At 35.8% G+C, this 109,165-nt stretch overlaps 2 protein-coding genes across 3 annotated transcripts; one reads left to right on the top strand and one right to left on the bottom strand.

The window, feature by feature from the left end:
* Nucleotides 1-18,939: 18,939 nt before the first annotated feature.
* Nucleotides 18,940-43,807, bottom strand: LOC134844319 (acetylcholine receptor subunit alpha-L1-like). The gene is made up of 5 exons (XM_063860952.1): nt 43,557-43,807; nt 29,977-30,145; nt 29,539-29,668; nt 21,087-21,296; nt 18,940-20,357 (listed from the first exon to the last, which is right to left on the bottom strand). The coding sequence occupies exons 1-5, from the start codon at nt 43,607-43,609 to the stop codon at nt 19,540-19,542; spliced, it is 1,380 nt and encodes a 459-aa protein (XP_063717022.1). The 5' UTR covers nt 43,610-43,807; the 3' UTR covers nt 18,940-19,539.
* Nucleotides 43,808-96,552: 52,745 nt separating this feature from the next.
* LOC134845204 (adhesion G protein-coupled receptor L4-like) lies at nt 96,553-98,491 on the top strand. 2 transcript variants are annotated; one of them, XR_010162723.1, is made up of 4 exons: nt 96,553-97,049; nt 97,408-97,557; nt 97,855-97,989; nt 98,237-98,491. XR_010162723.1 is itself a non-coding variant. In XM_063862102.1 (3 exons), the coding sequence occupies exons 1-3, from the start codon at nt 97,461-97,463 to the stop codon at nt 98,452-98,454; spliced, it is 450 nt and encodes a 149-aa protein (XP_063718172.1). In that variant the 5' UTR covers nt 97,346-97,460; the 3' UTR covers nt 98,455-98,491. The 2 variants fall into 2 exon arrangements, 1 of the variants encoding a protein (XP_063718172.1); XM_063862102.1 differs by lacking the exon at nt 96,553-97,049 and having other exon boundaries at nt 97,346-97,557.
* The last annotated feature ends 10,674 nt before the right edge of the window (nt 98,492-109,165 follow it).

Here is a 109,165-nt window from a genome sequence, read left to right as displayed (position 1 = left end):
CTTTTTCTATATTGTCCGTACCGTTGCGGCGACAGTATGCAATAGCGGTAAAATTCTCCTTGTATCTCAAAAGAAGGCTCTTAAGTTGGTCAGTACTCAAACTACGGTTGTTGTTACTGCGGTGCTTACTAATGGAGTTATTTATGGCGTCGTGCCAAATAACTAGATCTTTCCGATTCGACAAAAAGTGATGCAGATAGTATTGGATAGTTTTCTGCGAGTCCCTGGCGTTAAAGTTAAAGCTTAAACCGGGCTTTGTGAACCAAGTCTCTTTCACGCGCTTTTGAGACGGTGCGGATAGTATACGGAGCGCGTGATCCAAGGAACTAGCTCCTAGAATGAATACCATACACTCAAGAGACCTATGCGACGGCTACGTTACGCTAAAGTACCAATGGGGTGGGGAAATTAAGTAGGTCGGTTGAACTCCAACAACGCACACGGAGTAAACCTGAGGATGAAAAAATTCAACTTAACTCACTTAATATCACCGTACCTGGCCACTTAACATTAGTGTCGCGCAACGAGGTGAATAATCGGACGAGCTGAAACGGCTTAGATTTTTTTGAACCAATGGGGTGGGGAAATTAAGTAGGTCGGTTGAACTCCAACAACGCACACGGAGTAAACCTGAGGATGAAAGAATTCAACTTAACTCACTTAATATCACCGTACCTGACCACTTAAATTTAGTGTCGCGCAACGAAGTCAATAATCGGACGGGCTGAAACGGCTTAGATTTACTTGAAGCGTACTGGCTTTCAGTTTCACAAATGTGGGTGGGGGATCAGGCAAATTGGTTAAGTTCCAACAACACACGCTGAAAAAACCTGAGGATGAAAAAAATCAACTTAATTTGCCTGATATTTCGCTACCAGACCACTTACCATAAGGTTGGTGTCATGTTACAGCACAGTTTCGCAGAATTATGGGGACGTTTTGACAATTTTTTGGAAATTTCTTACTTTTTTCCCAAAATTTTTCGGAAAATTTTGGTCAGCAGGTTCGAGTCGTAAACCAACCCAAAAAACTAGTCGAGTACCCCTTGTCTATAATCCGAGTTCACGGATTAATATTCTGTTCACAAATATCCAAAAAATTTTGGTATCGAGAAAAAATTACCACTTGTAGCTTGCTTTGAGTTGGGATACACAATAACACATCGTACGTAATTTTATTGCAAAGAATGGTTTGTAAAGATTAGACTAGTCTTACAGTTTTTGGATATTGAGTGCACCGGTTTCGGGTTGTCCAGCCTTCGGTCAGTCGCAGAGAAATTGTTCAGCAATCACTACTCTAACTTACACAAAACGTCTGCAGTTGACTTGTACTTGCACAATACGTCTGTTGTTGACAGTCAGGATACCTGTTTTAAGAATTATTGCATCTGTTCTTCATCTTTACGCCTGAAGATTCTCCCCAGCTTTAGATTCTTCTTGTTCTTTTGGAGCTTCTTCGTCGTCTCCGATAATAACAGGGCTCAGTGTTCGCTGCGTCACAAGAGGGGGAGGATTTTTCTTCGATTCCGGTTCAGACGAGTTGGACTCCTTCGTCTCCTTTTCTTCCTCTTCTTCCTTCTTCTTTATGCAAAAACGGCCGAATTTCAGCTGCAGCTTTTCTTCTTTGCTATCGATGACCTTTTGGAAGCTTTTCACAGCTTGGTTGCTTTTGGTAAGCTTCAAATGAGCTCTGGAATTTTCTTCTTCTTGTTGCTTTTGCGACTGCAGCCCAAACTGCTTCAGAGAACCCGTCGATTCCTCGTGTCCCTTGTGTCGCAATACTAAACTCTGCAGAAGGGGAGTTTGCCGTCCCTAACTCGAAGTCTGTCGTCGATTATGATTTCGACCCACTTGCCGAACTGCTAGAAGTTGAAGCGGAATGTGCCGCAGTATCCCTTCTTGAATCCCTGATTCTGAGTACACACTTTCGCGAAGCTCTCTTTGTCTTCGGGGAGGCCGGACAGAGCAGCTGCCACTTTCGAACTGCGATCCTTTGTTGCTGTTTTTTCGACAACCAATTCCTGCCGAGAAACTTTGAAACTCTAGAAAGGGAATTATCAACGATGTCCCTTGTGGGGCGCCAAAATGTGCGCGCCAATCTCCACAATTCGTAATAAAATCTGTTTTCAAATACTTGAATTAACGAGTATTTTATCGGGAAAATAACTCTGGAAATTTCCTAATATAATGATATTTTTAACAAACTTTTTTTTATTGTTAACATCTGAACCATCGGTAACATCGGCCACACAAAACTGCATAACTCAAAGCAAGCTGGAAAAATGGCCAGTGTTTGTCCTTGAGACAAATTGCTCTTTTTAAAGGTCAGCCTTAATCAAGGCTGAACCAAATTAGAGCGAAAAGACGGTTAAATTAGGTTTTGGGGGGATCGAACCTGGTTACGGAGCATCCCATCAAGTTCGGTGCATATTTGAGTTCTAGAAAGGAAATGACCTAGTCGGGATTCGAACCGGCGCCGAACCCGCCGGGACGCACCATGTATACGCTTGGCTACTGTCCCTATATGCATTTATATTTTGGTTCAGTTTTATATGCATTTATACTCTCGCTTACATTTACATTTGCGCTGCAACAAGAGAATAAATCCGTCTTATAAATCGGATTTCCAAATTGGTTGAACGAAGCTTATTTGCCATAATTGATTTGTTACAAGGAACGAAATCTATCTTTTGTACTTTATTTGGCGTGTGGGGGGATAATTTTCATAACAAAATTCAATTTTTAGGAAAAAAATTTTGCATTATTTATTTCATTTAAATTTTTTTTTGAACTACTGCTGTTCAATAAACCTTAAAAGGCAGTCGGATCATTCAGGACTTCGCCCTGATATGAGCAGTCTTGTTATATGTATAAACAAATACTAGTAAACTGCCACATTCCTGACGACATCAAGAATTTTTTGAGGACACCTTTGTAGGCAAAGAAACGCGAAACTCGACAAAAAGAAAATCGCGATTCGACATGGAAATGTGCAACGTTTACTTCATGGCCATTGACGACCGCCCCAGGACAAATAATGCCCTTGAAGGACTCCGAATCTATGCTCTAAATGTCAAATCCTGAAATTTGGAAATTCATTTAGGCAAATAAGAGGCAGCAGTCACTGCAAACTTTTAGTTTTGCTCAAATGCAGCTCGGCAAGAAATTTCATACAAGGAAATAGGATAATTTTGAGAGAATAAAGATAATTGTAGGCAATCCTACAAAAAGTTGGATTGTCTTAAAGCCATAGCTGTTAACTTGTCTTTTTAGTTTTTAGTCTCTAATCTATCTAGCTTCTTTTCTGTCAATTATCTTTCATCATTTTTTATTTCAAGTTTTAGTGTCGCTGTTTTATTGAATTCGAATGTGGGGATTTTAAACTGAAAGCTGGAGGATTTTGTCCTAGAGGATTTGGTCCTGCAGTGGATTTAATCCTGGGGAATTATATCCGGTGGGATTTTTTCATCATGCACAATGGGACAAAGACAAAAGGCAAAAACAAAAAAAAACAAGGATAGCCGGTTGCTGTTCAAGTAGACCACAATATTCCGACCATATTCTTGAAAAAACACAAACAAAATGTTCAAATTAGTGTCAATTTTTTTGTGCGATATGTTTTTGTGAAAAAATCGGGCTCTTTTCCAGTTCCCCCCTTTCAGAATACCGAGTTTTATGTTTGTTTTACGTGTTATTACGGCTAAACGCGTGATGTTACGCTGTAAAGTATGAAGAACAAATCTGGTCACAGTTGTCGATTTGTTCACCACGCCAAATTTCATTGCTTTATGAAAACGTTAAATAAGCTTTTCAAATTGAATTTGAAAGGGGGGAAACTGGAAAAGAGCCAAAAATCTGAACGAAAGACTAGATTTGGATCCTTTCCGGGCTCTTTTCCACTTTCCAAGCCGGAACAATAATTCCTCACGCAGAAACAACTCACTTATTGAACCAATTACTTCGCGGACTGAAACCACCTCAAGCATACATACGCCTCACTTTGTTCGAAAATCGGAAAAACAGGTGAACAATTTTTCACAACATTTATAACATGCACAATTCCAAATTTTTCAGCAGCTTTATTTTGCTATTTTACGAGGGGGGTGTGAAACTGGAAAAGAGTCCAAAAATGAGAAGTATGTAATGTCTTATTCGTCCGTTCGTGAGTGTAGGACTTTTTAATTCTCTTTAAGAGCATGCGTTCATCAGAGGGATTCAAAAAATCAAATATGTCGAAAACTAACATGTGTTTTGGGTTGATCTAGAGGACCCGTAGGGCACGAGCTGTTGAATGGCATTGTTGACCTGTGACAAGTTAGGCTGACTTTGACTTTGACTGTTGACGTTTCTGAGCCATGCTTGTCTCAGTTGTTCAAGTTCCATATTTGGACCATACTTCCCACTTCCTGAAATCTTTGAACTCTTTTGACCTTTGGAGGCCGATGTAATATTTGTTCGCATTCGCTGATCATTTCGACTCATGCTCAACTTAGCCGAGTTTTGACCCGATAGGTTTCCAGATGTCTTGTCGTTGAACCTATTACTATCCATATTTCCCTTCCGATATTCGACTTGGTTTTTGCTCGACTGACCGGGCTGATTGTGGTTGTAATGCGTGTAACCTTTGCTTTTGTTATTAACACAGCTCGCCGAATGTTGTCGATACGCCGACACCTGTTGTTTTGCTTCTCCAGGCATCATCATTGTGTTTTTGGCTTCTGGGCCAAACTGAACGTGAGGTTTGTCGCTGGATCTTCCTGATGGCATACTGTATTAACAAAAAGATTCAGAAAAGAGCAGAAATTGCGCAATAAAAATCATAAAAGTTTAATTTTAACCCATTTTGCGGTAATAAAAACAAATCGAAAACACAAAATATCTATCAAAATTAAGCTGATTTTTACACGTGCACTTAAAAAAATTAGGATCAAAAACATAACAGTGCTGATTTAAATTATTCTGACACAACACAACCCATTAAAATTGAAATTTAAAGCGCGTTTTTCTCAAACTGAGTGGAACTTAAGTGAAAAAAGATGAGATGAAACTTGCTTAGAGTTTTAAGAGAATTAGTATGCTGCAAACTTTTTAGCGAAAATCGGGCTCAAAATTTCACCCCAAAAACTGATCATTTTTGGTTTTTGTAGTATATCGAAAACTACGCCAAAACTACTAAATCAATTGCAGATAAAGTTATATCAAAAGGAACTTCTTAGGTAGCCAAACAAAGTATAAGAAAATTAAAATCTCTAAGCATTGTTAAAAAATTAATTTACTTTTGTTTGATAGACAAAAAATATATAATTTTTTACCAAATAAGACACATTTTTTAAATTTAAGAACAACTTTCTGATCGTTTTGCGCAAAATTTTGAAGGTTATACATTTCTCAAGCTTTGTTTGGCTACGCAGGAGACTCATTTTGATATAAATTCATCAGCAACTGATTTTTTTGGGGTAATTTTTTATTAACTCCAAATACCAAAAATGATCGGTTTTGGGGTGAAATTTTGAGCCCAATTTTTGCAAAACAATTTGCGCCATACGAAATCTGTTGAAATTTTAGGCAAGTTTTTTCTTCTTTTTTTCCTGCTAAATTCAATTCAAGATGAGACAAACGCATTTTAAATTTGAGTTTATAATGCATTGTCCGTGTAATTTTCAGCACTGTAGCAACAATTTCCTTTTGGCAGAGTACGACTCCACAAAAAAGTGAAACTTCTTTCACAGAAAATTAGAGTCAGTTAATTAGCGCCTAAACGAGTAGCGCCTAAACGTTCCGACCACACTGATTGAAAAAACATCCGAAAAAATTATAAACATTTAAAAAAATCATAAAAAACTCAAATACTTCCAGCTCTACGACCGATAGAAAGAAAGAATTCATTTCTTCAAGAGTTCAGTAAAGTTATATAGCATCAGATAATGAGACTTGGAGAAGACAGACAACGGGATAATAGTATACACTAATCGCATGCCATGTTTTTACAAAAAAATTCAATTTTACTGTAGAATTATTGACTTTACATAGGGAGTTGGCAAGCTCAAATTTGGGCTAACCTTTGTCTAATTCAGTCAAAAAGGGAGAAAAACATTTCTTTTTGGTCGGAAAAATTCAGTCGACAGTTTTTTTCATACATACTATTAATTTGAAGTTATATTTTCTCAAACACAGTTGAAAAAGCCGTAGTTCGATACAACAATTGCCTGTTTCAGTTCATTTACGTGCCTAAAATTTGAGGAAAAAACAGCTTACGCGTTTATTTTTTGAGTTTTTATTTTTTGAAAGTGTTCGCCTTCTCAAGAAATTTTGAAAAACTTTGCGCTTAACGATTCAAAACCTATAATTCGTTAAAACTTGTAGATTGTTTGACAGCGTTGTATTTTTATTGGCTTTTATTTTTGTCGTTTTTATTGCGGTGCCTTAAGTTGGGGGGAGGTTCTAATAAGATTAAGAGTTCAGTTGCTTTTTGGTTTTGCGCTTATGGGTTCAGCAGCTCGGAATCTATATTTTGTATTAAGGCGAAAACATCAAAGGCGAAATTTCACCGAAAAAAGTTCAAAATTGTTTGACAGTGTTTTTATATTTGTTGAGTTAAGACAAAACCTGTTCAAATCGTAGTTCAAAACGCATTTTTCTCAAATTGGGTAGTGCTTAAGTGAAAAATGATAAAAGTAAGACTGGCTTAGATTTTTAGCAAAATTAGTATGATGCAAATTGTTTTGCGAACTTCGGGCCCAAAATTACTCCAAAACTAAGAAACCAATTATTGATATAAAGATATCCCAAGACCACCACCCGTAGCAAAACAAAATTTAAGAAACGTATCTTCTCAAAACATTGTAAAAAAATTGTTTTTGATATACAAGAAATTTCAATTTTAACATATAAGGCAACCGTTTTTTTTAAAATCAACGAGTAGTAACGGTTCTTGTAAAAAAAATTTTAAAAAAGAGAGTGTGTTAATGGGCAAGAAGCGCCTAAATTTTTCGACCACTGATTGAAAATACATGCAAAAAAAATTTTAAAAAAAATCTTAATTACTTTTAGCTCTACGACCGTTTCCAACCGCATGCCATATTGTGGCTCAATTATCAATTTTACATTACAATCATCAATTTTACAAAGTTGTTCAGGAAGAATTGAAATTCAAACGAGATGGCAACTTCACATTTTGATTAACCCTCTGTTTAATTTAGTCAAAAAGTGATAGAAAAATTAAGTTTTGGTCTGAAAATTTCATTTGACAGTTTGTTTTACACATACTGTTTATTTGAAGCTTTATTGCCTCAAACACGGTTGATAGATCCTTATTTCGATACGACAATTGTCTATTGCATTTTTTGATGTGCCTAAATTTTGAGGAAAAAAAAACAAATTACATGGCTGTTTTTTTTTGTTTTTTTTTTTTAAAAGTGTTTGCTATCCTACAAAATGATGGAAATTTTTGCACTTAAGGATTCAGCAATTCAAATTCTCATAATTTGGTAAAACTTATTGATTGTTTGACAGAGTTTTTGTATTTTTAGGCTTTTATTTTTGTCAATTTTTTTGAGGTGACTTAAATTAGGGAAAAAACTTTTAACTTTTCCTTTTTTAAAATTTTAAAAGCTTTTAACTTTTCCTTTTTCTTTGGATAGTGGTTGTAACTATGAATTTGTTTCTAAAAGATTAAGATTATAATTCTTTTGCTTCTTGCTTTCTCGTTTATGGGCTCAGCAATTCGGAGTCTATAATTTGTTTTAAGGCGAAAATAATGTCACCAAAAAGTTCAAAATTATTTGACAGTGTTTTTATAATTGTTGAGTTCTGACAAACCGCATCAAAATTATTATTCAAAAAACGTTTTTTTTTTCAAATTGGTTGGAGCTTATATGAAAAAAAAAATGGCGGTAAGACTTGCTTAGATTTTTAGCAAAATTAGTATGGTGCAATTTTTTTTGCGAAATTTTGGCCCAAAATTACGTCAAAATTATTGAATGAATTATTCATATTATTAAATCAAAGTGAGCCCCTCAGTAGCGAAACAAAGCTTAAGAAAAACTTTTTCTCTTAGCAATGTAAAGATTACTTTATTTCTGTTACTTTATTTCTGCAAGAAATTTACCAAATAAGACACCCTTTTTTAATTCAAAAACAACTTTTAAACAATTTGCAAACAATTTTCGGAGATTATGCCTTTTTAAAATTTTGTTTGGCTTTGAAATAATTGATGCATTTTTTTGGCGTAATTTTTAAGTAACTACACAATTCAAAATTAATAGATTTTTGGGGCACAATTTGTCGCCCAACTTTGCAAAACAAACTGCATCATATTATTTTGCCATATTTCTAAGCAAATTTTGCGTTCATTAATTTTCACCTAACTTCCATCCAAATTGAGAAAAAACGCCTTTTAAATTTAAGTGTGACACGCTTTTTTCGTGTTCTTTAATACAGCAATGGCAAAGTACAAAAGAAAATTCTTTTTGGCACAGTAAGCAGTACGACTCCACAAAAAATACGACTCGATCCCATTGAAGCCTCCATCCGACACGTAGCAGTTCTTGTAAAAAAAAAGAAAAGAAAAAGAGATTCGCTTGATGAGCAAGTAGCGCCTAAATGTTTCGACCACACTAATTGAAGAAATTACACACTTCACGCAAAATCATTGACTATAAATAATCATCGGACTGGATTGATTGACGTATGATATAAAAGCCATTTTTAGTTGTGATGCAAATGAACGTGAAAGAACTCAAAAAAATCCCAGTGTCGAAAAAAATTTTGAAATTATTTTCGTTTTTTTTAAATCTTTTTTTTATGAGCCAGCGAAAAGATGCCATTCAGATTTTTTATGAGCCATTCAGACGTTTTGCTGAAAATCAGGCCACACTTAAGCCTTTCTTCACTGGAGCTTCATCTCGGCTAGGCGCCGCACCGGCGTAACAGCTAAAGATCTCCAGAAAAATAATTTGAATTTCAAAGAAAATGGATCGAAAGCAAATGATCACAATTTTTATCGAAAATCTTTCCCTGTCATTCAAGATTTCACCATCAAGGTAGGAGCTGACGAGAAAAACTACAATTACAGAACCAGTATCAGCAACAGATTCAAAGATGTAGCCAGACGCTGCAATCTTAAGTTGAATCAAATAACACTGCTAACTTTAAAACAGTAAACTTCACGTTTAACAACAGACAATTGGCCAGCTTACATTTCTTTTCCAAGCCAAATTCACAAAGAACTAAAGGGACTACACAAGGAACAGCACCGCCCAATTTCAACAGCCCGCAAAATGTTTCAAAGACTTTCAAAGTCTCTTGCAGACAAAAAAGAAAATCATGCCTCTTGCAGTCAAAAAAGAAAATTTTCACAACACTTCGCAATTCGAACTAAATCTACACTCTACGACAAAGGTGCAAAGAGTTTTGCGAAAACTGCCGATATCTTTCCGAACACATACAGCCTTGACAAACTTCAGTCAATTTTCACTAATCAATTCAAGCATGTGTTTTAACGTCTACGCCAAAGCCTGCAGTGACTTGCCCATCAGCAAACCTCAAACATCTTCAACCAGTCGACTGGCCCAATAAAACAATAGCCCGAACAGCCATCGAAACCTACCTCATCATCAATATCGCGGGGGAGGGGGTAAATTGGGGGTAGGCTAGGGTTAGGGGTTAGGTTCAATCATTCAAACCCCCAACTCAACCAAAATCATCCCCTTCACCTGTTCAAATATTGCCCCGACACCTGCGAATGGTTGTTGCGGTACAAAAAACAGTAAAACAAAGAGTTGAAATGCATGAATTGAAAAAGTAAAAACAAAAAAACATAAATTCTGATGTAAAATGTAACAACTTATGAAATGTAATACATAGATAACTTGAAAAGAAATTGTAAATTTGATGAAAAACCTTTCAAAAAAATCCATTATTATCAATTTTAATGGATAACATTGACATAAAAAATATTAGGAGTATAATCCATTCTTAATGGATTATAATCGATCATACTGGATAATCAGTGGCGTGCACCCAGTGCGCACAAATTTTTCAGGGAGGGGGGGGGGAGGTTTTCCGACTTTTTTTAGGCAGAGCAATTTCACCTTCCGAGTGTTATACCGACCGTATTTTGTCAAAACGTTTTGTGCGCCGCAGGCAAAACTTGAAAAACGGCGTTTTTAGGCACTTTTTGAACAATTAAGACCAAAAATTTGCGTTCTCCCGGCGCGCTCTCCCCTCAAAATTAGTCATATGGCGGCAAAGTTGCTTTTAGAGCAATTTTGAGGTTGGTTAGCAAAAAATGGATCTCGTAAAATTATACCAGCTGATGATGAACCCTTTGGAAAAATTTCACAAACATAATAGAAAAGGAAGCGGTCGCCTTACCCCCCCTCATCACGCTACTGTGGATAATAATGATTGAAAACATATAAGGATTTTTATCCAAATTTTATAGGTCATTATTGATTAATTTGTAATTTTAAAGATAAGTCCTAATTAAAAAATTTAACTCCTAAATAAGTACATTGCAGGCCTAATTGAAAAACTACCGATCACGGATGTCATACTGCTACTGCAATAGCAGTAATTGAATTATGCAATACCAACCTTCAGTGGTATTATTATTATAGTGTGTACAAGGTCATATGTGAAATGACATTGACACACAGCTTGAGAACTCACAGTTTCGATTCTGCAGTTTCACACTCAGTTACTAGGTTTTAGAAAAGAAAAGAAAAAGTAAATTCAAGTAAGTCAGAATGCATTCTTGAATTACCATTAGTTTTCACACGATACCGCATAGGATATCGCATGGCGCAGCCAGCAGGATTCGCAGCTCAGGACAACCGGACGGATATGGGAATACCTGTACTTTGGGCGTCCGCGAATTAAGACCCTCCGTGGCAATTTGAAATCTGGTTCGAGCAATTTCTTATGGCAGTAACCGTGAAAGAAAATGTAAATCCAGAGGTTATGTTAGAGGAACCAAAAGACATATTAGAAGAACCACCGCCTCAACCAGAAACACCACGGGATGGAGAAAATGACGCTGCGACTGCAGCCAGACTACTTAGAGATAAGTTAGCAAGAGATAAAGTATCTTTGGAGAATGAGGAAATACGAACACGAGGGCCAAGAGTTGGTCACAATGTTTTTTACAACAAGGTGCAGAAGAAACTGGTGTCCAGATTATTTCCTTCACTCGGAACAGAAGGGAAGAAACAATTTCTACAGAAGAATCCACACGTCGAAATATCCAAAATGTCGTTCAGGGAAATTACAGAGCTTGCAGAAGTTTCGTTTCGAACGGTAAAACGCGTGACATATGAGAGATATAAACTAATCACAAGAATGCAAGAATCCGGAGAATCGCTGGAGGCATTTCATGCAGCGCTAACTGCACAAGCAGCTAGGTCAGAACTCGGGACGTTGGAAAGTTAGACCGTTCGTGACTTATTCATCTCGAAAATGAAAAACATGACGTTGTAGGATACTCTGACTTTTGAAACACTTGACCCAGAGGAAGTTTTGAAGAGGGCAATAAAGTTCGAACATAGCAATTTGACTAAAATGGCATTTCAAAAGAGAAATGCAGCGACAATGGAGGAACAAGCAACAACTACAACTCGAGAGTGAGAGTAAAACAGGAATCAGTGATGGCAATCAGGAATTCAACAGGAAATACAAAAAACCAGCAAAACAATAAGAGGAAAACAAATAAACGACAAAACACAAATAGAAACTCTATAACGAAAACTAAACCATGTAACAGATGTGCAAGAGTATTCGATCAGGGTCACTTGAAAAACTGTCCCGCAATGGGCAAATTTTGTAAGAATTGTGGCAAACCAAATCACTTTGCGTAAATGTGTAGATCTCAACAAGTGAGTGAGGTTGCGGAAAAATTGGAAGGATCCGTAGAGGAATGTGATCAAATAAGGGAAAATTTTGACTCCTGTAGTAATTTTGAAGTGATGTCGATACAAACACATCAGTAGGAGACCCAAACAATTTCGAAGTATGCGTGGGACAGAATTAGTGAAAACAAGAAAGAGTCAGATGGAGAGGCAATAAAAGTTCAAAAAATCGATTCAGTATGAGACCCAAAGCGGAATAGAGTCAAATCATTAACAGCCATGGTAAGACTAGACAATCAAATTATACAATTGATGGTAGAAACCAGAAATCCAGTTTCGTTCTTAAATTGGGAGACGGTAAAAGGAATAATGGACAAGTCAAACAAAGCAAGTTTCATCCTGTCTGACAAGCTGAACTTGGCTACAAAATTCGTGGATTACAATAAGCAACCGATCTGTGTATTGGAGGCTTTGAACACGAATCTTCGATCAGCAGGCACGGAACTTAAAGGAGCTACCTGGTGACGGAACGTAAAACCAGATGCATAATGTGTTTGGACTTACAAGGACAAGTGGGGGTTGTCACCACAAAAAGAAACAGCTCCGAAGGAACTGTCCACGTTTGACGTGCTCATGTGCAAGCAGTCGGAAGGTTGGAAAGACAAATTCTTTAATAAATTCAGTAATGTATTTGACCGACAAGGAATTTCAAAAACCACATTGTAAGTTCAAAATTCAAGTATCCCTTCTGTCCGATTCAAGAAAAAGGAAGAAAAATTCCAATTCGTATAAATGATAAAGTGGAGATGGAAATTGAGAAACTGTTGGCAGAAGGTCACATCACAAATCTAGATAAATGTACAAGCGACTGCTTCATAGCCCCAATTGTAATAACCGTAAAAAAAGGATAACTCGATAAAATTGGCGTTAGACGCAAAACCAATCAACAGATAATTGTTCAAAATAAGTCTAACGTAGATGAACTCATCGATGGAGTGAGTCAAATCTTTACCGATAACGAAAAGGGCTTTGTTTTACGGTGTTAGATTTGAAGTAAGCGCATAATAAGCTAAAAGTGGCTGCAGACACAGCTAAACAGTGTAACTTTAATTTTGTTGGTGGAAAAGCTACCGGGAGATGAAGATTACTTACAGTGTTTTATGGTCTAGCAGACAAGCCAGGTGATTCTAGAAAGCCATGGACAGAACTATTAATCACGCAAAGAACACATTTTGCTTTCTGGACGACATTCTTATTGTGTCAAAGGGTAACAAAATTGAACATGAAAATTTGGTGGAATCGATTTTGAAGAAATTAGATGATGAAAATCTGGCCTCGAAAATCTCGAAAAGCGGTTTTTTTAAGTAATAGGTGAACTGGTTCGGCCATCATCTTTCGGAATCAGGGGTTAGTCCAAAAATTACTAAAACCGAAGCAATTTTAAACTTAACTCCACCGAAGTCGCTTAAACAGCTCAGGCCATTCTTGAGTAGCATAAATCAACTAGCAAAATTTATACCCAACGCGGCAAACCTAACGGAAAAGATGAGGCCATTACTTAAAGAGGAGAACCAAAATAAAAAGTTTAAAAACATGAAACTACCAGTCAAGAAGTTTGAATCGGGAGATTAACACACAGTGGTGTTTAATGCCATAAAAAATGCAGTAGCGAATATTACAAAAGTAAACTATTACGATGCTAACAAAGATACAAAAGTTTTATGTGATGCAAGCCGCGATGGTTTGGGGGCTACCTTAGAACAACAAACAGATGAAGGGTGCCGATCTCGTTTGCATCCAGGCACCTAAATTCACAAGAAAAAAAATATTCAACAAATGGGTTGGAACTATTAGCAGTTGTTTGGCCAGTCGATAGGTACAAACATTACCTATTGGGAAAATCATTAACTATCGCAACAGATCATAAGGCACTCACATCAGCGTCAGATAGTAATAAGTCCAATAAAACCTACCAATCCCGGTTGACCCGGTGGGTCGATAGACTGTTGCCATATCAATTTCAAATAGTTCACATTCCGGGGAGGGACATGGGGATAGTCGATTATTTATCGCGTGATCCTTGTATTGAACCTTGGCGCGAATCGGAATTAGACGAAAAATTTGTAGTAGCAACAATAAACTCGTTTCATGAAGCGTTATACTGCATGAGCAGTAGGTTAGAAGGTATTGGGTCGCTCGACCGGAACGAAAACCTTCTAGAAGGAATGTACCAAAACAGTCATCGCTTATTGGTTGCTATGGTTGTACAAAAACGAACAGAGCTCGACCGGAACGAGAGAACACAACTTTCGCGACTGTCAAAACAGCTAAACAACAATTTTCAAGAGCAACAGATCACTTCTTCGTCGTCTCAACTTAGCAAGCAGTCGTTTCACAAAACTGAAAAAACATTCCACTTCATCAATAAAGTTCAGAAAAAGCAAACTAACTCTGATAAAGAGATGGCAAAAAATTTCAATCGCTCATACGATTGGTGGTCGGATACACCACAGGAGTGGCGAAATGTTGAAAGAGAGGAAAGCATCCTGGACCTAAAATGGAATCGCTCTCTGACAAAACCCAAATGAATTCTCCGAAGATGAGGAAGTTACGGAAACACTGCAGCCCACAAGAAAGATAATTCGCGGAGGCAGTAAGAACAGGGACAGTTCGGACAGTGAGGCAAGAATTCCCTCAAGAGTTAAATGGCAATTACAACCGGAGCAGCAGAAGAAGGCAAATAAAAGTCTACTGTCAATTTGGCAATTAATTGGGGGTGAAGCAAACTCTCCAGTAAATATTAACAGGGAGTTAGTGGCAACGTAGGAGGAAACTTGTAAGATTCCAGATGCATGGCCAATCAGCATCAAGGATCAATCATCCCAAGGACCGATCAGTATCACACCAGCTACTTCGAACGAAAGGAGATTGAGCGAGGTTCAAGTAGTTGGAAAGGATTTGACAACAACAGAGGTCATTGAAAGTGACGATGAGGTGTGTGCAATCGAACAACCCAAAATGTCCAACAAACAGAAACTGCAAAAACAGCAGAAGGAGGAGTCACTGGACAATCTATCAAGGTTGTTTGATAAGAGTCTTCTGGCGGAGCTGACGATTGAAGACACATGGATGGACCGTCTTCCACGAGTCATTGAGCGGGGAGATAAGCAGGGTTTCGAACTGATGGGACCATACACTAATCCACTGTGGTCACAGATGGCGGTGCAAGACGATTGAATTCTGGTGAACAACCGACTGGCGGTTCCTTTACAACTGAGACAAGCGGTACTCAAAAGGATTCACCAGGGACATCCGGGCCAAGAAGCTATGCTAGGAGTGTCACAGTACTTGTGGTGGCCGCATGTGCATAAGGATATAGTGAATCTAACGGAAGAGTGTCGTAGTTGCACTAGATATGGTAAGAACGTAAAATATCTTATTCCGATAAAAGCATCGAAACCACTGCCACTGCTCACGCAGCCGGGACAGGAAGTGCAATTAGATTATGCAGGACCGTTAGAAAACCACAGAGGGAAAAAGATTTACCTTCTAGCAGCTCTAGATAAATATTCGAAGTTTCTGTTGGTGAAGGTTACTAAATCAACAAGTGGAAAGTGTACGGTGAATGTCTTCAGATCGTATTGGATATACACGGCATTCCAGAGTCAATACGGTACGATCAATATTCAGGATTTAAGGAGAAAACACCAAAAAAGTTTGTACAGAACTCAATAATCAACAGAAATTCTGTCCTGTGGGTGACCATCGGGGTTGTGGTTCAATAAAGCGAACAATACAAACTATAAAAAGAAGATTGGGGGTGATGTTGTTAGAAGAAAATAAGAGATCTATCACACTATGTCTTAGTACAATTATGCGAGACTTACGGTGGAACAAGTAGAAAACCATTTCCTTTTCAAGCACACTTTGGCAAACATCCAAAAAATGAATATAAAATCTTACGAGATAAGTTTATAAAAAATTCTGACTATTTAGACAACCAACACTTGGAACGGTCGGCATTGACGGCATCTCAATTGAAACAAAGAATTGACCAATCCCGGGAGAATCTGAAGAAAGTCAGGAAGGGAAATCTCAGTAGAGACGCTAATCCGCTGTACAAACAGCAAGTGCATTCGGACAAGGACCGTCAAAGAGCAAAAGCTCTCAAGGAATTACTGGAAGCCAACGCCCAGTGGAATCAGGAAAAGAGAGATGCAGCGAAAAACGACATACGGCGGATTTTCGATGAAACAGGACTATCGAACCCAGAGCTACGGAAAGAGATGATATACTCCTGGGAGAAGAGGTTCATAGAAGACAAGGAAATGGAGAATACAAAGTCTCCACAGAAAACGATTTTGCGAAAGGACCCGTTACGCAAGAGTGGACAAGCACTGACAAAAAGTTGAAAAGAAGAATAGTGTCCGAAACTGATTCGACGGTCAAGACGTCAACGGGATCTATTTATAGGAAATCAGACATCGCTCAAAAGAAAACACTCCTTACACAAGATAAACCGCGGAGCGAGAGCAAAAGCCCATCGGCAGAGCCGAATAAGAAATTCCAGAGAATCAGTTGCCCCGAAGTTTTAGAAGACATTGAGTCGGATGAAGAATTACGTCGGGCAGTCGAGTTAGCTGATTTTGTGAACCCGGTGGATCGATTCCAACAAAGCCAAACAGTGGTAACCTCAAAAGACAAAGGTCACTGGAGGGGGTCTAAATCGAGCAATAAAGACAGCGAACCCGAGTACGGCGGGACCCAAATCATCGGCTGGACCCAAAACTTGCTCTGAAGAAGGGTGAGAAAAAAACGAAGGGAAAAACAGTAGTAGACAAACAGGGTAAATGTTCAAAATAAACTGCTATCACAGCTGACCATAGCAACAAGCAATCAACGTCACCTTGGGATACCTCGAACACAGACGCTCACACGAGCTCTACCCCGAAAACCAAACAAAAAGCTGAACTAAAGTCAATAGATGCACAAACACGGCCGCAGGACATTCTAGATACATTTCAAAACCAAAATTTGGCACCGCAGAGTGGGAGAATCTTGCAGATCAACTTCTGAAAAGAGGGGTACAAAAATTCGCAGACGACCTCAGGGGGAATGTCCAGTCAGCATTCGAAAAGGACACAATATTTAAACTTCCCCAGGGGGCTCCGGATGACTCTAGCGCTGAAGACTCAGGTGTAAGACGAAGTTCTAGACAAACAAAGAACAAAGAGCCGAAGAGATCCAGTCAAACATTCCATCAAAAAAGTTTCGGAGGAGGAGTTATCAGGGGGAGCATTACTCAAGGCTGCACTACAAGAATACAAACCGAGGCTAACGGAATTTCGAGAACGAAGTGACAGGCCCGTAGAATCGAAATTACATATTCTGGAGAGGCATTTATTCCGAAGTAAGTTTGGTTATGCAACATTCGACAGAGGATTGGATTGGAATCCTTGTTGGAGAATAGACCTTGAGGAAAATTAGGAATTGAAAATCCCAATTAACAATCTACAAGAAAAAAAATTCATACGGAAAAACTATCTGTGAACTGAGTGTATTAAACTCTTGTTTAACAAAAATTATTTCATATACTGAAAAATTTATTTTCCTCTTAAGGGGGTATTATTATTATTATAATGTGTACAAGGTCATATGTGAAATGACATTGACACACAGCTTGAGAACTCAGAGTTTCGATTCTGCAGTTTCACTCTCAGTTACTAGATTTCAGAAAAGAAAAGAAAAAGTAAATTCAAGTAAGTCAGAATACATTCTTGAATTACTATTAGTTTTCACACGATTCCGCATAGGATATCACAACGGAGTTCAGTTCACGTCTGGTGGTCGATTAAGTCGCATCAGCTTGACTCCGCTTCAACTCATCGTCGCGGTTTTTTTAAATTTTTCTAATTTTCGGTTCCAGACATTTGGCAATGATCATATGCCGGATGCCGGGCTCCAAAAACCTGGACAACTAAAGTGCAATTGGCTTGACCCCAGAGTTTTTGATTGTTACCTATTTTAAAAATCGTTTGATATAGTCTGATATTTGACTTCTAAATTTCCTATATCTGAAACATTTTTGAGATGTCTTCATGTGTTTGATTTCAATCCCTTTTTCCCTCCTTCCCGTTAATTTCATAGTTCTGGTTGTTAAATTGAAATTGAGAGCCATTTTCGGGGAGTAGTTTGGATGTGAATAGATAAACTAATCTCTCTGCGCTGTTCTGTGTTCGTTTTAAAAATGCTATAGACTGCTATTACCGGGTCGAAACCCTGAATGTTCGGACTACTTTTTACCCGCACTGACACACTTGAGATTGGAATCATTTTCAATCGATTTTTCTACATATAAAATTGTGTATGAAAATCGATTTCAATAGCAATTTAAAAACGTAAATCAAATTGGAAAGAATGAAATGGGTTAATTGGATTTTTTACAGAAGAAAATTTTTTTATCGATTGCAAGACACTGCAAGACGTTGTCGGTGCGGATAATTTGATGTCTGTTTGCTTTTTTCAAAGACTTTTTGCCATCTTTTTTTCAAATACCCGTTTCAAAGCAAGCCATGAGGAACAATTTATGCTTCAAAGGGTTTTTGAATTTACGAATCGAAAACGAATCACATTTTTTCAATTTGGCTTGTTATTGGTAACAGTTTTAATAGCTTTTGGCGAGGGATCAAGAAAAAAAATTCACTCAGAAAGTGTTTATCCGGTGAGGTTATGATAGAGGATAAACTTCTCTTTAAAAAATCTGTCAGACATACATTTATATTTAAAGATGAGTATAAAAGCTTTCAGTCATGCGTTTGTTCTACTAAGTTAAAATGATACATGAAATTTAAGTAATGACATAAAAAGCCACCGGTCAATTAGCATATTAGGTTCGAACAGTGTGCCCATTTTAACGAATGCAGTAAACTAGCCAACTTTTACCTGAGTTTTTAACTGAAGTTTGCAATAATCCAGCAAAAATGAACTCCCAATGTTTTGAGCAAATGAACAATTTTATCAATTATCTTATTTAGCTCACTTGTTTTTCGTCTAAAAAATAAAAGAAAATTAGTTTTTTAAATCTAATAGGCACAATGCTCATCACTATGCGCTTTATAAAACTGTTGATTATGAAAAATCTCAAATAAACTTTAAAAGAATCTGACAGTACACGCAGAAATTTATAAAGCAGGCAACGTCTTACAACATTAACATTTGAAAACTGCCTGTTATATCATTCTATGCCAAGCATCTATGAATTACGTTAATTCCATTAATTCAAATAACAACCTTCTTTAGTTGCTAGCACACTCCAATAAAATTCTAATCGAAATCACAACGTTCAAAACAAGTTCTGTCACTAATTTGCAAATGAAAATTTTTGTTATCGAACCATCAAAATGTAAAACCTTCAATTATTTCACTCAAACCACATGGTCACTTACCTTGTCGCTTTTACAAAAGTTAACTTGTTAGAAAGTTAATGATGATTAGTGACTTTATGATTATACTATTTTTGCTTTATTGAATACTAAAAAAAACAGCATGAATTTTTTCAATAAAGGTCCCTTCCCATTGCCGTTTTTATAGGCGCGAGTTTATACTTAGAAAAAGAATATATTATGTCAAAGTACTTTTTGCGATAGGATCAAGGCTTTTTCTTCGTTTGTCTGAAATCTCCGTCTTCGTCCCATTTAAGCAGAAAATTGGGATGGTTGAATTTCGTTGTCGGAAGTGGTGTTTAGAATAATCATGTAAGCGGATGTCATAACTGTCATCAGAAGAAAGGAGAACAGGAAACAAGCTCGGTTCAAGGTCACACAACCAATCAGAATTTGTTCATCATGAGTCAAATCTTCGACAGACGCTTTCTTCGAACCATTTCGTTTGTTTGTCTTACTTTCACCACCTTGCACAGTATTATCAGGCACTGAATCTTTAGCCGAAATTTTGTCGGCCGATTTGTCGTCTAAAGCGAGCTCTTCGACTTTCTTGTCACCTCCTGATACGTCTCGCCTCGGAATTTTGGGACCCAAAATTGGGCTAATATTTTTCAGGGCGAATCGTAGAACCTTTCCTCCGTACGACTGATCCGACATCTGATCGATGAAAGAGGAAACCAGGAAAATTGTAACAAGAAGACTAGATGCAATAAAAATAATAGAAAATAGTAAATATTGTCCAAAGAGGGGAATCGAACTGGCGCCGTGCGGCATCATATTTGAAACCATCATCATATTGACTGTCTGTGCCAGAAAAATTGTGACTCCATAAGTGATTTTCTCCTCCGAGTTCGCCGGGATTACAAAGTTAAACAATGTCAGGTAGTTAATCGCAACGCTGGGAATGATTACATTTGCCACGTAGAAGGCGCTTCGTCTTTTCAGATGCACTGAGTAAACGATAGAGGAGAAGTTCCGATCTCGGTAAAATTTCATGTGTTCAGCGTTGACGCCCACGACTTCCCACGAAGTGCTTGATGTCAGAATATTGGAAGTTATGGCCGCATCGTCTGAATAAACGAAACTACGGCTGAAATTTAATCTTGTAACTTTTCGATACTTTCATTTTTATTGGTGCCAGAAATTTTCAGAAACATTTTTGCTTCAATTGCTTAGAAACATTTTTCCTTCAATACTTCAATTTCTTCAATTGCAAAGCTTTTTGTACAAGAACGTTTATTTTTCAATAGCTAACCTGCAGGCCAGGCGCCGATCTAGGAATCTCCAGGGGGCGCATTTTCAAAAAAGTTTTGAAATTTTCTCGACCTTTTTTTTAGGTCGACCAAATTGATTTTCTGAGCTCCCCTAAATCACTATAAAGACCCTATATTGACCAAACTTTCTGCACCGCAGGCATTTTTTTTCAAAAAAAAACAGGCCAAAAAGGCATTTTTATGGACTTTTTGAAAAATTTCGACCAAAAAATCCCATTTTTTCGGCTTTTCGGCGCGCTCTCCCCCGTCAAAGCTAGTATATAGTGGCGCCAAAGGCGCCTTTAGAAATATTTTAAGGTCATTCATCCAAAGTGGATATCTCAAAATAATACAAAGGGGGACCCTTTGGGTCGGAAGAGGGTCGAATCCCTTAGGAAAGGTGTTCGCCCCCCCCCCCCCCCCCCCACCCCCGGCGCGCACTTCCCTTCAACAAGTTAGTATATTTTGATTAGTCATCTCACAAGTACTTTGTAATCATGGACTGCTATGGAGAAAAACTTATGGACTGCTAAAAAAAATGCATACTTTGCACGTCGATCAGATCAGTCGGGTTTATCCATGGTCCTATCTTCTGTCTGCAGACGTGTTGGTCGAAGGGGAAGTAGTACGCATTCAGGGCACATAGGAAGTCAGCCCTCAAAGGGCGGGACATGTAGGTGTGGCCGCTGGAGTTAACCATGAAGGGCACTGGCAGGTCCCTAGTTATGTGGTGGCCGCTGATTTGGTTGTAGAAAACTAAGAAAAACGGATGATATATTACAATAGGTGGTAGGTTCAATTTCAATAGCTCGATCGCTTTTTGTTATACTTCGCACATTATTTACAATTTATTTCAAAAGCCAAATTTTTCAGCAAAAAAATTTAAAGGTTGAGTATTAGAATAGCATTTCATTTGGCTGAGTAATGTAATTACAAAAACTATCTAAATAGTAGAACAATTGATTGAAAACAAAATGACTATATTATGCATAATTGTTCTGAAACTTGATACACGCACTATACTCAGAATTACCACCTATTGTAACATATCACCGAAAAACGTCAAGTTCATTGTGACTCATGGGACAATGAAATGGCAACTTTTTGCTTTCAACCTGGGATGAAACTCAGAGATACCGCTTCATTAGCTAGTTAAAAGGATCTAATTTGTTCGAAATAAGAAAAGTGGTGTTGTTAAGAAACTATGGATGTATCATTCAATCGAAACTGGCCATTTTATCGAAACTGTTCTGGATCCTGAAACACTAATCTTCCGACGGGAATTGCTGACCCTTATATAAGGTAAAAAAACATATTATCATGTCTTAATCATGAATCTTGCCTAAAAGTTACCATCAATTCTGTAATTAAGTATTTTTTCAATAAAATCATATGATGAGTAAAAAATGTATAATTGGTAGCCAATATCCTATTTTTTTTCGTTCGTTTTTTATGAATACAAAAACTTAAAGCTTTTCAATATTTACAGAAGTGCTTACAACATCAAGAAATTCTCTCTAACCATTTTTGATGCATTGTTAAATCATCTCTTGTAAAACAGAATCTTTTCTTTTGTTTAGATCATCAATCAAAGCGACAATCAACAGGTATAATTTAAGCCAAATACTTGAAGGGAATTTAACTGGGTCTTTTTTACCTTTAACTTTCTACGAAGCCATCAAAACCGTAGGATTTATATTTTGATGTCCAGCAAAAAATAAGATGCAACACAGTACAACCAAAAGTACAAAAAAGGCTCGTTTTGAAATCAGTGCGCTTTTTAAATTCAATTTATAACTTGCAGAAATGATTTCAGCACAATTCACTGAAAGGTAAGAACAAACATAGCTAAATAACAGTTGCTTTTTTAACCCTTAAAAGCAAATTTCCTTTCAGAAAAGGTTGAAAAGTCAATTTTATAGTAAAGTTACGTGGTTCTCAAAAAGACTGATGGACGTATAAAAGAACTTGAGAATTTATTTCACACCGCTGAGTAGCCAGGATGAATTTAAGGGTAATCTTACAAAAGTCAAAAGCAAAATTAGAACACAATTTTTGCCAAAATTGACTTGTTGAGTATCAACAGAAGACATTGAAAGATCTGTGCTAGAGCTTCCGGCAAGACTGGGTGGTTTGAACATCATCAATCCAGAAACAGACGCCGCTCATAAATTCAAAGATTCCGAGAGACTCAGTAAACCTCTTGTTGAGAAACTTTTGTCATGCGTAACTTAAACAGATGGAGTAGGCAGAATGCAAGTAGGCAGAATGCAACTTATATAGATGCAAGTAGGCAGAAATGAGTATCTCTTATAATGCAGAAAGAGAACGAACGGCACGCCGAATGAAAGAAATATTTTGTGTTGCAGTCTCTTGTCAGTAGTTCATACTCAAGAGCATTTGAACTGGTTAACGAAAGATGCGCTTCACAACGTTGCCATTAGAAGAACATGAATTTTGCCTGAGTAAAACAGCGTATTGGCTACCTTGTTTTACAAATGACTTGTTTCAAAGATCAGTGATAAAAAGAATTAATTTGGTATAGTCGAGTGCTTTGATGGATCCGATGTCTTCTTGAATTCGCGCTTCTCAGGTTTTCGATCTTGTGCATCTGTGGATCCCGTTCATCATATGGGAACCCTACGCATGATTGTGTCGAGCAAAGAACTTTTGAAGCGCACTCAATGGACAACAGTAAACTTACAGAGATGTTTCTTTCATGATATCTGTTAGCTGTTTTAGTTATTTCGAATGTGACATTACCACTACAAAATATGGATTTGAAGATGGCTTCAATGCAATAGCCCTGGAAATTGATGTTTACGATGTGAATGGAGCTGAACCAGAAAGAAAATTTTTGTCAGTTCAATTCTACTGATTCTGATTGATCACATAATGGAAACACTGATTGAAAGAAATGTGAAAAAGTTTTGTAATAATTTTTATATAATGGAAACTCCACATCAGACGAGTTTCGTTGCTGCTGATGGCAAACAGTTTAGTATCTGGTATGAAAATTTTTTTTTTAAATTAGCTCATGGCAAATTAATTGATATATCTAATTAGAACGAGAGGCTTCCTAGTGAATTGGTTAATTTTTCAAAGATTTGAGACAAAATAATACTTCGTTGAGCTTATTGAGTACGTACCAGTTGAAGCCGGGTACTAAAAATCAACCCCATCTAACGATTCTTACTGTTAATGTGAATTTGGTGAATTTGAAGGAAAAATAGGCAATTTAAAGCTAACGAAATAATTTGAACGAGGAAAAGAACAAACTGAAAGAGAATAAAATATACATGAGCGAGATTCTCCTCCATATTATCTCAAACATAAACTGAAGGCAACCACAAATGGTTTCATCTCAGTGTTGATGAGGATGTGCAGCGTGTCGGTTTTGTGCAAAAAAATGACCCTGGGCAAAAGCGACATGAAAAATTTGACCATGCGGATGGCTTAAAAACAATAAAAAATATTAAAAAACAATGCATGGCAAACAAGGCGTCATGTCAAGTTCTACAGTTCATGCATTCAAAACTGAAATTGAAGAGAGACGCATGAAACTCTACGCTATTTTTCTCTCCCAAGTTGAAACTAAAAAAACGCTGAGAAGTGAAGCATATGAGTTCTAATGAACTCTAGTTTGGTGAAAATGAAAGCCAACTCTCGAAACCAAAACTTTGAATTGTATATTTAGTTCAGCTATTTTTGAAAAATCGGTTGCATGAGCAACATTAGTGACATTACAAATTATTTAATTTTCTATCAAAATTGTCAACTTCTAACTACCTGTTTTGTTTTATTTCCCACATTTTTTCTTATATTTTTCAAATCCACAAAAAATTGAAATTCAGCATTTTCCTTTGAAGCAAACAATTTTTATCTTCCAATTAGTCGTAAACACAAGAACATCGTTAGTGCACACTTTTATACGGTAATCTAAACATTTTTCAGTTCTGTAGCAATAAGCAAACTTAAGTTGCAGTTATAAGTAAAAAGGGTTACCAAGATAAAGCAGTTTTAAAGTTCACACTAATTGCGAATCTCAACAAATATATTTGATTGTTTTATCGCTCTGTCATTGTTCCGACTTTCGATACGAAAATAACGGAATATTTGTGCTCGGGGTGGGTTTTTTTTTCTTCAGACAAATTTCGACTTTTTTACTTGCCATTTTTGACGGAATTTTTAAATATCATTCAAAAGGTATTGTTGTCCTGAGCTTAGACTTGAAAAAATATTTCACCTGTGATCATTTTTCGTAGAATTATGAGGGTTTAAAGATGGCCATTTTGGCCATTTTGACCAATTTGGGACAATTAACGCGCAATATAATTCGCGCTATTAACGCGTTAGCGGAGATTTAATCCTCTTATAAATCGTTCTAAATTGGTGAACGAAGCTTATTTGCCATAATTGATTTGTTACAAGGAACAAAAATTATCTTTTTGTTCTGTATATGGCGTGTGGGGGGATGATTTTCATTTAAAAAATTCAAGTTTTAGAAAAAAAATTCATTTTATTTTATTTCATTTAATTTTTTTTATGTATTACTGCTGCTCAATAAACCTTAAAAGGCAGTCGGAACATTCAGGGCTTCGCCCTGATACGAGCAGTCTTGTTTTGATTTTGATTTCTTTTTATCCTAAAAACGTTTTTAGCATCTACAGAAAATTTCCCTCATACAGGTGTACCAGATTTTTTAGTGTCTTTTCTCAGTGGATTTTTTCAATTTGCTTTCTTGATTATGAACTTTCTTAGTTGTGCTTCTAGCAATACGATTTGAAATTTTTCAAGACTAGATAAAGACCCACAGTCGCAATTTCAGCAAATTCATAAATTAAACTGTGTTGTCTTCCTAAAGAGGAATGAGACTGAATTAAACAACTTAAATTCAATACTAGCAATCTGTGTATTAATTCACTTTAGCTGTAAACAAAAATGATTACGATTATCACAAAAAATTTCAGAAAAGTAGCCAACAAATTAAAAGAGTTTTATATATAAGTGTACAGGACATAATTTTGTTCAAAAAAGACCAGAAATGGAAAGAAACGTAAAACTGGACGTCTATTTTTTGCAGAATTTTGCTTATCGACGCAAAATTTACTATTATTTTTAAAATAGCCTTCAAGCTAAACTCAATGAACACCAAATTATTCCTCTTACTAAAATGTGGTTTAAACACATGATGAATTGGGTTATCTTCAAGCTGCAGTTATATCAACCTATTGAAACAGTGGATAGTCGTTTTTTGTAGGTGCCCCAAAGTAGTTCGTAAAATTTTTTTTGAGGAACTGATTTCACATGGAATGTAAATTCTGACCAATTCAACTAAAACACGTGAGGAGAAAATTTTTATAACTGTTATTCATAGAAAGCCTGAAATGAGCAACTCTTAGTTTCTTGCTCGATAACAGAACTATCTGTTTTCTTGAAATTGCAGCTTGGAAACATCTACGATGTGTATGTAAACTTGAAACTTTTTGGTGTCTACAAGTGACTCTCTAAACCTTGAAAATAATTTCTTTTTGTTTGGGCTATAATTTTTGAAATTTGATAGTACACAAAAAACAAGGAGCAGCTAGTCAAGAATAGACTTCTTTTATAAATTTTTAATCGACAGTGATGGTCCAACACAATTGTGTTCAAATTTCTTATCGAAAACTAAGTTTCTTCAAAAACAAAAGTTTTGAGATAATTGAAAAGTTATCAGGAAGGTCAGATTTGTTCAGCTGATTTTTTGCTATACGTGAAAAAAATTTCAAACGTTTGTAGGCCGATGAAAGTAATATTTGTTGTGATTCAGGCCGATTATCGCCGATTAAGGCAATGATTGTGCCTTGTATGCTTTAATTCTTTAATTAAATATACAAGACTGCTCGTATCAGGGCGAAGCCCTGAATGTTCCGACTGCCTTTTAACATTTATGGAGCAGTAACAACATAAAAAACATTTAAAAAAAAATTAAATGAAAAAAAATAAAATGAAAAATTTTTTTTCTCTAAAATTTGGAAGATTAAGGTTTATGGAGCATTAAAATCATTAAAAAATTAAAAGTAATAAAACAAAATGAAAATTTTTTTTTCAAAAATTTGAAATTTTTTATACAAAAAATCATCCCCCCACACGCCATATAAAGTACTAAAAGATACATTTCGCTACTTGTAACAAATCAATTATGGTAAATAAGCTTCGTTAAACCAATTTGGAACGATTTCTAAGACGGATTAACTTTCCGCTTACGCGTTAATAGCGCGAAATATATCGCGCGTGAATTGTTCCAAATTGCCCAAAATGGCAATCTTTAAACCCCCGTAACTTTACGAAAAAAGATCACAGATGAAATATTTTTTCAAATTTGAGCTCAGGACAACAATACCTTTCGAATGATATAAAAAAATTCCATCAAAAATTGCTAGTTAAAAAGTCGAAATTTGTCTGAAGAAAAAAAAACCCACCCCGAGCACAAATATTCCGTTACTTTCGTATCGAAAGTCGGAACAAAAATTCAAAAGCAAAAGGAAATTGATTCTAAAACGTTGAATAAAAGCTCTTTATAAGCAAGGATGAAAAAGACATTTGAGTAATAAAAAAAATTACTATTTTATCCAACAGTTACTTAATTTTAACAAGACTGCTCGTATCAGGGCGAAGCCTGAAAGTTCCGACTGCCTTTTAACATTTATGGAGCTGTAATAACATAAAAAACATAGAAAAAAAAATTAAATGAAAAAAAAATAAAATGAAAAATTTTTTTCTCGAAAATTTGGAAATTTTTTAATGAAAATCATCCCCCCACACGCCATATAAAGTACAAAACAATAGATTTCACTTCTTGTAACAAATCAATTATGGCAAATAAGCTTCTTTTACCCAATTTGGAACGATTTCTAAGACGGATTAAATCTCCGCTTACGCGTTAATAGCGCGAATTATATCGCGCGTTAATTGTCCCAAATTGGTCAAAATGGCAATCTTTAAACCCTCATAACTATACGAAAAATGATCACAGTTGAAATTTCTTTTCAAATTTAGGCTCAAGACAACAATAGCTTTCGAATGATATAAAAAAAGTCCGTCAAAATTGGCTAGTTAAAAAGTCGAAATTTGTCTGAAGAAAAAAAAACCCACCCCGAGCACAAATATTCCGTTACTTTCGTATCGAAAGTCGGAACAATAAATGAAGTAAGCTTGAAGTTCGAAGCACACAGTATAATATTTTGAAAAACGCAGCAGCGATGAAATATCAACTCAGATGATTTTAAGAAGGATAGACCAAAAATATATTCAACTAATATATCAAAATAGTGTACTGATAGATGGCACAGCTGAAAAATGACTGCTAAAGCAGAAAGCAAAAAAGTTATGAAGAACAATTGAATTAAAACACAAAAGTCTGAAAGATTATCGGGACAAGTTATACTCAGTCTGGTTCGAGAGTTACATGTAGATGAAGTTTTCAAACTCATGAAGTAAAATAGGCAAGGTTGGGTTTACATTAAGCGATTTATAAAGCGATCTTGTGAAAAAAAATCTTCACGTTTGCATAAGTGAAACTGTCAACATAGGCAATACAAGGAAGAAATAACGCAGGCAATCACCACAAGACGCTAAAATCAGCTTGCTACAAGAGCAAAAAGATAATAAGTTCGTAATTTGTATAATGATTTTTTTTCAAGAAGACAAAAATTTTACAGTGTTAACATTTAATTATGAATATTTGGACTCGTTTTATCATAAAATTACATAAATTTCTAAATTTGTGAAAACGAATTTTTTTAAAAATATTTGATAGTAATTTTCCATCCTTTTCTCATATTCTTTTTGGTCATATAATTTTGATTGCTAAACAACACTCAAAAATTGAATTTTGTGTTGGTTTTCGTTTTTTTATCTAAATTTTTGATTTTTTCTACTGTTTTTCAGTTTTGTCTGAATGACTCAAACTGATAATCTGGGCGATTAGCTTTTCTCGTGGATAGGCCACCCGAACTGCTGGATGCCTCTTTTTGGTATTCTCCCTAACCGTACTAAATTGCAAACATACAGTTTTGTTGACTGTATGGTCTTAAGCTTCTGGCTTGAAAATAAAGGTTATATAATTATAACTCCAAAAAATCTACCTCCTGCTATTTAATCTTAACATTGAAAAGTTACACTCCCTTTTTACTTAATGGCTTCAAAGAACCAACTCTATTTTTACCTCATGACTAATGAGCTTGCAGTTGAAATCTGTTGTATAGTTAAAACTTGATAGCTTGAAGAGAGCCAACTCCATTATTACCTTATGACTAATGATACGAGCTTGCAGTTAGAGTCTGTTGCATAGTTTATACCAAATTTTGCAACAGTAGTGACCTGGTCTAACTTAACCTTGGGTTAACCAATTAAATTAACTTTTTGAAGTGAGCTCATGTCATGCTGAATCTGAAATTAATCACAAAGAAATAATTATAAAATTTAAAGGAAAAAGCACGCGTTGAATTTATTACAGAGCAAGATTAAATTTTCACTAAACGCTAAGAAACGTCAAAAGTATATCAAGTAAAGATCTTTTTAGGATCCGCATTTTCAGATATTTTAAGGAAACTAAGCAAATTTGTTAAGCAAACAATTTTTGTTGAATAATCTTGCAGTCGAGGCAATCACAGAAAATTTATTACAAAACTGTTAGTTTTAGCTTCCATTTCGAATAATTCAAAACCAAGTTTTATGCCCCTTAATAGAGTTTTCTTGTAGTTATTTCAAAAAATCTAAGCTCAATTAGCTGTAAACTAGACAATAAAATAGTTTTTTAGATGAATGATAGCTGAAAATATACGAAACAAGTATATTTGACTTGAGGGCAACTAAAGGGGCGTTACTGTTTAAGCTTCTCTCGTGGAATATTGTTGAACAGCACACCTAAATATACAGACTTGTTACCTTCGCGGTATTCGGAAAATTACAAAACCACTATTCATACCACAAAAAAGAATGCGACAACAACACTGACCGATGTCGGGAAGCCAGGTGTTGTCGTCCTGTGTTAAGAAGACTCTGTCGTGTCCGTCGTAGTCTGCCGTGTCCCAGGACACTTTCTCATTCCGCCAGCTGAGCCCAATGAAGAGAGACAAATCCAGCACCTAAAAAGATGCGGAACCTCTGAAACTAATCCACGCCAATTTTTCATAAAACTCAGTTTTTGTATTCTTAAATTTCTTAAAATTCTTACTTAAAATTCTTACTTGAAGGCCTTATTTCGAGATTGTGGAGTGAAATCCATAAATTATGGCTTCTGTTTTTACAGGAATCATGGATTTTTCAAAATGCTGATTTTTTTTTGTATTTGAAAGCGTATATCGAGTTTTTTTTTGAAACTTTTTTATCAATAGGAAGCAGTCAAATCCTTAAGAATTTTTTTAAATGGTTCAAATGAGTTTATTTTTTCTACCTGATCGACTACATCGAGGGAATTGATCTGGTTGATGATAAAATCCACCCCCACCACCACTTGGTTGTTTACATCCACCACTGGCCTCAGATTGCGACTGCAGTTGGCCAGAACATCACTCACCAGCTGTTCGCCAAGGTCAGCTGCCACGAACAATCTGGCACAGAATCTGAAAAAAAAAATGACTGACGTTCTGAATAATTATCCGATTAGATTTGTTCATTTGCAAAATCTCTGAATAATTGAGGGATGAGTTTTGTTTATCAAGGTTAAAATAATCATTCAAAAAGTCAAGGTTCCGACCTCAGAAACAAATTAATTTAGTATTCGAGTTTGTTGTATGATTTTTTAGTCTTTTCCCACTAACAAACAGGTCAAGCAAGGACGAGTAATATATCACGGTGTCAGGACAAAAATACCACACCAAAAAGCTCCCATGATATAAGACGCCATATTAAAAATACCATGCACTAATAACAACCCAAACCATAAGATTGTATTATAATTAAAAAGATCCCATGAATTATGAACAAAAACATGATCAAAGTGTAATCAGAAGTAAATCATTAGCAATGATACCTCAATTAGGTTCAAAATATTAATGAATAAGGCATCACTAAAAATTTCCAAATTCAAATCAGACTCATTTTTGGAGAAAATGTATTTAGTTTAGCGCTAACTTGGCCTTGGCATTGAATTGGAATAGCTCAATTAAAAATGCATACATTTTAAATTCATTATTTCTTTGAATAGTTTTTAAGTCATTGAATAGTCAAAAAAGTTTTTTACTAGAGAAACGTCACAAAAAGTCCAAAAGCTTCTTATTCCTGACGGCCAAAAAATTCAAAGGAAGTGCGATACAAACAAAAAAACACACTGGTGATGTAGCAAATGGAAATCAAATAAGTGTCTAAAAAGTTTGAACACATGTGGCAGCGATATAATCTCGTACAGCAGTGAGCATAGTCACTAACTCAACAAAGGACGCTCAGAAGCTCGACAATTAGTTCAGTAAGTGAAGGAGACATTCAGATATCATCGCAGCAAGCTTACAATTTGTGCAGGACGGCAAGGCAACCCAACTGTCCTTATCATCCTGGTCGGTTAAAACGAGAAATCTGAACCAAAGCTAGCAAACAACATCCCTGCCCATCCTTGCCACGAGTGACCGTCGTTTCGAAACACCAGATCTCTTTAGGCAATTTTGTCTTTTTGATAGCGGAAAACAAGGATTGGAGCAAAAAATGATTTTTGGCAATTTTGAGAACCGCAACGCAATCAACCTGTTCAACAGAACCTGGCCTGTAGACAGTACTTTGAATATTTGTCCTAGTCAGTTATACCAGCTCTACCCAGTATATGTCCAGACTGCAGTATTTTATCCACCTTGCGTTTACGCCCTGCTCAGCAACAAATGTTTATCATTAAATAAAATTTTCATAACCATAACCGCGCTATATCACTTATCGGCGACGTAAGCGCTGAAAAGTTTTTAATTGACTTTGAAATTGCGGCGTTGAATGCTTTTGCGTCTCATTGCCAAGCTGAAATTAGGGGTTGTTACTTTATGTTTTATCAGGGTTATTGGCGGAAAACTTCTGAATTGGGTCTTAAGAAGACTTATGAACCGAACAACGAGCTAGTTTTAACGTCGAACGAAATTTCAGCCCTCAGTCTTGTACCAGAGTCAAAAAAATGGAAAACTTTTTTGTCCTAGTAAAGGAAGAATTAAAAAGTGTGGCAATCAAATGGATATATCACAAAATAATCTAAGAAAGCTAGACGAACTCACGGCTGATTTTAAAAAAAGTACCTTAAAGACTATTTAATTGGCCGAAAAACACTTTTTTAGATTTTTTCGTGGAATCATTGTCAAAATCCTGGGTTTATTAGTTCGGGATTTTAAGGTGAGGAATCTTTTTTCATGTAAGCTTAGTCTCATAGTCTCATTTTCAGTTGTGATTCAATCAATACTTCAGTTTTTCTTGAAATTTTTAGAATTTTTATCGAGGGAAAAACCCTCAAAAATTTTAACAGCTGAAAAAATTAACCAGATAAACGATGTGCTCTGCTGCAATAAAGTATAGTTGTAATTGCGATATCATCAAAAGGCTGAATTACTAGCAATTTGCATTTTAAGTGTCAAAAAAGATCTGAACAATTTTGTTTTCAAAAGAAAAATGGATGAAATTGAATTGGATTTCCCAGATTTTAATTTTACTGTAAATTTAATTTAAGTTTGAAGGTTAATACCCTCTTTAAATTGTTTGCCAACTGATTTAGTTATTGAAAAAATATCGATTTATTTAAGTTTTTTCTTCAAATCTTATTGTTTAAAACCGTTTTGGCCGAGATTTTTTGAGCTATTTGAAGGCTCTCCTTGAATTTTTTGGACTTTGAATATTACTCAATCCCTAGTTGAAGGGAAAAAATGCGAAATAAATGAATTGAAGTTATGAGTGCTCTTTTCACAAGAATGTTGGAACCTTAACTGAAATTAAAAACTCAAACATAATTGCAATTGTAGACATTTGAGTTTTACCTTCGGAGCAAGGACATAAAAAACATTTTGACGAAAAATATATCAACGATGTGCGCTTGAAACACATAAATTTTTGGCAGCAGGTTTTTTTGATATATTTTTAAGCTATTTCAAGTTTTGTGAAAGAACTAAAGTAAATGGAAACAAACTACAAATAATATCAAAATTCGTTTCATCACAATCAACAATTAAACCGTTAGCTGAACAGAAGAACATCACTGTAACTTTTCAATCATTTGTTTCTTCGCTATTGTAGGCACTTGATTTTGGGTGAAATTAGAGACCCCAAGTTTTTAGTCTCCACTTCATAATCGAAATGAAATTTGTTTTTATAATGATAACAGTTTTGGTGGTTAATATAAAAAAAAAATTTAAAAAAGATGTTTTATTAACAATAAATAAAGTGAAAAAAATCAGCATCAAAAAGTAATACTTGCGGCAAGCAATAGTTATAAGAACAGCTACAATATTATTCGTGGTAATCATGACATAAGTTTGTCTGACGTTAATTCTCGCAAATAAGTTTGTGCTACTTTTCATGTTAAATAATTCTACAACCCCAGATTTTAAAGTTCATTTGATCAATTTATTGTTAACCCTCGGAGTACCAAAGTAGAAGTTATCAAAAAAACAGGTTTCCCCATATACAAAAAACTAATAGCCAAAACCCGATAGCCAATTTTTAGCCCAAAACTCGTGCTTCAAATTTTCAAAAGCCCTCTTATTTCCGCAACGCTTTTTTTAACCCGCAACTAGAAAGGGTTTTACTAGCCACGTCTACGAAAACTTGTACGAAGATTTTTGAAAGTCTCAAAACTTTCTAACTCATTTGAATTCCAAAAATTTTTTCAAAGTTTCACCACTTTTCCTTCAACCATAAATCAAAGCGCTCATAACTGCGTGATCTGTCTCTCATTTTTATTAACTCAACCACTATGAGTCAACCCTATGGTTGGTTGAGTTGAACAAAAAAAATGTAATCGTACCTTATAGTAAAACTCACAAGACTTAATTTTACGGAAATGCTGAGCGATCGCTGTCATCCGAGCTCAAAAAATCTTAAACCACATTGTTGACTGAACAACTTATCCTTAAACTATTTTCTTTAATGACTCCAGCAAAGACAACCTTACTACAACTACTTAATCAATGGAGACGCCGCCACTACTTTTGAGGACTTTGAAGAAGAGGTAACGAGGCAAATAGCCAACTCAAGCAAAATCGAGTACGTTAATTTTAGTTTCCAGGGAGGTCACCTTTTGCTTAGATCTGCTCGATAAACTTGCAGAGAACTTGTGAGCGTTTTCCACTCAAGAAGCACTAGACTGCCTCGACACTGCTTCAACGCTACGAAAACGAAAGTGCAACCTACTATTTGTTGTTAGGAAGTACGAAAAAGTCTTAACAAACAATGGTTCAATTTCCACAAGGTCAAACAGCCCACTCAGAGTGCAAGGCACATCTACAACTGTCAGTGTACCATTAAGAATCTCAAATACTTTTGAAAACTTGTCCAACAGCGTCATAAGTACTACGGCTGCTGACTTTTTCAACTTTCACGTCCGCCTACGGTTTGAGTACTTTCGACTTAGACGCTCCTCATCGCTATGGCTTCCCACCTCTACCGGGAAACAACATAGCTATAGATCAGACAATCAACGGTGTCACCGCTACCTCTGCAATTGATTTCAAATCAGTCTCATCTACTGCAAAGCTGGGTTTTTTTAACTTTCGCGCTCCTCTACGATACAATTTCTCGCCTCCAACAATTATCAATGAAAACTCCAATTGGAATGACAACTCAACACACGAAGCCCAGATGTCAACTGGCAGTAACCAAAATGGTCTGCTAACAATTTCAATTATGAATCGTCCTGTTACTACATCTGAACAGTTTGTTGCCAAGCACTTCAACGATCACCATGGGAATAACTCAAAATCACACGACCAACAGCGCAACAGCATTTTCGGCAATGAACAAAGACAATTCATCAACCTTAATACCAATCATCCGACCACTGGCATCGAGTACAGTTTGAAAGGAGTCAAATTACCCGATATAAAACTACAAAAGTTTGACGGCAAACCACTGTAGTGGAACCACTGGTTCGAACTCTTTCTTACTGCGATAGGCAACAACAAACGCCAAATCCCGGTTGATAAATTTACTTTTTTGCAGTCATTATGTACTGATAATGCTAAAAACTTAATAGAGCGCCACGGAACCAATTCTTCTCTGTTTGAACAGGCAAAATTTGTATTCGTTTTTAGATACGTTAACCCAGAATATGTGCTGGCAGCGTTCATCAAGGAACTCAAAAAATTTGACAAAATGAAACTAAGCAAACCACAGGGCTTTATCAGAAACACTGATTTCCTACGGAAACTAATCCACAATTTCGAACTCAATGGCTACACAGCCGATTTGAGTTTTAGTAACCTGAACTGACTTGCTCGCTCAAAACTCCCAGGAATTCTTTTTATGAAGTGGGAAGAACATTGCGCGCTACACGATCTCGATTACGCTAAACTCAAAGATTACGCTAAACTAAACTCGCAGTACCTAAATAAATACACGCAAGCTTGCAAAAACCTGAACATGAAAACATCGACTTCAAACCAAGCCTGACGGAATAGACAACCAACGAAGCAACAACAATCCGACAGCCGACATAACAATTTTACATCGATGTTCGGGCGCACCTACGACAGATTTTCAGATAAATCGACAAGACCAGAGAACTTTTTATGTCAAGGAGATAACCACGCCCAATAAATTGGAAAATGTGTCCGGACTTTTCAAAACTTCTCCTAGACCAACAAGCAGAGCTGGTGAAGCAACATAAACTGTGCTTCAACTGCTTAGGCCAATACAGATTCAGTGAAAGCACATCGGCCAAGCGATGTTCCATCAACAACTGCGGAGGGAAAAACCATTCAATTCTACACATCGACAAAAAACTGTTTCAAACGTACAGCCAAAACAAATAACATGCAGCTCGGCATTACAGTAACCAAGTCCTCAAAAATAAAGATTCAATCGAAAATATAAGTAACATCAGAAATCAATTGAAATTTAAGCTAGTAACGTTTTTAAACAACGGCCACAAAGTAGAATGCTACGCCATACTCAACAACTGCAGCAGCTGCTCATACATCCTCATCAAAACAGCTGGAACACTTCAGTGTAAGCCAAGTCAACAACTACAGTTTAGCGTACAAGGTGATTTCAGTAAGGACAAAGTGTCTTCCTTCATCACTGTAACTTTTCAATCATTTGTTTCTTCGCTATTGTAGGCACTTGATTTTGGGTGAAATTAGAGACCCCAAGTTTTTAGTCTCCACTTCATAATCGAAATGAAAATTGTTTTTATAATGATAACAGTTTTGGTGGTTAATATAAAAAAAAATTTAAAAAAGATGTTTTATTAACAATAAATAAAGTGAAAAAAAATCAGCATCAAAAAGTAATACTTGCGGCAAGCAATAGTTATAAGAACAGCTACAATAATATTCGTGGTAATCATGACATAAATTTGTCTGACGTTAATTCTCGCAAATAAGTTTGTGCTACTTTTCATGTTAAATAATTCTACAACCCCAGATGTTAAAGTTCATTTGATCAATTTATTGTTAAACCTCGGAGTACCAAAGTAGAAGTTACCAAAAAAAAAGGTTTCCCTATATACAAAAAACTAATAGCCAAAACCCGATAGCCAATTTTTAGCCCAAAACTCGTGCTTCAAATTTTCAAAAGCCCTCGTATTTCCGCAACGCTTTTTTAAATCCGCAACTAGAAAGGGTTTTACTAGCCACGTCTACGAAAACTTGTACGATGATTTTTGAAAGTCTCAAAACTTTCTGACTCATTTCAATTCCAAAAAAATTTTCAAAGTTTCACCACTTTGTCTTCAACCATAAATCAAAGCGCTCATAACTGCGTGATCTGTCTCTCATTTTTATTAACTCAACCACTATGAGTCAACCCTATGGTTGGTTGAGTTGAACAAAAAAAATGTAATCGTACCTTATAGTAAAACTCACAAGGCTTAATTTAACGGAAATGCTGAGCGATCGCTGCCATCCGAGCTCGTAAAATCTTAAGCCACATTGTTGACTGAACAACTTATCCTTAAACTCAACCAACAAAAAACATCGACAAAAAAATGTTTCAAACGTACAGCCAAAACAAATAACATGCAGCTCGGCATTACATTAACCAAGTCCTCAAAAATAAAGATTCAATCGAAATGACAACTCAACACACGAAGCCCAGATGTCAACTGGCAGTAACCAAAATGGTCTGCTAACAATTTCAATTTTGAATCGTCCTGTTACTACATCTGAAAACTTTGTTGCCAAGCACTTCAACGATCACCATGGGAATAACTCAAAATCACACGACCAACAGCGCAACAGCATTTTCGGCAATGAACAAAGACAATTCATCAACCTTAATACCAATCATCCGACCACTGGCATCGAGTACAGTTTGAAAGGAGTCAAATTACCCGATATAAAACTACAAAAGTTTGACGGCAAACCACTGTAGTGGAACCACTGGTTCGAACTCTTTCTTACTGCGATAGGCAACAACAACCGCCAAATCCCGGTTGATAAATTTACTTTTTGGCAGTCATTATGTACTGATAATGCTAAAAACTTAATAGAGCGCCACGGAACCAATTCTTCTCTGTTTGAACAGGCAAAATTTGTATTAGTTTTTAGATACGTTAACCCAGAATATGTGCTGGCAGCGTTCATCAAGGAGCTCAAAAAATTTGACAAAATGAAACTAAGCAAACCACAGGGCTTTATCAGAAACACTGATTTCCTACGGAAACTAATCCACAATTTCGAACTCAATGGCTACACCGCCAATTTGAGTTTTAGTAACCTGAACTGACTTGCTCGCTCAAAACTCCCAGGAATTCTTTTTATGAAGCGGGAAGAACATTGCGCGCTACACGATCTCGATTACGCTAAACTCAAAGATTACGCTAAACTAAACTCGCAGTACCTAAATAAATACACGCAAGCTTGCGAAAACCTGAACAAGAAAACATCGACTTCAAACCAAGCCTGACGGAATAGACAACCAACGAAGCAACAACAATCCGACAGCCGACATAACAATTTTACATCGATGTTCGGGCGCACCTACGACAGATTTTCAGATAAATCGACAAGACCAGAGAACTTTTTATGTCAAGGAGATAACCACGCCCAATAAATTGGAAAATGTGTCCGGACTTTTCAAAACTTCTCCTAGACCAACAAGCAGAGCTGGTGAAGCAACATAAACTGTGCTTCAACTGCTTAGGCCAATACAGATTCAGTGAAAGCACATCGGCCAAGCGATGTTCCATCAACAACTGCGGAGGGAAAAACCATTCAATTCTACACATCGACAAAAAACTGTTTCAAACGTACAGCCAAAACAAATAACATGCAGCTCGGCATTACAGTAACCAAGTCCTCAAAAATAAAGATTCAATCGAAAATATAAGTAACATCAGAAATCAATTGAAATTTAAGCTAGTAACGTTTTTAAACAACGGCCACAAAGTAGAATGCTACGCCATACTCAACAACTGCAGCAGCTGCTCATACATCCTCATCAAAACAGCTGGAACACTTCAGTGTAAGCCAAGTCAACAACTACAGTTTAGCGTACAAGGTGATTTCAGTAAGGACAAAGTGTCTTCCTTTCTGGTCCACCTAAGTATCGGACCAAATAAGGTTACCAAGCCTACTTTGACTCTGCAGTCAGTCTACTTAGTTGAAGCTCTGAGTTTTGACGCAATAGGTGCAAGCAACCTTAACAGAACATGCTCACTCTACAAAAACCTTCGACATGTCAACTTTCCTGATCTAGGCAACAACACAATCCAAGTTTTGCTTAGCGTAGATGCTTTCAAGAAAAATGCGTAGCGCGATATCACAAAATGTCGTACATGCACCCATTACGCTCTCAAAAATCTACTAGGTTGGACGATCACTGGCCCACTCAACCAGAAATCTAGTTCCGGATCAAACTGATTATCAACTAACTTCCTTGACATAAGCAGTCAAGATGACGCTACACTCACTTAAATAGTGGAAAAAATCTGGAAAATGGAAGGAACAGGCTTCCACGAAGATATCAATGCTACATTTTCTGATAAAAGCAAACGGCAACTGAGGTTTATGGAACAAAGCATTGAGCACGACAGAGTTCGCTACAAAACAAATCTACGCTGGAAAAGCGAAGTGGAAACCTCCAACAACTATCCGGTAGATATAGCTCAATTGCAATCATTACAAAAATGGCTCAAAAATTACCCTAAAACCATGGAATTTTATGAGAAGTTGCTTACAACTGATTTGGAAAATAACTACGTCAAATCTGTCATTTTTCAGTACCCACAGCCGGAATTACTTTGATACCTCCCACATCACCCTGTGAGTAATCTAAGCAAGCCCGGGAAGGTTCACAGCGTGAAACTGGACCCAATCTGTTAAACAACTTGTTTTGCCTTCTTCTTTTATTTCGAAAAAACCTGTGGCCATATCGGTAGATTCTGAAGGCATGTTCATGCAAATATTTATCAAAGATGAAGATCGAATTGCGCTTTGCTTCTTTTGGCCTACCAAAAAAGATATGAAGAAGTACCATTACACCCGACTTATCTTTAGTTCAAAATGGTCATCATTCATTGTCATCTTTGCGCTTTCTTTTGCAATAAACTGCTAATTACTGCGTAACCAAGCCCAATATTGCTGAACTACTTCATAAAAGCTTTTATTTGACGATTTTGTTCAGTAATTCAGCACTACAAACAAGGCTAGAGTCTGTACTACGCAACTAAAACCTTCCCTAAGACAGGGGGGGTACAACCTAACAAAGTTCGTATCTAACACTCATGACGCCATCTATTCCATTGCTGGAGGCGAAAAATTTACTAATCCTACAGCGCATCGGGTCTAGCGTCAAGGGGGACACAACTGATGATACGTTTTTCGTACAATCAAGAACCAAGGTAACTAATACTACAACTCTACACTCCGAGCAGTCCTCTCTACAGTAGCAACGGTTTTGTGGACCCACTAGGTATTCTAGCGCCGTTTGTCATAAAACTTTAGATTCTTCTACAAGTCTGGTAATTCCTGGGATGGACCTGTGCCCAGTGAATTTGTTCCGATATTTGAAAAATAGGTTGAACAAGGCAAATAAGCACCCCTATGAGGCAGCCGCGCTTACTTGGACCACAACTGTCACCTAGTGCGACATATTTTCTGCGACATGTTGCAAGACGGAATGTCTAAGTGTATCTACTTCCGAACTGCAGGCAGCTCTGGCATGCACGCCAATATTTTGATTGGCAGAACAATGGTGACAGCAGTGATCCAAGAGAGCATTTCGAATTTACTTAATTTACAAGTCGCCCTTATGGGAGCACGGCTGTGCAAGTTGGCTACTGAAAAAAAAACGATTTAAGCCCCACTCGACTCACTTTTGAACAGATAAAAGAACTGTTTTGTCCTCCTGGATTGCATTGCCCGGTAAACTGAAATCTTACTGCTTAAACAGAGTTGGCGAACTACTTACTTATTCCAAAGTCGAACAATGGAAACACATCCCTGGTAAACTCAACCGAGCTGAGAGCGCTACACGTGGAGTTAAACTTAATGACGTTACAACGCTCTGGTTTCTTTCACCACAATTTTAACTGAACAGTGAGTCTATTTGGGGCATCAACGACACAATTGAATAAAGTAATGCTACAACAGTTAGCCACCCAACTACGCCACTAATCGATTCTTCCGGGTTTTCAAACTCGTTTTGATTAGTTCGTATCACAGCTCGTGTTATAGTTTTTGTCGATGGCTTGAAGGGAAACGGGAAACGTCAAGTTAATATGAAAGACCTGGAAAAGGCCAAACCTGTCCTTTGTCAACCATCCCAGTAAGAAAACTTTGCTGACTTCTACCATCAACTACGAACCAAGCAGCAAGTTGACAACAAAGACAAACTACATCAGTTCTCTCCTTTTCTGAACAACGGTGTTATTCACGCGCAATAGTAATTTCGAAACTCACTTTTACCGGACGCAACAAAGCATTCAATGACCTGAAAGCAGAAAGCAAAGGAATCAATTGGGCGCATGATGATCGAGAGCGCTCATTGCCGCTGTACGCATCAATGCACTGAGTACGTTCGCAACTACCTGCCAAAAAAGCTTTGTCATCTTTGGGCTCCGAAAAATGCTCAGACAGATAAGACATAATTGCTTACTCTGCAGAAGATTCCAAGGCAGAGGGTTACATCCAATCATGGTCGACTTGCCGCCGACTCAATTCGACTATCCGTTTGATGATCCATTTCCGTTCAAAATTACAGATATTGATTACATAGGGCCATTCTACATCACAAGAAAAGATATTGAAAAAGCTAATTTTGACTCTTCGCATGCCCCTCCACTCGCGCGGTTCATCTGGAAATGACAGAAAATCTTACTATGAACAACTGCATAACGGCAATTAAACGATTCATTGCTAGGAAAGCCACAACTAAGCTTTTAACCTTTGACAAGACTACTTACTTCGTCGGCGCCAGTAAGCAACCACGCTCAGAACCAATTAACTTCAACGAAACCACCCAAAGTGAAACGCAACAAATTCACAAAGTCGAATGGCGCCTATATCCTTTGTCAGCACCCTTTTTTAATGACGCATGGGAGCGACTCGTCTTAATGATAACACGACAGTTCTTACTAAACCTTGGTTCTGATTGACTATCCAGAGATCTATTTGCTACTATCGTAGCCGAAACTGAGGCAATCCTCAACTCACCTCGCTAACGCATGTCAGTATTGACCTTACCGACGACACACATTCACTTCCCAATGGGTCGTCCATTCGTCTACGCTCCGGCAGCAGCCTTCAACAAAGTATCTACCGGTAAACTGTCCAACAAGTCCTGGAAGCGAGAGAAAGATAGACTTTACAGCTTCTGGAGGCGTCGACTTAAAGAGTATGCTCCGACTGTCATCAAAAAGACTAAACGCACGCAACCCGAGAAACCACTCGTGTGGATACTTGAGGAGAAAAATATGAAAAATCATTTCAAATACAAACAGATGAAATTATTTCTAGTAAGGTTGCAAAACCGAAGCAAGGACAACCGGCAGTTGTGCTTGAAGCAAAAAAAATATTTTGACTACAGCAATAAGAAAACGAAAATAAATGAGCATGTTTTCCTACTTCTGTCGTTTTTACCGTAGTTTGATGAAAAGATTCGAAAAAAATCCGAATGATTAGGCATTCCAGATACTATCAATAATTGATAAATATCTTGCAAAATTTTTGTGCATTTATGTTTTCGAAAATTGAAGAGTAAACAAGGAAATTAACTCAACAAAAAATTTTCTAAAAATTTTTTGATGTAGAAACTTTGTGTGAAAATAAACAAAACTGCTTTTCCGAAATTGCGCAAAAATTTATTTAATTGGAGTGAAAGCAAGTTTTCAAGTTTTTTTCAATGTTTATTGCCCTGCTGTAAGCCTTCTCGCTCACTTTTATCGCCCGCAGTTAGTCGATGATTAAAAAATCTCAAACCAATTTTTTCACCACTGTTAACTTTTCAAATTTTTTGAATCACGACCGAAATTGCTTCAACTGATACATCACCCAATCCATTGGAAGATAATTTTTGCTAGCAACTCTTACCTCACTGAGAAAAAAACGAAACAATCTTAAGCTCACTCTAAAACACTGTTCCTCCCCACTTTTACTGGTCGGAAAGAATAGGTCCACTCTGTGATGCAAAGCTTTTTTAGCCATCCCGAGTAATTATTCAAAACACAGAAAATTCATACCTGTTTTTCTCAATAATTTGAAATTTTTTTATCAGACTCATGGCTGAAGAAGCTTAAATTTGATTTATCACTCGACTTCGTAAGACATCATATAGTGGAACCCAGTTTTGCGACAAAAACCCCGCCCTGGGACATACTTTTTTTGAGAATGATAGTAAGTTCAAAACTAATTACTTCTAAAGGACACTGGGTTTTTGAATTTTTTGTCTTGGCGTACAAAAAACTACTGAGATCAAAAATAAAGTGTTCCAAGAAAAGTGTTCCCCGACGTTAACCGCTCAAAATTCACTGTCTAAATCTATTATGTTTTCGTTAAAAAAGTTATATCTCAAAATAGTTTTTTATGGAAAATTAAACAATTCCGACTTATTCGGTGTCAATGTGATACCACTTTTGATCTTTAACTTTCGAGAGCTTTTGAAACACAATTAACCGAATATTTGTTTTGTAATCACGAAAGTACCATTCACATTTTTTCCTGTCTAATAAAATTCTCAAAAGAGTGGACAAAAAATTGGTGTAATAGAAAAAATGGTGTAAAAACGGTACGGCGACAATTCATCGCAAGCGACAATTTGTCGCAATTATTAAAAGTGACAATAGAACGCAAGGTGATTTATTCATTATTTTTTGCTTAGTAGTTCCGCGAAACAGTCCATATCAAGTCCCACGCTCGCTTTTGACGATTGAATGACTTTTTTTTGTGCCAGAGCTGATTTATTTTGAAAAAGTTGGGATTCTAAAATTAAAAAAATTTGACGTGTGAAATTAGCTTTTCATTTGGCGAATAATTCTCGGAAATTTTTGGAAAATTAAATTTCAAACAGTACAGAAAGTTTAATTTTTTTCCAGAAAACACTCTAAAAACTTAACTAAATAAAAAGATGGTGCGCCCATTAGCCTTTAAAAAGGACAACTTTTTCGCGTTCTTAGTTTAAACTTTTGCTGCTATTTCAAGTTTTAAAACTCAAAATCTTGAATTATCTTATGAATCTCTATCGAAAAATGAAAAATCTCAGCAAAAATCGAAATTGGAAAAGAAATTGATCTTTTCTTGATACTTTTTTGATATCTTTCACTGTTATATTTTTTGCAGTCTGGGAATTCTGTGCTTTTTGCACAACAACTGGCTACTTTTACTTTATGAAACTTGGGATCATGTTTAAAAAAACACTTACATTTGAAGTAGCAAGAGAAATAACTTCTCGAAAACAGGCAAAGAAGCAGTCATTTTCAATTCAACTTTCTGTAAGCCAATTTCAATCGCTGGCGGGATGTTGGATTTCCATAAAACAATTGTTTTTCAAGCGTCACGAATTACTAAACCCTATTTATTACGATTGGTTTTTGAAGTCAGTCTTGCTAATGATGATTATTGTTATTGACAAATTGAATCAAAAGAAAATCAAAGAAAAAGACCAGAAGTAGAATAAAGAGACGTATTCAGATTTATGAATTTCCCGGATTCTAATCCATCCGTTTGTATCAGAGAGATTTTTGTGATTGTTTTTCCTGGATAGCGTTGTTTGATTTCGATACATTCCATTTTTCATAGAGTTGTGCTATAATCCATAAAAGGTATTATAATTTTAATAATGGCGGCTTGTGGCGGTTTTAAAATCAAAGTCTTCCAATGATTCGAATTTTATCCTTCTAAATCTAATAAAACTTTGCATCAAAAAACAATTACATCATTTTTTAATGTAATTTTATGGCGTATAAACGCAGTAAAATATAGTTTAACTGTGTTTAATATCAGGAATAACTCCGTTTTTAGGGTAGACTTTAAAGAAAGACCAGCCATAAATATCAAACGGAGTGAAATTTCAGTTTGACTTGAAAAAGTTGGAAACTTGAAATCCTAATACAGACTTGGTGACGATATCACCTTCTTTTTTCATGAAATCGGCGCTGGTTATATTTCCGGTTGAGAGGATATTTTCTGCGCTCCTTACCATCAAGCTACAAGGAGACCGGCCTATTTGCATTTGTTGGAATTAGCATGCGTGTCTATATGAATGAACTTGGCTAAAATTAAATAATAAGTACCCAACCAAATCAGATGGTTTTCAATATTGAACAAAAATATGTGCAAAAAAGTTTTTTGACTTAATGAACACCTACTGAAGCAAAAAAAGTGAAGCAAAATAGTCGTTTGGTGCCCAAGTAGCACAGAATGTGCAGTCCACAGTTCCCAAGTTTAGGTCCGCTAATTTTTTTATTGATTTTTTTCAAATTCAGTCTGAATAGTTTTTTGAAAATTGCGGAAAAACCTTCAATATATGGAATTTTGGTGGACTAGTCAGAAAATTTTTCGAGGTAGTCTGAAAATTAGTCCCAGTATGGTCTGAAAATGAGTTGCAGTAGTAAGTCGCGTACTTGTAAAGCTATGATCTTGAACACAAGTCAGAGAACCGACATTTACAAGTAAGACAAGGATAGGCGGTTACTGTGCAAATAGCACAGTGTTCCGGCCATATACTAACAAAGTTCAAAAAAAAAAGTTTTTTTTTCAGAATAGTGTCTATTTTTTCTACGCGGTGTGATTTGAACGCAAAAGTACAACTAAAGCATATTCGTCAGTCATAGTAGAACAAGCAAATTGGACACGACTTTTGGCAGAAAACGGATTAGAAAAAATTGTAATAAAATAAAAAATGTGGAAATTATTTTTACTTGCCTGAAACTAAGTTTTTGTGGCTTAAATTAAGCATAAATCAGCTATTTAAAGCCTGCTAGCTGCCTTTACTCGATCGAAATAAGACCAAAAGCCAAAATCTTCAGATAAGTTTTTCTCAACACAAAATTTTTTTTGGGAAAATTAGAATGTGGTTTGAATCACGATTGAAAGGGCTTAAATTTGATAAATCACTCAACCCAGTCCGATAAATATTTGTTGTTCCCGATTTCTCGTGGAAATTAGAAAGAGTTTCCCGGCGTGGTGTGATAAAAAGAGCTGAAAAAAATCTGGGGGCTAGGTACATTTGACAGCCATACTATATAAACAAATTGAAAAGAAATGTAGAGAAACTACCAAAAAACGAAGAAAAAAAAACAAAAAAACTTTCGAAGATTTTTTAAATTTTTTGAAGTTTTTTGGATTTATGAAAAAATCGATCCCAAAAAGGCGCTAAAATACTCAATGTAAACTAAAGTTACCCAAGTGAAATTATTAATTTACGTTTGAAAAAGTCTCTTGTAAGCTTTTGAGCAATTAATCAATAAAAAAAACTGCTCGCTCGCTTTGTTCGCTCGAAATAAGACGAAAAAGCAAAAATTTTTAAACGGTTTTTCTCAACACTGGGAAAAATTTTTTGAAATTTTTAAATGTGGTTCGAATCACAATTAAAAGGACTTTAATATGATGTATCATTCAACCCAGTTCGATGATTATTTCTGGTACCTGATTTTGCGTGGAAAAAAAATTAAAACACACGCGAATACAAAGTTCCACACTAGTTTTTGAAGACCTGACATCAAAACGAGTGAGCATCCAATTTCTAGCAAAAATGCAACTCGTTCGAAGTTGTGCCGGTCGCGTTTAGTTTTTTTTGTTCGCTTCGGTTTCTCGGTCTGCAAAATTTGAATTACCTTATTTTGGTCGCGATGGTGTGCAAAGATCAAAGTTCGGCCACTGGCGTCCCTCATGCTTGAAGGACCGAATGCTTAAAATTAATTTTAGCTTTCTTTCAGTCAATCAGAATTGAGTATTCAAAATCTTGAAGGAAATCGCGAAAATCTCAAAGTAATTCCAGGCCATTAGTGTTAATATTGACCGATTAGATAATAAGCAGATGAGTTTTCAAGACTGGAAAAATTCTTATGATTTTGAACTCATTAATCTTGATGATTATCTGAATAGTAATGCCGTTGTATTCCGCAATTTGTGGTATTTTTGATTATTTTCCTCTGATTTAATAAGTTTTCTGTTAATATTGACTTCGATTTTGTGAGAAAGGCATTTAGCCAATAGAAACGCTTAGCGATTTTGATTGGTTGAAGTTTTTCAAGCATTCGGTCCTTCAAGCATGAGAACCCTCCCCTTCGGTCATTATAGTCTTATCATAATCGCAATAATCTTAACCACAGGGGAGGGTTCTCATGCTTGAAGGACCGAATGCTTAAAAAGTTTCAACCAATCAAAATCGCTAAGCGTTTCTATTGGCTAAACGCCCTTCTCACAAAATCGAAGTCAATATCAACAGAAAATGTATTAAATCAGTGGAAATTAATCAAAAATATTACAAATTGCGGGTTACAACCGCATTACTATTCAGGCAATCATCAAGATTAATGAGTTCAAAATAATTTAAAAAATTTCAGTCTTGAAAACTTATCTATTTATTATCTAATCGGTCAATAATAACACTAATGACCTGACTTTATTTTCTTACTTTGAGATTTTTGTGATTTAGTTTGAGATTTTGAATACTCAATTTTGATTGGCTGAAAGCAAGCTAAAATTAATTTCAAGCATTCGGTCCTTCAAGCATGAGGGACGCCACCTTAACCACAACATCGGCCCGCGCTTTTGCTTGAAACAGCAACTGAAATTTTAAAAAATAATAAGAAGGGGAAAGGACTTAAGTTTAATTTTTTGTTAACAAATTTTTAATTTACCAAAACTAACAAAGAAAATTATATATTCGCTTTCAACTTTTTGAGTTGAATCTCAAATCAGAGAATTTCAAACTGTTTTTGATGTCAAATCAGAGAATCTTTAAATATTTCTTGATGCAAATATTTGCTAGATTTCTTAGGATAAGTTTTAAGGTATTGAAAAATATATATATATAAACCTTCATGATACGTGATCTCAAGTTTTTCACATTATTGTGGTCTTAATAACAAATATAACCTTTTCTAGAATAATTTTTATTGCAAATATTATATGCCAATTTTAATTGTGGTGCGAGCAACCAGGAGCATGCATGTTAACATTTTGATCTTCAGCTCTCATCCGCACTGGTTTCAGTTTGTTCACATCTCGCATAATATGAGGCGCAACCGTGAATTCTTTGTTTTCCTGAGAGCTGACGTAATTTGACAAAAGATGTCTCAATTCGGAGTAAAACAGCTTGCGTTGCTCCCACTTTTTGAGGTTCTCGTCTCTCTTGCGCAGAATTTGGTGGTACTGCATCAAGTCACTGAGAACTCTCTCCCAAACTGAACAAATGATTACTAAGCCAGTATTAAAACTGAGCCTAAAGGAAACCGTTGAATTTATTTAACAACCTCCCCACTCCACCACCCCTCCCCTTCAAGTAATTTAAATCAGAGAACTCTCAACCAGTCAGAATCCAGCAAAATTAAAATTTTCACAAAAAGCTTCCGCTAGTTTGTTGTTTTACTTACAGGAGTGGAGATAGCAGATAGAAAAGGTTAAAAGCTTTCCCGATGAAAGGCATCAGCGGATTTAGGAGGAGGGGCGGACGCCTCCCCCCTCAGGGATTCGACCCCCTGCTAAAGCGTCCCTTCTTTGTACTATTTGGAGATATCCATTTTTGGCTGACCGCACAATTTTTCTAAAGGAACCCTCGGCACCGAAATACACTAGTGGTGAAAATACATTAGTCAGACAATGCTTGGATAGACTTCAATTGAGTCGAAAAAAGTGTCACAAGATATTTAGATATTTAAAGCTACAAAAAATTTACAAACAAACAAAGCTTACTCCAAATTGTTACCCTCCCTAGAACAAAACCTCATCAAAAACTATTTTCACCCTCTAAACGACCATTAATAAAACAACTTCTCCTCACTCGAATTAACCGAAGCAAAACCAAGGTCGTGACTTTCGAATTTTCTGCATATATTATGTCATTGAATCTGATTTCAATTGCTGAAATATACGGCAATTTGTCATTTTTTGCTGACTTGTAACTTCAGTTAATTACGGTTAATTGTCAATCAGCAAGCTACCCAAAACCGACCTACCTCTGAACCCGGACGAGGCAGATATACAACTCGTGTCTGGACAATTGTGTCCAAGACATGACCCGGACAAAACTGTCCGAAATTCAAAAAGTGATCAAGACATTTGGTTCCCAGACAAAATTGTTCCAAAATTGACCAAAAAGTGTCCACCAACAACCCAATTTTTTTGGCCTGTTTTTTCAAAAATTGCGGCCCAAAACATTTGGTCAACATGGAGTCTTTACAGTGATTTGGGAGAGTTCGGATAATCAATATCAAATTGGTCGAGAAAATTGGTTTCAGCTACTTTTTAGGTATCAGCTACTATAAATGACGTAATTAGTTTTGTTGATAAGTATTCTTATGGAAACAAAAGTTAAAACTTTTGTTACGCACGTGGGACAAAATTCTATCGATAGGGAACTTACGGGAAAACAATCTTGTTAACAACTTCGAGAAACCATTCAGAAGTCCATTAAGAATTCAAAGCTCATAGAGTTGCAGTTTGCAAAATAATTCCTGTGAAAAATATATTCAGTGATTTCCGTTGTCTAAAATTGAGTGTGTAAAAACTTATCTTACAGCTGCTGATATTTGAGTTGACGGACTGCTTTTAAATGCTAAAGGCTTTCAATTACCAGTTTAAAATCTCATTTCGAAAATAGTCTAACAATTTCCAATGCTGAAATCAAATCGCAGAAAAAAAAACGCAAACCAAAGGACGCTTGAGTTATATCTTTAACTGTCAGTTGATGAACTTGAAATTTTTGCCGCTTTTTCAGTTTTTTGTGGTTTTGGTTATGGAACAATTGATTCATGGTAATTGAACAACAAAAAAACTAACTTTTTGAGCAATATGTTATCAACTCGAACGTTCTTCTACTAAGGAAAACTAAAAAAAATCAAATACCGATACATATATTTGTATGTACTATTGTGTTATAAAAACTTAAGTTTTTTGCGTATCGTAAAAAGATTCAACTTAGCCTTATCAGGAGATAATGAGGAAAATCTTGGTCGATTTCATGACCTTCAAGAACTACTGTTCTATGAACAGTTTTTGGAAACTGAAAGACAGTCTCTCACAGTTAAGTTTGGCCAAATAAGTTTCAGAATCGTGCAAAACAAATATCAAGAAATTATCTATATTTTAAGTAAGTTTTTGATGAACACTGTAATTGTAGCAGCACAAACATGTCTCAAAAAGAAAACACTAGAAAATACAACTTTAGGCTCAAAGCCTAATTTTGCTCATCTTCCACGCTGAAAATGAACAGTTGTAAAAAGAGGCGAGGTGTCGGAGATTGAACTCCTTTAACATTCAAAATGCATTTTCGTAAAGATCTCCTGAGTTCTGGTAGAAAGTTTTTCGAGTTCTTGTGGATTGAAATTGAGTCATCATTCATGAACAAAACCTTAATCAATGTTTCGTATTCCTCAAAAAAATATTTCTTCAGTTTTTTTGATGAATCAGCTGGTGAACCTTCTCAAGTGTTTGCTTGAAGTTGGGAGTTTTTATATTTGAGTACAGAAAATAAACTTTCTTAATGAAAACATCATCAAAACTTTGGGAAATTGCTCTAAACTGTGGTTTAATTATATCAAATGTCTCAAAACCATCACGTTTAATGGATAAAATTTTTTCTTCCATCGACTATTGCTTAGTTGCAAAGAACCTAGTAAAATATGATGATGAGCAAGAATTTCTTTGAACGCAGGCCAATAAATGCTTTGATTCGAAACCTTAAATTTTTGCAAGCAAAAATTTGACATCATTCAGTTTGAAGCATGAACTTTCCAAACAATAAATAGGGGAAAAATTCAATTTAGAGCTTGCTCTTTTTGGCTGGTCGGAAGTGTATGAAAAATCATCCGGATAACAAACGTTTGAGACTTTTGAGTTTAATGTAGAGCAAATTATAAGTGCGCATGCTCCATATTGCACAAAAACTCGAAAAATGGAAAACAATAACAAATAAAAACATGGATAGATAAAGCCTTGATAAGTTTGATGAACGAAAAACATAGGTAATTAAAGTTGTAGAAAAGCACTGGTTGTGAGTTAATGCATAGAGAATACAAAAAAAAGGAAAGACTGGTGAACCGAATCTTGGTACTTGTTTCTTAAAATTATCACAATGAAACTTTTCAGCAGTTTTTAACAGTAAAAAACAAAAACCAGTAATTATTAGTGAAAAAGATTTGGGAGATGGCAAGCAAAACAATCAATGTTAGTGAAATAGCTAATCGCTTGAATTAAGTTTTTCAAATTTATCTGTTTAATATTGAAAGTACACTCCGAAAAAAAAAGATAAAAATACATCTGCAGTGTTTGACTTTCGTTGTGTCACAAAAAAAATTTTAAAAAAAAGTTAAACTACCGTCAAATAAATCTCCAGGGCCATTAGGAAAACAAGATTTTGGCTCAATTAATGTAAACTTGCTCTTGGAACACACCTGCAATTAGCAATTAATGAAAGTATTTTGCAAAACAAGTTTCCATCATTCCTCAAGAAAGCATATACAACACCTTTCTTTTAAAAAGATAAGACTCAGGTTGCAAAAATACTTGAAACTTTGTTTTTGAAACAAATCATAGAAACTCTCAAAATTTGAAATTCTCGAAACTCTCAAAAATATCAAAATTCTTTATTTAAACGTCTACCAAATCTGTGAGGAAAACGAATCTGTGATTGATGCAGTTGTCACGTTTAGCAAAATGGATAATGATAGCATGGATCAACCAAGAAAATCAAGTGCCCTTTTTAATAGATCTTGCTTAAGCTTTCATTTCCTATTCTCGTGAATTTTTTCTCAGAAAGTTGAAATGTATGGTTTTTCCAATAACGCATCAGTTCCTCTGAAAGATTTTTAAGAGCAATTTAAAAACCTCAAAATGATTACTCTGACTGGAAAACATTTAATCATGGCGTATCAAAGGTACCGTTTTGGGACCATTGGTTTTCATTCTTCATGTGAATTATTTTGAAAATCAAATAAACAGTAACATGAGTTTAGCAGAACTTGCTGATGATAAAAGTACCTTATGTACAGGAAACTCAATAGCCAACCTAAAACATCAATACTAGAAAATCTAGAAAATGTAATTGAGCATTTGAAAGAAAATATTTTTGTTCTTCTTCTTGATAAAACGGAACTTACTCTCCTCGGGAATTAGAATAGTTTTTGAAAAGTATTTTTAGAGAAGAAACATTTTCTCCAAAGAAACATGCAAAATATCTTGGAGTGTTAGCGGAGAAACATCTCACTTCTACAACTAATTTGAACAAATGCTTACGCAAAATGGCTGCTGTAATTAAGTCAATATACTGTGTCCGACGATTACAAACAAGATTTATGCTTTTCAGATCGTTAGTTATGTTATATTTCTTTTAGTTCGTTTTTCCAAAATTATCAATGTCTCAAATTAACAGACTACGCAAACATGAGGAAACATGTTCATATTCGCAGAAAATATGATAATGCACGTGATTTACTTTTAAAATCTAAAGTTTCACCAGCCTGACTATTCATTACCCAACATAGCTTGACTAGAATTGAGCATTTGAAAGAAAATATTTTTGTTCTTCTTCTTGATAAAACGGAACTTACTGTCCTCGGGAATTAGAATAGTTTTTGAAAAGTATTTTTAGAGAAGAAACATTTTCTCCAAAGAAACATGCAAAATATCTTGGAGTGTTAGCGGAGAAACATCTCACTTCTACAACTAATTTGAACAAATGCTTACGCAAAATGGCTGCTGTAATTAAGTCAATATACTGTGTCCGACGATTACAAACAAGATTTATGCTTTTCAGATCGTTAGTTATGTTTTATATTTCTTTTAGTTCGTTTTTCCAAAATTATCAATGTCTCAAATTAACAGACTACGCAAACATGAGGAAACATGTTCATATTCGCAGAAAATATGATAATGCACGTGATTTACTTTTAAAATCTAAAGTTTCACCAGCCTGACTATTCATTACCCAACATAGCTTGACTAGAAATTTCGATGTAGCAAAAAAAATTGAGACACACAAAATTGGTAGGCAACTTATCTATAAAAGAGTACCTTGAAAACTAAACAAACGCCCAAAGAGAAAAAAAACAAGATAAACCGGTTACTTTGCAAGTAGCACAGTATGTTCTAACCAGTCGTAAAAACTTAGATCAGATTTTTTTTTTCAATAAGTGTTGCTTTTCGGCAGTCATTGTAAAAGATGCATTTTGAAAAACATTTTTTAAAGCAAACAATAAGAAAAATAAATTAGAAAAATTAATTAATTTTTTTAAAATAATTTTTCAAAAGTTTGTTCCCCAAATTTTTGAAGTTTTTGATATCTGAGAGGATAACTCCGAAAACTAAATTTTTTTTGGGTAAAACTAAATTTTCAAAGCTTGATTTAAGCATATTTAGGCTAAAGTAAGCCTTTTGACTCACTCAAAATTTGGTGAAAAGCCAAAAAGAATTTGAACCGATTTTTCTCGACACCGGGAAATCTTTTTGGAAATATTTTAATGTCGTTCGAATCACGACTGAAAGGGCTTGAATATGGTATATATCTCAACTCAGTCCAATGAATAATTGTGACAGCTGGCTTTGCGTGGAAAACAGAAAATGCTGCTCGCTTGTTCTATTTGCTCGAATTAAAAGAAAAATTCAAAAGTATCAAACCGGTTTATCTCGACACTAACCCCTTTTTTTTAAATTTTTAAAATGTGATTCGAGTCACGACTGAAAGGGTTTTAATATGATATGTCAGTCAGCCTAGTCCGAGCAGTTTTTGTGGTACCTGATTTTGCGCGCAAAATTAAAAAGCAAAAAAGATAAAGACACCAGAATACAAAGTTCCTCCCCATTTTTTTCACTGGCCCGAACAAAAAAAAACTAGTCAGTTTCTAAAAACAAAATGGGGGAAAAATTTGTAGCAAACCATATTTGTAGTAAATGCAACCATGTAAACCTAAAGCTGAGAAAAATTGAAAGAAAAAAAATTGTTAAAAGTACACGAAGAAGTTCCTATTGATAGATCCATTATTTCTTTCCGAAAGTATTTTTATATCTAATATAGTATTGTCTCATTCATTTTTACGCAAGGTGTTTTTGTATTTTTATTTGCCACTGTAGTTGTTGATTTTCAATATATTATGATAATTTCATTTTGTAACAGCATCTATATTTAACCGAGTGGTTATTTTGAATTTACATGTTTGAAAAAAAAACTGAAAGGTCGGAAAAACTTTTTTGAAAATCCGTTCCCCTCCCTCGAGAAAATCCTAGATCCGCCCATGCTGAAAGGTATATTTTTATATATATTTACGCTTCTTATTAAAATCTATATCTTCTCGGCTCAAGTCAGCATCCTCCGTACTCTCTTTATGATTTATGTTATCACTAGCAGGGGTAGATCTTAAAATTTCAAGAGAGGGAAGATTTTCAAAACTGAACCCATTTTGACAGCCATATCGGTTTTGAGCACTTTGGCCAACTACTAAACATAACTACTAAACATTGGCACCAAAGGCGCCATTAGAAGCACTTTAAGATCGATCGGTCGGTCGAAAATAAATGTCTTAAAGTAATACCAAAGGGGGACCGAATTCCTGATTTGTGGGATTTGAAGCCTTGAAACTTAGTTTGAACTGACGTTTGATTTTGTCCTTGGATATTGCATTTGCGATCATCTGCCAGTAGAATGAGTCATTAGAAATGTCCCGTTCATTCCAGTTCGCTAGAGTCTTTGCGGCTCGTTGTCTCACCTGTTGAAGAAATGTAACTAGCTGGAAGTTGGCCTTAACATTGGAACTTTTTCTGACGAAAGACTTTAAGCCGAATTACGTCTACAGATCCTTCGTTTTCTTTCAACATCAAACATAATTTGAGTGTATTAAAGCAGTTCCTTTAAGAAATCACGCTTGGAGTTTTGCTAGCTCTACCCCATCATTATTCTAAAGAATCATAAAGGACTAATTCAACGGTTAAAACTCTCCTATCCCTATTAAGGACTAATTCAACGGTTAAGCATACACGCATTTTTACCGGGTACAATAGTAAACAAGATAGCACGCTTGGCCATTTAGAACATAAGTAATTTGTCCAACAAACCTGCTGTTCTTCCTCTGTTTCTGTCGTCATTTGACAAACCAAAAATTCACGGAAACGACTCAAAAACTGAGTCAACGGCACCACACGAGTCTTGTCTTTGTCGTCAAAAATAGCAGCCAACTCCTCGTCGTAACCTTCGAATTCGTCTCCGAGGTCAACCATAAAAGTTGAGTCGTCTGGTTTTTGCTTCCCGGTAGCCAGCGACTTGTCTTCGCCGGATTCTTTTTGAATGAAGAAAGTGACGAACTTTCGTATTTCTTCGTCGCTCGTGAGTCCAAGACAGCCGAGTATTTTGTCAATTTTGATGAGTCGTGCCATGTCTTGATCTGGCATCTCTTTGAGGATCTTCATGAGTCGCTCGTCAACAAAGAAAGCAAGTTCTTGACTCACGCTGTCAAATATCTGAAACAAAACAAATACCATATTTATCCTGATTCTAACAGATTTAATTTTTAATTTTTACGCTTTCTCAGTATGTAGTTTATTCAAGCAAAAGGGAACGATGATGAAACGTTAAAAGCTGGAGGAAAAACATGCCTCTAGAACGACTCTGGACTCCATGTCCAGGTCTTGTAGACCCACTGATGACTTCTCGCCAGAGCCACTCAGAGTCTCCTCTAATTCTTCCTCCTCTGTCAGGGCGACTGGTTTTGGGGCGACCATCAGGAAATTCAGTCTCTTCTCCCAGTAGGGCGAGAGCGCCTTCTTTTCTGCCTTAGTTAGAGGGGGCCCTTTGGTTTCCAGGATGGCAGTTCCAGGGTGCTTGTAAGTCAAGCCCAGCTGCCACTCCCTCAAACATTGTTAAATACTCCTGTATGTTAAATTTTTTCCATATTTATAAAAGACGCCTATGTAAGAATTGAATTGTCTTTACCATTTATATCAAATATAAAAATGATCGAGTCAAAGACACTTCTAGAAGTTTCTGGAGCAAAAACTATATTTTTGGGGTAAATAGTTACAAAAATCATCAAAAAACTCTGATTATGACCACTAGTTGTCTTGATAACAATAAATTAAATTTACATACAAACCAAACAGAAACAAAAAAATTGAAAAAAAAATCAGAACAAAACAGAAATGAAAACTAGAAGAGCTGGTTACTGTACAAGTAGCACAGATTGTTCCGACCATTCTTTTTCAAATTAGTCTCAATTAGTGTAATGAAAGGATCAGAACAAAAAACTAGAACTTCCTAATATTTGACAGCCACAGTAAAACAGGCATATTAGAAATCAGTTTTTGTAGACAACTGACAATAATAAAAAAAAACATTAAAAATGCACCTTTTTTCATAAAATGGCGTTAAGAAACTCCAAAATCTAATTTTAATTTAGTTAAACTGCACTTAAGCACAAAAAAATTATTGTAAACGGCTTAAATTAAAAATTTATAAGCCTGCTCGCTCGCTTCATTCGCTCGAAATTAGAGCAAAAAACAAAAAATTCAGACATGTTTTTGTCGACACAGAAGATTTTTTCGAACTTTTTGAAGTCGTTCGAAACACGACTGTAAAGCCTTTAATATGATATATCACTCAAACTGTTCCGATGATTATATGTGGTTTTGCGTAGATTTTTTGTAGAAAACAAACATAGTTTATTAGTTTAAAAGGAAGTAAAACACACCCACATACATAGTTCCTTTTTATTTTTAGTGGTCGAAACAAATATATTACCGAATAAAAATTAAGTTGACCTGGCTTAAACAACAATCGATATATTTTGCATGATGTTTTACCAACTTTTGAAGTTTCAAAACAAGCCAAATAATTAGAGTGTAAGAAACATACCATTACGAGGCCAAACTGGGCATTTTGTGAATTGTAAGCGGATTCCGCAACAAGGACGCTCCCTTTGTTATTCTTTTGTTCTTAAATTTCCTTTAATCGTTCCGACAGAATTTTACATCCAGGAACATACAGGCACAAAAGTTTGGGTTACATGTCAGTATTTAGACAGCCGCGTATTCATACTGGTCAGTATTTAGACAAATACTGTTTCAACCAATCAGAATCGAGACAAAGAAGAAATTAATAAATAATTATTATTTATTTTGGATTATTTATGTTTTTTCTCGATTCTCATTGGTTCATACAGTATTTGTCTAAATACTGACCAGTATGAATACGCGGCTGTCTAAATACTGGCTGCACTCCAAAATTTGCGCCTATCCAGTGCAGAGTTTGGCCTCGTACTGACAATCAATCTATCGGGCAGTTTGTTAATTGCGGACTTAAACCGAGAAATAACTCCAATTCCGATTTTTGCTTTCGAATCTACCATTTTGTAAAATTGGCTGGTTTGTCTCAGGCTGAATTGTCTGTATACTTTTCGCTGAATTGTCTGAATTTCAAATTGGCTGAATTGTCTTTGGCCGAATTGTCTTTGCGCTATTAATTACGCTGCTACAGATAAGCCTAATTTACAAACTGAAAAAAAAACATTGCTTCAGTAAAATAATATTTCATCTAATGTAGCCAAATATTTAAGCAATTTGACTATAGAAATAGAAATAGTAAAAAAAAATCATTCCTTTTTTCGAGCTACTGAAACTTATAATTTGAATATTGAAGAATGAATACCCTTCAAAATTCAGTAACAAAAATTACTTCAAATGGTTTAAAAAAAAATCAACTTTGCTGTTATCAGTAATATCACAACAAATAAGACTCAAAAACTTTAATAGCCCCAATTATTATTCAAAACTTTCATAGTACCATTCAGCATTTCAAAATTATATGCCCTCCTATAGCTGCAATTTTCCAATTTTTTAATTGAAAAGCTAGCCCTACTGAGTTAACCACTTGTTTCACCACGTTTTTAGGAGAAATAGTTTTGATCAACTAGTTTTTTTATTCAAAAAAATTTGAAACAAAATTCACACCGCGCCTCAATTTTTTTTGCTTCAAATTTGTGTATCAAAGTAGTGTACCATACTCAATCTGCATCAAAATTTGTTTAAAATAAATCACAATATCACTTAACAAAAACGATTATTATCCTAGAAGTGATAGAAATGAAGATGAGAAAAATGGAACTGTTTTAGCGAAAATTCAAAAATTAGACGCCTGACTATTGGTAATTTGTTTCTAATGGCGATCTACCAAAAAGATCTAGATCGTTTAAGAGAGTAATAGAAGTCGTGGTGAAATTTTAGTTAAGTTTGGGAAACAATTTCATTATAATGTATGATTAAAATCTGGCCTACGTGATGAGTTTGTCTGCATCGAACAATTTTCGCATTAGCTGTTGTGCTTCTTGCTCATTTGACAGCCATATTTGGAAGTACTCTGAGGCAGTCTGGTCAAATATGTGGAGACATTTCTGCTGGAATTTCTCCACTTTGCGACACCACTGACTGTAGTGGTTCAGTTTGTCATGGAATGCTTTCAAATTCTTAAACTGAAAAACAATTGCTAAGCCACTCTGATGAATCGAATGATTTTTTCATTCGATTTTTTCATTCAATCAAAAAATCAAAAGGTTGACATCCAATTGAAAGTTAAAAATTTGTTCTATTAAACGTATTGGAATAGATTTGATTTTTTTGGATGATTTACGGATGATTTTTTTCATTTGATTCATTTTTTCAATCAATCAAAAAATCAAAAGGATGACATCCAATTGAATGTTAAAATTAGTTCTATTAAACGTATTGGAATAGATTTGATTTTTTTGGATGATTTAGTACGGATGATTTTTTTCATTTGATTCATTTTTTTAATCAATCAAAAAATCAAAAGGTTGACATCCAATTGAATGTTAGAAAATTTGTTCTGTTAAACGTATTGGAATTGATTTGTATATCGAAGAGATTATTATAAAACCTGGCAAAACTGATGAGAATAAAAATCTTGTTTTTTGCATGTTCTGTTCTGATAAATCAGCTGTTTGCACAAGGTCATATCGCACTGACTTTGGCGTTTCTGAGTTCGTCCTTGCTCTTGAGGAGTTGAGAGTAGAGCGACACAATCTGTCGCTTATTCACTCTGATAGCACTCTTCTGTCCATCGTCTGCCTTGTCAAAAGACGCCACCTCTTGCTGCAACACCTGTGCATAGAAGCTGATTTAGAGTGATGGGCAGGGAATCGAGGTAGGTTTGCGGCAGAAATTCCGCTCCTGCCTGTACATTTATAAAAAACAAATAATATTGAAACAAGTATTAAGAAATATTAAGAGATAATTCGGAGAAACATGCAATGTTGTCATGAGCATTTATGGTCCTGTTTAATGGAATGATTTCAAGAAAAACGCAAAATTATTATTTAAAGAATCAGGGGCGGATCCAGGGTTTTCTCGAGGGGGGAAGCGGTTTTCAAAAAGTTTCGAAAACTTTGTCAACTTTTTTTAGGTCCACCAAATTGAATTTCTGAGTGATAAAATGTTTCTTTGTTACGGATAATTCTACTTAGTTACAAATAAGATATGTTTAAAAAGTGAATTAATCTCTAAATTAAAACATTAAAAAGTGAGCGGTCATTCTCTCCGTCAGAGAGAATGAAGATAACAAGGTCAAATCTAAATTAACCAGTTAAGATACTTTAAGACTATTTAAATGAAATAAGACGAATGGTAAGATTCGCAACATTCCCCTTAGTGGGAAAAAAATTAAAGTACTAAGCGCCATGATACATAACATGTTATCTAACCCTTTTTCTCCCTCTCGAGAAGTCCAACAAGGATTGAAAATTAAATACTGCACGATATCACAAATGAAATTTTAGTGCTCCGAAGGAATGACTGAATTAGAAAGAATGATATAATTCCTAATTCCGGCGGATTATAATCCCTAGTTATAAATAGGTAAACTCTAACTGCGCTGAAACGAAATACTAGTACGATTATAATGACTAAATGCGAGTTTTCAAGTTTTTGATTGAGTTTAGCTGTGCCCTTCCATGAATTTTTCTAGCTCGGCGTTAAAAATTTCACTGTCTAAGTCGATGTAGTTGTCGAAACTATTCACCGCATCTCTCAGGGATTCGTCAGTAGAGGCGATGGAGAATTGATCGGGGGATGGAGGGTACGCTAGGCCCGATGCACGGTCCTCCGGTAGAGTGTCGCAAATGTGGGTCTGGTTATCCGAGGGATTCTCTCTGAAGGTTTGAGTGGGGTCACCCTCGTCCAGAGATATAGGGTTATTAGCGGAGCCTGGTTGGTTTTCGAACTCGTCTATAATATCTATGTAATATCGCTTACCATAGAATTGTGGGGGACCAACATTTCGACTTGAACGTCTTAATTTAAATTCGTTACCGGTGATAGTGATTTCCTTAGGATGTCTTTCCTCACTAGTTGCACTTTCGTTAGAGGAGTCCACTATCTCAAAGACTGGAAATTCCACCGGATTTTCTCCTTCCAATGCTTTTGTTGAATCCGAAGGAGTGTTTGGGCCCTCTGTTGTCGTAGCGGTAAAAGATTCGCCAGGTGGGTGTGAGGTAGTTTGAGGTGCCGGCTTTATACTAATTGGGCATTCTGCTGTATCTGTAGATTGAAGTTGTTCGTCTAAAATCTCAGAGTTTATATTTGTTTGATATGTTTGAGGATCTAATGATGGGGTAGGTTCTTCGTTAAAAATGAAGTTATCTGAAATGAAGCGTTTTCTTATCATTTCTCTGCATGGAAAACCTCCCGCAATCCATTCCCAATCACTAATGTCCGACGTATCCGACGGAATGAACAGGGATTCATCACCTGCTAAGTATCCTGTGTTCGATGTCGAGGCTTTATTTCGGTTTCGCTTCGATTTGTTGAATTTAGTAGGTTGTTTCGTTCCTCTAGATCTGGTGGTGACCGGGGTGAAAGACTCTGTGTGTCGTCCTGTCCTAGTGTCTGGTTTCCGCGTCTGTTGTGTCTTCGATTTGTTTGTATTTTTTGGACCTACTTGTAAATCACTGTTAGAAAAAGAGGGAAAAGAGTTATTTCCTTTGAATGAACGGTTTGTAGAAGATTTAGACTTTGGGATGGCGATGTCCGATTTTCTAATGATTTTTCCGTCGGATAGTTCAACCGTGGATTTTGTTGAGTTTATTATTTTCTGACCTAGTTTTTTATAGAAGGGATTTCCGTTTATACTTCCGTTGGTTTTTCGTAGAAAGTTACCTTTAAACGGACTGTTTAAGGACACTTGGGAAGATGAAGGTTTTGAGGTTGTAGGAAGGTCTGAGTCGTAGCCTTTCTCCAATGGTGACTGGTTCTTTTTCGGTACAAGAAAGTCTTTGTATCCGTCCTCTATCCGATCGTCAGCATTCCAGTCAAGGGCCCTTTCTCTGCTTAAGATCGACTTCCCTTTGTCTAAAAATCCACCGGATAATTTACTAGATGCCAATTGCTTCCAGATCGTGTTCGGTTTTCTATTAAAATGTATTTCGAACGATGAGCATTTTATTTTTGATTGAAAGGAAGATAGTAAATTCCAAATGATTTTCGAAATGGCAGTTTGTAATGTAGGTTTTTGTTGTTCTAAAGACATTGCTAATAATTTGATTTTTACAGTATGAACAAGTTTTTCTACAAGACCGTTAGAACGATGGCCCCCAACTGTACAAAATATTAATTTGATATTAAGAGAATTAAAAAATAATATAAAATCCTGACTAGTAAAACAGGATGCGTGGTCAACACGAATAGAGTTAGGAATCCCATGGAGATAAAAATAATCTTGAAGGAATTCGATTACCGTGTTTGATGACGTTGAAGATGTTATTTTTGCTGATGGGAATTTTGAAAAACGATCTATACATGATAAGATGTATTTATTGTTTCCCCAGATGTTATCTAATGGGCCGGCAAAATCAAGGTTTAATTCGTCATTAGGTTCAGATAAAGCAGGAAGTTCGCTAATTTGTGCAGTTGGTATGATGCTTTTTATATTCTTACCGGTTTGGGTGCATTGTGTGCAATTAATTCCGTGGAAGTAAATTTGCCGGTTTATATGTGGCCACCAAATATATTGTGCCAGGTATTTCATACCGAATTGGCCAGGGTGAGATTCATGTAAAGTTTTTAAAACGGCATTTCTAAGTGTAAACGGAATAACCAATTTTCCATCCATAAATAATAGTCCGTCGGATTCATGAAGGTCTTTCGAAAATTGGTGCAAGTAACGGGAATTTGCGTTGATGTTTTCTACTTTTTTCTGTAAAGCCTTCACAATTGGGTTTAACATCTCATCATCTTCCGTTAATAAAGCAACCAACTTTGCATTGAATAATGTATTTAAATCCAAAGGTCTTTCAGGTAACTTGAGGTTTTCTCGAAATTTAGTTACTAACTTTTTGTGTTCTGAGGAAATTTGGAAATCAATAGAGACCTGTATCCCGGAAGTGGAAGGATTTACTACAATTTGGTTATTTGACATATTTACACTATTTATAAGTTTGAGATCCGAAGGATTACTAATTAAGCTACTGTTAAGAATTAAAAAATAAATAAAGGCTGAATTTGATAGAAGGGTTTTAGTAGAATCGGTGCTTGAGAAATCCGAGGGAATACATTTAGAGTTACAAAATTCTGATCTATAGTGTTTTTGATTGCAGATTGAGATGGAAGAATTGACGAAATTCAATGCTGTAATTATTACGTGATTTCGTAATTTCGTGTACTGGGAATTTTCCGAAATTGAATTAATTGAATTACGTAATGGATTTTCATTAACCAAAGGATTGAGTGCATTATATATTTTTTTGGTAGTTGCAACTACGAATTCTTCGTCGTAATGTGATGGGGGAATTGCTTTACTCGAAGGAGTTCTTGAAATTAAGTCGGTAAAACCCATATCTTTTCCCGCTAAATGTTTGATAGTAAAATTGAATGGTAGAAGACGATCTACCCATCTTGTCAATCGGCTATGTCATGTTTTGTTTCCGTGATTAGGTGACAAAGCGGAAAGAAGAGCTTTGTGGTCGGTAATAATTTCGAATTCGGAGCCGTAGAGATAATTTTTGTAATGTTCCACCGCCCATACAACTCCTAATAACTCTAATTCCTTTGTTGAATATTTGGATTCATGAGGATTTAAAAATCTTGACGCAAATGACACTGTTTTCCAAACGTTCTCATGGAGTTGTTTGAGGGATGCACCTAACCCATTATGTGAAGCATCGGTTTTTACTCTCGTGGGCTTTTTTACGTCGAAGTGGGTGTTTTCAGTAAGATTTACTATTTCTGATTTAATCTTATCGAATGCTTTTGAGTGATCTTCATTCCAAAGGAAAATTGACTTCTTGTTTAAAAGAGGTCTAAGCGGGCTTCCGAGGGATGCTAAATTTGGTACGAATTTAATGTACTGATTAGTTGACCCGAAGAATGATCTTAATTCTTTTAGATTCTTTGGAATTGGAATATCTTTGATTGCCTTGGTTTTATCGAATAGTGGGGCGATTCCGGATTTCGATATTTTAAAACCGAGCCATTCGATTTTTTTTTGAAAGAATTTGCATTTCGACCATTTAACTGCGAAATTGTAACTATCTAGCGTTGATAAAATTTTATAAACAATTTTTTTTGGTGATCGTTAAAACTTCCTTTGGAAGCGACTAATATGTCGTCAAGGTAACAATTTGTAAAAGGAATCTTTCCCAGAGTTGAGTCCATGACTCTTTGAAACTCGTTTGGCATATCGCCGAGTCCATAAAAACCGGTTAAAAATTGATAAGTGCTTGTTATATCTCCGCCAACTAGGCTAAAATTGCATTGGCTGCTAGCAAAATTGTCTAGCGAGAGTTGACTATATGCGTTCTTTAGGTCTAGATTTGTAAACCATACTTCTCCGGCAGAATTGTTTGAAATTTGAGCCGCTACGTTATCCACTAATTCGTGTATATTGGGCATCTGATATTTGTTCTTGTAAATTTGTTTGTTGATAAATTTTGAATCTAGAGCTAGCTTTATCGATTTGTCTTTTTTACAAGTGATATAGTCACAGTTTTCTAATTTTTTGATGTGTCCTTCGGATTTAAGTCTGTATAATTCTGATTTTACTGAATCCAGTAAGTGTAAAGGGACCCTCCTGCCTTTTAGTTGAATTGGCTTTAGTGGTTCGTGAAAGTGTGTTATTTTTGTTTGATTTTTTATCTTTCCAATCCGAAGGAATAATTGTTTGAAGGTTTTGGAAATCATTTCTATTTCATTATCTATGTCAAATGAGGTAACTGAATTTATAGACTTACAAGTTCTCTTGTTGGTGAGTGTTGTGTATTGTTTTTGTGAAACTTCGATTCCGACTTTTGGTAAATTGTCGTTTCCCAAGATGTTTCTTTCATGACCTTGAGTTAAGAAGAAGTGGCATTCCTTGTGAGACCATCCATTTGAAAAAATTGGGACGATTACCTTTCCAGTGATTTTTATTGCATTGTTCGTAAATCCGCAATAAAGTTCTTTAGTCGCTTTATCCACTGGATATATTTTCACAAAAGGGTCTCGTAGCTTCAACTCGTGTAATACATTCTGTTTGAGGAAGCTTGCAGGGCTTGCTAAGCCGATATTTAGTAGTTTCTCCAGTTCCTTTCCGTGATCGTCGTAGATAGTTGTTACGTTTAATACAGAGTAATCATCGTTATCGCTCTGTCCGGACTCCGACCATGCGTTGATTACTCCACAGCATTCTCTATTGGCGTGGTCGATATGTACATCCGGTTGATCCGAAGAATAATTATGATCTGTATTATTTACAATTTGACTATCCACAATATTTACGTTTTTACGGCGTGATTTACAGAGTTTAGTAAAATGTCCTCGATATTTACAAGTCGTACAAGTCGTATCTTTAGCGGGGCAAACCGCTAGATGTCCTTTTGTAAAATTTCCGCCGCATTTCATACATGTGTTAGTTCTTTCGATGTTTAGGGTGGGATCTCTTTTTACATTAAAATGATTAAAAGATTTGTTGGAAGAATATCCGTTGGATTTAAAAGTACTCGTCATTTTGATGTGGTTTGTTATTCCTTTTTCGTCAATCAGTGCTACATTTAAGGCTTTTAGTGGGGGTAGGGATTCCGTGAGAAGTTTCCGTTGGATGTCCGAGTTCTTCATGTGATTGAAAAAAAATATCTCGAATCCATTCATCTTCTCCTGTGGGAATGTTACATCTTTTTGCCATTTCTGCAAGTGCTCCCCAGAACTGTTCTAATGATTCTCTGTCCCTCTGTTTTCTGTTTAATAGCTTGTGTCTTTCGAAGGTTATGTTTGTCTTTCTCACAAAAGCTACGGACAAATTTTCCCAAAATTCTTTGAAAGAAATTTGTAGAACTTTAACTCTCTTGAACTTTTGGCCGAATATTTTCTTTCCTTCGTTTCCGAGGGCTAGATAGAGTATGGATCTGAGTTTTTTGTCCGCCTCTTCAAGTCTCATGCCGTTGAATTTTTTGGTTTCTGACTTTATTGAGGCCATTTCTTCATCATCGAATCTCTTTTGTTCTCGAATATTCCTCTCGATGCGAGATGTTTTTTGAGCATCTGATTCATTTTCCGGCGGATTTTCCAATGTTGGGGGAAGTGGGTGATATCCTACCGATGAATTCAAGAGATTTTCGATATCGATATTCTCCTTTGCGATTATTGCTAGCTGGAATAGATCGCTCCACTCTTCCCAAGGAATTGGTGGGTCCACTGTGTGGTTTTGCCAAAATGAAGGTATACCTCTCACGTTTCATTCGTTGCTGTTTGACTGCGCCATGATAAAATATTTCTTTGTTACGGATAATTCTACTTAGTTACAAATAAGATATGTTTAAAAGTGAATTAATCTCTAAACTAAAACATTAAAAAGTGAGCGGTCATTCTCTCCGTCAGAGAGAATGAAGATAACAAGGTCAAATCTAAATTAACCAGTTAAGATACTTTAAGACTAATTAAATGAAATAAGACGAATGGTAAGATTCGCAACACCGAGCTCTCCTAAATCATTGTAAAGACCCCATTTTGGCCAAATTTTCTAGCAGGCAAAATTTTGAAAAAACGGGCCAAAAAAGGCGTTTTTAGGCAATTTTTGGAAAATGACCAAAAAATGCGTTTTTTTCAGCGCGCGCTTCCCCCTCAAATTTATTATATTTTGGCGCCAAAGGCGCCTTTAGAAAACTTTTATTGTCCATCACCAAAAATAGATATCTCAAAATATTCCTAAATGGGGACCCTTTGCGTCGGCAGGGGGTCGAATTCTTGAGGGGTGGAGGGCGTCCGCTAAATCCGCTGGTGAAAAGAATCAAGAATAACGTATTAGTACGCTCTTGAAAAAAAGGGTTAGCTATAATCCTTTTCGATCCTCGTGGAAAATGGGTTTAAACAGGTAAAAACTCTGAATCATTAAGTAGAAAACTAAAACTATGTGAATCCGTTTTCTTATTGCTTTGCTTTTTTGCAACTCTTTAGCAGTGCTAATGTAGTCGAAAAATTGGAAATCTACATCGGTCTAAACATTTCCTACTAATTTTTGCATGTTGAGATGACAATTTAAGCTCGCAGTGTAAATCATGGAAGGCCAAATCGACGAGTCGACCTTGGTCTTCCATGATATTGGCGCCAGATATTGGCCCTAAATCCGCCGATGATTCTTATTTTATATTATAATTTATAATAGTAATATATATCCATTATTATGTAATTTGCAGCATTGAACCCATGGATATTTGGTAGCTCAGTGATTTTGGACCAGTGACTTTTCATCAATGAATCCGGAAAAACTCTGCAATAAAACTTTGACAATTTGTTTTTGATGCTCAGGTTAATGCACGCAAATCAAATAAAGTTTCTATTAAAACTCAAAATGTCAATCGAATATGATTGTTCTTATTATAATATCGTCTGCATCCCCTTTCAGACTTCAAAAATTTTATTCAAGTTGATTTTTATGAAGTTTGATATCAATTTTTTCTTGCCAATAAGGAAAACGGCCGAAAACTACAGAAGGCCATTTAAGAAAATTGGGACCTTTTTTTACTGTTCCCCCCTTTGGCACCTTTGGCAACAAATTCCCACCTTTCTAATGAGCTAAAGCAACGGTTAAGCATATTAAAAATTTGGACCTCGTAGGGAATTCGCCTTTCGCAAAAAAGGGGGAATATTTAAAGAAATCCAAAAATTGAAATGCAATTTATGACATGATTAATCTTTCGCAGGTTTTTCTCTGAAGAATACACTGTGCTACTTGTATATCAGCCGTCTGCTTTTTTGTTAGCAATTATGATGTCTCTTGAAATGTACGTTCAACTAACACACCACACAGACGGAACTCATTGGAAATGTCGACGCCAATTTACACCAATTTATACCATTTTCGCCAAAAAAATTAGCCCTTTTTCCTCAAAGTTTTGGATAAGTTAACAAAAATTTCGAAAAAAACTTTAACAAATATTTTGACAAATTTTAATCATTGGATCAAACTGCAAATCCCTCACTGCCTCATTTTATCAAACTTTTTTGTTAAATTAATTCCGACGATGTTCAATATCCAAAATCTTAATCTTTTTTGGGAACTCCGGGGAAAAGGAAAAGGAACGTGGCTTTTAGATCACCGGATAGTCATGAATCGCAAAATGATATACAAGAGCGGAAAATTGATAAACTATGCTGTTTGGTGGAAAAACTCATTGAAAGCCATTCTCCACCTCCTAAGAAAATGACTACCAGTGGTGATGTTGTTAGCGATGATAATATGGGCAGCAGCGAAGAAAAAGATTAACCTGAAAATTAGAAAGAGTTTCTGAACATCAGAAAAACATCTCTTTTTTTTCTGTGTTAAAGCTTTATTTTTTATTTTATAGGGATTTCTAATGGGTAACGACGGGGACATACTTTTCTTAAATGTTCAATCACTGCGCAACCATCATGACCAATTAAAAGTTCTTGTTGCTTCACTGAAATGGCAACCATATGTCGTTGCCTTATGCGAAACTTGGTTAAGTGACAATGATCCCTTGGAACTTTATAACTTGGACGGCTACCAAGAAGGAGTTTTTGTTAACCGTCAAAAAAGTAGGGGTGGGGGTTTAGCATTTTCCATAAAAGATCAAATTGACTTTTCGCACGAAATTTTATCGAATGAACTAGAAAATGTTGTCTTAACTTTAAGTCTAGGTAGTAAACAGAAATTAAACGTTTGTTTGATGTATCGACCGCCATCAATCAATTCAAAGCATTTCTTAACGCAATTTGAGGATTTACTCGTGAATTTGAATTCAAAACAATGTCAGAACTCAATCATTGTGGGAGATATGAATTCAGATATTCTGGACGTGTCGCGCAATTCTCGATTAATTGATGAATATAAATTGATACTTAGTTTTTTTGGATTCTGCATATCAAATAGTAAACAACAAGAAAAACCGCATCTAGTTCTACCTGTATTGATCATATCATCAGTAAATATGATATGAGCGTAACTACTTTAAAAATTTCTCTAAGTGATCATTATGCGCTAGTTGCCTCTATTGGACCTTTTTTGGACAATAGTGACAATTATAAGATAGATCGAAACTTGAAAATCTTGAACAGAAATGAAAATATTTTGAACTTTTTGTTTGTTTTGCATCAAAATCTAAATAATTGCAATATGGCAACAATTGATGACATGTTGACCGATTTAACAAAAATTTTTATGGATGTTTTTGACCATTTTCGCCCCCAACAAACATTACTAAGGAAAAAACACAAAGACTGGATCACCAATGATATCAAAAAAATGTGTAAAAAGAGAGATCGTCTTCATGCCAAAATGATTAAGAAATCTTCCCTAGAGAATATTAATTGCTTCCGAATGTTTAGAAATAAGGTAAAAATGGCAATTAGGCGTGCTCAAAGAGACTATCATGATAAGAAAATTGAAAAATGTACATCATCAAAACAAATGTTTCAAGCTTTTAATCGTTTTTGTGGAAAACGAAAACCAGCCCAAAAAGAGATTGAACCAAACTTACTTAATGATTTCTTCGTCAATATTGGTAAGCACCTGGGCAATTCTATGCCACTTGTTGGTTCTGCTTCTCAAAAATGAGACAGAAAAATATCAAGTTTTGTAATTTTTAAAATGGATGAACATGAATTGTTTAAGGTAATAGGGGCCTTAAAAACTAAAACTTCAAGTGGTCATGATGGTCTTTCAACTAAAATGATTAAATTATGTTCACCAGTCATATCTGTTTTCCTGGCAAACATTTTTAATAAATGTATTGATACAGCATATTTTCCAGATGCTTGTAAAATTGCAAAAATTGTCGCTTTTCTGAAAGAAGGAGAGAAAGAAAATCCCAGTAATTATCGACCTATTAGTCTTTTGACAGTTTTTAGCAAAATTTTTGAAAAATTACTTTATAAAAGAATGCTAGTTTTCATTAACAAAAACAAGATTATAATACCGGAACACTTTGGTTTCCGCGAAAAACATTCTTGTATCCATGCTATCCTACGAGTTACTGAATTCATGCGAAAAACGATTGAGACAAAAAATATGGACTTGGCACTTTTTATTGATCTGAGAAAGGCATTTGATACAGTTAACCTTTGCATTCTTCTGGAAAAATTATGCGCGTACGGCTTTCGAGGAAAATTCAACAAATTGATATTAAGTTATTTGACAAACAGACAACAATTTGTTAATTCGAACGGTACTTCTAGGCAACAGGTAATATCGTACGGAGTTCCGCAGGGCTCTGTTCTTGGACCCCTTTTTTTCTTACTTTACATTAACGACATAAATAAATTTGTTTCAAAATCGGAATTTAGTCTTTTTGCGGACGACACTGCTATTCTTGCTTCTTTCCCAACAACAAGGGTAAATGATTACTTTAAAAATGATTTGCTGAAAACAAATGACTGGTGTGTGCGAAATAAATTGTCGATAAGCTCTACAAAATGTAAAATCTTACCATTTGGTAAACAATGTTTGGATAATAACTTTTCACTTGCGGGTGAAAACATAGGATTTACAAATTGTTTCAATACTTGGGTGTTATCATTGATAGTCAACTCAAGTTTACAGACCATGTTGAAACTGTGTGCAGAAAACTAGGCCGATTTAACGGAATTATGTATAAGGGCAGGGTAGCTTTTTCTCGCAAAATGCTGTTAAAGTTCTACCTGGCATATGTGGTACCTATAATTTCATATGGTCTGCTTGTTTATGGGAGTACTAGCACAACAAATTTAGAAAAAATTTTTATCTGCCAAAAAAGAATTCTCCGTACTATATTCTTCAAACGCAAATACAATCACATAACAACAAAGTTTAATGATCTGGGCATTGATACAGTTCATGAAATTTATTTAACTCAACTTTTTAAAGAAACCATTTTTCAATATTTAAAACGTTCACCTCTTGATTTTCTAAACGTGAGTAATTATAGTAATAAACGGAATACACGTTCTACTTCTAACGGAATGATTCCGTTTTATCGCTGTAGGACAAAAACTATGGAAAACTCACTTTCATGCAAAATCGTTAAATGTTTCAATTTTTTGATGTCAAATAAACTTCTACCCGATAAAATCGAAACGTACTCTCAAGAACAGCTATCAAAAGTTTTAAAGGTTTTCAAAAGAAATTACATTTTAGACAATGTACAGCTGGTCGACAATTTTTTTCTGATTTGTTTACCCGTTGTCGTTACTTAATTGTGATAGTTATCCCGGAGGGTAGCTACTTGTTCGGTTGAAAAGCTTGTTCTAGCTATCCTGATGCAGTGAGTGATTACGTATGTATTTCTTCACTGTATCGAATAATTGAATTGAATTGAAATGCTCAAAAAACTTCAACTTTTTTTGCAAAACATTTACTGTACTAGAAAAATTTGGTACCAGATAAAAATGTCGCAAAATCAATATATGTTTTATTTCGAAGCAGCCTTTGCCTTAACCTAATTTAAAAGATTTCACCAAAATTTTACCTTTTTGAAGTAGTGTCCTTTTTTGGCTGTTATACTGTCATTGGCGACAATCACCAACCAACTTAGGTTGCTTGCGCAAGTAAAGAAACTAAATTTTCATCCACCAGCCCAGAACAAAAACTTTGAAAAGACAAATGTTCAAAATTTTTGCGAGTTTTTTTTGTCAGTATGTTGGTTGTAAGAAGCAATGTTTTGGTTGTTCAAATTTTTCTAAGCCTTTTTTCTCCTTGTTGGATTTTGATTCCGTTATTTTTCTGTTTTCACAGAACATTGCTTCATTAACTAATTTTTGAATTACAATACTGGTTTTGTTTTCAACCAAAGATAGCGAAAATTGACCTGATGGAAGGCACTGCACTTGGCGTTGAGATGTTGTAGGAGTTTCTGCAGCTCCACCTCTTTGTCGATCAGAATGATCTTCTGCCGAGTGGCACTCTCCGCCTCCAGGGTCTCATTCAGCATCTAACCATCAAACAAAGATAAATTTGGTCTAAAAAGGTTAAGCATATTTCTTGCTAAAGATTAGGCTGTGTCTATTAGTGTCAGATGTTATGCCATTCGATCATTTGACTTTTTTGTCTCAACCTGTTCATCTTAACGTCTTTCTGAACCCAACAAAAATAGAATTACCCAGGGGCGGATCTAGGATTTTCTCGAGGGAGGGGCGGATTTTCAAAAAAATTCAAAAATTTTGTCGACCTTTTTTTTGTCGACCATATTGATTTTCCGACCTCTCCCAAAGCGCTTCAAAGACCCTGTTTTGGCCAAAATTTCTGCGCCGCAAGAAAAATTTTGAAAAAACAGGCCAAAAAGGAAAATTTTGACCAAAAAAATCGCATTTTTTCGGCGCGCGCTCCCACCTCAAAATTAGTATAAATTGGTTTCGGCTCTTCCCCCCCCCCCCCCCCCCACCTCACACGAGCTTCATTTTTTCAGTGTAACGAGTGGTTTTATGAGGTTGAGTATGAAGACCAAATATGTTTGTCGTGGCCTTATTAGTCTGTATGAAAATTTTCATAACAATCCAATAAAGTGGTGAACCAATTTACATGTAAAAATTCGCAGGTGGGGGGGAAAAGGAAAAAGAGCCTTGGTTTCATACTAATTTATGCTAAGAATTTTAGTGTCTGTTACCAAAAATGGTTGTCTGAAAATAGTACAAAGGGGAGACCCTTTGGGTCGGCAGTGGGTCGAATCCCTGAGAGAAAAGACGTCCCCCCCCTCCCCCCCACTAAATCCGCCCCTGGAATTAGCCGACTTTTTTCGAATTACCTGAAATAGGTTCATTCTGAGGGACAACATTTTTGATGAAAAATTTTAAAAGATTTTTTTAAGATTTCAAATATCTCCAATCTATATATAAAATTGTATGTTGCCTTTTTGTCGATGAGGTCTTTTCTGAGATTGTGCGTGTTCTCCATGTGTTGCCTGTTCCTGTCGTCTATCTTTTCAGCTGTCCGCTTCCACTCCTCATTCTGCTCTGCAAGCAGAAAACAGGCATTTGAACTGGCTACTGCCGAAGAGGCGCAGAAAGTTCTGACTTCGTTCCAGTCGCAAGAAATAATATCACAATATAAAAGTATCTAAATATTTGAAATGGGCACTGAGGAAGTAGCACAAAAAGCTATAATTTTGCTTTCAGTTGCAAAAACGTGAAAATATTTTAAAATTTTGACGGAAAATTTTTTGAATTTTTTGTCAATTCCTCTGTGCTCCATTTTGTTGGCTTAATGGTGTTCTCCCAAACGATTCTAATTTGTATTTATAAATTTTTATAAATAACTTTGTAACTAGATATCGTTTGGAAACAATTTATTATTATATTATACTCTGTGAGGGTGAGTGTTTTGACGATAAGCTTCAAAAGTTTTTTTTTAAAGCTGAAAAAAAAACAATGTTAAAATATCTTAACTTGTTCAAAATCACATGAATTGGTTATTGGCTTTCTGATGATAAAATATATTTAGAGACTGATAAAGGAAATCTTACTTTCGTGGAACTGGGTGAGCTCTTGGTCCAATTTCTGCTCAATGGAGACACTTCTCTCGTGCAGTTCTGTCTTCAGCACCTGGTACTGTTCAGCCATCCGACGCTCACAAAGCAGAATGGACTCGCTTTGCTGCTCAACTGTTTTGCGAAATTGCTCGTCCTGAAAATGGAAAAATTCCCATAGTTAAATATGTTATAAATTTGTTTCCTTTTCTCTTTTTTACTTTTTTCAGAAAAGCTGAAAGCTCCTGTTTTTTTTCTATGGCATGTTTTTTTTCTATGGCAGCTCCAAGACAACTCAGGTCGTTTTATAATCATTATAAATGCAAGACCAATCCAACTTTTGGTGCTTTGAGTAAACCAAGGTGTTTGTCACTTGCGTTCGGTTGCGAACACAAACCAAAATTTTGCAGAGTTCAATTTTGCAGAGTTCAAAAAAAATCAACTTTTTTGTCTATGGAAAAATACTTATCATGTAATTTTCATATATGGAAGAATGCTATCATAGAGATTTCATACAAGTTTCTGTACATATGGAATCGTATGAAGTTGTATGGTAAAAAATTTTTCATATATCGAAAATGTATGATAAGAAGTTTTTGTCAACCCGCGTACTTATAATGAATGTTGCTGTTTTGATTTGGTGTAAAAAAACCTAAAAAAGATCTAAACAATAATCAAAGGTGATGCTTCTGAAAAAGCGAGTGTTTTCAAGTTGCCTGTACTTTGGCTGTGCCTTGGTTTAAAACTAAGCTTCAGAACACATTTTATACATCTTCGATTCTTTACTCCGTGTATACTGTCCCGGGTCGAGGTGCTCACTGTATGTTACGACTTTCAAAGCCGAGCAGATGGCAGTGCTGGACCAAAAAAGGAATAGTCGATACAGGGTATTCGGTCGAGCACAAATTCGGAACCTCGAGCCTGGTCAAAATATACCTGCACGCATTGACAAAAAAAGGTTTCGGTAGATTCTGTATATCAGATGTCTTAAGGTGCAAAGATTGTCTATATTCTCGAAAACGTTACATGGATGATCGCATAAAATTGCTGAAACACAGGGTTCCCCAGCTTCCCACGTTGGTTTGCTCCCTTAATTGTCTGCCAATCTTCCCAAAATTTTTATTGAGAAGAGGCCGAATGAGCAACATTTTTAATTCGGTTGGTCCACGAGTTATCACGGAATAAATGGACCCAAAAGAACCCAATATTTATGAAGATGGTTCAATCACCCCTTTCCATGGCAAATTGGGGTTCAATAAAAGGGACCAAATATCAGAAAATTTAGCTTATTCAGCCCCTTTTTGCATAAATCGGAACAATTATAGGATCAACTTAAGTCGATTAGGGCCCGAGTTATCACGACAAAACAAGCTCCAATGAAGCCCAAGCTTAGATATATGAAGCTCATTTTTTGGAATAATCGGCCCAATCGTCCGTTTTTATGGCAAAAAATGAACTAAAAACAATAAACATAGCCAACTGACAGTTGGAAAAGAGAAATGGACGCAAGGAAATAGACTCTTCTGAAAAATAAGTCAACTATCGAATTTTGAAGAAAAAATAAATTGTCCTGAAGCTTTTTGATATACCTGAAAAAATTATGATTGACAATTTTTCATAAATTAAACGCAATTTGAGAAAACTGTATCAATATGTACACATTTTTTTTCACTGATAAATCTGATGTTTGAATTTCACTTTCGAAACTAAAAAATCGATCACGTTTTTCGTGACCTTTACAACTTTCGAGTTGGCCTTCCTTTTAACGACTTTAATAATTTAATGTAGAGTTTTACGTAGAATTTAGCAGTTAATTCAAATTAGTTTAACATGTAAATCGTCGGCCAGACCGGCGACGGGGAGGCCTGCGCCATCGTGAGATCCCACAAACAATTATGAGCATAATTTTTAGGCAGCATAAAAATTGATTGTCACCATAAACTAGGATGCTAAAAAAACTAAGACGCTGAAAAATTTTCATCAAAAAAGAAATAAATTTTCTTTTTGAGTTTTTTGAAAGTTATCCCCTCATACGGAATGTAAAATACAAAAAAAACTGCATATAACAGAGTAATAAATAGACCAAACAACAAGCCTCAATCCAGTTTGGAACAATTTCTCAGACGGATTAAGTCTCCACTAACAAGTTAATAGCGTAAAATATAACGGGCGCTAGTTGTCCCAAACTGACCAAACTGGCAATCTACAAACCTTACAAAATTGATGACGGATGAAATGTATGAATAATTTTGAGCTCAGAAAAAATCATCTCCAGAGCGCAAATATTCCGTCATTTTTTTATTCAAAAACACTGGAACAATAAACGTGTTCTAGTGCATCATGATTTTAACAGAACTAGTCACTGCATCTTTTGTTTCGATGCTATAATTGTTAGAACACCAACTTTTATTAAAAAAATAATCGTTTTTCATCAAAAGAAAAACCAATTAACAGAGAAAAGGCTTCTGAAATAGCATGATTGCTTTCAATTGAGCCAAATTTGACAATGAAAAATGCTCTATTACTTTTCAAAAATCATCCTTAGAGTTGAAAGATAATCAAAAACTGTCACCAGAAATTAAAGTCGTTATTTTTATATCATTTTTTCTTGCGGGAAAATACTTGTCGGAAAAAGTCAAATTTCAGCAATCTAGCGCTGAAAATTCGGCGAAAACAGTTTTTTTTTGCTAAGAATTCGGCTATTTCATTACTTTTTTCAAAAAACTGTGCGCAATCAGCGCCTTAAAGAAAAAACGAGGAAAAAAATTGGACTCTCTCTGCTTGAATTCATCTTTTTTTGCCAAAATCTGGGCTTACTTTATAATACGCTTTTGTCCATTAAGACTTTGTGATCAACTGTGTCGAACGTTTTTGTGAGATCTTTTCAAGTAAACAAACGAGCTACAATTTTCTTCTAAGTTCTTCACTAGTTGTTCAGTGAGTTCCAAGGTAGCATCAACTGCGCTTCTATTTCGGAATCCGTACTGACTAGCTGTGTGATATATCATTTCTATTCAGAAAAAATCCTGAGCAGTTGTTAATCCCTTTTTCGAAAACGTTCCCCATAATTATTAGAAGATATGTAGGTGTGTAAATACCACACTCTGACAAGGTTCACTTTTATGAAATGCTTGAATTTTAGTAATCTTAAAAATTGAAAGATAACATGATAACTCTACACAATGATTAAAAAGAAAAACTAAGAGCTCGAACATAGCCAGAGAATTTCTTTGATCAGGTTGTTATTTTGATTGTAACTATCAAGGTTGAGTTTTTTCTTCTTGGTCCTAATTAATTCATCAGCTTCTTGGGGTGAATTATTTTCAAAAAATAATATGATTTCCTTCCCTACCAAGGTTTGGGAACTAATTTCATTGAAAAATAATTGAACTCTTCTGCAATCGGAATACTGTTCTTTTGAACTAGCTTGTTCTTGCTGTTCTAAGTTTCACCCATGAGTTTTTCCAACTTGTATCGGTCTTGCTTTCAAATTTTCTCTAATAGAAAAATTTTTCTGATTTTCGACACAAACTTCTTCTTTTTTGTTAATGGAACTTATCAACATTACAAACACTTTTATTGCTTAAGTATTTTTGTACAATTTATTCTTTTTGTTAATCTCGTTTTTAAATTTAGCTGTTGTCCAATTTGTCCTATTTTTATTAGTTGGGAGCTTAAGAACGAACTTTTTGCAAGTAGATTGGATCGCTATCAAGAGTTGTGAAAAACAATCGCTCGCGCCATCGAAAATCAATTTTCGATTTAAGTTTTTCAGTGGTCTGCCAGAGCGCAAAATTGAAATCCAGCAAAGTCTCATGGTTATCCAAAACGTTATATTTTCCCCAAAAATCAAGATTTTTTTTTCAAAAAAAAAAATGTTTTTATTTGAAAATGGTACTTCAATTTCTACCGCCTCCTGATCCGATATACAAATGTGTTGGAACTTGACTATCACATAAACAGTGGTAAAATTACTTTTATTGTTGACTCGCTGTTGTTCATTATCCGAGTATTTTCATCTCTCAATAAGTTTAACCCAAACACTACCAGGCGCAGGCTTTTTGAAAATTTAGAGAATCACTTGTCGACTTAGACACATCATTATTCATGTCTCTACAAACATTGTGCATGTCTCCAGGCTGCATTTTCAACTCGATCAGAGAAGCTTGTAATTGATCGAGAAAACAGTTGTTCATTTGACGCACCTTATAGACAACAGTTAGAAAATGTTTACTTTGGGGTCCATTTTGTTTTTGTGTAGGCGTAATCACTTGAGCGTGGGGTTCAGGCTTTCGCTTGCCCGTTTCGAATGGCGTGATGCTATTTTCTTCTGATTGCCGCAAAATTTTTTCAAGTTGCTATTTGAGGTGAAGGGGGAGAGATGGTTTTTTACAATAGGTGGCAGGTACAAGTTAAATAGCTGGATCGCTTTTTGTTATATACTTCGAACAGTAATTATAATTTATTTCAAAAGCCAATTTTCTTAATCGAAGGTTAAAAATTTGAGTTGTTGGATAACATTTTATCAGGCATAGTTGTATTTACAAAAGCTATCTTAGCAGCATATACAATTTTTTGAAGACAAATTGGCTATTTTATTCATTAGTTCTGAAATTTGTTACACGCACTATACTCAAAATTACCATCTATTGCAACATATCACTGGGGGACAGTTGGTGATCTCGACTTGAAAAGCAAAGCTGAGCATAAAAACAGTTAAAACCATTAATTCTAGATGTTACCTTGGTCTGAATGACGTTGTCGAGGAACTCCAAGAGGCTCGCGTGGTCTCTCTCCTCGCCCTCTCGGATCTCTCGAAGTGTGTCCAGCTTCTCACGAATGCTCCGCAGACCTTGAAATGACTCACGAGATCCTTATCTCAATTCACTAGCGATAATTGTTGCCTTTCAAAAGTATAGTGAGAAAACCATTTCCAAAATACTCCAAATGAATGGTGGATAGGTAGCTAAGAGTTAACAATGACATAATTTGAAGAGAGAAAAGTGTTCCCATCGATTGCAAAAATCCACATTTTTGTAAGTTGCGAAAGTCAGGAGTTGCCTTTTTTGGAAAGGGTGCTGGACTGTTGACAAAATTTCACTTGATATTTACCTTTGTTTTCGTCAATCGTGTTCAAAATCTGTTCGATGTTGGTGAAATGACTTTCCACTACCTCTGGAAACAAACAAAAATAAATTGGTAAACCTTAAAAAAACAAAAAAAAACTCGCTCAAACTTTAAAAAAATTTAGCCTATTTGAAGATTTAAATTGACCAATTGGCCAAACTTTGACTACTGACTCTTACATTTAAAAATGCGAAAGTAATCTTGCATCAACCGAAAAAGCACGTTTAATATTATAGCATAATTTAAGTTTTTCAAGTATCTTTTGTAATTGTAATCGTTTTGCAACATGCAATGGAAAATGACTTTTGGCAGCCGGTTTCAAATCCCAATTACAAACACGATTACTCACAACTGGTTTGAAAAATCAAACTAAGTAAAAATAATTTCTTGGCCGAACGCGGAGGGGGAGGGGGTTCGAAGCCAGAGCTAATCAGTGCTTCAACTGCATGCAGAAATTTTGAAAGTGACCTTTTCTGTCCCTTATGAGTGCATCCTGTGCATTCTGCACAATTTGTGCGTTCTCAAGTCTTTCTGCAATCAGCTGGTCATGTCCATGTATTATGCTCTCCATCTGCTCAAAGCCCTCCATCATCACCTCAAACGCCCTCTGATTGGCTGCCAACATCTCCACGTGGCTGTCTAATCCAGTTGTGTCAATCAAGACGTCATCACGTAGTGCATTGTGTCGGTCCACCCAACCCATAGTGTTGGCGAAGAACTCTCTGCGAAACAAATTCGAGTTTCCATATGACTCAAAACTTTTCAATGGTTACAAAATGAAGCAAGATCCATGGAAAGATTTTAAGGAAAAATGACTCTTTTTTAAAAAGCCCCGATGTTATAGACTGCAAACATACCAAAAAAGATCGACATTGCCTCAGAACCGAGTATGATTGTATATAGTTACTAGATCGGATCGCCGAAGAATTGAGATGGCCTTAGTATCAGGAGCGGATCTAGGATTTTTTCGAGGGGGGCGGATTTTCAAAAAAAAAAATTTCGAAAACTATGACGACCTTTTTATTAGGTCGACAAAATTGATTTTTCGAGCTCTCCTAAAGAACTAAAAAAGACGCTTTTTTGGCCAAATTTTCTGCCCCGCAGGTAAATTTTTGAAAAAACAGGTCGGCAGGGGGTCGAATCCCTGAGGAAAGAGGCGTCCACCCCCCCCCCCCCCCACAACACACCCCCCTAAAACCGCCCCTGCTTAGTATCAAACTTTCTCAAACTTTCTCTCAGCCCGGCATTATGTGCATTTTACCTTGGCAAACAATGTACCACAAATACACGCCAGATGACTGCGAGTGATCTATAATATCTAAATTTTTCGTACCGTCATTTAAAATTTTCCTGAATTACAGAAAAAAAATCTATTATTGTATTCTATTAAAACAATTTTATGCAATGTTTCTGCGATAAGAAAGCATTGTAACGATATCTGGCAATTTATGGCAATTTTTTGAAAAAAGTCTCTTTTAGCGCTGGAGCACTTACGTCTCAAAATCTTAACAGAAATCTACTAAAACCTATAGCTTGCGGTGAACAACTCTTCGAAAACGAGTGCTCCTCGGATTAATTCTGACGGATTAATTCATTTGAATAGATAATGTTTTGCCAAACTTTCAAATAAAAACGTATTGTTACTATTAAAAATTTTCGACCCTATGCTCACTCATGATTCGACTACTAATGCGACCCTGTTTGACCCGTGATTCGACACTGTTCAGGCTGTGATTAGATCAAGTTTGACTCTACGTGACTGCTGTTCGACGACCCATGGTTGACCTTGGTTCAATCCAAAGCATCTTTTCATCGTCTCACGGTGGGTCGGAAGCCAAACTTCGTTCGAATATTTCGATTAAATTATGTGTCAAGAACTTCAGCCCGCCATTGCCATTTACAGAAATAAACAAGTTTTTAGAGACTTATGTGGCTATCAACCCGTATTTTAGAACATTTTTCGGAATTTACTAACTATTCAATTTATGACTTTAGTGACTTTCTCGCAACCTAAGTTAAATTTTCACGGTTATTAATTGCGACCTTACAGGTTTTGGCTTCTCGCTGTTGGGGGTCTTTCAGCTTGCGCGTATTAAGGGCATGTTTTTGGGGACCATTGATGCGACTCATGCGACTTTTGAAATTTTAAATGAAAAACGTGGATAGTTCATTTTGAGATCAAATAAACAAATAGAACCTGAAATCTCTCTCGGGAGGAATGAACAACATTCTCTCTACCTCTGAGATGACCCCAAGTGCATTCTGGCTCAGATCCTCCTCCTGGACTGTCTCTCCCTCTATCTCCGGCACCCATGCCACCTGAGTCAGGTCCAGGTCGTCAATGTGTTTCTTCCGGTAGCGCACGTACCTCGGGATCTCAAGGTCACGCTCCCGCTGACTCCCCATCTTCTTGTCTAGGAAAAGAAAAACCGTAAAATTTACCTTCTCAGCCATTTCTAACCTACTTATCGGAAAGGAAAAGAGCCCAACAAATGTACTTCAAATCAACATTATCAAGTACGACCGAAAATGTGAACCCTTGGACCAGTTGATCGAAATGTATATAATATTTAAAATAGTTAAAATACTGTATATCTCGGACCGCGCTCGAGGCATATTTTTCCACCGCGCTCGAGGCATGTTTCGACCGTGCTCGAGGTATGTTTCGACCATGCTTGAGGTATGTTTCGACCGTGCTTGAGGTATGTTTCGACCGTGCTTGAGGTATGTTTCGACCGTGCTTGAGGTATGTTTCGACCGTGCTCGAGGTATGTTTCCACCGCGCTCGAGGCATGTTTCGACCGTGCTCGAGGTATGTTTCGACCATGCTTGAGGTATGTTTCGACCGTGCTCGAGGTATGTTTCGACCATGCTTGAGGTATGTTTCGACCGTGCTTGAGGTATGTTTCGACCGTGCTTGAGGTATGTTTCGACCGTGCTTGAGGTATGTTTCGACCGTGCTCGAGGTATGTTTCGACCATGCTTGAGGTATGTTTCCACCGCGCTCGAGGCATGTTTCGACCGTGCTCGAGGTATGTTTCGACCATGCTTGAGGTATGTTTCGACCGTGCTCGAGGTATGTTTCGACCATGCTTGAGGTATGTTTCGACCGTGCTTGAGGTATGTTTCGACCGTGCTCGATGTATGTTTCGAGCGCGCTCGATGTATGTTTCGACAGTGCTCGAGGAATGTTTCGACCGTGCTCGACGACCACGCTGGAGATATACTGTTGCCGTGCTCGACCGTCCTGGGGGAATGTTTTGAAGTTGTGATCAACTCAAACCCATGTCTCGATTTTTTTTTCAGATGGTCACTGACATGCGCTCAATTTTGAAAGTCAAAACATTAAGTAAGCACCTTGACCAGAAATTTGGGTCGACCCACAACAATTATTGGATCAATTGAGCAATCTCCCCCCCCCCCCCCCCCCGTAATGACCTATTGAGCTATCTCCCCCCAGCAAAAACGAAAAACTCTAGAAAAAGACGTCAGCAAACGAAAGCACGCAATCAATTAACCGACTGAAGTTTATTTTATATGAGTATCAAAAAAAATTTTGAAAAAAAAAATCGAAAATTATGAAAAAAAATTTTGTTTTCGCAACTTTTTGTTTTAGGGAGATAGCCTCATCGAGGAAAGCAATTTACCACGTTTGGTGCTCTAGTTTTGTATCTGAATAGCAAAAAAACGGTTCTCCGCAGCACCTTAATATTGTATGAAAGCTTTTTGTCATTTTAAGAAAGAAAAAAAGTCGCTTTTTATGCCTGTTTTATTGGTTCTTTTTTTCAATCTGAATGAAACTTTCGAGCTTTTATATTGTAAATTTTGGCTTTCCACAGTCGTTGGAAAATATGTTTTATGATTTCATGTCATTCAAACTATTTTCAAGTGGTTATAAACAAGTCTCAAGTACCTATTGATCTATCTTCCCCCCACGAGAGATTGGGGGGGGGGGGAGATTGCTCAATTGATCCCAATTATTTCTCGAGCGGAGATAAGGCTGCCTAATCAACTGGAAATTATAATCGTGGAAAATGTAACTAAAATTCGGTATAGTTTTATTTGAATACAAGAGATTATACTCGTTTATTGAATGATTATAATAGATTTTTTCGTAACTTTATTAAGACTGGTACTAAAATCATAATATAATCAAATATTAAATCTTGATGCTCTTTTTCACTTTCCCCCATATTTGATTTTCAGCTTTGAAAAACAAGAGTAACGTTGTCATAATGTAATGAAGTTTTCATGGTGAACAACTTAACTATTGCGAACTCAGTTGTGTTTCATACCTTACCTCATTACATCTTGCATTCAGTCATAATAACACAAAAGACATTTAAGAACAAGGTAAAATTGAAAGGTGGGGCGAAAATGGAAAGAGCCACTCTTGAAACTGGGTGCCTTTTGTTCTAGTAAAGCAGCCATATTTTTTTTTCTCTATAATGGTAATTGAAATCATTTTTAGCCCTTTTTCTTTCTACAAAGATGGCTAACTTAATTGCATTTCGTGGGCATGAACTTCTAATACAAAAATCAGTGGCCTCATATAAAGTCAAAAAAACTTCCTTGTATCAGAATGAATAAAGGGGTCTATTATGACGCCACTGACACTTGAAACCATCTGAGTTGTCTTTGAGGCAAATTAATATGTCATTCAGAGGTCAAACTGCGCACTGGATAGGCGCACAATTTAGTCTTTAACAAGTCTTTAACAAATCTTTAACACCTCTTTAACAAATCTTTCAACGGTTCAAAGACAATCTAACCGATTCCAATTGACCGTAAGTCATTCTACCCTATACTAATCTACTCTCTAATCCAATCTTCCCTATGCCAAATTACCCTATGCCAATTTACCCTATGTTCTATAAATAGTTCAATTGGTGAGAGAAAACTGAGCTGACTATCTCGGCTTAAGGTCGCCGGTGGGCGCGCTACGCACGCGCCACTTCGCGGCGATAACCGGCTCTATTTTTCCTATAGAGTCCTTCCCTCTGTAGGCAAGCTCGCAACACGTTGGCGCGATGGCGGCGATCACTATTTTGCTGCTATCATTCCGTCTTCATTTAGGCGTAGTATGAATGGGCGTAAGGTAGATTGGCATAGGGTTAATTGGTACATAGGGTAGAATGGCATGGGGTAAAATGGAATAGGGTAAACTGGAATAGGGTAAGTTGTCTTGCTACCCTTTAAATTTTGTCGGAACGAACAAAGAAAACTAAAAAACAAAAAACATAAAAAAGAGCGTCAGTAATTTTTGTTTGGTCAGTACAAAAAGTATAAGCTCTTTGATTTTCTTGTTTTCTTCAATATCTAGAAATCTTAGCGTACGTATGTATCAAAAACCGTTTATTTGATAGAATTGGTAGTTCTACTCTGTTTTTTAGTTCATCGTACCTGTAGAAATATCAAAACTCGCATCATTTCGTTTATGCTAATCAGTGGACCTATCAAAAGCTGTTTAAGGATAGTCAGTTTCTGCTGGTAAAAGATCCGAAGAAAAATGCATTGTAACTCGGCAATTAACCCGCATGTCTATCTTCATGACAATTGGACCACGTGAACAAAAGTTAGGAGGCTCTTTCCAGTTCCCCCTTCAAAATACCGAGTTTTATGTTTGTTTTACGTGTTATTACGGCTAAATGCGTGTTGTTACGCTGTAAAGTATGAAGAACAAATCTGGTCACAGTTGCCGATTTCTTCACCACGCCAAATTTCCACGCCAAATTTCATATATGACACTGTTAAATAAGCTGGCTCTTTTCCAGTTCCCCCCTTTGATTTTTTCTGAAAGTCATTATATAGAAGTCTATTTAAAATGACTTTTCATGTTAGAAACTGCAGTAAAACGTGTCAGTGTGAACAGGTGAACACATTTCTAGAACATTTCTAACATGCAAATTGCCGCGTGAACAATTTTTGAACATCTCTGTTTTGTAATTTAACAAGGGGGGTGGGAAACTGGAAAAGAGCCAATAAGCTTTTCAAATTGAATTTGAAAGGGGGACTGGAAAAGAGCCGGTTAAGAATGTAAACAATTCAGGTGGGGTGAGGACGATAGAAGAGCCGGTTAATTTCACGAATACTAATTTCATTCTTATCTACCTGCTTCCTTCTTGAGAATAGATCCCGGAGCCTGCTCTTGAATTGACTCTAAAAACTGCTGCTTCCTGAAAATTAGCGCCAGTGGAATTGAGGGACGTCTATCATCCTCATACCTGCTCAGCTTCTCGGAAGTATCTGTCGACACAGAAAAATCTCCGACCACATCTGGAAAGTCTTCACGAGATGACTCATAATCTTTTTGGGTTCCGATTGGCTGTAGTACCAAAGTTGCGGGCTCTTGAAGTTCGTAATCTGGTTGTATTTCAGCAAACTCGGGCTGTTCGAAATCTTGACTCGGGTCTCTCTGTAACAACTGTTTGGCGTCTTTAGCCAATGAGAGGCGTTTTTGGATATCGCCCAACATTGTAATAGCTCCAATCTAACCTAACTTGTATTTTAAACTATCGGAGTTTTCTTTTTCTGTCTGAAATATGCCGCACGTGCTAAATACCATTTGAACTTCAGTCTTTGTCAACAAAATCTATAGACTTAAAATTTCACTTCTGAGACAATTGAAAGTTGTCCTGATAACTTTAAAAGAAAAAAATTTAAAGTCTATTTTAAGATATTTGGACTGTTAATCAAAAATCAGCTCTTTTTCAGTTTTTCCACCCCCTTGTAAAATTACAAAAAAAACTGTTCAAAAATTGTTCACACGCCATTTTACATGAAAGAAAAGTGGACAAAATTTATTCACCTCTTCACACTAACACGTTTAAACGTAGTCTAATTCATGGAAACGTCACGTTAAATAAACCTTCATACTTTGAGTTTTAGAAAAAATCAAAGGGGAACTGGAAAAGAGCACTAAAATCGACCGTCAGATGCACCACTTTTTACTTGATCTACTTGGGATGCTTCCAAGTTTTCCCAAAACTTGGTAATTTGAGCTTTTTTCTTCAATACTGCCACAACCTTGCCTGGAAAATGCCAAAATGAGACAAAGGTCAGTTATTTGTGGCGCGGTAGGCACTCAAACTAAAGCAACCTTGTTTAAAATCTGTCTAAATATTTGGCAGCATTAGCTCTTTTTAAACACCGTTCCCTGAAAAACATCAAACATTGAAATTAAATTGGCGAACTAAAAACACTGATGTCATCTCATATTTCATCAAACAGGTCCTCGATGTCTGCTTTTTTGATGTCCATAATTTCGTAGAGTTATGAATCCTATAAAATTCATTGATCTCCTTTTTGTTTTCAATTTTTTGCAATGTTCCTCATTTTCTCTTCTCGGTTGGAATCAACACCTGTTGGTTATCCGTAAAATGTTTGCAGTTTTTTTCCGTTTCTGCGCGCAATCTTACTTGTCTAGGTCATTGTAAGATTTCCATTCATCCGAGATATTTTTACTGTCTGTAGCAACGCTACTTTTTATGATGGGCATGAGCAAATAGTTTTTGATTTTCTACACCAAACAAGAAACAATATACCTCCAAACACCCATTCTTTTTGACCGTTCTATGTTTATTATAACTTCATTTCACAAAACAACTCTCAGCAATCTTGACTGATTTGCTTTTCCACCACTTTTTTCTGTGCACAAATTTTTTGCACAAAAAATTTCAACCGGCAGTCGTAGAATGCCTGTTTCCAAGCTCTTTTGCACAAAAAGTTGATTAAGTTATACTTTTCCGACCAGCAGTACAAAAAATATAAACTGTTAATAGCTGAGATGTGTTCCTTGGAGCCAAGGGTCTGCCTTCCTTGTTTTTGTTTTCTACAAGTTTTCGCACAACATCTTTATTGATCTTCGCATGCCGAATTAGTTATTTTTAATTCTTGTGGGTAATCACCAAATGTTTCCCTGCGTAAAAGTTACATGTTTTGAAGAAAATCAAAAGAACTTTAATCACAATGTTTTTTCAAGCTTTTCTGGTAATATCATTTTAATTTTGTTTTCTGTGTATCATTTTACGTTAGTTGGAATTTTATTGAGTTTTGTTTAAGATGTGAATTCAGATCAAAATAAGATGAAATCAAAATCACCGCATTATTATAGTTCCAAACACGGTAGTTTATTGATAATTATGGGATGTAAAAGCCAAAAACTTCGGTTCTGGACTTAATACATGTCTCGGAGAATTTTTTTAAAAGGTTTTCCTGTTTTGTTTAATTTCGCGATCACCAAAAAATCGTTTTTTTTACAACTTCAAAAAGGTACAGTAAAATTTTTTTCTTTCTCTTCGTGTTCAGCAGTTTAATTTTGCTACATTGAACAATTGATTTTGTCGAAATCTTAATTTAACATGCTGTTGCACTCGAGCGATTGGGTTACTACGGTTTTCCAAGCCTTCCTAACTGTTAACCCGCACACGATATGCCGTGTCCAGGTTGGGTTGATTCATAACTGACACTGAGCATTTGGGCGGAAAATAGCAACATTTTTTTGTTTTCTTTTCTAGCCAGAAGTTTAACATAAGTTTCAAACGGAGGCCAGCGTTCGTCATCCAATCAATTTTTTAGTTGATCGGGTTTTTTTCTCAGTTTCCTACTGTTGTTTTTATATGCCCCGTGCCTAATTTTTTCACTGAGAAGCATGTCCAAAAAATTTAGCCCCAAGCCAGTGATACAAAGCCTAGCAAAAACTTTATATCAACAATAAGGTTGTGAAATGAAACAAATAGTTTGGGTGGACTTTATTTGTGCTCTCTTCTTCGGACATTTAAACGATTGCAAAAAAAGTTGTTTAACTCATCAAACCTAGATATACGTTTTGTTCTTGTTTCAATATCAGCCGTTATCGGGGTTTTCTGACCAGTCTTTTTGAGTGCACTTTGAGTCCACTGCGTTTTATTTGGAGACCAGCGCTTTTTTTCGTGTCTACTGCAACCTGAGACATCATTTCCAGACTTTCTTTGAGATTTGTACTCTCGAGACTTCAGTCCAAGTAAATCTCGGTTTCTGAATGACACCAACTTGGCTTTTGGACAACTGGACAAATTCTTTGACTTAGACCCAGGGGCGGATCTAGGATTTTCTCGAGGAGGGCGGATTCAAAAAAAAAATTGGGAAAATTTTGTCGACCGTTTTTTTAGGTCAACCAAATTGATTTTCTGAGCTCTCCCAAAGCACTACAAAGACTCTGTTTTTTGAAAAGTTTTACCAAAAAATTGAGTTTTCTTCGGCGCGCGCTGCCCCTCAAAATTAGTATATATTGGCGCCAAAGGCGCCTCTAGAAAAATTTTAGAGTCCGCAACCAAAAATGAATATCCCAAAATAGTACAAAGGGGGTACGCTTTGCGTCGGCAGGGGGTCGAATCCCTGAGGGGGGACTCGTCTTATGGTTTTCAAATTAAAGAAAAAATGACCCGCAACTGCCAGTTTTAAGCTGGCAGTCTTTCAAAAAAGTATCAGACAATAAGTATCAGTCACAACTGGAATTTTTTACTTTGCCGCACCCCCAAGAACAATATAGCTTCCTATGTTTTTCTCATCCTCCGAAAGTTGCAACAGAAGGTGTTTTCGCCGATGTAACATTGTCTGAAAATATGTAAGCTAAAACAAACCAAAACTAGCAAGAAAAACCAAAATGAGTTGAAACTTTAACTGAACAAATTGATATGGATAAATAAGTCCTTTGGAAACTAAACCACCAAAATCTGAACAGACGGTTGCTTGATCAACAAAAAAAATAGTTTCAAAAGAGGAGTGGACTTTGTTGAAAGTGTAACTAAATTGATTGAGTATGAATCATATATAAAATCAAATCACAAGGTTTCCCAAAATGGGGAAAACTTTTCAAAGTAAATTTTGACGTAATAACTGCAATTTTTCCCCTCTGCGAAATGAGGAGCGAAATGATTTTTGTTTGTTGTATAAAATCAGAGTAACTAACTACTTTGTATATAGAAATCAGACGTAATTGCTAGTCTATTGGTAAAAAAACTTCCAACGGATTGAGGTAAAGTAAGAATTCTAGCATTAAGACTCGATTTTGATGGCAATTATGCAGTACGTTAAACATGAAAATAAGTTTTAGCACTGAAAATTGTACACTAGGATGTTATTCAAATGAATGGCACTAAATATGTTGAGGCTAGAGTTCAAAATCTAAAAGTTTGATCCAGAAAAATTTGATTTTTTCTTGAAAGAAATCTGTCGATTTACGATGGAGTTTTATTATCTGACTGATATCGAGTGTCAAAAACAGCCCACTCTTCTCTCAAGGAAGATGAAATTGAATGAATGCATGCTGTGCCGATGTCTACTGGCGGTTTGGCCTCGGGTTGGTCTCTTGTGTTTTCTGAAAACGTGATGATGAGTGTATCCGTTATTTTTAGGTTGCGAATGTGCAGGCGCGAATGTGTAGTATTGGCGATTGATTTTAGAACGGCGCTGCACTTCCTTGTATATTCTTCGATTGAAACAGATATTTTGGTTGATTGGATGATCACGATAAAATTTTTGGCTTATCCGATATGATCTCCATTATCTATGAAATTGCTATCAGCATAAAAATTAAGTGGACCGGCAAGAGGAGATTTACCAAAGTGATTTCCGACCTCTATTTATTACGACAAATTGACAATTTCGTAGACTGGACCGAGTCATAATCCATTGGAGCGTTGCCGGGTTCAGAAATAATGTTTGTAATCTTTTGGTGTCGACATCCTTTGGAGTGGCTGAAACAATTGAGGTTGAGCAATCTGTTATCTGTGGTGTGTAAAGTCACAAATTTAATCGTGTTTTCAGAAAGTTTTATCCAATTCATGAGAATTTAGAGTCTTCTGACGATCAGAGATTAATCTCTCCCTCCCACGTCTCTCGAGGGAAATTTTGCCACCGACCATTCCCAATCGCTAAGATCCGAATGAATTTAACATGATTCGTCGCAAGCGAAGTAAGGTAAGGTTTTTTCTTTCTTTGACCGTGGAGATTGTCTCCTACTGGGCTTTGTTGACGTCTTGGTTTGCCTTTTGTTTTTGGGTATGTCTTCTGACCTGTTTTCTATCTGGACAATGGCCCTACCTTGTGGCTTTCCTTTTATTGGCTGAGCGCTTGAGGAATACTGGATGAGAGCTGGTGTTTTCTTTGTCCAAAGTTATCCTTTTTGATGGTTGTCTCCGATGAAATCGTCGGATATTTCTTCAATCCTCTCCTACTTACTTCGTTATTTTGGTTAACTATGTGTGGTGGAAAAGAATTACTTTCCGTCAGAGTGTGAGGGTATAACGTGCCCGATTTTCTCACCGCAATGTCAGTCATACGAATATCTTTTCCAGCGGATATTTCTATCGTGAATTTGGATGAGTTTACAATTTCGGCATTAAAGTCTTCGGAGTATGCGGTTCCATTAACTTGATTATCGGCTTCGCAAATTATGTAACCTTCGTGAATGGATTGTCCATATAATTTCTGTTGTTAGAGAACCCGGCCACATTCGTCTGGTCCTCCAAGTCATAGTCGTTGGGCTTCTGTTGTTTAGTTACATTGGTTTGTCACAGTAATTGTCCTCAATTCTGCCGTCGGTTCCTCAGTTTTGTGTTCTAGTTTTAGCCATGATTGATTTTCCTTTGACTAAAGTAACCATCAAATTATCTGAGGCTGAGGCTAAGGATTCCGAAATAGTTTTTGGTATTCTTGCAAAATATTTTTCAATTGGTAAATTTTTGGTTAAAGATTGAATAGATGAGCGCTAGATCCAAATACTACGGGAAACGGGGTTGATAAGGTAAGGTCCAGGAAAGTCGAATAACTTTGAGAGAAATTTTGTTACAGTATCCACAAATATTCCAAACAGTCTTTTGGACTTCTGATCACCGACGGTGCAAAATATAATTTTTATTTTGTCTGAATTGCAAAATAACTTGAAATCTTGACTTTTATAGCGAAGTGCGAGGTATCTTTTAATTGATTTTGGTATGCCGTGAAAGTAAGAAAAAAATCTTCGATAAAACCAAAAACGGTGTTATTTGAACTATTTGACGTAAAGTTCGTTGAAAGAAAGTTCGAGAAATAATTGATGCCGAAAAGGTTGTAATTCTAACGAGCTTTCACAATCTAACTCTAATTCTTCTTTTTGTTCTGGAAGAGCTAGTAATTTTCCTACGAAACGTTTGGAGTAAATGTTTCAAAATTCTCACCTGCTTTGTTTATTGAGATCAGCTGATACCGTGGTGATAAATCAGCTTGTAGACGTGCAGCCACCATTAGTCAGCCAATAAAAACTCAAACCAAAGTGTCCTGGATGAGTCTCATATAAAGTATTCAGCATCGAATTTTTCAAGTTGAAGGGAATAACTAAGTTCCCATCCATATTCAATAATCTGGAGTGTTCCTGAAAATCTTTTATATAATGCTGAAAATATGCTCCGTATTTACACTTTTCCGATGAAGTTCTTTGACTAATGGCGATATGAACTGAGCTTTTTCGGAGGGTAAGGACAAAATTTATTTATTAAAAAATGAAGTAAAGTCAAGTGGTTTGTCGGGCGTTTTCAGCTGTTCTCGGTTCAGTTGATTCTTATTAAGGGAAACAATGATACCAATGATATAATTACAATTCTGCCAATTGAAATTTATACAGATTTATTCAATTAGAGTCAAGAGTAGCATTTAAAAACATGAAATTACTGATACAAAGTAGAGCAAAGCGGAAACAAAAATTATAATTTCCAGATTAGGGGAAACTACGCTGCAGCTGTAATTTGAAAGCTTGATTAAAATTAGAAACGGTTTCTACTACTATTTTTTGTCGTAGGTTGAAAATGGGATAACTTTTTGAGAAAGAAGTCAATAAAGAAGTCTGTGTTTAGTTGAGAACTTAAAAGGTGGTAGCCTATCTACCTAACGTGTAAATTTACTGTGGTATGTTTTATTACTGTGATTTGTATACAGAGCTGAATTTTTGTGCGTGCGATGTAAGTCGTCCGATTTTTCTCTCGTTCTGAAGTTTGTTTTTGTCAAAATATGCATTTTTGGTTAAATTCACAAACTCTTGTACGATCTTTTGGAAATGATCGTATGATTTTTGTTCCTTTCGAATATTTTTAAATTTTGTTCAAAATCGGTTTTAAAGAGCTATCATTGTTGCAAGATTAACATCAAATTTCATATATTGGTTTGTAGATCCTAAAAATGATTTTATAAGAATTATTCCCACGTCGGTCATTCAAAGCCGGTCATTCAAAGCGATTGCTAAAAATTCACACTTTGGCCATTTAACGGCAAACTTTTGAGTATCCAGGGTCAATAAATTTATATTTACGAATTTTTTATGTTCAGAAAATTTTCCTTTGCTTGCAATCAAGACATCGTCATGGTAACGATTTTTAAAATGAATAATTCCAACTAATGGTTCTCTAGAAATCATTGGGCATATCTGACAATCAGAAGAACCAACTGAAACTGATAGGTACCACCTACGGTGCAAAATTTTTGCTTGCATGTAAAGTCGAACAAAGTTATATGGCTAAAAAAGTTCAACGAGTCGAATTTCGTAAGTCCAACATATGCGGTGGATTTTTCAGATAATTTCGCTGCGATATTATCTCAAGCTAAAGAATGTCGAGCACTTGATTTTTGTTCTGTAAAATTTAATTGCTTACAAATTTCGAATCTAACTCTAGTTAATTGATTTGTCGTCGTTGGAAAAATCGACAATAGGGCTAATTAGTCGATTTTTGCCTCACTTGCTAAATTTTCTGATCTGTCCCTCAGATTTTAATCTAAGAAGTTCGTCATTGACTAAGCCTTATACATGGACCAGTAGTCTTCTTCCCTTCAATTGGAAGAGTTTTGATTGCTCAAAGAGATGTGTTACTCTCATTTGATTCTTGGTTTTTCCAATCGAAATACTACTATTTTAATATTATTTAAAAACTCATCATTTGGGTTATATAAGTCTTTATTTGAAATAATTGACTGAATGAGTCTTGGAGAAATGTGACAAGCAGAGCTTCTCTGGGCTATATCTATTCCAATTTTTTGTAGATTTTTGTTGCCTGGAATGTCTTTTTTGTAATAATATGTTAGAAGGAAGGAGTATCATTATTTATTATATCATCCGTAAGAAAACATCGGAACTGTGTTTCTACCAATAATTTTGATCGCTGTATCGATGAATCCATAAAATTCGTGAGGGGATTTTCTCTATGAAACCAACAGGACTCGAGGAGCCTACTATACTGTTTGGGCATACTTGGTTTTTGTCTTCCAAGGCTGTTTTTAAAAACGTGCTCTTTTCTTTTCTGTCTTCTTCGTGAAGAGTTCTGACGTTAAGCACAGAGTTATTGAGATTTTCCATTTGTCCGACTTCCGAACACGCATTTTTATTAATAAAAAAATAAGACCAGATCACAGCAAGTTTTATTTCAACTAAAAATTAGTACTGTAACAAGAAGCAGTAAGCCAGTGAATTAGTTTGATTTTTCCAGAAAATCAGTTTTTAACGACGTTTATAAATCGCATGCGCTGAAACAAAAATTGCCCTAGAAAAATCCATTTTCTAACTTAGAAACACTTCCTGATTGCAAGCATAAAAATTGTTCAACTGAGTTTAATTATTAACAAGGATGATTTTTTTTCTGCATGTTTTGATAAAAAATCTGAACGAAATAATAGAATTTAAATTTTTTTTTTTTGAATTTCCAAGTTTTTGACTTCCAAATTTGCGCTAAAAATCTCAAAAAACTACATTTACAAATTTTTTTTCTTAATTTCACGGCTTAACTAAGGCTCAAATAAGCTATTGCAATTAGTAAACACCTTACGTATCAGATCAAAAAAAGACCAAAATCCAAGAAGTTCAAAAATTCAAGTTTTTCTCGACACTGAAAAACCTTTTTAATATTTTTAATGTCGTTTGAGTCACGACTGAAAGGGCCAAATATCTCTCAACTGTATCTAATGATGATTTGTGATAGCTGATTTTCCGTGGAAAACAAAATTTGAAAAAAATTTAAAGTACACCCGAATACAAAGTTCCTCTCCATTTTCAAAGGTCGAAACAAAAACAAAAAAACCAAGTAACTTTTTCCTTTTTAATCCCGAAACGATTTTCAGAGAAAAAAACCGAGTTTTATTTTATACTTGTGCAGCATAATCACTTTTATTAACAAGATCAACCATATGCGATATAAACAGGAGTGTTATTGCGATTCAAATTGGAAAAAAAGCGTTTCAGTTGATCCCGTGCTTTTAAATCATTTTAAGAATATGCAATTTTTTCAACAAAAATCTATTTGAGATGACTAATGCGTTTTGGAGTATTAAGGCATTAAATGTGTTCAAGAACGCCAAAATGATGTTTTTTCATGTTCTGCCCTTGTTTTGAACTAAATTGCTCTTGTTTGCTGAGGATTTGCAGGTTTGTTGTGGACGCACTCTTTTATCGTATCCTGTAAGACTCAAGCTACAAATCTGTTTCAATCTCTCTAAATTACTGCCAATTTAAGCAGAAACAACATAAAGAAATCACATTCATAAAAGAATAAGGTACTACTTATTCGGCACAACAAGAGCTAGTAAAATGACCTAGTCGGAGAACATTTTCAACCAATTTTTTTTTGTCTAATTGAAAAAATTTAAGTCAAATGTTTTTACACTATCAATTTGAGCGTGAACAACCTCAGCATCTCAAAAGAACGTAAAATAAATTAGTTCGAGTTTAGGGGATGGGTCGCCCTATTTCTCTGAAGCGATTCGTGATTACTGTGGGTTAGTTTATACTGCTTCGTCTACATAAGCGCCTTAGTAAGAGCCAAAAATTGATGTCCCCTTGGGCTGCGCTTATCAAAAATCTACACTAAATCCCCTGAGTTCAAGACTACGTCACTGTTGGAGAGCCACTTAAGGAGCTCATTCACAGCTGGCACATGGTCACGAAGCCAACAAATCTGTGATGTTCATATACTCGAAATAAAATTGGAAAAAAAAGAGTAGGGAAGCTGGTATCTTTTCGGTCTAGCAAAAAGTGATTAGGAGAAAACATTTCAAAATAATCCTGACTCCGGACTGACTGATGTAATAGGGCGAGTGATAATGGATAATTTAACGCAATTTTTTTTTCGAGAACTTCATGAGAGAGTTTCCTGCTTCCTGTTTTTGCGTAGCATATTCTGTTACAATACCAAACGAGTCGTTCCCGTGAACGACGGTGGTGCGGGGCAGTAGGATGGGTCAATTTCTGTTTACTAACTTTAGCTTGTGCAAAAGAGCTTGTGCGTTAGCAAAGAGCTTGTGCGTTAGCAAATAGCTTGTGCGTTCCAGGACTGAATAGGACGCCAAAAGATTTTCACTCAGCTTCCGCAAAACCGGTGCCATTCTCTGACCAAAGGACCGACAGATTGTCTCAACAAGCAATGAATATTTTCTTTCCCATTACACATGAATTCTTATCCTTGGATCAGACAACCTGAATTGTTATAAACCTAGTGATTATACATTTAAATATACAGCGTCTTCGCTTCTCAGATTCCCTCCTGATTGAGAAGCAAAAGGGTCCAAAAGTATCAATCCCATAATTTGTAAAAACTGGCTGGCGGTAACTGCGCCATTCATTTAGCAAGATGCTGTTAGCAGTGTCAGTTTTATTGCTTTGCGCTTGCTACAATTAAAACAGTGGACTTCAATGAACGTTAACAAGGAGCGAAACTACAAGATCGCAACTTCTAATTGGTTACCGCATCATTCGAACTTGTGTTTGGCAACCTTTTACTGTAAAATTCCGTCCGATCTGCGTTTCTGTTTTTTGTACCCGGTTCATCGTTAATCTTTGTTTGATTAGTTGGATTTTGCATAAGAGTCAGGCATGGAATTGTTACACACGTTTAGCAGTACGCAGAAGTGCAATATGGGTGGTAATACATTCTTGTTTGGAGCCCTGTTTTGCTCGATGACAAGGATGGAAAGCGTGATTTCTTGTAAACAAGAGAAGTTACTTTTTTTCTGCAAAGAAGTTTGCTTGTTGTGTGGCGATTTTTTCCTTGAACACAGAGCATTTCTACACGGCAGGCTTGCCCTTGTTTGACAATACAAGATGATTTCTCAGTCTCAAACTTTTTTCAACTGAAGTTGTGTTGCATTTTACGTTTTTAGATTTTGGTTGTTCATTTTTAACTTTAGATCTTCATTAGATTTTTTTCTGTTTCATCTTCTAACAAAAAAAAACTGATTTAACTCCAGCATTACAAATTACGTATCATCATAAAAAGCGACGACGATGTAGATATTTTTCCGTTCAAGGAAACCTGAAAACAACCGTCAGGCTGTAGATGATCAGTCAGACGCTGTTTATTCAGATTTTTGCAATCGGAGTTGTGAATGATTCGAGATCAATTAAAATTGGGATTTAAACATGTTTTTTTTTGTCTAGAGTACTTAAAGTGTTCTCATACAATCTTCCATTTAATGCTTTTTCGAGGAAGGGGAGCTTAATGCGAGGAAGGCGAGGTTTGACCATTATTGGCTGCACAATATTGGTTCTGATCAGCGTATGTGTTTTCAGCCGGTATGTTGTGGTTCGGTTAATTCAAAAAGGAGTTACTATCACTTGCTATTGGCAAAATATCAGGCTGGGAAAATTTAGTTACCGATGAAAAAGCATCAATTGAGTTCGTATTACCATCACTTATCACACAACTATAATGTTGGGCTACTGCGGGTATCCAAGATTACTGGCAAGTTCTGTTGACTAAGAAGAAAAGAATAAACGTTGAATGAGTTGCTTTACACCTTGTGTGGTAACAACTTTTGATTTCGATAGATTGAAATGGCAAATCTGGGGGACAAAACTGCATTGCACGATGGGCGTATCCAGAGTTATGACACTTGATGTCAGACAAATTTTCAAAACATCGACAAGTTTTGAAAACATTTTCAATAGAGCCGGAAGATAAAAATTTAGAAAATACGAAAAACCAAAATTATATTAGCAGCTACTGGTGCGGCTGGATTAAGGAATGACGGCCCATTGACCTTTTGCGTTGCAATATTTCTTCAAATGGGCAAAGACTGAGGTTTGTGCGGAGGATAAGCGGATGTTGCCTGCGTTAACCCAAGGCAGTCGCAAAATGACATGTTTGGTTGATCGAGGAAACCTTGTTGTTCACGACCAAGAGTCTGATCCGTTATTGATAGCCGAAGGGAAATTCCAGGTGGGGGCGCAGTTTGGTTTCGTTGGCTACAGCGGCCAGTTTTCATGCCGTTGACGAACTTGGAAGAAGATGTAACTGCTTCAAATCTTTGTTGATTCTGTAGTGTGTGATCAACTAACCTTTCACTCGTTTAAAACGATTGTTAAAAGACGAGGACATCTTTAGATGTTGACCTGTTTCAGTTTCCTTGAGACACTTCGCTCGCTGATGAATTATGCTTCAGTTTTTTAACCTGTTTTTCTTCGATAAGATGCTTCTTGCCATGTTGTTTTCCCATTCCTGAACTTTATTTCTGATCCTGATGATCAATTTCAAATTTAATTGCTAGCTGTTTTCGTGTTAATTCTTTTTGATGCTGTTATTGTTGATGATAGCCTCCTATTGTTTCAGTCTCAAAGTCATTTCATGTTGTTTCTCCAGATTCTTTTGCTTTATTTTTTGCTGAAAGCAGTTTTGCAGCGCTCACGGGGTTATTGTTTTCATAAAATTTGGTTACTGAACCGATTTTGCCAATTTTGAAAGCACTAGTTTCACTGTCAGAGACGTCTGAAGCTGCATGAGAGCTCGGAAGGGGGATTATTGGAAAATCTTCCAAAATTGGTCGACCTTTTTTAAGCAAACTTCTGCACCAAAAGCAAGTACCGGCCAAATATTTTATCAAGTTTTGAATAAACTTGAGCATATAATTGCTCTCTTTCGAGAGATTTCATTTGTGTTTTATCCTTTAAATACTTTTTTTTCTGGTGTTCAGAATTTTGTTGCCATATAAAGAGTCAAATTGTGATAAACAAAAAAGTACATGCAAGTGCTGTTTGAACAGCTGCTCAAGGTGGATTAGTGGAAAAAAGTTGAGCAATTAAAATTATGCATTAAAAATGCATTTAACCAAATAAATTGTTTTAGATTTTTTGTGTTCATTAATTATTCATAAACAAAGGCTCGAAAGAGCACTTATTTTCAAGAGTTCAAAATTAATTTTATCGAGGTCTGTTCAAAATGAATTTTTCGAGTAGTTTGTCCCAAAAGCATCCGAGTTGAATCTTGAATGCAAAATCATGAAACAGATGGTAATTCTGATAGCGTTTTTTTGTTTATTTGCCTTGGTTTTAGGCTCAAATACAGAATACTGCAGTGAAAAAAGTAATTTACAAGACTGCGCTTTTACTGTTCCAAAAGTACCAATCGCAAATTCAGTGTCCGTGATCAAATTGGGATTAACACGAGATACATGTTTGGATCACATGAATAGGTTCGGTTGGCATGTGGGAATATTTTGCCCCGAGAGCTTGTTTTGTGGGTTTGGGATTGGCAGTGTGGGGAATTTCGAGGCTTCAGGCGAGGCTGCCCCCCTGAGAGATCTGTGTCACGTGATCGTGGATCTCAAACAAAGCCAATGTGACGTCACTAGAGAGTGGATGTATGACGTTGGATTCATTCAAAGTGAGGTTTTCAACAATCTATTCATACTCGTTTTGAAAAAGTCAACAATAACTACTCCATTTTTTTTGTCAAGATTTTGAAAACTAAACAAAAAAATTATCTATTGCGAGGTAGTGTATTTGGCGAATCCTTTCCATTCTAATTTCAAATTGCATTTTTAGTACCTATTTTTGATACTATTTCACTCCATCTCTTTTAACCGACCAATGTTTACATTTCAAAATTGCCTTGAGATTCTATTTTTTGGTAGTGGAATCTCAGTGCAAGCAGACGTTTACCTAGTGACTATCGAAGACTTCATTTTTTCGCAAATATTTCACTCACACGAGCAATCAGTTTTGTTGAAACATTGAAACAGAGTCTCCATGGACTTGTCTTTCACATGGGATCGAATTGTGCAGCGATCAGTTCATGACCAAATGTGTAGACGTGGAGGGAGGGTTTGTGTGTGAAGGGTGTATTCAAGGTGCACAGCCAAAAACTCCAGAAGACGAGAGTGCATGTGTAGGTATGTGTTGAGTTACGTGTAAATGAAATGGAATTGAAGCGACCAGTTATAATTAGTCGAATTGCTAGAACGTGTCTTATAATGATTGACATATGGTTACCAAATGGTTTTTAGGCTGCAAAAAGTGTACTAATTCGAGAATAGAAAAAAAAGTTTAATAAAAAAGGTTTTTAAGATTCAATACTAGTTCTCGGATTTGTTAGTTGTGAATGTTTGTCTCAAATTGATTGCGATGAACGCGAACGTTTTTTATTCCACCAACTCGATTTTAAACACTAACTATTTATATTTCAACAGATATTGACGAGTGCTCGGAGACTCCTGGCATCTGCGGGACACCCGGAACCTGTTCAAATCATCGACTGGGATACGAGTGCGTCTGTGAGGAAGGCTATCAGTATGATCCTACAGTTTACGGGTCAGGGTGCATTGGTAAGAGAACATTTATCCAGCAAATAACCAGCAAGTGTTTTGCCACAAGCTTAACGGAAAACTTCATCAGTTACATTTCTTTATCTCGCAGTGAACACAAAACTTTTATTTATGTGTATGGCCACCAGGCAACGTCAGGTTGTCTGAATTCTGTTGAATTTCCATAAAAGAATCAATTCTGCAGTTCAACTCCTATAATTGGGCTTCCAAAAAGTAATCAATTTTGTTGTTTAATTCGGTGTTTCAGATATTGACGAGTGTGCCACAGACATCTGTGCGAGGTCCCGGTCAGTTTGCACCAACACTATCGGGAGATACTATTGCGACTGTCCTCAGGGCTGGTATTTCGACGAAGCTGTCTACAATTCAGGCTGCCAAGGTCATGTAATTGCACTCCTAATGAAAATTGCCTATCTGCAAAAAAATACCTGGGAGTATTGTTTTGCATGCGGGTTGAGAAATTAAACGATAAGCAAATTAGACGGAGGTACTTAAAAAGAATATAGACGATTTTGCAAAACTGCAATTGTGAGAAAAAAGACGAAAGTGAGAGAGATTAAAATTGTTTGCAGACAAATTGCGCGAGAAAAATATAATTGTTTGTAGACAACAGTTAAATTTCGGTAGCCAAAAATTTTACAACCCGCACTGACAAAAATGGATTTCGATCGATTTTAGTATGAAAAAAGTCTGCAGATTAGATTGAAATCGATTTAAGTTGTAAAAAAGTAAGTTAGTCAAAACAAAAAATTCAGATCGATTTGGATCGATTTTAAATCGATTTAAATCGAATTAATTTCAACGCTAAAAAAATCGATTCCAGTCGATTTTAAATCGATTTGAATGGATCTTAAATCTGACCTAAAATGAAATCGATCCAAATCGATTTTAAATCGATTTAAATCGATTTTTTTCCACTTCTTTTTTTTCTTCAAATTTTCGAATGACAGAAAAAAGAATAAATTTCATTGCATAATTTTGAGCTCAAAATCTGGTTTATTTTGACAATTTTCTTGATTTGTTACATATGTTAATGAACAAAACCTGATTTACAATGATGATTTTCTATGATTTAATTGTATAATTTTGAGCTCAAAATCTGGTTTATTTTGACAATTTTCTTGATTTGTTACATATGTTAATGAACAAAACCTGATTTACAATGATGATTTTCTATGATTTAATTGCATAATTTTGAGCTCAAAATCTGGTTTATTTTGACAATTTTCTTGATTTGTTACATATGTTAATGCACAACATCTGATTTACAATGATGATTTTCTATGATTTCATTGCATAATTTTGAGCTCAAAATCTGGTTTATTTTGACAATTTTCTTGATTTGTTACATATAATAATGAACAAAACCTGATTTACAATGATGATTTTCTATGATTTAATTGCATAATTTTGAGCTCAAAATCTGGTTTATTTTGACAATTTTCTTGATTTGTTACATATGTTAATGCACAACATCTGATTTACAATGATGATTTTCTATGATTTCATTGCATAATTTTGAGCTCAAAATCTGGTTTATTTTGACAATTTTTTTGATTTGTTACATATGTTAATGCACAACATCTGATTTACAATGATGATTTTCTATGATTTCATTGCATAATTTTGAAATATCTGGTACGTGTGTTTTTATTTAAAAAATCAAGAATTTTAATTAGTTTTCTAAGTTGCATGTTTTTTTGCCTTGTTAGCAAAAAAAAATCGATTTTAGTGTGTCGTGAAATCCATCGAAATCGATTTGAATCGATTTTTTAGACACTTAAATCGATTTAGAATTTTCAAAAAGATCGATTTAAAATGGATTTAAGTGAGATTCTGATGGATTTAAGTGAGATTCCGATGGATTTTAGTGAGTCGGAAAATCCATCGAAATCGATTTAAATCGATTTTTTAGACACTTAAATCGATTTAAAATTTTCAAAAAAATCGATTTAAATCGATTTAAAATCCATTTGAGTTCGTAAAATGGTCATGGTTAATCGATTTAAATCGATTTAAAATCGATTTAAAATCGATTTAAATCGACCGGAAACCATTTCTGTCAGTGCGGGAAGTCAATCATGCATAATTTATTCGATTCAAAATTCTCTTATAATATTCGGATTTGACATTTTTTAAATCATTTAAACTAATTGTTTTGATAGGTATTGACATTTTATCTTTTTTTTGTATTTGTGAAATTTACTCTCAAGAAAAAATTTTGTTGTCTTTTCCTTTTCATAGCTTTTTCGTCTAAAATACCAGATCTGTAAAAAACAAAATCCGTATCATTTCGTTTTTGTTGCATCCGTCTAATTTGCTTATCGTCTAATTTCCTAGGCCCCGTTTAGCACAAAGCCTATCTGCAAAAAGCCTACTGCCAATCTGAAAAAAGCAATATCTGGGAGAATTATTTTGAATCAAGCTTATTTATCCTTAAATTTATCGAGGCAGCAATATTTCCATTGTATTTTTCAATAGGAAGCGAAATCAATTTTCAATATCAATACGACCGCACATTTTTGATCCGATATCGCTCAAAGGGTGGAAAAGAACTATGACTTAGAATTCGTTTGTTAAATTTTACTCCCCGGTTTGACAAAAAATGCTTATCATACAATTTTCATATATGAAAAAAATGCCTATCATACTCTCTCATACAGTTTCATAGAGCAAAATTAAGTGTATGAAAATAACAAAATAAGTCTTTTTTTTCATAAACGAAACTGTATGATAAGCATTTTTTCCATACTATGAAATTGTATGATAAGCATTTTTTTCATAAATGAAAATACAAAAATTTTTTGTTTCGAAATTTCGTGTTTCAACCGAAACACTAACCAAAATTTTTTGTATAAAACAACCCAGAGTGTAACTGGCAATTACCACGCAGATAAACTGCATTTGGTGATTTTAACCTTAAAAGTTTATTTTAAAATTTTCACATGGGATTATATACCAAACAAGTAATTTTTTGAAAATGGCTAGATAGTTTTTAGTTTGAAAATTTTGATTGTTGAGAAAAAAAGACCTGTTTTTCTACAAAGTTATTTTTATTTTAGCAATTGAAACAAAAGATAATAATCGTGTTTACAAAAAAATTACTTGCTTGTGATTTTTGGATTTTTTGGGTGAAAACTCATCCTGGACTACGTTATAAACTCAAAAAAGTCAAATTTTGCATGCAAAATTTTTTTCGTAAAATTCATATTTAAGCACAAAAGCAAGTTTGCAGCCACAAATGGGATTAAAAAATGTTACTGCAAGTTTTTGTATTTGTTTATGAAAAAAATGCATATCATACAATTTTCATATATCAAAATTGTATGACAAGCATTTTTTTATAAAAAACTTTAAATCATTTTTTTAATGATCAGAAAGCTTCAAAAGAGGCAACTAGACCAAAAATGTTCATTAAAAATTTTTAAAACACTTTTTAAATTTTGTATGAATTTTCTATAAGCATTTTTCCCATAGACTTCATATATGAAACTGTATGATAAGCATTTTTCTTCTATGGACGTCAACCCGGGTCTCCAGTCAATTTTGACTACCTTAAAGAAAGCTCGTAGCACCGTTTCATCATGAAACTTGCTGAGAGACTAACCTCCCAACTTTCTAATAAAACCTTAACTCTCGTTCATACTTTTTCACCTATTTCAATCGCCTTTTTTAGTAAAAAATAGTATCAGGAAACGTATACAACAAAAATTTCAAAAAAAAATATTTATTTGTTTCAATTTTCCACAAAATATATATTTTGCATTAATTTATTAGATCAATTCAGTCGGATGAACCCAGGGTTTCGCCTCGATGAGCCTAAGGGCTCGTGCGCGATCCTTGTCAGTTAAATACTATATACGTATATTTTCTCACTAAAAAATTCAAATGAAAAAAACCTGTGCTACTTGCAGATCAACTGGCCAACCTTTCTTACTTTTAAAGCCAAGTTAACCATATTCAATCAATTTTCAATTCGTTTAAGGCCACATCTGTATGAATAAAATGAAAAAAAAAAGATGATAAATGACCAGCACTAAAAGTTGTAACAACTTAAAAATATGGCAGCAAATTATCAATCACCAACTCTCTAGGGTAACAAAGCGCTATGGCGTAGGGTGGCTTTCTATTCTCCTAATTTGGACTACCCCAAAGAAGGCTGGTACGTAGTCAAATAAGGTATCATATTAAAGCTCCTTCAGCGTAGTTCAGATTTCAAAAAATTTCCAAAATTATAAATTATCAGTCTCGAGAAAAACTTGTCCCAAAATTTCTTTTTTTCAGACTAAATTTCAGCAGGTGAGGCGGCATTGCAGATGTGTCAAAAATATTACTCACTCCAAATTTTTATCACAAAGCTAGTTGTTATTAAATTTGATGGTTAGTTTGAATCTATTTTTGTTGCCCAAATTTGGTCAGAGCTTTATGCTGTGCTAATTGCACAATAGCCGGTTAATCTTGTTTTTTTAAGCCGCCATGTTTTAGACGTTGATGAATGCACGATCTCTCCAGGAATCTGCGGGGAACAGGGGGAGTGTTCTAACCGAAAGGGATGGTATAATTGCAAATGTGATGACGGCTACCTCTACCAAAAAAACGATTACGGCTCCGCGTGCAGAGGTATTATAGTTAATCCGAAATTGTTAGAAATATCGGCAACCTTGTGAAACCTAAGCGGTCAACCTAAGCGGTCAAAAAACGTTCACTTTAATTAGAATTTTGGAACGGTTTTTATGTGCTCAAATGAGTTAAAAATTAACATGTTAAAAATGCGCAGTTTTAGTTAACAATTTGGTATCAACTGTAGGAAGAGTTTATAGTTAATGCCAATTTATTGGCAATATCATTTGTTGGTCAACGAACCAGAATGAAGTTAATTAACCTAAGACTGTGCAGTTTTAAAAATAAATAACATCTTATCTTTGGTTTCCACGCTTGAAAGGCGTGTTCAAAAACCCTATTTTTAGCGCTTGACCAATTAGATTGCTCATGGTTACCGATGTCAACAATTTGGCGTAAAATAGATTTCTCAAATAATTCATTGCGAGGCCCAGCTGAGCATTTTGTGAACTGTTGGTGGATTCCAAAACAGGCAAAAACTCAATTGTTGCGGAATCCGCAATTTTGCAATTTTTTTTTGATTTTCTTTGTTGTTTTGGAATCCGCAGACAAATAGCAAACACTTGGTAGAGCTCAAAATTGCTCCAAAAACAGGCAACTTGGCGGTATTCGCAACAAAATTTGCGGAATCCGAAACAGTTTAAGCAATCTATAATTAAACAAAACTGCTCGTATCAGGGCGAAGCCTTGAATTTCCGACTGCCTTTTAAGGCTTATGGAGCAGTAATAACATTTAAAAAATTTCAATGAAATAAAACAAAATGAAAAAAAAAATTTCTAAAATTTGAAATTTTTTATGAAAATCATCCCCCCACACGCCATATAAAAAACAAAACGATACATTTCGCTCCTAGTAACAAACCAATTATGGCAAATAAGCTTCTTTTAACCAATTTGGAACGATTTCCAAGACGGATTAACTCTCCGCTTACGCGTTATTAGCGCGAAATATATCGCGCGTTAATTGTCCCGAATTGGCCAAATCTTTAAACCCCCGTAACTCTACGAAAAATGATCACAGGTGAAATAACTTTTCAAATTTGAGCTCAGGACAACAATACCTTTCGAATGATATAAAAAGATGCCGTTAAAAATGGCTAGTTAAAAAGTCGAAATTTGTCTGAAGAAAAAAAAACCACCCCGAGCACAAATATTCCGTTACTTTCGTATCGAAAGTCGGAACAACAAGACTGCTCGTATCAGGGCGAAGCCCTGAATGTTTCGACTGCCTTTTAAGGTTTATGGAGCAGTAATAACATTTAAAAATTCAATGAAACAAAACAAAAATAAAAAAAAAAATTTTTCTGTTTTTTAAATTTGAAATTTTTTATGAAAATCATCCTCCCACACGCCATACAAAGTACAAAAGGATAGATTTCGCTCCTTGTAACAAACCAATTATGGCACATAAGCTTCTTTTAACCAATTTGGAACGGTTTCTAAGACGGATTAAATCTCCGCTTACGCGTTAATAACGCGAAATATAGCGCGCGTTAATTGTCCCAAATTGGCCAAAATGGCAATCTTTAAACCCCCGTAACTTTACGAAAAATGATCACAGGTGAAATATTTTTTCAAATTTGAGCTCAGGACAACAATACTTTTCGAATGATGAAAAAAAATTCCGTCAGAAATGGCTAGTTAAAGAGTCGAAATTTGTCTGAAGAAAAAAAACCCACCCCGAGCACAAATATTCCGTTACTTTCGTATCGAAAGTCGGAACAATAAAAAATATATGTGTTTAGTGAACTTAAGTTGTCGTGGAATCCGCAAACCTAAGTGAAAACCGCAAATTGCGAGCGGAATCCGCGAACTGTTAGCGGATTCCCAAATTGTAAGCCGAATCCGCATAAATTTGCTGTGCCCACTTACATTTGTGGAATCCGGAACAATTATCAATTGTTGAAAATATCATTTTTCTGTCAACGAACCTGAATTAACTTAATTAACCTAAAAGCTGTTTACAATGGCGTGCGCAGAGCAGAAATTTTTTTAGGGAGGGGCGGTTTTTCGAAAAATTTTGAAAATTTTGTCGACTTCTTTTTAGGTCGAACAATTTCATTTTCCGAGCTCTCCGAAAATACTATACGGACACATAAAAACAGGTCAAAAGAGCGTTCTTATGCACTTTTTGGAAAAGTTTTTTTTTTCGGCGCGCGCTCTCCCTCAAAATTATTCATTTTGACGCCGCCACAGGCGCCTTAAGAAAAATTTTGAGGTTGGTTAGCAAAAGATGAATGTCATAAAACTGAACCAAAAGTTAGAATCATTGGAAAATTTTGGCAACCAGAATTCAGAATTGAGGGTGGGGTAGGGGGGGGGGGGATGGCAGTCGTCTTCCCTGTCCCCTTGACCCGCTACTGGGTGTACAGGTTAAAACAACCAGAGCTCGGTCATGAAAAGTTTGAATGAAACAAGCAGTAAGATCAGTTTTGGACAGTTTAGAGGGCGTTGCTCGACGTTTCCTCTAATCACATGAGAATTGGCGGCACTCTATCTTCAATAGTTGAAGTTATAAATTTTGAAGATATTGAATTTATTAAACTTCTTTATAAAGAAAGGAGTCTACTGTTATTCTGCATTCATTTTTGGCGTTTTTAAAGAAACAAATTTTGTTTCATCTTTTTATTTATTGGCTCCTAATGTGGTAAAAATCATTGCATTTTGAATGTAATATAGTGTTCTAATGTATAATAATATTCTAAACTATATTTTAGTGTTTATTTGAAAATTATAATAAAATCATGATTTTTATTTATAGATTGAAATTTCATGAAAGCTTGATATTTTAATGACGTTTCAATTGGTCTAAACTTCTCACATTTTTCAATTTGTAAATTTTGCTGCATATCAAGACTTATATTTCGGCCTTTCCAGTATTACAATGAGCAAAACTCATTCTTCATTTGCTTAATAAGGCATTCGGAAAAATTCTTCATAAGAGCGTCTTCATTGCCTATAGTTTTTTGTACGCTTTTTTGCCCAGTTGATATTCGTACAAGGAAACTACAGATTGTTTTAGAGTGGTTCGAGTTTTGGGACCAAATCTTCGAGTATAGCGATCAGACAGATTACAACATATCCTCGTTTCTCGCTCTGACTCTCAGCAAACCTGTCCACCGCGAAGATTTTTTCGATAAATTGATGTCGACCAATCAAATTGCTGTTGTAATTTCTGACAAATCAAATGTAACCAAATCTGTCCTTGTGTTCCGTGGAAATAGAGATCCTTTCACGTGGTATAGCTTACCTAATTTGATCAGCTCATCATTTTGGGAAATAACACCAGAAGATTCAAGTATAAGCATGTCTTTCGATTCTACAGGTCTTAGAATTGTGAAAAAAATGAATAACGAGCAGGAACAAATTTATGCGTGGGTCATGTGTGGTCAGTTTAGTGAAGTTTGTCGCAACAAATTTGCGGACACTGTTAATGGTGAATCGATCGCTAATTTACAAACCATTGGTAAATTGAAGATATACGTAACAACTGATTCCAGAATGGACATTGAATGGAACCTGCAGTTTGCTTTCTCCGCGGAGTCTAAAATTAATTTCGAAGAGTTTTATTTTGGCACAACAAAAGACCTTTTTAATCAAAAATCGATGTTCCGCGTCCTCAATTTTGAGAACGAGCTACAAAACGCAGCCAAAATTCTCGTTAGAGTTCATTTGGGTCCATTTTGGACAAAAGATTTGCAGTTTGATGTCAGAGAAGACTTCACGACATTCAAGTCGTGGTTTTCCGAGAATCACTTAATCGATGGAAATTCTTTCCTGAAAATAGACAGAGACATGGATTTCAGTTTTTCAGATGGTGTAGATTCGTTTTTTATTCTAGAGCATACTTCAAACTCGCCTACCGACAATTGCAAAAATCGTTTGTGGGGACTTCGAATTGTTTGTAAATACAGTTCAACCTTAGATTCGTGTAGTGTTTTCGATTCGACTTCAGTTGAAAAAGAATGTCAAATTCTTTTCTCTAAAACTTGGACATCATGGGAAAATGACAATTACTTAAAAGCTCTTGCTGTCGAAATATATTCAAAGCCAATGATAAAAATATTCAGTTTCGATTACAGCAGCGCATATGGAATCCATGTTTTTGACTTCTACCAAGAGCGAACTATTTACACTGGGAATCAGCCAGTATTCCGACATCATGACATCGATAAGAGCTTCGAAAAGTGCAGCTTTGCTATAATGCGACTGTATTACGAAAAAGAAATAGGCCAAGAGTACATTTTTCGGTGTGCAGAAAACTCTAAAAACTGGTTTACCGATTCAAACTTAGTCGTTATTTCAAACATAGATAACTCAGATGAAAAAATTTTGCAGGTTTCAATCGAAGACTACAGTTGGTGGCATCGTTATAATAGAGATTTTTTTTTTTCGTTATGGGAGAAACATTTGTACGAAGATGAAGATTGGAGTCTATACGATAACTCCGTCGGAGCAGAAGCAGGATGTACCAGAAACAATGTTGACCACCCATGTGTACATTACTACTCTGCAAAATTTAAAGAAGAATTTAGACGTTCGCGTGCTTCAAAAATGGAAATTATAACATATAACTCGCCGTTCAGCTACATAGGAAAAAACTGGCAACTAGTTTTCAGTGTCGATGCATACTCCGGAATCCACCTCTATAACTACTTCAAAGAGGGATCCACACTTCCTGCAGTGCCTGGACTGTCAGAGGTACGCCACGCGGGAATCTTCAGGCACCCACTCCTCCAGAGCAGACTCTCTGACGCTGCTTACATCCGCTTTACTGTCTATGACGTCACAAAATCACAGCCAGTTCATTATTTGACATTCGAGCCGAGGTCGGGAGACGGGATGGAAAACTGGTTTACTTGGGATAGGGTTGTCGAATCTTCACTTTGGGAATTCGAGACTGGTGCTGATGATTTGACATTCATGATCAGGATTCCAGCAGACGGTCATCACTTGAGGAACCACCGGTTTTTCAATATTCAATACAACTGGGCCGGTTGCGCTGAAGACACTGGTTGGTTTCTGGCGACTATCAAGTACTCTGAAATGGATCCGACTTGTGCTGGCCAGTACGAATGGGAAAAATGGTGGGCTAGCAATGTCTCTTTGCACAACCAACCCCCTGCATTTTACTTTGCAACGACAGCTGCTCGCATGCTTAACAAACAAATGTCCATTGGAGGGAAGATAACTCTTGAAGTTATTGTATGAAAACAAGTACCTCATGACTTTAACAAAAAGGCTCTTTCTCAGCATTGCCCCTAAATCTCTATTCCACTGATACTCTCTAAAAACTACCATGCCTTCAATTAGCATCTGATGCAGACGGGAAGAGCCAGAGAGTCGTGCGTAGGAGTTTATTGACAGGGGGCGTTTTTTTTGAAAAATTTTACCGACCTTTTTCTAGGTCAGTCATTTCGAAGTTTCGCGCTCTGCAATAACTCGAGAATTACTACATATTGTAGCAAAAAAATTCTGCTTCGCAGGCAGTTTTTCTTACAATAAGAGACATTACAGACATTACGCTTTAATTCGCTTTTTTAAAAGCTTTGACACAAAAGTTGCGTTTTTTAGACCCCACTCCTCAAATAAAATATATTGGTGCGAAAGGCGCCTTTCAAAATTTTTTAAGGGTTCGTCACCGAGAAACAGTTGTCGAAAAATCATTTTGGAAAAATTTGGCAATGCTATTCGATTGGAAGGGGGGTAGGTAACCTTTCGAGAAATGTGGCTACCACGATAAAGAATCGAAAGAATGCACAACTCCACCGGTACCCTAATATATATTGGGTGTATTTAATTCGCTGGAGATCATAATCAAAAAAAGCTAAAGTAAATTGCGCTTGTTTGTGTTGTTTGATGTAATCTTTTTGCCCTCATATTTATATAAACTATCAATTCTAAGCGAAATACAATCTTAAAGCGGATATTCACCGTATCACTGTCACTTTCATTTTTGTTCCAAATTTTTGGGTGTAATTTTTTATTCAGACCAATTTACTAAGAAAATACTGACAGCTTGCTGATCGATCCTGGAATCTACTGCTTGGCAGGAGGGTGTGCTTGCCTAGATGTGGTCACAATCTACTCGTTTAATTTCAAATAGTTTCAATACAAAAGTTTTTATGCGAGACGAATTTTTCAACATTCATAGCCGTTTCAAATTGAATTGAGAATTGAGGCTATCTACATTGGTCATACTAATTCCGTAAATGACTTCAATATATCACTTACTATATGATATTGGCAGTCCATATTCCATAGTTTTTCCTAGTTTTTTCGCCAAAAAATGCCCGAGAACAAAAATGGGGCACTCGGAACATTCAGAGCTTTGATGCGAAGAGAATGTCAAGGCGATTCGGGAAAACAAAGCGTAGATTATAAACAACATTTGCTTTATAACCGAATGACTTTTCTTTCTGTTATATGTCCTTAGAACTTTTGACTTAACAGCCAAAATCAAATTTTCACAATATTGATCTGAAAAACTCGTCACGTTGAGTCTAAATGTATAACATTAGCCATATCAAGAAAACTGCATAATTCAAGAAAAAGG

This window comes from Symsagittifera roscoffensis, chromosome 4 (genome assembly GCF_963678635.1).
Source record: "Symsagittifera roscoffensis chromosome 4, txSymRosc1.1, whole genome shotgun sequence".
NCBI classification, from domain to species: domain Eukaryota; kingdom Metazoa; phylum Xenacoelomorpha; order Acoela; family Convolutidae; genus Symsagittifera; species Symsagittifera roscoffensis.
This window is presented reverse-complemented; position numbering and strand designations above follow the sequence as displayed.

Bases quoted from the DNA above. Each gene is read 5' to 3' on its own strand.
- LOC134845204 (XM_063862102.1), top strand. From the start codon at position 97,461: ATGACCAAATGTGTAGACGTGGAGGGAGGGTTTGTGTGTGAAGGGTGT. The intron at 97,558-97,854 runs GTATGTGTTGAG...ATATTTCAACAG, and splicing joins AGACGAGAGTGCATGTGTAG to ATATTGACGAGTGCTCGGAG. The intron at 97,990-98,236 runs GTAAGAGAACAT...TCGGTGTTTCAG, and splicing joins TTACGGGTCAGGGTGCATTG to ATATTGACGAGTGTGCCACA.
- LOC134844319 (XM_063860952.1), bottom strand. From the start codon at position 43,609: ATGACTGCTTCTTTGCCTGTTTTCGAGAAGTTATTTCTCTTGCTACTT. The intron at 30,146-43,556 runs GTAAGTGTTTTT...TTTTTTTTTCAG, and splicing joins TTTCTCTTGCTACTTCAAAT to ATTCTGTGCCAGATTGTTCG. The intron at 29,669-29,976 runs GTAGAAAAAATA...GCATCTTTTTAG, and splicing joins CCCTCGATGTAGTCGATCAG to GTGCTGGATTTGTCTCTCTT.